At 41.8% G+C, this 134,364-nt stretch overlaps 1 protein-coding gene across 1 annotated transcript; it reads left to right on the top strand.

The window, feature by feature from the left end:
* The first annotated feature begins 42,943 nt into the window (after positions 1–42,943).
* On the top strand, positions 42,944–124,115 carry SNAP91 (synaptosome associated protein 91). The gene is made up of 29 exons (XM_066609864.1): positions 42,944–43,073; positions 63,223–63,365; positions 64,780–64,855; positions 69,129–69,231; positions 71,704–71,797; positions 75,544–75,655; positions 76,946–77,052; positions 78,327–78,368; positions 83,541–83,608; positions 85,926–85,931; positions 87,267–87,294; positions 89,274–89,383; positions 89,887–89,990; positions 94,660–94,674; positions 94,841–95,011; positions 100,101–100,208; positions 100,749–101,030; positions 101,245–101,325; positions 101,489–101,560; positions 106,124–106,207; positions 108,650–108,733; positions 111,578–111,724; positions 114,370–114,519; positions 115,216–115,246; positions 115,757–115,868; positions 117,929–118,009; positions 118,963–119,067; positions 120,913–121,015; positions 122,790–124,115. Exons 1-28 carry the CDS (start codon positions 42,944–42,946, stop codon positions 121,003–121,005), a joined length of 2,739 nt encoding a protein of 912 aa, XP_066465961.1. The 3' UTR covers positions 121,006–121,015; positions 122,790–124,115.
* Positions 124,116–134,364: the final 10,249 nt, after the last annotated feature.

The following is a 134,364-nucleotide window of genomic DNA, read 5'->3' as shown; positions in this document are numbered from 1 at the left end:
CGTCAGTGCTGAAAATTGGATAGGATATGGGTCTGAGTCATTCATACATACTTATAAATTGTAACATTGGTTGGCATTTACATACCTTTCATGCATTCTTAGCATGCATGAAAATAATGGCAAAATGCATTTTTTTGAAAAATTGTAACCCTTCCTGCAACTGTGCATATGAAAGAATAGATTATCATAAGGGTAACTGAGCTGATGAATCTTAAATATGTATCTCTGCATTGAGTGCTGGAAACGTTAAGCCACCATAGTAAGGAAAAACTATATTGACCTGCAGATCTGCCTCTTATGGCCCAATCCTATTCTTACCTTATTCCAGCAGAGCATGAGCTCCACTGGTGGTAGCCAGTGCAAAAGTGCCATAAAGAGCCTTACAACTGTGCACCTAGAGGCTATGCTGGTGGGAACGCCAGACCCCTCTAGGCAGCGGCAGCAGACGGAGCTGCACCTGCCAGAGCAGGTAGGTCTGGCACTGGGAGCAAATCAGGATGCGAGATGGGGGGAGGGGGTGGATCGAGCCTGGGGGTGGGCAGTTTGGGCCAAGGAGGGGGCGGGATCAGCCGCACCAGTGTGCGCTGTATCCTATCCTGGTCCTGTATCCTGGTCCTGATCCACTGACATGGTTCAACACAGACTTGTGCCAGCAATATCACTGGTGCAGGTCCGAGTTGACCCAAAGAGGCAGCTGGGGCTTTCCCCAGGGCAAGGGGACAAATGTACCCTTACCCAGAGGAGACTTCCCACCTGCTAAATTGCCCTGTGGGATGCAGCTTAGTCCACGCTGGTGCCACTGCATTGAAGTTTTCAGGCAAGAGGATGATTTCTACAGTAAATCTTTCCCAGTGATCTTGGCTCCACATGGTTGGATCCATTTGAATGCTAGATTCTCCAGACTGCACACAGAGCAACCATGCTAATGCCACCAACTTTGTCTTGTTCACCAAACAGAGGGTACTAACTAAGGGCCCAATCCTATTCGACTTTCCAGCACCAGTGCAGCTGCAATGCAGCTTACCCCTGAGGTAAGGGAAAACATTCCCTTACCTTCTGGAGGTCTCCATAACTACCCTCCCACCACAGGATGCAGAGCACACCCCATTGGCATGGCTACACCAATGCTGGAAAGTTGAATAGGATTTGGCCCTAAGTGTCTTGCATTTTGGCTCCAAAAGTTGGTCCATGGGATTGGAATATAAGGCTGTAGTCCCTAAGAAGAGCTCTGCTGAATCAGGCCAAAGGCCCATTTATTCCAGTTTCCGATATCTCATAGTGGCCCACCACATGCTTTACGAAGCACACAAGACAACAAGAGATCTATATCCTTTTGCTACTCCCTTGCATCTGGCATTCCGAGATAGGCCACCTCTATAACCCAGAGACTGCATATAGTCATCATGGCTTGTAATCAGTGATGGATTTTTTCACCGTTCGTCTGTCCAATCCCCTTTTAAGGGCATCTAGGCCAGGCACCATCACAACATCCTATACCAAGGAGTTCCACAGATTAATTACATGCTGGGTAAAGAAATATTTTCTTTTGTCTGTCCTAACTCTCCTGCAACTCAATTTAAGTGGCTGTCTCCTGGTTCTGGTGGGAAAATAACTTCTGTCTATCCACCCTATCCATCCCATGCATAATTTTATGTTTCAATCACATCTCCCTTCAGGCGCCTTCTTTCTAGATTGAAGAGCCCCAACATGTAGCCTTTCCTTGTAAGGGAAGTGCCCTGGCCCACTAATCATTTTGGTTGCTCTCTTTTGCACATCTTCCAGTTCCAGAATATCATTTTTGAGATGTGACCCGGATTGGACATAGTACACCAGATGTGGCTTTAGCATTGATTTGTACAATGGCATAATGATGTTGGCCATTTTATTCTCAGTCCCTTTCTTAATTATCCCAAGCATGGAATTGGCCTTCTTCACAGCTGCCATACACTGGGTTGACACATGTTCTGGACCCCAGTTCTGGCTGTGGGCTGGAGGTTCTTTGGGTTCTGAAGCAGAAGCCAGTCCAATGTTGTCATAAAAGAGATTTATTATCTGAAACCTAAGAGCGTCAACTTACAGCAGCACCTCTAGGCATAAGTCCTGAAGCATATTCAGGAATTAGATTTACAGCAACCTCCAGGTAGAAGACTCAGTATTCCCAGGCAACTCACTGGGTTACACAGCCTGCTAGTATCATCAGCGTGTCCTAGGGGCAAAGCAATGACTGAACACAGTGGTTTATACAGACTTAAGTATTTACTGCTAAAGTCTTACAACATGACATGTTCCCATCACTTGGGAGAAGGGCTATCAAGCAGGTGCAGCTAAGTTGATACATGTGAAGAATAAACATAGCCTTGAGCTTCTGGGTTAAACACATAGGAATGTATCTCTGTCACCCCATTCTTATGACACTGGAAAGGGGCAGCTGCTGAGGTTGTAGTTTTGGGCCCATATTCTCAGCTTCCCATGGGAACAGTCCAGCGGGAAAGCAAACAGTTCCCAGGGGATGGGAGACTCACAGAAGATTGCTTACAGGCACAGAAGATGACAGCCCAGCAAGGAAGATGGTTGGGCAAGGAAGATGGTTGTCGGGTGTTATAACACTTTCAGCAAGCTGTCTACTAGCACCTCAAGATCCCTCTCCTGATCTGTTACAGATGGTGCAGAACCCATTGGCCTTATGTGAAGTTTTGGTTTTTTGCCCCAATGTGCATCACTTTACACTTTCTTACATTGAACCACATCTGCCATTTTGCTGTCCATTCTCAGTTTCAAGAGATTCCTCTCAAGCTCTTCACAATCCCTTCTGGACTTCACCACCTGGAAAAGTTTAGTGTCATTCACAGACTTGGCCACCACGCTTCTTCTCTCCAAGTCCAGACTTTTGTTTACATCCAAAAGTCACCGATTTGGAAGAACATTCCAAAGGAATTGTATTCCATCAGGGTGCCAATTACATAGCCCTAACTTGTGCTTTTTATTATGCATTTGGCTCCAATTTTTTGGATTTATAGGGTCACCAGGAATATTTAATCAGTGAGGGGTTTCTTGTGCTGTCTTTGACTCAGAGCTGTTGATTAGTTGCAGGAGGGTTTATGAGCTAAGCACATAGTAAAACAAAATACTACTCAGGGTAAGGAAGAAAAATCCATAGTAATGGCATAGTAAGGCTGTTTCAAATATTTAACTGGCAAAATGGTATTCTGCAATAAAATATAAAGTTCAGCATCTTGGGCAGTGCGATTCAAGTAAGACCTGTTAGGTAAATGAGATTTATTCTTTTGCATTTTGAATATAAATGTAATATATACTCTTTAGTAAGTATGCTTAGGACTGCACTGTAAAAAATACTATTTCTGAAAACGTTACAGTTTTCAATGTGATCACCTCGGTTATTTAAAACAAACTGGGCAGTACAACTTGTAGCAGATAGGTAGTCTTTAGCATCAGGGGAGAGGGTAAGGCCATGCAATGAAAAGCTGTGTGCCAGTTTTTACCATGATAATAATACAAGTGAATAGCTCTTAAATCATACATGTTTGGGATCCAGGTATTCCCACATGAATCTGCCAGGATGTGTTCATCTTCTGAGGTCCTTCTCTGGATGCCCATACTTTAAGAAATCAGATGGGTGGCAACGGAAGCAAAGGCTTTTTGGTAATGGAATACTGTCTCTGGGGTAACTTACCTTTTCCACGCTATAAACTCATATACTTTTATCTATTTTTTTTAAAGATTTATACCCCACCATTCTCCTTATTAAAGAAGAACCTTTCCTTTTAATTAAATTGATTTTAAGTTACCCAACATGTTTTTACTGCTTTGTGGATTTAAATTATGCCTTTGTAATTTTTAAAAATTGGTTCTTGTCTTTTTCTAACATTGTAATAAGTATTGAAAACTGCCCCGGGAGTATAACACTGAAGGTTGGACTGCGGTCAAGCTAAATAAATATATCAGAAAATCCAGTTCCAGACACAAGGAAAACTAGACATTTGTGTAGTCATCCTGACATTACATTTTATATTCTGTAGCTAAGACAGCTATTAACTGTGCAATCTTATGCATGTTTACTCAAAAGTCCCATTGTGATCAGTAGGGTTTCCTCACATGTAACTGTACATAAAATTGTAGCATAAGACATGTACTGTGTTTGGAAAAAGTAACATAAGAACTAACTCTAAAGACCCAATATAGTATACTATTTTGTGTTTCCTTGTAATATATTACAGAGATATGCTTATACATACCCATGGTATGTATACATTATAGTGAGTTTCCAAGCTTTGATCAATGTTGAAATTCATGTATCAGTGCTGAAAATGGTTGGCAACCTTCAGTCTCAAAAGACTATGGCATAAGCCTATAGCACCCGGTATTCCCAGGTGGTCTCCCATCCAAGTACTAACCAGGCCTGACCCTGCTTAGCTTCCGAGATCAGACAAGATCAGGCATGGGCAAAATCCCAGAAACATTTTGAGCATGTCCAAAGAAAGTTAAATATATCTTTCTGTACTTTTTCAAACATAAATGGGTGGACACTGTCACCTACATTTAGGTAAATGTCAACATTCAGTGGTGTCTCTCTGAAATTCTGGACATTCACATTTGCCCAGGATTTACTGCATTTGAAGACATTCCCCATAATGCACACATGTAGGTCAGTAGCACAAAAAGCCATGGGAATTATGGTCGGGAACTGACTGTGTTTAGAGAAATGTTTTCATTGTCCACATTTCTGTAATGCAGGGTCACAAGGACACACAAGAGTAAGCAGTGAGATCCAGGCAGATTTGAGTATGTTATTCCACAGGAGGAGTGTGCTCACAGATGGCTCAGGGTGAGATTTGGCAGGATGGTGCTAATGGCACTTTTACATGGGAATATTTGGATGGAAAACATTCTGTAGCTTCATATTTATCTTGGAATTGAACAAGGTCTGAACACAGCTCTTGCTTGTCACATACTGTATTGTGCACCTCTCATTTGTTATGCAATAAACAGAAAAATCCAACTCCATTTACATATATAGTGTAAGGACTTTTGTGTGTGTTACAGATTGTCCGTTTGGGGCCAGGGTTCTGCTTTGCTTCACTGAAGATGGCAGGAAAAACAGAGGAGGTAATTGGTTTGTCACCTCTTTATCGCTCATGACTCTCTGAGGTTGAGAACTCTTTTTTACAGAAGATTCCACGGTCTTGAAAACTAGTTATTTTCAGCTTAGGGTCAATCCACATCACTTTTTTTATTTAACACAGAGAAGTCCACAAGTTTAACACAGAGAATAGCACAAGTTAAACCATGCAATACATTTTGGTATGTTGAACTCATCTTTAAAAAATTGGAACATATTGGAACACAATGTGGACACAGTGAAAGCTTCACATTCAGGTCTGCTACAAATGTCACGTCCATCATGGAAAGCACTTCCATGTAGGAAATAGCATTAATGTGTGAACCAGACAATCATGCATAAAATAATTCCAAGATTTCTAAGGGGGGAAAAAACAACCTGGTGTAGTCATGGGGATTGCTATTAAATGTATCTCATCATACAGTTCACCCACTGGGTGGGTGGAGATGCAGTACCATGGTTTTCCACCATGAAAATAAACCCCAGAGAGCTGTGGGCTGATGATATAACTTGCACAAGTCCACATGGACATGGGTCAGGAGTCTGAGGCCAGGAAGGGGATAGAATTCAGTGGACTCTGCTGCCACTGAACAGCGGACATTGCTTTCCTGGTCCTGATCTGCCATCCTCCTCACCCCTTTTACCACCCTATTACCCCCATCCTTACCTCCCTCCCACCCCCTCCCACCCATACTTACCTATACTGGTGAGTGTCCAGTGGTCGCTGGAGTGTGGAGCTGGCCACTCACCACTGGCAACGATGGCCAGGACACACACACCGGCATATCACCTTTGTGATAGCCAGAAAGTGTCTAGCACAGCTAGAACATTTGTTCTGGCAATGCTGGGTTCCTTTAGGCAGTTGCAGACCTCCCATTATGTTTGCCTGGGGCAAATGCCCCAGGCACAAGCCTTTAGGATCCCGCAGAAGCCTCTCTAAAGCTCCCAATGGGGTCAGAAACTGTGCTTCTGGTTTTCTGGAAGCACAGTTTATAGCATCGGGGAAACCTCAGGAAGCTTCCCTGATGCAGCCTGGGGTCGTGCGAGGCTCCGTGAGCCTCAGGTGAGGTGGAGCGCAAATTTGCACATGGGGGCGGCAGCAACAGCCTATGGGGGCACCATTGCAGACCTTTGCCCTGGGCATAGGGCTGGGGAGGTCTGCCACTACCTTTAGGATTGGACCATAGGCCAAAGTTTCATGTTAAGCTTCATGTTCAAACCCCAGTTAGGGAAAACAAACCAGGATTAAACCATGTTTCATATCCTGGTTTGTTCCAATTTTATCTATAATATATGTGATCTGAAAAATTTGTGGGAAGCTGTGCCAAAAAACTGCATCTTCAATCCAGAATATAATGTGGATGCAGTAGGGTAATCACTGGCGTTGGGTTTACTAGTCATTGCCTTAGCAGTGTACTCAGTTACTAAGGAAAAACAAAGCTATTAGGAGAAACAATCAATTCACGTCAACTTAGTAATATTTACAGTAGTGGCTTTTTAACTTAGATCTTACAGGAGCCCAGGGGACTAGAATAGACAGCTGTTGGTTCTGTGCATGTCTACCCTTTGTGGTAAGCTATGAGGCTGCAGAATGGAATGTCTTTTGAGGCAATAAAGGCTCCAAAGTTTGGGTCAGTCTCTGCTCACCTAGGCTGGCTGAAAAAGGAAGGTCCAAAGGTTTCCTATTTGGGCTTGGCCTTATGATTGTCTTCTGGTTTCTGACTCTCAGATCATCAGGCTTCTGGTTCTACCCTGACCTCTTTCCACAGTCCTCTGCAGGACTCCCCAAGCCTTTTTTTTTTACACTTACAGAGGCTTGGGGAGTCCTGTGGAGGGCTCCATGGGACTCCCCACAGACCCCCCCCCCCAGGCTGGTAAGTGGAAAACAAACCAAATCAGCACCAGCAGCAGTGCAATTGTGGGGATCGTGTTGCTGCCATCTCCCTGCCCCCACAAAGACTTAAGTAGTTCCCTTCTCCTGAGGAGGACTTTGGGAACCATTGATCTAGGCATTAAAACAGTGAAGAGTCTTGGTTTCAAGGTGCTAGTAGAACACAAGGGGGGACAGTCTTCACAGTGGCAACAACTGTATTCCCATTAGGTATGGTGCCTGCGAGCACCATACCTAATGGTTGAGAAATAGTTTGTTGTTATACTGCGGATCTCTGTTTAAATTCAATCAGTAATGTTGTGGCCAAACTTTATCTCCATACAGTGTCTTGACTCTTATTTCTGTGTGTACAGACAACCGCATCATCCTAGATTCAAGGGGAATATGTCACTAACTGGAAAGACACAGTATCACCAAGAACTACAATGCAGCAAATTTTCCTTATGTTACTGTCTGTCAGTGACAATCCTGTTTAAGTGCATAGCTTCATATATGGCAGGCTCAGTGGGCTTCAGCTGTAATGGCTAAAGTATCCTAAAGACCATACAGACATGAGACGCTAAAGAGACACATGCCCCATCTTGTCCCCCCATCCTGAACTGACACTACATTCTTTTTCAGCTATAGTCATGCCACGTAACACAAAACATCCTGGGACAGTTCACAGTGCAGGCACAAGCACAATGCCCTAAACTGACCTTCGGTACTGGTAGCTGTGTGCAGTCGGATACCCTGTCTGCTGATCCTACAGCTCAAAGAATTTGATGGGGCAGGGGTTGGAGAAGAAATAACCGCAGATCAGAATTCCATAATTATAGTCATCATCGAATAATATTTTTGTTTTCAGGATATATGGTACAACACCTTTAGTTTTACTTCTAGTCCGAAAGTGAAATGCTTTGAGTAGAAGGTAAGGCGCTCTCATCACAAAGGCATAATGCAAATTTATCTATTATATTTAGATTATACTATATTTGGATATATATTATATTTTAATTATATTTGGTTTTGGTAAAAATGAAGAACAAAAGATGGTCATATTAAAGTTAAAGCCTGAATACAGCTCAGTAGGGCTCATTTCCATCTGCATGCCATTGAAAAAACACCACCATCATTTTGTTTATCAGGAATAACACACAGTGGTTTAAAAAAAATGTCAGTTTAGTAAATAAGATGAGCTTATATGCATTCTATTTATTTCTCATCATCTTGCCACTGACTGTGCCTGTTAACTAGATCTTTGCAAGACATGAGACTTTTGCAATCATGAAGTAATTGGTTTTGAACCAGTCTTGCACCCGCTGAAGTCAAAAGGATTTAACTGGATGCAGGAGGATTGCAATCATAAACATGGTTCCTTGCAAGTACCAATGCAATGTATTTTTGAAGATCAGTGTGTTCATTTCATCAGGTTTTATTCACCCTTTGCTATGTTTTGTACATTAATGTCATTATAATTTACAATGTGATCTCTCTGCTTTCTGGCTTCCCTCTAACTCTTTGTTGATCATCCCTACCAATTTTCACTGCTGTGCTATGCAGGAGAGAATAAATTTCACTGATTGCCCTCCTGTGTACCATCATGCTAAAGGAAGTTCCTGCCCTATTGAAAGAACAACTGAACTGTTATACAGTCCACTGCATTCCCAATTTATCTTCTCTGCATTCCACACACCTGTGTTGACATTGGTAACCTGAATATAATATTTTGTCATGTCTAGTAAAGCCTGGGATTATACAGATATTTTCAACCTTATAAAATATGCTCTTCTATAATGAGTGTTTACAAACTAGGCTACCAGCCTAATCCAAAACTCATTTACATGGAAGTAAGGGATTACTCTCTCTCTCTCTCTCTCACACACACACACACACACACACACACACACACAATCAATAGCTCATCACCTCCACTGTGGCTTGCTCCAGCGCAGGGAGGCTGGCACATGTCCTTGTGCTGGCCACCCCAACTTGAAAAGACGCACAGATGTGACTTAAAGCACATTTGTGACTCTCCTAGGCCAGCATAAGGGACTTGCACTGGCCCAACACAATCTCAGGATTGCACTCTAAGGGCACAATCCTAACCAGCAGTTATGCCGGTATAGGTGGCCCTGGCTTGCGCCTCCTTAGGCGGGAGCTGCGTCGGCGCATTCAGATGCGCTGATGCGTGGACAGAGGCAGAAGGCTCTGCCGCGGCTCCCGCACCAACATAAGTGGCAAAGATGGGCGTGGGGAGGGGTGGGAGGGGCATTACTGGGCAGGGGAGAATGGGCCTGGGGGCGGGTACACAGGGAGTCAGGGGCAGGGCCTGGACCCAGCGGTTATGCCAGATCCCAACCCCTGTCCCCGGGGCAAGCGGAGCGGCTTCAAGCCGCTCCTCTCTCCTTAGACTTGCGCTACCTCCGGAAGTGGCACAGGTCCGAGGAGACCCATAAGGGCGCGCAGCCTTTACCCACGGGAAAGGGGAAGAGCTTCCCCTTGCCCATGGCTGAGCCACTACTTGCTGCAATCCCGCGTTGGATGCAGCGCAAGTCTCCTGGCTTGCCTGCTCTAGCGCGGATTAGGATTGCGCCCTTAGTGGTATAGTCTTCTCTACCATCCCAGGTTTGTGCCACTAGTACATCAAGGATCAGTGGCATAGCTAAAGGGGTGCAGGGGGTAGCAGTTGCACTGGGCAACAAGCTTTAGGGGGGGCAACAAGCTGAACTTTAGTGGCCAAAATTGTGAAAAAATTTGGTATGTACAAATAATACCATCATGTTATATATCATTGGAAAGGTAATTTAATGCAGAATGCAGTGAAACAAGCCTCATTGGAATATATGTATTCTATCAAATGTTATGGCCAATTAACCAGAAAATGCAACTGCCTTATGGAACAAAAAGTGGATTTTCTTAACTCAAAACTGACCCATGAGACTGATTGTTTTGAGAGCCAATGTGATGTTGTTATGATGCAGCATGGAACCAATAAGGTGTTAATATGAGTCAGCTCTCATTTCCATGTATCATAATACAGCTACTCCTGCTTACTGGTAAAGAAGCACTTTTTCAAGTGATGCTTCTCTTATATTTAGCGGGGGGAGAATAACTGTCCCTCTTCACCCCAGCACAGTGTCTCTAACTAATAATAGGCACACTTTTTATTTGTTTACTTAATTAAATTTGATTTTGTCATGGAGGGAGGGAGCTACAAAATCTTCTTTGATCCCAGGTAGTATATAGATGCCTTAGCTATGCCACTGGCTGGGGGGAGGTGGCAGATCAAGTGGGTGGTGAACTGCTGGGGGGAATAAGCAAGTTTCCCCCAAAATCGCACTTATTAAAAAGCCCAGTTGTGACGTCACTTCTGGTTGTGACATCACTTCTGGGGCATCATTTTGAGCTCTGCACCGGGATACGTGTTCATTAGCTATGCCACTGTCAAGGATTGCAATTCCCTTTTCTTGGTGTACTGTTTTTCTATTTGTAGGAAGGGGTGTTTTGTGTGGTTTGTGTGTATGTGTGCATGTAACATAGTGAAGCAGTCCAAACTGCCCCACACATGTGCAGTCTGGAACAGTGAAGTCCATTTTTCTGCTTCAACATTCCTTTTATCACACTGAAAAGCTCAACAAGATACTTTTCTTATCCTCTGATCCAACAATACCAGACTTTCATCTTTCTTTCCCGACTGTTAAGCTTCCAGCTTTAGTTCTCAGAACACTTGCAGTGTGACACATTTTGAGATCCCTGTAGTTTAAAAAGTCCCAAAAATAAAAACTTCAAAGTTAAAAGAAAAACCTTCAGAGTTTTAAAAAAAAGTCAACAGAGATGGAATCACTGCATTACTACTTTTATTAGAGTCAAATCTGGAGAAAGAATTACCCTTAGAAATCTATAACCCAAATATGATTTTACAGTGACTACCTATAATTTTGTTGACTCAAAAACTCTTGAGCAATGAAAGTTATCCTCTGTACCTCTTACGGAAATCATATATAGCTTCTTCCTTTTGTTGCATTATTTAATCTAATATTAAATGTATATAAAGCACCTACAGTATTTTCTCATTTTTGTACATAACAGATTTTGAATAATGATAACACAACTAAAATGTTGCAGAAGGCAGTTTATACTTTGCCCCATATAAGAACATAAAAATGTTCTTAAAGGGCCAGGCCAAGGGCCCATCTAGTCCAGCTTCCTGTATCTCACAGTGATCCACCAGATGCCTCAGGAAGCACACAAGAGAACAAGACAACTGCATCCTGGTGCCACTTCCTTGTACCTAGCATTCTGATGTAGCCTACTTCTAAAACCAGGAGGTTGTACAGGAGGTCAACAGGCATGTGGATGCGGGAGAACCCGTGGACATTATATATCTGGACTTTCAGAAGGCGTTTGACACGGTCCCTCACCAAAGGCTACTGAAAAAACTCCACAGTCAGGGAATTAGAGGACAGGTCCTCTCGTGGATTGAGAACTGGTTGGAGGCCAGGAAGCAGAGAGTGGGTGTCAATGGGCAATTTTCACAATGGAGAGAGGTGAAAAGCGGTGTGCCCCAAGGATCTGTCCTGGGACCGGTGCTTTTCAACCTCTTCATAAATGACCTGGAGACAGGGTTGAGCAGTGAAGTGGCTAAGTTTGCAGACGACACCAAACTTTTCCGAGTGGTAAAGACCAGAAGTGATTGTGAGGAGCTCCAGAAGGATCTCTCCAGACTGGCAGAATGGGCAGCAAAATGGCAGATGCGCTTCAATGTCAGTAAGTGTAAAGTCATGCACATTGGGGCAAAAAATCAAAACTTTAGATATAGGCTGATGGGTTCTGAGCTGTCTGTGACAGATCAGGAGAGAGATCTTGGGGTGGTGGTGGACAGGTCGATGAAAGTGTCGACCCAATGTGTGGTGGCAGTGAAGAAGGCCAATTCTATGCTTGGGATCATTAGGAAGGGTACTGAGAACAAAACGGCTAGTATTATAATGCCATTGTACAAATCTATGGTAAGGCCACACCTGGAGTATTGTGTCCAGTTCTGGTCGCATCTCAAAAAAGACATAGTGGAAATGGAAAAGGTGCAAAAGAGAGCGACTAAGATGATTACGGGGCTGGGGCACCTTCCTTATGAGGAAAGGCTACGGCGTTTGGGCCTCTTCAGCCTAGAAAAGAGACGCTTGAGGGGTGACATGATTGAGACATACAAAGTTATGCAGGGAATGGACAGAGTGGATAGGGAGATGCTCTTTACACTCTCACATAATACCAGAACCAGGGGACATCCACTAAAATTGAGTGTTGGGCGGGTTAGGACAGACAAAAGAAAATATTTCTTTACTCAGCGTGTGGTCAGTCTGTGGAACTCCTTGCCACAGGATGTGGTGCTGGCGTCTAGCCTAGATGCCTTTAAAAGGGGATTGGACAAGTTTCTGGAGGAAAAATCCATTACGGGGTACAAGCCATGATGTGTATGCGCAACCTCCTGATTTTAGAAATGGGTTATGTCAGAATGCCAGATGTAGGGGAGGGCACCAGGATGAGGTCTCTTGTTATCTGGTGTGCTCCCTGGGGCATTTGGTGGGCCGCTGTGAGATACAGGAAGCTGGACTAGATGGGCCTATGGCCTGATCCAGTGGGGCTGTTCTTATGTTCTTATGTTCTTACCCATCATGGCTTGTAACCTGTGATGGACTTTTCTTCTGGAAATCTATTAAAATTAATATAAATAGGGTAGACTCCATTTAATAGCCCTCATTGGAAGTGGACAGCTTGCAGCAGACTTTATAACTAAGTGATAGCTGGTGGGATCCACAAAGCAATGAAGATAGATGGTGTGGATTTAAACTGACTGGCGCTTCAGTTGTAAACCCACTGCATATCAATGAAACTTACTTCCATAGTTTGTTTAGGATTATGTGATGAACTTGATGGAGAGAAAATCCCCTGGCTTCACTGGTTTGTAAATGAGATTGTAAGTCTGTCATTGACCTGTCTCAGGCCAATACACAGAGGTGGAAGCAAAATTACTCATTTGCTGGGGTTTCCCCGTTGACTGTGGAAGAAGCATGCTTTAGGGAAGGAGGGGACTGTAGCTCACATCTTTGCATGCAGAAAGGCCCAATTCAGATCCTGAAATATTCACATAGGACGGTCCAAACCTGGAGACATGTTAACAATACTGAACGACGTGGTCCGTTGGCTGGACTTTATATAAAGAATCTTCATCACAGTACTGGGTGAAAGGAATATGATGTACAACACAAATTATCTCTGTTATACTATGGGGGGAAAAGTATAAGAGAGGAAGATTTTCAAGAAGCTTCTACAAAGCATGAAGGATCTTGCCATTGCTTATTTCTTTTCTCCACACTGGAGAAACAAGGTGTTAATGCAGAGCAACACAAAGGCATGAATACATTTCTTTCTTACAGCAGGAATTTCCCTCTGTTCAGCCACACCACAGCTGATTCTGATAAAACAGCCCAATCCTTACCAGAGCTGGCACAGCCCACTCTCTATCCAGCACTGGGAAGGAGCAGAGTGTAGATCTCCTTGAAATAAGGAACATTTGTTCTCTTACCCTGTGTACGGCTGCAGGCTATGCAATGGTGCCCCTCTGAACAGTGCCAGCTAAATTGGTGGCAGAAGTCTGAGAAGCCCCATATTCGGCTTTCAAGCCTGGGAGGGGGAACAGGATACGGCATAGACCAGCACCACAGATCCCGCCCCCTTTCAGACCTGATCCAGTCCCCTCCTCTGCCCTCCCAACCCCATTAACTCCATCCATGCCCCTGTTTCACCCTCCCTTGCTCCTGTGCTGCCCACGGGAGTCTACCTACTCCATCAGATGTAGCATCTGGATTCCACGCCAGCAGGACGGCACAGGCCTTACCGCTGAAGCAGCTTACTCACCAAGTGCTGCAAACGTGCTTTACAGCACTTTTGCAACACACTAGGCCAGTGCAGCAGTCAGTTAGTTAGGTTAGGTTGTGCCGTGTGTATATCTTCATTACAACCACATGCAATCATACCTAGTGTTTGCATTGAACTTTTGAGTGTTCAGAGCAGTTCACAAGTATTATTACAACAACCCTATAAGGTGAGTATTACTATCCCCATATTGTTGCTGGGTAGCTGAGGCTGAGAGGGAGAGGCCTGTCTAAGGAAAGGTCATGAGCTCATGATAGAAGGAAGAATGGAATCAGGGATTTCCTAATTGATAGGTCTGTTTAATAGCTACTAGGCAACCCTCCCGCCGCTAAAATGCCCTGCTGTATAGATATAATGTGACATGTTTCTTGCCACTTTCTATGACCAATTAATCCAGGTTTTACATGATGCAGAAAAAATGAATACAGTGCATTTTTTATATGATTTGGAAAGTATATCTTATAGAACGGTTTTTCAGAATTTTGTCTCCTCCCTTCTACTTATTCTAGTATTGGAGAATAAAACGTATCCACATGGGAGGAAAAGAAGAAATTGAAATAAATGCAGCCCAAACAAAAACCTCAAAGAATTATAGCAAATCAGCAAAGGAACAAGTATTGACTGTTTGCAGCATCAAGGGGCAACTCCTTCCAGGAAAATATATGTGGCATTGCCCAATTATCATTACTGAGCCATTTAGATTATCAGAGATTTTAATAATCCATCTCAATAAATCTAGTTTAGGTGTCATAAATAGCGGGAAGAACACCTGGTAATTAACGACTATAGTCTAGCAAGCTTCCAAGAACAACAATATTAATGAGGAGATAAATGCAGCTATGGATCTCCAGGGGTAGAAGCAGGGAAATAAAACCTCAGTGTGACTGGCATTGCAACCTTGATGAGTAATAGCGATGTGTCTTTGGAGAAACCACAGCGCAGGACATTTTTCTCATAGAAGACACAGCAAGAGCATGGCAGCACCCTCAATTGTGTGCCATTTAACTGCTAGATGTACATGACTTGCTTTCCTGGAGGAAGAAAAGGCTACAGTTGGCCACCACCTCATGTCTCCGATAAACACAAGGGAAAACCGGCGCTTAGGAAAAGACACAAAAAGGAAAATAATAATCCTGCACTGAGCGAGTAAAGTTGTATTTTAAAAGCAGTGACTCCTCTTTTCAAGCATTAGCAATTATTTGTGCAGAGGGGGAGGGGAGACTATGAGGAATAACCTCTGCAAAAAGCCCTGCAAACTGTAAATGCACTCCTACGGGTTGTGGAGATAAATACAGTGCCCTGCACTGACTGACCAGACTATGCTAGCTTCATGAAGGGGCAAAGGAAATACAGTAGAAGGATCTCTGGCTCTTCGTAACGTGATCTAGAAAGAGGAAGAGGAGGCAGAACAGCCTAAGAGAGAAGGAGGCAGGAAACTGAAAGAAGATCAGCTCTAAATGTCAGGCTAACTGGAGCATATTCTAGGGGTCTATGGGCCCAACCCAATCCAATTTTCTAGTGCCAGTGCTGCTGTGCCAGTGGGGTATGCACTGCTTCCTGTGTTGGGGAGGCAGTCAGAGGCCTCCTCAAGGTATGGGAACATTTGTTCCCTTACCTCCGGGATACATTACAGCTGCATCGGTGCTGGAAAGTTGGATAGGATTGGGTTGGAAAGTTGGATAGGTGTTGCCAAAAGCTGGATAAACTCGCGCCATTGGCCAGCAGAGAGGGAAAAGAGGAGGATGTTCAATCATGGCCACATATGTTTTTTAGCTAGCAGTGCCAGTAGCGCTAGAGAGGTGTATTTAAATCTCCTCCCAGCATGCTACGGTCGCATATCTTTTTTCAGCTTCTAGCATGCTTGCCATGCTTTCAAGCTTTCCTTCCAGCTCAGAGATATTAAACATGGTGGCCTCAATGCATATCATTTGCCTTCCAGACAGAATGTGGGGTGCCATGATTCTTGAGGGCAGATGCCAAATGTTTGTGCCATGATAGCTGAAGGCAGATCGCGTGACAAAAAACTTGGTAATTGGGGGCTAGCTGTTGAAAAAATTTTCCTACAGTAAGTCTGCACAGGCAAACATACTCTTTGAGGTTTTGTAAATAAATATTTACCACTGTGAAATCTGACATAATTTGTGCTTATGACATGCTTGTGGTTGTTTGTTAATGAATTGAACTAGAAACATACTAGGGCATGGTAGCAGGTTCACTTCCTGCTAGCTAAAAAACATTTGAAGCCCATGTCTACCTCTTTGCCCCTCCACCAGCAGCAGGACTACTGGAAAAACGTCCCTCCACCTCATTGACAAGTGGGGAAGAAGACGGGGGACACAAGCACGAGAAAATTAATGCTAGTTCTTCTTCCTTCCTCTTCTTCCCCCAGTCTATGCAGACATTTTTAGCTGTCTACCCTTCTGACTGGATTGGTAAATTGGTGGGTTGGAAAGTAGGCAAGATTGTGGAACAGGTAGAGTGAAAGAACATGATCTAGCCCAGTGTTTCTCAAACTGTGGGTCGGGACCCACTAGGTGGGTCCCCATTCATTTCAATATTTTATTTTTAATATATTAGACTTGATACTACCCTGGCATTTAGGGAAATGTTACATATCTGTACTTTTAACAAGTCACTATGTATATGCTTTTAACAATGTTAGTAAATGAGACTTACTCCTGGCTAAGTGTAAGTAGGAGTGCAGCCTAGGATTGTTAAAAACTTTCCTGCTTGATGATTTCACTTCTAGTCATGGCAGTATCTGGTGGATCCTGACAGATTCTTATTCTGGTCCCTGCGCTAGTTTGAGAACCACTGATCTAGCCTATTCTCATAAGCTATTTTTCCCCTGAAGAAGAGTTCATGCTGGAAACATCTGTTGGTTTTAAATGAAATTTTGGCTATCCACTGTAATTAGATCTATCATTGTAGTGGGTTATTGTCAACAGGAAAGAGAGAAGAGCTAAGCTCCTAATTTGCTTGGTGTAGGGGTCTGGCAAGATGTGACTTTCTTCTCTTAAGCGCCACAGGAAGGAGCTCAGTCCCTGTCTTCCACCTGTGCTGTCTCCCTCAATGAGAAAAGAGAGGATGGACTGAAAAGTAGCAAGATGACACCAAAGTAGGATCTCACATGCTTGCTTGTATTCATTTGCTCCAAGCCCTGTCTGGATACAAGTGGGGATTATTAGTACATATGAACGAGTGAGAAACATCAACAGTTGGAACCATCCTACAGCTCACTTGTAGCTCTTTTAAATATGCCATTTCCAGTCAAGTGTGATGGCTACTGCATCTTCAGCAAAAGATGTACAAAGCCATGAAGCTTCCTGGGTGATCCTGGGCCAGTTACTAGCCTACCTCACAGGATTGTTGTAAGGAAAAAAGAACGGGAGGAATTATGTACACTACCCTGAGCTCCTTGGCGGAAGGGCAGTATAAAAATGTGAAAAATAAAATATATATTGAATTTGTTGAGACTACTACTCAGCTCTAGGGCAAACAGGATGTGACTTTTGTAATGGGCTTTTGGCGCCATCTATAGATTATAACAAAACAGTATCCCTTTGACAGGAACTCTATGCAGTCGTGGAATCTGTTCTTATAAATCATACATGACAAGGGACAGAATACTAAAGTGGATCAAAAAAATCCTGTCTATGGTTGCCCAACACTTTTCACAGCCATGTGAGCAGAAAGCAAGAAGCCTTTTGCAACCACTTACTTAGCAGTGACATAAATCAGCAAGGTAAATGAGCAAGATTCAAGGTAGTTGCGAATGGTCTGTTGCAGTGCCCAGCAGAATTATTAATTTCCTTTCTATTCTACCTTTCTTCCATGGAGCTCAAGGTTGTGTACACAGGCTTCTCAAGCGCAGTCTCATCCACCTGCTTAACCTCAGTCATGTGCCTTCAAAGAATGTCTTTGGAACAAATGCAATACTGTGCTGTACATAGTAATGACTATTTAATAAACAAGAGTTCAACTGCTGCTGCTTTGTTTTGACAAAATGGATGTAGATTTTATTGTGAAGATGTGGGGAAGATCAGTGTACACATAAATGCAGTGTACACTGATGGAAGAAGTGCATCAACATTTATATGTTGTAAAAGTTACAGGAAGGTCCAGGAAGTAAGCTGGGCCACAGGTACTCCAGAGACGATGCAGGCAGAAAATCATTGTTCCACTAAAACATTGTTCCACAGATAGGAAGTATAGCACAGAAATTTCTTGCATTATCCTATTTTTTTTCTGTTGCTAAAACCCAACTAGTGGGGAACAACACTTCAGTGACATTGGCTTCAATCCTATGCACACTAATCTGGGAGTAAGCCTCATTGACCTCTGTGGGACTTATTTCTGAGTATACATACATAGGCTTGCATGATTATAGTCTCCCTTTTTGTTGAAGGGGGGCAGGCAAGGTAAGACCAGTCAATTGCAGTACACCAGGACTTCTGCCTGCATTACCTCTGTATCCAAGTGCTGCTCTCTCTTGCCTTAGACAAATCTTGAAGGAATTCAGATAGAAAACTATGGTTTTTCAGGGCAGGAAAAATCCCAAAGAGGACATTATCAAGTATTACCTATAACAGTTGCTTAACAAAAACGCCTTGCAGGATTAGATACAAAGGGAAAAAAACACCATTTTGCATTTGAATGCATATGCTAGCCAATGTGCATTTTCCAAACATATTAAAGAATGCATAAATATAAAATAGCACTGTATTGTCCAAATGCCCTTTAGGCAGTTTGATTTGAGCTGGCTTTTTTACAGGATTTTAAACCTTCATTAATCTATGAGAACTCTGCCTTCCCTGACATCACAATGGCACTTTATACGTATCTGAGATAGATTTCAGAGGATAAAAATGTCTGTCCTGCCATCATTGTGACTGCCAATAAAAAAAATAGCAGGAATGAAGTTCATAAAGCATTCATAACCTGTCTAGGCAGATATACTGGGAAAGTGTAATTACCTGAGCCACAATTAGTCACATTTTCTGATTATCCATAGCAGTAGGTATTTTATATAGCAATTCATAGTGTTAAAAGGACTTTACATATGCCAGCTAATCTGTACAACTACATTTTAATGTAGGTCAGGAAACTGAGGGTGAGCTCACCTGAAATCACACAGAGGTGAGATTTGAACTGGAAATTTGAGAGCTCAGTGGTCAGCCTCTTAACAACTACTGTATCCTAGCTCTCCAGGTAAATTCACTATGTGCCTAATAAACAGTCTCATGGGAGCATAACATAGCCATGTCTAAACTGCAGCTGTCTACAGTGTGCAATTGTCCCAGACTTGCATCTGTTGCATTTGTTATATACTGGGGTTCACATTTTATGTTTTGAATTTAGGTACAGAATTCAAAGTACAAAATACAAAAATGCTACACAGGTTTTGGAGGACTGACGCTCCTGAATTATTTCTGCTTTTTTTCTTTAAAGTATATGAAAACAGGAAAAGGACAATATGTTTCTTTCTTGACCCCATAATGTGACTACATTAAAGGGGGGGGGAAGATGTGTGTGCACACTTCACAACTAATACAAGTGTTTGTATTTGCAAGTGTGTTTGTGCCTGTACAAAACACAGCCCAGGAAGCCATCCATGGTTTTAGAAACAGGGTTTCCTTATAAGAGCCAAATTAGATGTGGTTTCAAACATGTCATTAGGCCTCTGTGTTTGTTTTGTTGTGGTGATTAAATGATAGCATCAGTATGAGCTGATCTGAACTGGGAACTCCAGGGCTGCTTTTTTCTCCAGGAGTGAAGCTGCTGTAATAAACAGCACAATTTTACACATGCCTTTTCAAAAATAAGTTTGATAGAATTCAATTAGACTTACTCCTAGCTAGGAAAGTATGTATAGGTTTGCAGCTTAAGGGCACAATCCTAACCCACTTTCCAACACTGACATAAGGGCAATGCAACTCTGAGGTAAGGGAACAAACATTGCCTTACCTTGAGGAGGCCTCCGTGACTGCCCCCCAACAGCAGGATGCAGCACATGCCCCACTGGCACAGCTATGCCAGTGCTAGAAAGTTGGTTAGGATTGTGCCCTAAGTGTTTCAAGTGCTTTGCTATCAAAGGAGTTACTAGAAGAAGCCTTTGCATGTGCAGCGGATTTGTTTTATTCTTAAAAACCTGCACATTTGCAGATATGCAATATTTGAACATAACTTTTATTAAAATAAACTCATTCACATCCAGTCGTTTTTATGCTGCCAGAGCATCTAAATTCAGCTTTACAAATACACCAGTCTACAGTATTAATTTAAAGCAACAGCCAACTCATGGAAGCAAAATAATCTCTCTCTCTCATTTCACTTGTCCTCCTAATAAAGGTACAGTCATAACTGAAGTCTAGAATTAGCCAGTTTATTAGTCCTGTTTGTCATCACTGATGATGGCCTCCTTATGCAGCACTAATATAGTGGCTTGCAAGGCCTGCAAGCATTTCTTTTAAAGATAATTAATGACTGATGCCTATTATTTAGGTTGATTACCCTCTTTTCCTGAAACATAAGGGGGGAAGTGTTAGGCTGGTTTCTCTTCATCAGCTGATACATACACACAGTAGTGTTCTGAGTACTGTATTCCAGAGCTACTTGTCACAAATGTTCTATAATTAGAACAGGCTACACAGATGTGCTCCAGAACAGCTGAGCAGTTCTGACTTCAAAAATAATAGTTATGGTATATCAGGCCCTTTTTGCTACAGATACTATGTTATAATATTCAACACTGCGAACACAACAGGCAACATCTGTGCCTTGCATCTGTGCTTCAGAATTCATATACATTTTCCTATTCAGAAAGTGAAGCAGGAGCTAATAGCAGTTAATTAGCAATCAAAGACACAGTACTGATCTCTTCCAGGTTGGTAAAAATGGACTGTACCGCCATGCAGCTCCACTGCATAGTGCAGAGCTATAAGAACATAGGAACAGCCCCACTGGATCAGGCCATAGGCCCATCTAGTCCAGCTTCCTGTAACTCACAGCGGCCCCACCAAATGCCCCAGAGAGCACACCAGATAACAAGAGACCTCATCCTGGTGCCCTCCCTTGCATGTGGCATTCTGACATAACCCATTTCTAAAATCAGGAGCTTGCGCATACACATCATGGCTTGTACCCCGTAATGGATTTTTCCTCCAGAAACTTGTCCAATCCCCTTTTAAAGGCGTCCAGGCCAGACGCCATCACCACATCCTGTGGCAAGGAGTTCCACAGTTTACTCAACCACATGCTGAGTAAAGAAATATTGTCTTTTGTCTGTTCTAACTCTCCCAACACTCAATTTTAGTGGATGTCCCCTGGTTCTGGTGTTATGTGAGAGTGTAAAGAGCATCTCTCTATCAATTTTATCCTTCCCATGCATAATTTTGTATGTCTCAGTCATGTCCCCCCTCAGGCGTCTCTTTTCTAGGCTGAAGAGGCCCAAACGCCGTAGCCTTTCCTCATAAGGAAGGTGCCCCAGCCCAGCAATCATCTTAGTTGCCCTCTTTTGAACCTTTTCCATTTTCACTATATCCTTTTTGGATGTGGCGACCAGAACTGGACACAATACTCCAGGTGTGGCCTTACCTTAGATTTGTACAATGGCATTATAATATTAGCTGTTTTGTTCTCAATACCTTTTCTAATGATCCCAAGCATAGAATTGGCCTTCTTCACTGCCGCCGCACATTGGGTCGATGCTTTCATCGACTTGTCCACCACCACCCCAAGATCTCTCTCCTGATCTGTCACAGATCTGATCTGTCGCCTTTCTTTCATGTGCTCAGGGGGAAGGGAGGGTTCCGCTGGAGAAAGAAGGATTGATGGATTGTCAGCCAGCTGCTCTCTCTCATTAACGAGGCTATTGTTAAAGGACTGTTCAGTTTTTAAAAACTGATTTTAAAGGGATGCATTTTCCCCTTCTCCAGGGATCAGCGTATTCCTTCTCATTTGCAGGGCCATTCATGTTGAGTCAAATCCATGTATAAAAAACCCGTGTATAAATAGGCTGGACCTGTACATGTTTGGTTAAAATGTTTGAGAAAATGTTTCTTTTGAAACAAGTTTAAATAAAATGTGCCATTAATGTTAGTATTACCACCTCATGTTCAGTTTGTGATAAGTCTAAGAGCCCAATTCCATGCTTGTCTACACAGAAGACAGTCCCATTATAATCAGTAGGCCGTAAGTCACGTTTGCGTATCCTCGTGAGTCAGCTAGACTGGCACACAGAGGCGCGCTGGCCTGCGGAGACTGACTTAAGCCTCTGCGCCAATAGAGGCACCAAGCCTTGAGTGCCAACTCAAGTTGCGCAAGTCCAAGGAGATCCATAGGGCCTGCGGTTATAGGCTTGAAGTCGCTCCACACTGCTCAGGAATGGGGTTGGGATGTTGCATAAATGCTGGGTCCCAGCCCGCCTCCCACTCCCTGCCCGCCCACCTCCTGGAGCGCCCTCTGCCCGCCCTCTCCTTGCCCCAGATCACCTCCCTTCTGCCTCCTACCTGCCCTCCCCAGACCCCTACTTCGGCCAAGCTCGGCCGACACAACCTTCCCTTCCGAGGTTGGCGCGGAGGCTGGATGCATGTCCCTGTGGCCTGGTGCATGTCCCTGTACCAGCCCGGCTGATACATGAGGAGGCGCAAATATACTTTACCACATGTTTGCGACCCTCCTGGGCCAGCGCAAGGGACTTGCAAAGGCCTAACACAAGATTAGGATTGCACCTAAAGATACGCTTCACTCCTTTACTAAGCTATTAATAGAAAGGATTCCTTAACTAGCCCAGAAGTGACTCCTGCTGAGCTTCTTTAATTCTTCCTTTCAGACTACCAATGTAAGAATCCCTTGTGGCAAGATTATACATGACAGGTGAAATGCCCAACTTTTTTTATTTTTTATTTTTTGCTAGCAGGGCTTACACTAGAACCTTTCCCAACTGCAGGCAAAAATTAGCAGGTAAAGATCAGTATTTTCATGCCTGGAAAAGATTCAACCCTCTGAACAAGTCATTTAGAAGCATCCGAATGCCTCAATCTTGAGCACATTTTCTTGAAAGTAAATCAATGGCACTTACCATCACATAAATGGAATTTGAATTGAGCGATTTGGGCCAATTCATACATCAAAAATGAGATGCTCCATCATGGCCATCTCAGGGTAAGTGAACGTGCATTGCAGACAAGTGTAGAAGTAATTTGACCACATTGCCACTCACCAGATAGTCCTTCAGTGCCTACTGAAAGGCTATCTGAGTAAGTCACAGAGTGATAAACAACCACTTCACCACCCACTTGGCTATATACTGCATGTTCATTTCCTCGAAGGTCATAATTTGCTGAGCATTTGGTTTTGGTCTTGAATTGTCCTTTGACTGCTATACAAAGCTTTTAGGTGGAATAAAAAGAATACATGTGGATAACATTCCCCTCAGATCTTGTATATTAACATTTGTGTTGAGAGAGGACAACTGAGCCAGAAAGTAGTGGATTAGTCTATTACATACATGCTGCTTTTGGCCAAGCAACATGGCTTCCTAAGCAAAGTTACTTGTGGAAATGTATAGTTCAAAAACAGTCCATAAGGTGCCACCGATGCTGCTTCAGAGGCCTCAGCCATAAAAACACAAGAAAAGCCCTAGATCAGGCCAAAGACAGATCTAATCCATCCTTTCATTTGCCATAGTGGCCACCAGCTGCCTCTAGAAAGCCCACAGAGGGATGTGTGTGTGTGTGTGTGAGAGAGAGAGAGAGAGAGAGAGAGAGAGAGGCATAATTCTCTCCCACCACTGGATCTCTACAATGGTATTCAGAGACGTACTGCACAACTATCATCACTAGGAGCCATTGATAGTTCTATCCATGACTTTGCCAATCCCCTTTTAAAGCCATACAAGCTAGTGGCCATCACCATCTCATTTGGCAACAAATTCTATGAACTAAAGCTGCAGATTGTTAAGTTCCACCTTTTGGCTATCCTAAATCTCCTGCCAATGAATGACTCATGGCACAGTCCTAACCAGGTCTACTCAGAAGTTAGTCCTATTTTGTTCAATGGGGCTTACTTTCAGGAAAGTGTGGTTAGGATTGCAGCCTTAATATTCTAATTAATATTGTTCTAATATTGTGAGAGAATGAGAAAAACGTCTCTCTGCACCATGAGTAAGTATAAAAATCTCATTCAGGCTCCCCTTAATTTCTTTTTTCCCCAAGCTAAAGAGCCCCAAATGATATAGCCTTGCCTCATCAGGAAAGTGTTACAGCCATGATGCAGAAAACTCAAAACGACCTCTAAAATGAAGCCAAGAAGTAGGGCACTTGGCTGGGAGGCCCACAAAAAATAGTCAGGGATGAAGAAGGAGAAAAATTTCAAAAGATACCCTTTTTTGCAATATTGTGTTGCAGCAGAACTTATGGAAAACAAAAGGGTCTTTTCCACAGTGTTCCTGATGAGGATTTTTAATCTTCTGCATGGAGTGGAATAAGAGCCCAATCCTATCTAACTTTCCAGCTCTGATGGAGCTATACCAACAGGGTACACACGGCATCCTGCTGTGGGGGTACAGTCACAGAGACCTCCCCAAGCTAAGGGAACACTTATTCCCATACATTGAGAATAATTGCATTGTGGCTGCATTGGCGCTGAAAAGTTGGATAGGACTGGGCCCTAAGCTGATAGGTTTGCCTTTTTTTTTTCATTCCTTCATGGAATTCCTTCATGGAAAGATGCCTCCCTTTTTTTCTCCTATAGTCATACATGGCCCATGAGGTGTTGAGTTGCCATCTTTGCCATTCTGTTCATTGTCATAGGCTGGCTATGAACAGGACCAAGTGTACTACACAGGCCAACACACATTTTGCTTCATTAAACGTTACACCAATTTCTGGGTATATTTGGGGTGCTGATTCCAAAAATGGCATCCGTTTTGCCCTATCACATCCAGTTTTGGAGATATAGTATACCCTCATAAGTGAATGGTTCAAGCAGCTTCCTCATGAGGAAGCCATGGTGTAGGATGCCATGGAATTGCCATTTTTGGCAATTGGTACCCTAAGTTCATATCAAACCACCATAAAGTTTGGGAGAAACTTTTCTGACCCTCAATTTTGTAGGCCTGGGCTATCAAGCAGGGTTAAACGACTCTCCTCGCAAGTCTGTACATTGCTGTCTTGAGCCAGTCCTTTCATGAGTTAAGATCATGAAGTCAGGCCCACAGCTGATGCCAGTTTGTACTGTACTACCAGCTTCAGTAAAATGGTACTCCGCCTGGAACCTGGGTTATTATTTCTCCTTCTATACAAGGTTGCATAAAACAATTAATTATTTTAAGGAACACATACAATTTTTCCAAGCAAAAACCATAAGAATTTCTCAAGCCATCAACCAGTTATACAAATTTCCCAGTTAATTATATCAATTTATTATTAATTATTATTAACAGTATTTAATTAAAGCCTTTGGTACAAATGTTGCAAGGTTGAAAGAAAACTTTCAAGACTCAGTATTAGGAGTGAAGGTTTGCGGGCTCTTTATTTTAATTGCATGCAATTGGCCCATGGGCCTCTTGTCTCAAAGCATGGGCCCCTCCCTAATGGAAATTTAGACATTTATACAATTTTCCAGTCCTTTGTCTTCAAATCTAGACAATTCATTGGCTGAAATTTTACATCAGAGATGGGGCAAACACCTAATAGGTTAGAGATAAGGTACAATAGGTGGGCAACAAGTGGGCAAAACAATTGATTGGCTATGATTTACATACAGGTGGGGTTTCACCTTAAAACCTAGAAAAGTACAAAAGTTTCTAAATCCCAGCAGGGTGCACTATAATACCATTTACCCAGTGTTGAATCACATTTACATAAATCAACCCAAGTATACAGATTGTTTTGACAAATTTTAGAATAACATCATTAAAAGAAAAGGTACTGTGTGATTTTATCTGCATATCTTTCCCTATGCGTTAATATAGACACTAGGTAGCAGCTGTGGTGCCTCTCTGCTATACCGAGGCTTTTGTCTTTTATTAAGACTATTTATTTTGTCTCTTAAGACTTTTCTAAAATCAAGCAACTTTGGTTTCTGTGGTTTAATTTTATATAACTATTGTGACCAGTTACCTTGGGTACATTGGTATCAAGGGATCACTGGGTTTCCATATTACATTTGTGTGCTTTTGCTTTAAAAGCATAAAAGTATAAAAGTTACAAAGCTAGTGAATACAATCAGTGAATGTCTTTTAACCTTTGCCAAGGTGTGAGCTCTTTCCCCTTCAGTAGCTGCTTGGCACCTGCTATCTCTTGAGCTATAATCCAAAGTGTAAACACCCTGAGGCCTCAAGCCCATCTTCAGCCAGACTGCAATTTTGCTGTCTTATTGAAGTCCACTAAGCAGCCTTTTTTCCATCTTATGTGTTGCTGTGCTTTATACTGGGCTATCCAGTAGCCTTTACATGTGGGTTACAGTCTGGGGTCAAAGGTCCCCATGCCTTACAAAGAGGACATACAAGCACTTTTTATTTTTTTCAACTTTTAGTATGCGGTTATTTGTCTGTGCTCTTTTCGGTCACATTCACTTCTAGAATCTGATCTGTGGCCTGCCTCACAAACACGTTTCTCAAAGCCATCTTTCCCCTTCAGAATACAAACAATTGTAAATATATTTCTCATTGATGACCATTTTTTATAAAGTGGATTCTGTCTGAACATTCAGGTTGCGTGTTTTAATAATAATAATAATAATAATAATAATACTTTATTTTTATCCCGCCCTTCTCCCTAACGGGACCCAGGGCGGCTAACAACATATTAAAAAAAACAATAGATTTTAAAAACATTAATACAAGCAGATAAAAACATTTAACTCAGACATTGACTGTGTTTTGACTCAGACAACGCTACAGATTGGCGTGGTTGTGGAATAAATAGTCTCCAATCCCACTCTTTTTCCTCATACTGTTACAAGACACCTAGTAAGATTCAGGCAGAGAAGGAAAAAAGTCAGATAAAATATAAAATGACAAGACTGAAATGATTCTATTGCTAGTAATTAATCTAGTCATCATATCAACTTTGTTCTGACATCTGAGATTGCTTGAATGTGTGTCAGTTCAGTAGGGCAGCATTTTAATATGACAGCTAGTCTTAACAGAAGACTGCAATTAGGCCATTGCCTCCCTCTTCATCTTACTGGTGAAATAAGCAATGCTGTACAGGCTCTGGTTGCTTCTACAGCACTTACAGAACTGTAGTCTAGGTAGGACCCATGGATGGTCCCTCTTACCTGGAGTACTGATTTGTCCTACCTAAAATATTACAAACAAAGGCTATGAAAAGTAGACACATCCACCTTCACGTACAAAATGAGAGCTTGTTTTTAGGATATGAGATGTTCTGATTTAAACAAAAACTGGAAGCTAGTTTCACCCCCTCTCCCTGATGGTGTTCCGTCCACCAGCCATAACCAACTCTGCCCACATACATAAAATACCTCCTAGCTCATGGATGATTTTTTTTTCAAGATTCTGAAAACGTTCCCCTTTAACTACTATAGGCGACATCCAGAGCAATACTTCAATTCACTTCCACTCTGTGAATGGGGATTCCCTCTGAAAATGGAAGGAGTGTTTTGTTCATGCAAAGTGCAATGCTCTTTCCATTCTTGAGATTGTGTTAATAGAGCATGTGAACAGCAGCATTACTCTGGATGCCACCCATCAACTGAGAGTATGTTGGGGTGCTACAAAGGGCAACAAGTTATTATTTATTTAAGGAAGGTGATCATTATATGTAAACCAAACCTTCTGAGCTTAAAACTAATCAATTTTACATGTTCCTGATGTGAACAATTCATAGGTCCTAAAACTCTAAGAAACACTCAAGCTTGATGTCAGGGTTACATTAGTTCCTGCTGGTTATAATCAGTGATTTTCCATTAATGTCTTTGAACCCTCTGTAACAAATGTGGCTTAAAAGCCTCCCTCCTGGTCATGTCACCCTGAGGAGCAACTCTAATTCCACTACCCCACTGTCTCACTATCAGTTCACAGGCAGAGGCATTTTGCTCATACGCACAGGCTTTATTATGTTAGCCACCCAGCATGTGGGAGAGTTGAGCTCAAGGACATACAAAGAAGCAGGCAAGCTTAAACAGGTTTGCTAAGTGGGGGGGGGGGCGGGGCGGGGGAATCAAAACCCTTTTTTGTGTGTTTTACAACCATACATATTAATTCCAAAAATGCAAAATATATTCATTCCCACACCAACCTATTTTACCCAGTTTGTTTACCACAGCTACAATTCAGCTGCCACTCCTGCCCCCTTTTTACAGTTTAAAGATTACAAAAGCCAATCTTGACCAATGAGAGACCAGTTATTTGCTGCCTACAAAGAAAGCCAGTCTTCCTTTTATATAAACAGTCTGGAGACAATGGTTGTTTGTGACCACCTTCGCCCAATATGGCAGCCCTACTTAGTGATGATGAGCTAGTCCTGAGCACTTCCAAATGACTACACTCACTGATCTATCTCTGGATGTGAACTTATCTGTATTTTATCTGAAGGCCAAATTTAGGGTTGCAGTTTTCCAGTTCTTCAAACCTGGACAGTTATTTGAATATTATGCAAATAATATTAACTGCTTCCTGTTAACCTTTGATTTAGTTAATCGAGTATTCGATTAGTAGCCTGCTCATGTTGTGCTATAAATTTGAATGCTTATAGCAACCCGTTAAAGCAAGAAACACTTCCCTGGTAAGCTTTTGAAAAAAGCTACTCTGTGCGCAGCGGAGGGGGGATGCGGAGAATGCTATTATTACAGACAGCACCCGTATCCACAGTTTCCATATCTGGAAGTGGATCCCTGGAATGGATCCCCCACGGATACGGGGGCATGCCTATATATTATCTACAGTTCAAATATACCACAGGAGCTGCAATAAGCGAAAAAGTAGGATGAGCACTGCATGGTTAGCATCTTGCTATTCATTTCGCAGCATTTATGTATACATGCACAGAGTACATTCATTCCCCACTCAGGCTGCACTCATGTGTACACTTACATGGAACAGAATTCCACTGAGCACAGTGGGACTTACTTCTGAGTAAACATGCATAGATTTGCATGGTCCAAGGTTTAACTTCCAGAGACCCAAAGTTGAGACCTGAGCTCCTTAGGGTTGCACCATGCTATGGTACTGCTATGTAGGTTATTTTTTGCCTAGAAAATGAACATGCATAATAATTTGGTCACTCCCATGTGTATATTTATTTATTTGGAGATTTCTATACCACCTTTCCCTAGGTAACAAACCTGGTGCTAAAGGAGGTTTGCAGCATAAAAAGATGAAAACATACATAATAAAACATGTGTAAAAACAATACTTAAATCACAGTAGCCTAAAAACCACAGATAAAATATAAAAGCATAAAACAAACAGCAGATTAAAACTCCAACAGGCCCCTCCAGTGTCTCACCTATCAAACCTTTGCCCACCGTATGCACCACCAAAAGCCAGTGTTCCTTTCCTAGTCATCCCTAAACTTATTACTTCCTTTGTTTTCTTTTTCTTTTTTTCCAATTATCACTCTTCAGATTCAATGTCACTTCCTCTCACATGGAGGGATTTATTATAAGAATATGTACAGAGTGACCCAAAAAAAACAGAACCCACAAATCTTTGAATAAAACTGTTAATTTTAATTTTTCTTATTTTTTCTTTCAGAGTATGCAAGTCGACTTTGTGCATGAAATATTGGAACAATAATCTTCCCCAATATGCCTTGGTCAACTAAGGGAAAGACATTTTGGACATTACTGGACCTTTGTAGGATTTAATAAAATTTTTATGGGTTCTGTTTTTTTGGGGTCACCCTGTATATATTCTATTTCAACAAAAAAAGTTCACAAAGTGGTTTATGTAGCTCATTAAATGGTTCCTTGTCCCCAGAGGCCTCAGAATCTAAATTCTAAAAAGATGCAGAAGAAATACCAGCAAATGGCCAGTAGAGTGATGCTAAGCTGGGGAGAAGAGGGGCAGTTGTCCTTGCTAAGCGTAAGAGAAACACCACCTTGCCTAGTTCGCTGGGGTTTGCTTTACCCATTTCTGCCCTTAATACCAAGCCTGCTTTAGCTGTAGTAGTTCAAAGAGGGATAAAGCAGCATGCCAAATAGGGCAAAACAAAGAAGTTTTCCCTCTCATTCCATGGAAAACCAATACAGTCTCTTCATAACAACAGGGTGTAGCATAGTATTTTTCCTATGAAGGAGATCTATGTGGTATCCACTCCTCACCCAAGGAGGTGCTTTCTGTGAAAGCACAGCAGTATGTACCAGGCACCAGAGGGACATATTGCACTACTTACTGGTAACCCCTGCTAACTGGTTAAGAGGCACTTTTTCAAGTGGGTGCTCCTCTTTTATTTAGCAGGGGCAGAGTAACTGGCTCACCTCACCCCAGCAGTGTCTGTTCTAGTGGCTGTCTGCTGGTATTCTTTTGCATCTTTTTAGATTGTGAGCCCTTTTGGGACAGGGAGCCATTAGATATTTGATTTTCTCTGTAAACCGCTTTGTGAACTTTTTGTTGAAAAGCGGTATATAAATACTGTTGTTGTTGTTGTTGTACTTACCAGCTCTGTATAACAGCAGCTACAAGGGGGAGAATTGTCATGGAAACAGGGCATAAATAAATCCATTTACAAAATCTTTATGGCCATAATTTTCCAGAAGATCCATCTCTCTTCCCTGGTTTGTGTCCAAAATCCTCAGCCTCTCAGATATACACACATATATTACACACATAATACACTCATAATAATAATACTCATATACACTCATAATATACATAATATATACACTCATAATACACTCATAATATACACTCATACATACACTCATAATATAGTGTATTGTGTACACTCATAATATAGTGTATTGTGTATAGTGTATTGTGTATAGTGTATAGTGTAATATAGTGTATAGTGTATATATGTATAACATAGTATATACCTAATACACTCATAATATACACTCATAATAATACACTCATAATACACGATACCAAGCTAAACAAGCGCATCGATAAAGCAGCTACCACGTTTTCCAGACTCACAAAGAGAGTCTGGTCTTACAAGAAGCTGACAGAACATACCAAGATCCAGGTCTACAGAGCTTGCGTCCTGAGTACACTTTTGTACTGCAGCGAGTCATGGACTCTTCACTCACAACAGGAGAGGAAACTGAATGCTTTCCACATGCGCTGCCTCCGATGCATCCTCGGCATCACAAAGTTCCAAACAACACAGTCCTGGAACGAGCTGGAATCCCTAGCATGTATGCACTGCTGAAACAGAGACGCCTGCATTGGCTCGGTCATGTTGTGAGAATTGATGATGGCTGGATCCCAAAGGATCTCCTCTACGGTGAACTCGTGCAAGGAAAGCGCCCTACAGGTAGACCACAGCTGCGATACGAGGACATCTGCAAGAGGGATCTGGTGGCCTTAGGAGTGGACCTCAACAGGTGGGAAACCCTGGTTTCTGAGCGGCCCGCTTGGAGGCAGGCTGTGCAGCATGGCCTCTCCCAGTTTGAAGAGACACTTGGCCTACAGTCTGAGGCAAGGAGGCAAAGAAGGAAGGCCCATAGCCAGGGAGACAGACCAGGGACAGACTGCACTTGCTCCCGGTATGGAAGGGATTGTCACTCCCGAATCGGCCTTTTCAGCCACACTAGACGCTGTTCCAGAACCATCATTCAGAGCGCGATACCATAGTCTTTCGAGACTGAAAGTTGCCAACATGATGAATACACTCATATATTGCTCATTAGTTTTTTACATTAACACTTCTTATTGGACTTCCTTTTTTTTGTCTCTCACAACTTAGTTCTTTCTAGATTATGAACCTTCAGGACAAGGATCTGTCTTCTTTCTTATGTCTTTTTAATGAATGCAATAGAATAGTTGTTGTTGGCAACCTTCAGTCTCGAAAGACTGAAGTTGTTGCAGTCACCCCTGTCGCCTTTGTTCTTGTACAGCGTGATGATGTTTGCATCCCTCATGTCCTGAGGTACTCCACCTTCTCTCCAGCAGAGACAGAGGATTTCATGCAGCTCAGTGACGATGATCTTTTTGCAGCACTTTAGGACTTCAGCAGGGATGCTGTCTTTTCCAGGTGCCTTGCCAAAGGTAAGGGAGTCCAGGGTCACGTGAAGTTCTTCTAGGGTTGGTATAGTATAGTACTAATAGAATAGTATAAAGTGCATAAAGTACACTTTATGCATGCATAAAGTACAATGCATAAAGTACAATATAGTACTTTATAATGTATGCAACATAGTTATGTAGTTATTTTATTTTCTCTGTAAACCACTTTGTGAATGGCGGAACAGGTGTGCCCCCGTATCTGCAGGGGTTCCATTTCTGAACTGCCCCCCCCGCCGTTAAGTGAAACTGCAGATATGGGCAAATGCCTCCCCTCACCATCCAGAGCTGAGGGGTGCTCCACTCCCCTCACTTCTGGAGGGTCCTTTGAGACCACCAGAGGCCATGGACATCCATCTGTGGCTTCTGCTGGGCTCAGACTGAGCCTTAAGATAAAAAAACAACACAATTTCCAGTTTTTCTGTGAAACCAAAAGCAACTTTTTAAATTCGTTATAAGGCATTAGGAGGCCCAGGAAAGCCCCTGAGGCTCTTATGGCCCAGGGCAAAAGTACAGAGCACAGGATCAGGCTCTTATCCAACACCACTAATTACTACAGTAGGTTCATTCTTCAATGAATTACTGAATTACTTCAGTAGGTTCAACCAGAAATTTAATTAATACCAACTGCAAAGCCATATATTTCAATAAAATAGTACAAAAGTTAAACAAAAAAAGAATAATTCTGTCCCTTACATTGCAAATACTGGTTTGCCTAACAAATCAGTTACATCAGTCTGTGACAAAAGCAACACAATTATTGACCAAGCAGAGTGAGGCCTTCTTCATAACACTTTTGTATAGCAGTGATTATATATTGCTGTTGCTATTTTTCTTTTGTGAAGCATTCTTTTGTGGAGAAGCAATATACAAAAGTTTAACCCAACTCACTAATTTGACATTCCATTTGTTTGTAAAATTTTGTTTGTTTCCTTGTAAAGGAACTTCATTAAACGCACTGAGATAGAATTAAAATTAGATATTAATTATGATGATGATGATGATGATGATGATGATGATGATGATGATTAACAGTATTTATATACCGTTTTTCAACTAAAAGTTCACAAAGTGGTTTACAGAGAAAAATCAAAAACCAAATGGCTCCCTGTCCCAAAAGGGCTCACAATCTAAACAAGTGAAAGAACATAATTCTATGTTTGAAGATCAAAGATCTGCTCAACCCCAACACCTGTTTTCAGGGCAGGGAAGAGATGCAAAAATGACTGTAATAAGACATTTGAAATGATAAGTCTTGGTCACTATGCTTCAGGATATGGATATGGCTGCTGCAGACACGTTGATAATTATTTCAGTGATTTTTCACAGTGCCTTATAAGTGCAAAGAAAGTGTTTTTCCCCATAGCTTCACAGAAGATGTTTCCAAGCAATCAATGTGCATTTGGAAGGTTGTGCAAATCAATGGAGATGCTGCTTCTGTGGGCTGGCATCTTTACCGTCAGGCCGCCCTTTAACCCATCAGCAGCTTTGCGACTCTCTCTCTCTTCCCTGGTTTGTGCCCTGCTCAAACTGCATAAATTGAAGCAGAATTATCTAATCAATCAGACAATATTGCCAACGGACTGGAAGACTCACCAAATCGTCAGGGTGACCATTATCAAAAATCATCATTTTAAAAAATATACTTTTGTCTTTTTCCAAAATAGTACAAACAAAAAGGAAAAGCATAACAGTGGCTCTTCATAGTAACAAAACACCTCTGGCAAAGAAGCAATGTACAAACGAAATCTAATAAATACCGTCCTGATTATATATTCTTGCCCATCTCCCATAAACATGTAATATTTCCAAGGAATGAAATTTTACAAAATAAAAATCATCCACTCTGGTGATTTGTATGATGAGTCACTGATGACTAACAGCGAAAATCTAGGCATGTATACTCAGAAGTAAGCCCCACTGTTTAATGGCACTTACTCTCAGGTAAGTAAGTACAGTATAGGATTGTAGTCTTAGGGACCAATCCTATCCAATTTTCCAGTGCCCGTACAACTAATGGGGCATGCACTGCATCTTGTAGTGGGGCAGCAGTCACAGAGGTCTCCTTAAGGTATGGGAACATTTGTTCCCCTTACCATGGGGCTATATTGTAGTTGCACTGGGGCTCAAAAATTGGATTGGAGTGGACCCTTCGTCAGATCAATAAAGTTTTAAAAGGGCAACCAGTGTTGTTGAAAATAACGCAAGTCAGGCTCAATGTATGTTGAGTTTGTGAGGCTGCATATATCCTATTTTCTCAAACCAGGATAGCTGAGTGTTTTACTCGTTTCCACCCCATAGCTACTAATACATGAGTCAGGATCAGGTTTTTAACTAACAATCCCAGGAGTAAAGTACACTAATTGCCAATTACTAATTGAATCTATTGGTAATTGAATCACTGAAATCTGATGGATATACTGGAGTACCCAACGGTTTTCGGCTTGGGACAATCTGACTAGCAGTGGTAGAATGAACTCCATCCAGGTCCCCTACTTTTTTCAGAAATGGCTTGAGCATGTTTTAACTATAGTACAATCATGTCTGAATGTTACTTATGTATTTTAATTGTTGATGCTAGTTTATTTTGAGGATTTACTGTTTTATTGCTAACTGTTCCTATTGTAAACTACCTTGAGTGCCCTGTATTTTAGGGGGAAAGATAAAAATCCTTTAAATAAATAATTTAAATGCAAGATCTCTAATGTTTAATGAGTAAACACATGGTGCCAGTCTAATTTCAACTGATTGATTTCTATCCCACCTTAAGATCTAGAAGAATCCCAAGGGCAGCTTATATCACACAATAAAAGACCATTACACTGGGGTTGCTTCTACCACCTCTGACTCATGATATTGCTCTGGGACAGGGTATTTAACCATTAAAAATCTGAATTTGGTTCTGGTTCAGGTTAATCAGTATTTTTTTCAACTCTCCAGGTCAGCTGTCGTTACCTCCAGACACTAACTTTAAAAAGTGGTTCAGTTACCAGATCATACACTTAAAACCAGTTTTGATATCAAGCCTGTAATTAATTTAAATCTGAATGAAAATAATTGAAATTAATCTTCTCTCTTCATGAACCTTTGCTCTGAAGACCAGCATCAACACATGGCACCATTGGGCAAATGCTGGTGTGTCAGTAGGACCAAGTACCAGAGATACTAAACTGTTGCCAAGTCCTTTCTGGTTATGCCATATCAGGGGTCCCAGCACTGTGAGGAAATTCAAATGGCACCTCCAGAGAGACGTGGTTAAATAGCAAGAGCAGGAAGACGGATCATAGGGAGATGTAGTGTGCTGGCAGGAAGATTGAAGGTTGGGAACCTACATGATCAGAATATCTAGATATAAGGCAGGGTGGCTGAAGAAATTGGGAAGTATAGGCAACAGATGGGGAAGCGAAAATCTAAGGAAACAATTGGTGAAGGTGTGGAAGAAGTATGAAACTGGAAAGAGAAAGAGTAAAAAATAGACTAGGAAACACCTTCATGTAAGGTCTATAGAGGAGAGGAACAAACTATGCATTAACAAAACAACAATCATAAGGTGTTGTACATAAGCACTTGGTTGGATGCATGGGGTCAGAACAACAAAGGTCAGGAGGCTGAGTGGAAAGAACAAGACCTATGACCAAAAAAGAAACCTTTTAAGATGCAGTTTGTAATGTAAGAGATGGAGAGAGGAGTGAGAAACAAAACAACTACGATTTTCAGAAAATACTGGCATTTATTTTCATCCAGCTACTCCAACATAAACAGTTTCCATTCAGTAGCCCAGCTATTCAGACTAGTTACCAAGTGCATGATGATGTTTCCCCATCATAATAGTCATTATTAACCAAAGAAAACCCCTCTAGTCCATCTATTATGGATAAACTGTTTTCATACCTATTACCTATGATTAGAGGTGGACAAAAACAGTGATAACACTGCTTCTCATTTTTGTTTAAAAAAAAATCTGCCAAAAAATTTTGTTTATTTGATTTTTATTTATTATTTAAAGAGGGTGCATGGCTGTGGCTACATCTGCTGGCACAACACCAACTATATCACCTACCTAGTTCAATTTTAAAGTGATTATGATTTATAATTATAATATAAATTTTAAATAAAAACATAACACGGCTTTTGGTACTTCTAACTTTTAGAAAACAGCAAAATCTGCAAAAAACTAAAACCGTTTTCTCCCACCTCTACCTATGATAACCAATGAAGTGATTACTACATCTATCTGCTACAGGGGTTGGACTAGATGACCTATTAGATTCCTTCCAACTCTATGATTCTATGATCAAAAACTTATCTTTTCCAGTCCAATGAACTGGGCACTCATTTGCAGGTGTATATTATGATAGCAAGCATCTAGACGACTCTAAACCATGATTTTAGTAAAGAAGGCAAGTGTACTCAACCTCACAGTATTTACTATTCTTTATAATGTGTTCATTGTCACCTACAGAGTATTTACTGCATAGTGAACCACTAGAAATGGCTATAAAATTCATTTGATTTCAATGAGGTAGATTCATAGGACAAACCTTTTCCAATTGTGAATTCAATTGTCATATGATAACTGTGGGTAGTAACTTTCTGTCACATATATGTTTATTTAAGATGCTCTCTGTATGACCACCTTCCAACACATGCAGAAGCAGAAACTATCAATGTAGGAAACTTTATCATGCAACTGTGTGAGAACTAGTTGTCCATTGGATGCCTGAAAAAAGCATTAAAAAGTAATAGTGTTTTCCAGCCATGTCATGCCATTGATATTTAATTTTGCTGATTAAAACAAAACAAAACCTCAATCCATACATCAACAGCTAATGCTTAATTAATGGAGATGGTTAAACGGTATGAGTTGGATCCAAAGGCTCTCTTTCTCCCCCCCCCCCAAAAGGAGCTTCTTCTTGGATTGAACTCTATGAAGCCAGAGCTGTATGGGGGGATGAGTGTTCTAGAACAGCTGCTGTCTCCAGAAAGTCACTGCTTCCTTCTTCAACAGCAGCAGCAATATCCAAAGACATGACCAAAGATGGCTGGCAGAGGAAGCATTCCTCAGATCGGTTTGTATCTCATCATTCCCTATCTTTCCTTCAGCCTGAGTGCTGCTACTGTCACTTAGCAGGGCAGGGAGCAGTTCCATCTTTGGAGAAGAGCAAGGAATTATGAATACTTCATTATAGTAACAAAGTGCAAAATGTCTGGGCCATGACAGCAAGTGATTATTGCCGCAGTGCCATTTGTGAGACCTAACCTAGCCTTGTCCTTTAACTTCATACCCCATAATGGAGCCAAAGTACCACAATGAAGAAAGCCAATGTACAACGATGACAGAATGTAAATACAGTGGGGCCAGGATCCTCCACAGATACCGAATTCCAAGGTTCGTGAAATTCACGGGAGGTCCTTGCCAGAAAACAGGAAGTGCCTTTCAGAAGTCTCTGGGAGGCCTTCTGAAGTGCGGGGAGGCAGCATGCAACTTCCCTGTGCCTCAGAAAGCGTCCCGGGTGTGACTTCCAGTTGTGCCTGGGAGGTCTTTGAGACCTTCCAGCTGTAGGCTCAGCCCCCGTGTATATTCAGTTCTGTGAATAAGGATGGCCCAATGTATCTGCTTTTGGGGAAATAGTCACTGCATTAAGTCACCATCTCCTGTTGAGTTATCTGGGGCAAAAGAAGCCTTGAAAAATGGAATAAAAATTATGTGGAAATAAAAGCTGTCCTGTGACTCAAATAGTTGAGTCACCAATATCACAGGAGGGGGGGCTCAGTTTGCCCTCCTCAGTAATGTTTATGAATGCAGTCTTTTGATATTCTCCTAGAGAATGTAATGGACTACAAATGAGGATTCAGTTTTGGTGGAGATCATGACTTCTTCTCACTTTGATAGAAGAATCACCAGTGTCAAAGAACATTTCTTGTCAATAGTGTCCCCAGGTGCTCCCAATCACTTTCTCGCATATAATAAAATAACTGTCATTCACTTCTATAAGGGAATTGTCAAGAGTAGCAATAAGGCTGCTGCCCTATAACCCATCAACAGTTTTCCTTCCAATAACTGTATGCTTTACATTCCTATGTAGCCCTCGCAAAACATCTGATCCTCTTCCTTACACCCTACTGTCCATCAGGATGACCCAAATTTTGCTAATTTTAAAAAATAATTGTTACACTAACAATTACATAATTGTTAATATGATGTCAATTGTTAATATTGATGTCAATTCCACTGCCTTGTGGCTACATCCAGTTATGGAAAAGGCTTCGGGAGTCAACCTCGAGGCAAAATCTGGAGCCGGAGACCCTGAGGCAGTTCATGGCTGAACACAGTCACGTTCTGGCAACTCCTGCGATGCTGCTGGAACCAACCATATTGGCCTCTGCCTTTCCATTGGAACATTTCCGCGACGTGGAGAGGGGGGATTTGCTGCATGGGAAACAGTCTATCCTCTGTATCTACTTTACCCAGGCTTCGCGCACTGGAGAGGACACTCTGTTCCAGAATACTATTCAGAGCGCGATACCATAGTCTTCCGAGACTGAAGGATGCCAGCAGATAATATGATGTAAGTTAATGTAATGTTACGTTACATGTAACACTAAGGGCGCAATCCAAACTGCACCTTGGGCTGGCGCAAGTCCCTTGTGCGGCTTAAGAGGGTTGCAAATGTGCAGTAAAGGATGTTTGCGTCTCCTCAAAAGTCAGCTGGGCTGGCACAGGGACATACGCTGGTCCACAGAGGCTGAATGCAGCCTCCACGTGGACTTGAAAGGGGAAGCTTGCGTTGGCCAAGCTCTGCCGATGCAAGGATCTGAGAAGGGCGGGGAGGAGGTAGGAGGGAGGCAGGGGAAGGGCGGGCGAAGGGCAGTCCTGGGGTGGGCGGGTGGGGAGAAAGAGGTGGGGCTGGAACCTGGCAGATATGTCTGATCCTTCCCCCCCTTCTCAAGCAGCATGGAGCAGTTGCAAGTTGCTCTGTGCTCCTCGGATTATGCCACCTCCAGAGGTGGCACAAGTCTGAGGAGACCCATTGGGGTTGCGGTGGCTTAGCCAGAGGTAAGGGGAAGAGTTTCCCCTTACCTCCAACTTAGCCACTTTGGACTCCTATTTTGCGCCAGATACAGCGCAGACCTCCCGGCCTGCCTATTCCAGTGCAAGATAGGATCGCACTGCACAATAATCCATAGCTTATTGTAACTGTAGTCTACCTGAAATAATAAACAAGCTATACATTTGGAAACAAGTACTAAGTCTATACAGCTAGACTTAGCCTAGAAGAAGTCATTTCAGGATTAAATTCAAAATTACTACTCAACATTAACATATTTCTGAATTGTCAGTAAACCTCCATTAGGTGACTATCCAAGAAAAAATGGTATGAAAACAGCACCTTTAAACAGGCAGCAAAATTGTAAGGCACTGTAGCTAATAGCAGGCTGACTCAGGTTTACTTAATTATATGACTAATTAGGTGCATCAACATCTTTCCAACATGCCCCCACACTCATGACTTATGAGTTGTGGTTATGACTGTTGTGTGACTTATGAGTGAGAGTTGTGTGACTTATGAGTGAGAGTTGCTCACTTTGTTATGATAATGAAGATCAAATGTAATTTAACAAAAGGGCAATAATGCTTTTGTTTTAAAATAGGGCAGTTTTTGAGTTTTGCTAGAATTAAAGGTGCTTACTTAAGACCTTACTTAAGACCAAGAAAGGACAAGGAGAAAATCTAGTATTATCATGACATAATTTGAAGAATAGTTTCTCAACCTTTTCTTGGCTCCCCTTAAGAGCTTTTCCAGGTTCCAGGGCCCCCCATCCATTAAACAAAAATACAACACAGATTAAATGTAGAATCATTTATTATTTTGGTTTTCAGTCTGTGGCCACCTTCAAATGTGCCAGTGTGGATAGGATTGCAGCCTTAATAGCACTATCTGATTTGCTTGATGTCACATTCTGATTTTTTGTACTCTTTATTTAACTTGATATCATTACAGATAAATATTTTTATGTGTATAAATATATAGATTAACACTGACCATCATGAGACTATTCTTAAATAATTCTCATTTATTATGTTAAGCTGTAATGCTAAGTATAAGGAGGAGAGCAGTAAGTATACATGCATGAAATTGTGCTGGAAAATAGTTAAAACTTTAAATCTTTATTTTAAACATTGCAATTTAAAAAAAACAATTTTACAAATGTGAAACAAACGCTTTAAGACAAATAAATCAAAATGATTTTTTTTTAAAGTCTACTCAAACAGAAAAGATGAGTAAGGCTCTAGGAAAGGGGAGGGGGAAAGTAGAAGCAGAACGAGCATGCAAGGATGCATTGGAAGTAGTATCTTCCAATGGGGACTTACAGCCCAAGCCTATGAATGTCTATTCTGAAGTAAGTCGTATTATAGTCAATGGGGCTTACTCCCAGGAAAATGTGGATAGGGGTGCTGCTTTAGGGCCCAATCCTATCCAATTTCCTAGTGTTGGTGCAGCTGTGCCAATGGGGTGTGCACTGCGTGCTGTGGTGGTGGAGGGGGGGCAGTCACAGAGGCTTCCTCAAGGTATAGGAACATTTGTTCCCTTACCTTGGGGCTGCATTGTGGCTGCACCAGAGCTGGAAAGTTGGATAGGACTGAGCTCTATGCATGTCTATTCAGAAGCTAAGTCCCATTCGAGTCAATGGGGCTTACTCCCAGGTAAGTGTGGATAGGATGGCAGCCTTCGAGCCCAATCCTATACATGTCTACTCAGGGTAAGTCCCATTCGAGTCAATGGGGCTTACTCCCAGGTAAGTGTGGATAGGATGGCAGCCTTCGAGCCCAATCCTATACATGTCTACTCAGGGTAAGTCCCATTCGAGTCAATGGGGCTTACTCCCAGGTAAGTGTGGATAGGATGGCAGCCTTCGAGCCCAATCCTATACATGTCTACTCAGGGTAAGTCCCATTCGAGTCAATGGGGCTTACTCCCAGGTAAGTGTGGATAGGATGGCAGCCTTCGAGCCCAATCCTGTGCATGACTACGTAGAAGTCAATCCCATTAGAGTCAGTGGGGCTTACTCCCAGGAAAGCGTGCATAGGCTTGCAGCCTCAGCCAGCGCCGGTGAACAGCGACGCCGGAAGCTGCTGCCCTGGCGTGCTGGAGAGCTCAAGGCGGGGATGCCCCCTCCCGCTGCTGGCTGAGTGGAGTGTCCCCTTTAAGAGTACCAGGGGCTTCTCCCGTCCCTGACGGCCCCCTAGAGGGCTGCCCGGTTCGTCCGCTGCCAGTCAGCTGACTCTGGAGAAGCCACGAACCTGCGAGGCCGCAGCAAGCAGAGAAGAGGGCCAGGTGCGCGCGCGCGTATTCGTTCATTCATTCATTCATCCAGCCAGGCTCTGGCACCGCAGGCGAGGCTGGTGGCCGCCCTGGGGATTAGGCTGCCGGGCGAGCAGGCGAGGATTAGGCTAGAAATAGCGACAGCTCCCGGGCGTGGAGAGCAGCCACTGAGCCCCCCGCAAGCCTCGGCGCAGCCCTTGCCTTCCGCCGCCACTCCCTGCTGCTGCACCTGAGGAAGCCACCCGTGCGCCCTGGGCGCGTCTTCTGGCGCGCATTGGAGCCAGGTGGCTGCTGCGCGCGGGGCTGGGGGCTCGGCGCAGCCACGAGCAGGCGGGGGAGGTTGCAGGGGGCGGGGAGACAGGGGCCTCTTCGCGAGCAGAAGGCAGCGCCAGAGCCGTGCAGGGGGAGAGGAAAAGGCGCGGCAGCCCCCAGAAGAACGAGAGCGCGCTGACAGGTCTGCCGCCGCCTGGGCTCTTGCAAGCCATTGTGGGGAGGGGGAGAGGCCTGGCCCGCCATCTGGCCCCCTCAGCATCCCTTCCGCGGAACTGGGAAGGGGGGGGGATGCTGATATGCACGAGTAACCAAACGCAGTATCAGCAGTCGCCGCCTCTGGTATCGTTTCCTCCCTGTTGGAAAGGGAGAGCAGAGCATTGCGTTACAGAGGGCGAGGAGAGGCTTGGAGAGGGTAGGGAATAATGCGGGGGGAGGGGGGCTGAGGCGTGGGGTTGCCTAATGGGACCAGGCGGCCTCCTGCGGTGGTCTGGAAGGAAGAGTTGGCTGAGGACCTGGGGAAAGGGACCGAAAGGGCATAACATGGCGCAAGCCTTTGATAAGCTCCCACCAGGGAGAGAGCAACGCTGGAAGGAAGGCGAGAGAATCCCTTTACTGCAGTAGAAGGGGGGGGGGAGAGGAGGAAGTGGTGGTGATGGTGATGATGATGATGATGATAGAGGCCGTGTGGGAGCCTGGCTGTTTAATGCATCCTCTGATCCCCCTCAGGGTTCTGTCTTAGCCAGGAAGGCCCAGGCTGGAAGATCTTTTGCTTAGGGGTTCTCTCTCTCCTTCTTCTCCATTCTCCATGATAAACAAGGGAGATGAGATAGTTGGCCTTTCTGGCTAAGGCTTTCAGGAACCGCCATCATATTGATCTAGAGACACGGTTGTAAGCCTGGGGGAGGGAAAGATCTCTCTCCCCACCATTTCACAGTGTCAGTGTGTGTTGGTTTATTTTCCTTTACCAGTCTCAAAAAATACCCCGATTTGCCCTAGGCACTGTCTCATAGATATTCCTGCAAAGCAAACACTTACACAACAGTGGGGAGGGGGAAAAGGAGTGAATAAAGGACCAGGGTTTAGAAATACGCTGCCACTGGTTAGATCCCTGAAGATGATTCTTTTTTTTCTTTTTCCTTACCCTCAATTGTTTTGTGTTTTCCCCTTTGCAGAAGTGGCAACAGTCCTAGAATTAGTCAAAGATGTCGGGGCAGACGCTGACAGATCGCATCGCAGCTGCTCAGTACAGCGTTACAGGATCAGCTGTAGCTAGAGCCGTCTGCAAAGCAACCACACATGAAGTGATGGGGCCCAAGAAAAAACACCTGGACTGTAAGCATCTCCTTATATAAGTGTTTGACATGAAGTGCTAAGAAAACTATATAGCTCTGTACTTCTCTAGATTCTCTGGGCAATCTATACCTTGTATTCTACAGATTGTGTGGGGTGTACAAGAAAACTTCTAATTACATATTTTCTATGTATTTTATTGCTTATTCTTCCTCATTTTGACCTTCAGTCTTGGTTATAGGACAGTGATGCATATATCATAAAGATTAGAAGGCCTGTGAGTGCTAGGAAGCAATAAAGTATACGAGTGCAGTCAATAAGTCATGCTTTGGACCCTGATAAGTTAAATCCATTATCATTTACTGTGGCCTTGCTGTAATGTGATGATTAATTCTTCTTCAGAATTAACAGAACAGAACAGACAGGTGTGTTCATGGAAAAATGCAATTATTTTTATTTATAGTAGGACCTAGAATGAACAAGTTGCATTTTGGGGGTGCCATGGAAAAGGCTGGTGAACTCAATGTTTAGAAGGGTGGCTTCATGGCTGTGCCACTTATTTTTGCAATGTTATTGCAATTTGCAATAATTGATTCTTTTTTAGTTGTGATTAAAGCTATTCCTAGAAGGATGTGAGTGTGGTGCAGGCCTGGGGGAACTCAACCAGTGAGGGCTTATATATCCCAATTAAGGCAGTATGTTTGTCATGAAGGCACGGGGCCCAGGGTAGCTGCCCCAATTATATGGCTCTAGCTGTGATATTTCTTCAAATGTTGCATATATGTAAGACACCAAAAAGATCATCATGAGATGGACTTGGCTAAGTAGAAGTTTTGCCACTTGATTAGGTGCAGTACTTTGTAACACGCTGCCATCTTTAACAACATCCTTTGGAAGTTATGGTTTACTTTGCTTGGTGTTCATCTGGTGGTCAGAAATGGCTAAATCATTAATGTGCAGGCCTACAGTCTTGGTACGATGACTGGTGTAATGTGTTTGTGATGCTGTGCACTTCTGGCATTAAAACTGAAAGAAAAACAAGAGCAACAGAAACAAGTGCTACTCAACCAGGCACTTCTATAATATCCCTGGCGCTCCTCTACCAATCACGATGCTGCCTCTGCCCCCTCCCATGACACCCTTGCAAAATAGTTTGCTATTTAGTGATGGCAGGGATCTAATGATGATGTGGCCAAATTCTGTCCACACTTTATCCTTAACACAGTTTTAAAAATGCTCCCAAAGCATTATCCAATCTGTCTTCTATGACCCCATTGGCTAGGAAGATCTGCAACTCAGGCTGCAACCCTAACCACACTTTCCTGAGAGTAAGCCCCATTGAACAAAATAGGACTTACTTCTGAGTAGACCCGGTTAGGATTGTGCCTTCACACTTGTAGTCATAAACTCTCAGATTCCTCTCGATCTGGAGTTCAAATCCCTTGGCAATTCAAACATAGCAGGGATAAACAAGTAGCTCTTCTCAGAGGACCCAATATATAGGTGGTGTTATGCAAATGCCCAAAGTCTCTGAGCTAAGATTGGGAAACTAAGATGCATATCTGAATGCCAGATGCAAAGGAGTGGCAACAGGATATGGGTTTCTTGTCTTATGCGCTCTTAAAAGCATCTGGTGGGGCACTGTGTGTTACAGGAAGCTGTATCTTACAGCTGTATCTTACAGCTTCCTAGTTGGACTCTTGATCTAGTTGAATCCTTGACCCCCAATAACTAGTTGGTCCCTAGACCTGATCCAGCAAGGTTCTTTTTACATTCTTATTGCTAGCAGTAGCCTACAAATAATCCTTTTGATAGGGACTGAGCCGTAGACAACTAAGCAAGGAAGGAGTGGCCTTCTAGTTACAAATGTCAGCCCACTCCATAGCCCCAGAGGTGTTCGTTTAGAACCTATAGGCTACAAGCCACCAGGATATGTGCTTGAGTCCTGCGGTGATACCAAAGACTCCAGGTAGATGATGTTTAGGGTAATGCTCAAAATAGGGATGAGTGCGTGGATGAGACGGTGGTGTAGGGAGGAGGGGTTTAGATTCGTTAGGCACTGGGGAACTCTTTGGGACAAGCGGGGCCTGTACAAGAGGGACGGGCTCCACTTGAACCAGAATGGAACCAGACTGCTGGCGCATAACATTAAAAAGGTGGCAGAGCAGCTTTTAAACTGATCCCTGGGGGAAGGCCGACAGGAGCCGAGGGACATCCGGTTCGGGACTCCTCATCCCTATGGGATGAGGATGGGGAGGTTAGAGAACAACAAGACAAAGGCAGAGTAGGAGAAGAAATTGGGAAAGGTAGTGTGATGGGATGTGATAGACAGTTTGGCACAATGAGAGGATGCGGGGACAAAGGAGCGAATAAGCAGCGCATCCTGGGGCAGTCCATGTACAAATGCTTTTATGCGAATGCCTGAAGTCTACTAGCAAAGGTGGGAGAACTGGAATGTCTGGTGACAAGGGAAAACATTGACATAGTGGGCATAACGGAAACCTGGTGGAATGCGGAGAATCAGTGGGATACCGCAATCCCGGGCTATAAACTCTACAGGAGGGACAGGCAGGGGCGTGTTGGAGGTGGGGTGGCCGTTTATGTTAAGGAAGGGATAGAATCCAGCAAAGTAGAGATTGAAGGTGGGTCCGACTCCACCGTAGAATCTCTGTGGGTTAAATTACCAGGCTTGTGCAGCGATGTAATACTGGGGGCGTGCTATCGTCCTCCAGACCAGAAATCGGATAGGGACCTTGAAATGAGGAAACAGATCAGGGAGGTGACAAGGAGGGACAGGGTTGTAATCATGGGGGACTTCAATTATCCTCATATTGACTGGGTCAATTTGTGTTCTGGTCACGATAAGGAAACGGGATTTCTTGACGTGCTAAATGACTGTGGCTTAGATCAGCTAGTCACGGAGCCCACCAGAGGACAGGTGACTCTGGATTTAATTTTGTGCGGTACGCAGGACCTGGTTAGAGATGTAAATGTTACTGAGCCATTGGGGAACAGTGATCATGCTGTGATCCGTTTTGACGTGCACGTTGGGGGAAGAATACCAGGCAAATCTCTAACAAAAACCCTTGACTTTCGACGGGCGGACTTCCCTCAAATGAGGAGGCTAGTTAGAAGGAGGTTGAAAGGGAGGGTAAAAAGAGTCCAATCTCTCCAGAGTGCATGGAGGCTGCTTAAAACAACAGTAATAGAGGCCCAGCAGAGGTGTATACTGCAAAGAAAGAAGGGTTCCACTAAATCCAGGAGGGTGCCTGCATGGCTAACCAGCCAAGTTAGAGAGGCTGTGAAGGGCAAGGAAGCTTCCTCCCGTAAATGGAAGTCTTGCTCTAATGAGGAGAATAAAAAGGAACATAAACTGTGGCAAAAGAAATGTAAGAAGGTGATACTGAAGGCCAAGCGAGACTATGAGGAACGCATGGCCAGCAACATTAAGGGGAATAATAAAAGCTTCTTCAAATATGTTAGAAGCAGGAAACTCTCCAGAGAAGCGGTTGGCCCTCTGGATGGTGAGGGAGGGAAAGGGGAGATAAAGGAGACTTAGAGATGGCAGAGAAATTAAATGAGTTCTTTGCATCTGTCTTCACGGCAGAAGACCTCGGGCAGATACCGCTGCCCGAACGGCCCCACCTGACCAAGGAGTTAAGTCAGATAGAGGTTAAAAGAGAAGATGTTTCAGACCTCATTGATAAATTAAAGATCAATAAGTCACCGGGCCCTGATGGCATCCACCCAAGAGTTATTAAGGAATTGAAGAATGAAGTTGCAGACCTCTTGACTAAGGTATGCAACTTGTCCCTCAAAATGGCCACGGTGCCAGAAGATTGGAGGATAGCAAATGTCACGCCTATTTTTAAAAAGGGAAAGAGGGGGGACCCGGGAAACTATAGGCCGGTCAGCCTAACATCCATACCGGGTAAGATGGTGGAATGCCTCATCAAAGATAGGATCTCAAAACACATAGACGAACAGGCCTTGCTGAGGGAGAGTCAGCATGGCTTCTGTAAGGGTAAGTCTTGCCTCACGAACCTTATAGAATTCTTTGAAAAGGTCAACAGGCATGCGGATGCGGGAGAACCCGTGGACATTATATATCTGGACTTTCAGAAGGCGTTTGACACGGTCCCTCACCAAAGGCTACTGAAAAAACTCCACAGTCAGGGAATTAGAGAACAGGTCCTCTCGTGGATTGAGAACTGGTTGGAGGCCAGGAAGCAGAGAGTGGGTGTCAATGGGCAATTTTCACAATGGAGAGAGGTGAAAAGCGGTGTGCCCCAAGGATCTGTCCTGGGACCGGTGCTTTTCAACCTCTTCATAAATGACCTGGAGACAGGGTTGAGCAGTGAAGTGGCTAAGTTTGCAGACGACACCAAACTTTTCCGAGTGGTGAAGACCAGAAGTGATTGTGAGGAGCTCCAGAAGGATCTCTCCAAACTGGCAGAATGGGCAGCAAAATGGCAGATGCGCTTCAGTGTCAGTAAGTGTAAAGTCATGCACATTGGGGCAAAAAATCAAAACTTTAGATATAGGCTGATGGGTTCTGAGCTGTCTGTGACAGATCAGGAGAGAGATCTTGGGGTGGTGGTGGACAGGTTGAGGAAAGTGTTGACCCAATGCGTGGGCGGCAGTGAAGAAGGCCAATTCTATGCTTGGGATCATTAGGAAGGGTATTGAGAACAAAACGGCTAGTATTATAATGCCGTTGTACAAATCTATGGTAAGGCCACACCTGGAGTATTGTGTCCAGTTCTGGTCGCCGCATCTCAAAAAAGACATAGTGGAAATGGAAAAGGTGCAAAAGAGAGCGACTAAGACGATTACTGGGCTGGGGCACATTCCTTATGAGGAAAGGCTACGGCGTTTGGGCCTCTTCAGCCTAGAAAAGAGACGCCTGAGGGGGGACATGATTGAGACATACAAAATTATGCAGGGAATGGACAGAGTGGATAGGGAGATGCTCTTTACACTCTCACATAATACCAGAACCAGGGGACATCCACTAAAGTTGAGTGTTGGGCGGGTTAGGACAGACAAAAGAAAATATTTCTTTACTCAGCGTGTGGTCGGTCTGTGGAACTCCTTGCCACAGGATGTGGTGATGGCGTCTAGCCTAGACGCCTTTAAAAGGGGATTGGACAAGTTTCTGGAGGAAAAATCCATTATGGGGTACAAGCCATGATGTGTATGCGCAACCTCCTGATTTTAGAAATGGGTTATGTCAGAATGCCATATGCAAGGGAGAGCACCAGGATGAGGTCTCTTGTTATCTGGTGTGCTCCCTGGGGCATTTGGTGGGCCGCTGTGAGATACAGGAAGCTGGACTAGATGGGCCTATGGCCTGATCCAGTGGGGCTGTTCTTATGTTCTTATGTCCGTATGGGGAAGCATGCTCACTGCAAAGAGGAGCTATTGGGGGTGGGGTGAGAATGTGACACATACACAAGACAGAGTATACCTACAATACCAGATCACAGGATCTTACTGTTAGTTCAGTGGGAGAGAGCAGTGTAAGAAATGCGGCTTAAATTCCACCTTGAGAAATGAATATGTTGCCTCTACAAGGCAAAGGCTACTTTCTGGGTGCCCTTGCAGCAGCAATAACTGTAGAGGGAAAAGGAGAACTGCAGGACTAGACTCCAACCCTCATGCTTCAGAGGGTAGTCCCTAATCATACAGCTGCAGAAGAGAGGCTCATGATTGGGCCTTTCTAGTTCCCTAGAAGCCTAGCTCACTACATTTACCCAGGGATCACAGTCACTTACCCCTGTGCTGAAGGGGCATTGTGTTCAACTGTAGCACAGTACAAGCTCAGCATACAAGAGACTCCAGGGTTCAGTAGAGCTGCAGGCTATTAGGAGAGTGGCTGTTAGGAGAGCCATGTACACATACACCCGAGATAGCAGTTAGAAGGCCAGTCAGAGTGACTGGCACACAGGACAACAGCCTCCTTCAGGTAACTATTTTGTTTGGGTGCTTTTGTTGTGTCTAGCCATACCTTTTTCATATTTGGTTGGTTGCCAGTGTCTCTTAGTGCTTTCTCCTGCACAACTTATCAATTTTTTCTTTCGTTCCCTCCACCACATGGTAGCAACACTGCTTTGTTTATATCATACCAGTATTGATGAGAAGGAGGGTTCTGAGTGGACATCAAGTTTCTGGAACCTACCTCTTCATCTTTGTTGTTGTTTTAGTGGCAAGATTGTGGGCTGGATGCATACACCACTGGCGTTAGTGAATGCACTAGCCTCCTCCCATTGTGGTGAATGCTCTAGTCTCCCATCCAGGATAACTGACTCTTCAGGAGAAGGTTTCCTATCTACTAACCATCTGAACACAGAAAACTAGCAGAACCACAGCTTGTGTTGAACAGTATCAATGGTAGAGTGAATTCTGACAGCATAATAACATGGACTTACCAGCCTTTATTTGTGCATGCCCCTTTGAAAGCTGCATTAGACTGATGAAAACATGCTATGGCAGCATTCCCATGCTGGGTACTGCTGTCCCTGCTACTATCATGTCCATCATACTTGTCTGAGAGATACATGAGCCCAAGGAGGAAAAAAGTGGCAGCACTACAGAGAAACTGTTAGCATCTCATTGAGTGCTGCTGCCATTGCTACTGTAGGCCTCATTCTTGCACTGCTGGGATGGGATGATTAAGGTAGTCCATTCTTCCATATTGCTAGGAGCTGAGAGTCAAGCACACTGTAGCCCTGAGTTTTTGAAAAATCCACACCTTAGGTTGCTTGGTGGGAGGAGGAGGATGGATGTTCATAAGACATACCTTTGTAGTTTGACTACCAGTGAGACCCTATATTTGCTCACCCTTGTAAAGTGCCTTGTGCTCACAGCCCAATTGATGGCAGCGTTGAGGTTCCTGGTGTTCTGTAGCAGCATATCTGTAAAAGTTTGGAGATGAGATGTATGTTATGAATTTCCCCTTCCTACTTAGTTCATTGTAGAAAATGCTTTCTTTGGCAGTAGCTACTCTTCACAGAATTCCCAGGTGTATATTCCTGGGGGCGGAGCAAGGCAGCTCTATTCCTTTTGCTTGATGTATGATCTGTATTTCTTTGCTGGAGATTATTTGTTTCTGATGCAGTACCTTGATTAGTTCCTCTGCGTATTGGAATTCCATGCTCGTCACTGTGCTGACATGGGGGAGGAAGCTTTGGGCAATGAACTCTCTATTGACTTCTATAAAAATGTCTTTACTATACCATGAATTCTACCATAGTATTTTGCTATTTGGAGAAGAATCTACCTTTTAGCAAGTATTGGGTCTGTTCTGAACCTTCTTGTCTCCCAGCATGCCCCAGCATCAGTGTCTTCTGGGGGTTATATTGCTATACCAAAAATACTATTGTATTCCTGCATATTTCCTTTTGCTGACACAGCAGGATGTAGTACTGATTCTATCCCCACAAATCAGGAATAAATTGGAAATGGCGTTGTGCTGTTAATTTTGCGGCCTTCAGCTGGGTTTTGCATCAGGGGTCTTTGGATATAATTGCTCTAAATTCATAAAAAAATAGTGTAGTTCAATAATTTGTCTGACTTTTTTTAAAACTGTAGAGTTGGAATGAAATGGGATGCATGAAGCTGACTCTGCATCATTTTTTGCACCTGTAGATCTGTTTAGGAAGTAAGGTGATATTCAGGGCTTGAGCTGACAGCCTTGTTGACAGTGATTGATACTTTGAAACTTGCCCTTTCCAATTTATTTTCTTTTTAATGTCAAATCATTATGCCATTTTTCATGGTAACTACTTGGCACTGGGAAATCAAATGGTAAAATGACTCTCATATTTTTAATGGCTCTAGTTGTGCAGGATGGTGTTCATCCTAACATGTTAAAATTGATCAGCGTATGGTAGCTTCAAATACTGTTCTCACTGCTGTATTTTTTATAGCAGGATTATTAATCGATTGTGGCGTACTATGTGTGTATGGTATAAAATTGATATTGTGTGATAATAAAATTGTGTGATAATGGAATGTGTCCTCCAAAGTATTCATGCATGGCTTGACCACCTAAAATAGATTTTTACTGGAAGTTCCATTGAAATAAGTGAGGTAAACCTGTTTTGGATACATGGTCATACAAATATTGGGACTGGTGGGTGGGTTAGTCTCTTTTGATCACAAACTGTTGCAATGATGTGGCTTGTAACTGCATATTTCTACTTTGTATGCATTGAGATTTAAATGCTGGGTCCCTTTAGGGAGAAGGACGGGATATAAATAAAGTTTATTATTAATGCTAAATAAATGCACTTGGAATATTGAGGAGGAACAATATATTTTAGCAGAAAGGTTTGTAGAGGAAAGTGCAGGGCAGAATTACAATCAAGTTATAGGAAAATACATAAATTCTTGATTAAACCAGAATGTTTTATAATGGGCAAAAATAAAGGGAGAATAATCTAAAGAATATTGATTAATAATCTTGATGTGTGACAATATCTAACCTTTTCTAGACAACAACACTTCTCAAAGTATCTTTTTTGCTACCTCTGGCATTGATTGCTAAGAAGCAGAGTACTTTCAGAAAACAAGGGTCATATTGTATCTTTTCCTGTTTCTAATGGGGATTGTGGCTAAATGAGGTACAGTAGCAAAGCTCAGAGACAATTGGGTAAAGAGGCAGATGTGTTTATGTTTAAGATTAGTACCTAGTAGTGGGATAAACTGAGGAATGCATGCCGTTTAAAAATTAAATACAATCAAGGCCTTGAAGTACAGGCAGTGGTTGCTGCTCCTTTTCCTCTGGTCCTAGTGTGTGGCCATCATGTGTTCCTCAGAAAATAATTCTAAAAATTTTAAGTGTAGCTTATTTTAATTGTAGTTATCTGTTACTGAAGAAACTGAATAAATTATAACATGGCTGCACGTGTAATATAGAAACTATATTACTGGGACTTCTACAAAAATCCCCCAGAGAGCCCCACTTCATTTATGTAGAGGGAAGACATGAGAGCAGAGAAAATAGGTCATGAAAGCCAGTGTTTTATGAATGGCCTGGATTAGAGAATTATGTTAACAGAGTAGATCAAGATGCAGTTTTGGCTCTAGCGTGGAAGGAGTAACCAGAACACATGATCTATCTGAATGTCTAGATGGTTGTCTTATCAACAGGTGCAGTCCTGGGCTTTGTTTCCTCTGGTCTGAAGAATAAGTCTAGGTAGAATGAGTAGTAATAATGATAGCATGGTCAGTATAATTGTTTGGGGTTTTTTAATCCCTGCTGAATTTAGGCTGTTGATTGAGTCTGAAAAGTAATTTGAATTGAACAAGAGAATTAGATTAATTATTCAGATATTGTTTTGAGAATGACTCTACGTTCTATCTGTGTACATCATCTTGTGGAAGGAGAAGACAGGAAGACCCATTAGATTTTGCTTGAGACATGAATACTTAACACTGACGGAGGGTGTAACTTCAAGGCAGGATAATGCAATAATATTTAATTTCAGAAAATGATTGAGAGTGCCTAAAAATGTATTCAGTATGGTGGGTCTGGTCTGAATCCAGAATTATATGCATTAATTTATTAAATTAAGGTTTCAGTTCTAACGCTTCCTAGAGGACTATTCTCTTTGAACTTCATGGGATTTTCTTTTTAAATGTTCAGTTTGTTCTAAACAGTTTGTTCTGAAAAGATTTTCAAAAGCAACTTTTCCTTTTTTAGGATTTAAGGAATACACCACCTGCATGTATACAAGTCTAGCATTACTCATCAAAAGGCTTCTTAGACTGAGTCCTAATAGAATTTGCTATGCATGTAGAATTCTTAGTAGCAGGACACATGGCTGGAAAATATATATCTATATATTTTAGAATGTGCATATGAACTATACACAGATTTTTAGTTTTTAGCAATCTGACTATCATAGTCTATATGAAATTATGCAGATTGAGGAAACTTGCATATTTGTTCTGCATTTTAAAGTACTGATTGCATAATTTTGGTTTACTATTCATGAGGGATAAAGAACTTACAACAGCACATCCCCCCCAATTACTGAGAATCCCAAGGACAAAACTAGGTAATGTTAATCATATGACTGCTGTGGTAATGTCAGACTTATTTTTTAAATAGTTTTAGCAGTAGTTGTACTCTTCATTGTATCCATAGGTCCTTTCTGTGCTGGTAGTAAGCTACAAGCTGCAAGTTCAACTGTGATACTCACTTTGATCTTATGCACATTTGGGAATATGTTCATTGAACTTTGTGGGACTTGTCCCAGTACAGTCTTAAGCCCTTGTGAACAATGGAAGTCAATCACAAACGGAAGACATTTGCTACAGGAAAGGTGTATTTCACCAGGGTTGTGCATGCATGACATTCTGCCCCAATCCCAGCCTCAATGCTGTCTGGTGCTGTACTTTGTTTGTTTGTTTGTTCCTAACTTAGAATTTTATTTAGATTTCTATACCACCTTTCCCCAGGCAACTAGCCTGGCACTCAAGTATTGTGCTGCAATACTTGCAAGTTTATATATTTTATTTATTTATACAGGTATTTATATACCTTTCTTTGGTTTTCTCCTGAGACTTTAATCCAAGGCGGTTTACATAGGCAGGCTGTTCTAACCCCCCTCCCTTAAAAAAATCCCTTTAAAAAAAAGGGGGGGGATTTTTACAATGCAAAAGTTCTAGTCTTTCCTAGAACTCCTCCTTCCAGCTGGATTCCTTCCCGGTCTGGCCTCTCTCTGGCCCTTCCCCTCCCATGCACCTCTTGATGGCAACTCCTCTCTGCCACCTAGGGTCAGCTCATCAGTATATCAGAGTGTCATCAGTTCTCGGGTACTTCCGGTTGTTTCGAACTGGCAGCCTCAGATCTTCAGGCATACAAGGCGGCAGCTCTACCAACTGAGCCAGACCTCCTGCCTCAAACAAAACAATATCAAAACAATAAAGTAGTCCTAGGAGGTCAGCTGATTTTTGTGTATACTTTGTCATCGTCAGACAGATGCATGATGCACAACATGGGGTAATTGTCCTGATTCATGTTTCCCATTAGTTAAATGAAGTACTGTACAATTATTTTATTTCATTTCAGATAACTTTTGTGTGCAAAGGAGAGGGGCCTAGGAAGGCAAGGTAGTTCGTCAGGACATAATTTCAGAGATAAACTGCAAGAGGTTTAATTTGACATCTCTCAGAATTTCAGAGATGAAAGATGTAAACCAGAGTCTGTAGTGCTGAATTGCACCTATTGAGTTCTATGGCAGGAAAATGGACTTTATAAGTCTACAATGCTGCTTATGAGAAGGTGTGAGCCATCTACACTCATTATTGTTAGGGTGCCATCAGTGTGCATGATATATTAACTGTAGTAATAGTACAGTAGGTAAGTTAAAACCTGTAGAAATGATAGGAATTTGCATTCATAGGAATTTGCATTCATACATTCATAGAACTAAAAATAATATTTGTTCTTCATGATTATTTCAATCCAGAATTGGTGTCTTTTTCCTCTCTGCTTTTAGTACCAGCCTTTCTCTCCCCGCTCCCCCCTTTGGTCAGTGAACCATTTGGAAAACTGTTCCATTTATCCAGTTTTACCTGTAAGTACTTGAAGAAAATGCTTCGTGGTATCTACTGTGACTACATGACAGATTTTATTGTTATCAAATGAAAATCGTATTGGTTGAAAAATTTGTTGACGTTAATCTGTTGATGGTTGCCCCATTCACATGTGAGGGGAAATGAATCGGTTATAGGCAATTCATAAGATGTTTTTTGAAATCAAGGCACTGTATAATTGCTGTTATAGTATCATAAACAATAGGATAGGCTCTCCAATTCAGGAAGTTGTCTTCCTGAACCATTAAGTGTCCAAAAGTATTCAAGAGGAACCCCTTTTCAGGCATTGGGGACAGAACTTATAATTGCTTTTAAAATTTAAATGAAAGGTAGAGTGCTGAACAAAATTATTTAAGGAAAATGAGATAGTGTTGATGGCTAGGCTAATAATAACTAAGGAAGTTGCACAGCACCTCTCTGTTTTGGACTGATAACTTGAAGGATAAACTACTGTGCTGTCCTAGATGAGGTTGCCCTTGAAAAATGTTTATAGGCGAGTAGTCATGAGTGTATTGTATGGTTTGGAGCCTTCATTGATTAATATATTGTGATTCTAAGTGCAAGGTGTAATGTCAGTTTTGCTTTTGAATAGCTTAAATCCAGCTGTGAACCTTCCCAGCCCTCTGCCCTGGGGCAAAGGTCTGCAATGGGCCCCCCCACAGGCTGTTGCTGCCCCCTGCGTGCAAATCTGCCCCCCCCCCCGCTCACCAGAGGCTCATGGAGCCTCATGCGACGTAAACCCACATCGGGAAGTCTCTCTGAGGTTCCCGAACACTATAAACTGTGCTTCCAGAAAACCAGAAGCACAGTTTACAACCCCATAGGCTTCTGTGGGGTCCTAGAAGCTCGCGCCCAGGGTATTTGCCCCATGACCATGAATGGTAGGTCCGCAACTGCTTAAATCCTGCATATCTGTTGTTCAACTCATCTATTTAAACGCCTGTAGAAGTAATCCAATTTCAGGTATTTCTTGATAGTATGGATTATTTAGATCCCTTTCAGTCTGACCTCTGACCTGGTTTTGGCCCTGAGAATACCTTGGTTACCCTGGTAGTTGATATAATCTCTCTGTCTAGCCCTTGACATATATCACTGTTGGTTCTCCTGAACCTCATGGTGGCTTTATGATACTATTCACCATGGTAACCTTCTCAACCACCTCGTTGCAAAAGTTGCTGTGAAGCACTGTTTTGTGGTAGTCCTAGTCCTTTCTGGAGCATAGTTTCTGGAAGGTAGTAGAACTACTGTTTGTTCTCATGGCCTTTGGTCAGTGGATTTCCACAGTGTTCCATTCTACCCCCTGTGTTTAACATGTACATGAAACTGATGAGTAAGGTTGTTGGGAGTTTTGAATTATATTGTAGTGGTGTGTTTAATTTTTTGATTAACAGAAAATGTAAGCTACCTTGAGTAGAACGGAAAGTGTGAGATAGCAATATTCTTAATAAATCTTTGTGAAGTTGGATGACCTTGAAAGTAATTGAACTTCTTAAATTCGCTGACTATCTCCCTGAGGTAGACTTCCTGTGTTTAAATCATGTGAAAGCTTTACATTTAAATTGTCTTAAACAGCTCTTACACTGCAATCCCTTTGACCTCCACTTCCTTTCTGCAGTTTTCTCTACTTTTCTAGTGTGTGATATGGAACAGACACTTCTGTTCTCCTGTTTGAGGCTGTTGACGTTTGTTAACAACTTTCGGCTTCTTGTTTGCTGAACTGTTTTAAAATTGCTGCAGTTTATAATTCAACTATCAAATGTGTCTGTGTTTAGAACCCAGAGTGCAGTACAAATTGTGATTCTTTCCCCATGCGGGCCCCCCCCCATTCAAGTTTGGTAGGGCTTTGGGGGAAAAACAGAACTTGTCAGGCTACCGCACCTTGAAGGATTGTCACACTTTGTATAAGTAGTTATAGGCCAGAATGTATTTGTTGTAAATTATTGGTGACCCCACAAAGAACAGAAAGAAACCCTTTCTCAAACCACATTTGTGTCTAGAAACTTTCAGTTATATTCCTTGTTAGGTACTTGGTGCAAGCATTATAGTAATAGTAGGTTTGTGGTCTGAGTTTGCTCCAAGTGAGGTCCTGATGGCAAGCTATGGTAACAGTGCAATCCTATGCAAGTTTAGTCAGAAGTAAGTTCCATTTTGTTCAGTGCAGCTTACTCCCTGGTAAGTGTGCTTAGAATTGCAGCCTCAGTTGCACACTGATTCTTGCTGAAAAATCAGCAATGTAGATATGAAACTTCTTTATTCCAAATGAAAAAACTGGTCCATCAAGCCGAGTTCTGCCTCCCTTCTGGCAGTGGCTCTCAAGATATTGAGCAGAGGTTTTTTTCTAGCCCTGCTATCTGAGGTCTCCTTAACTGGCATGTGTTCTGCCATGGCTTTTCATCTTGCCATGTCAGTTTACCTAGTTTTAACTTTTACATGGAAGTTCCTGGACTTATTAGCTTTTTCGAAGTGATTCTGAAAAGGAAACTCTTGAGTGATCAGAAAACATTATCAATTGCATCTTAATGTCAGGGGCTCCTGTTTTATGACAGTCTTCTGGTAACTTAAAGATCTATGTTGTAGTAAGTGTATTTCTTTAAGGTGCCAAAAAGCTGTTTGGTAGTTTAAATTTACTTTAAAAGTTTGTTAAAGTTTTTCCATGTTAATAAGGAAGAGGAAATCCCTCCACCCCACATACTGAGGCTCTAAAGCAGGGGTGTCCAAAGCTTTTGGCAGGTAGGCCACATCATATCTCTGAAACTGTGTCAGGGGCCTGTGAAAAAATTAATTTACATCTCAAATTTGAATAAATTTACATAAATGACTATATTAGTGATGGAACTTATATGAATGAAAGAAGGTCTTGCAATAGCATAAAGCCTATAAAGGCCTTGCACAAAGCAAGGCCGGCCTTTCCTTCGCTGCCGAATCACAGACGTGAAATAGCAAGCAGTGGAGGGAACCCTTGTCCCACAGCCCATGCAAGAAGTCGAACAGTTGCCCTCATGCTGAGAGCAGTTGCATCAGGCCAGCACAGGCTCCAGCAAGTCTCTGGAGGTCCAGAGGCTCATTGGAGACTGGGGACTCCCTGCGGGCCAGATTGGGAGTCCCTGAGAGCCACAAGTGGCCTCCAGGTCTGAGTTTGGGCACTCCTGCTCTAAAGGGAATGTTCCAACAGTGAGAGTACAATCCTATGCATGTTGACTCAGAAGTTCCATTCTGTTCAGCGAGGCTTACTCCCAGGAAAGTGTGCATAGGATTGAAGTCTGAGTTGTATAAGTTTTAAAGGCAGCAGAAAAGGACAAGCTAACTACTTACTGCATGACTAAAATTTCAGGGTTACGCCAAGCAAGATCAGTGTTCAAATGGACAGAGCATCTTGCTGTACCCCAGCCACAAATCACACTTCTATAGTATAGGCTTACCTCTCCCACTTATATAGCTAAAGCCCCTTTTGGACCAGTCCAGTCAAATGGCCCTAAATTCTGCTGAGTCGTATTCTGTCCATTGCTCAAGCAAGTAGCCTCTAATTGTCATGTATCTTGCATAACTCCAAATTGGCAGCACCTGGTCTCTGCCTTTGCAGCCCCCCTTCCACTTATCAGATAACAAGCCACCTGATGGGTTACTCCCTTTACTTTCCAGGCAGTAACTCTCCCCACTAAAACTGTCTGAATTTTCAGTTTTATTCCTCTGGCTGGCCAGTTTTCATGTACTTCAAATAGCATCACATGTCAGGTCCTTCCCAACCTAGATTTTACAGGAAGGATCTTACTTCAGTACACTGAAGTGATTTGCCCTTCTTGTAATATCCAAATAACATCCCCAGCACCCTCCTTCCGACATTTCCCACTCACCCTTCTAGGATGATGTAACGGGGGAGGGGTGAGCCCACCTCCATGACAGCTGTTGTCTGCTTATGAAGTGCATTATCTATCCTGGTCAAAAATAGAATGAAAATAAATGCTAAAGCTAGAAATTGAAGTACTGTTTGTCTTTTTTCTTTTTTCTTTTCAAGAACTGTTGAAGGAAATAATTCTGGTTCTAAAAACTTACCTTAATGGTGCTTAAAAGAATATTTGAGCTATATAGTATTTGAAGCAAGTGTCCTCCAGATAGGAACACTGTCAGCAGTATACATATTCCTACAAAATGTAGGTTCTGTTTGTTCTTACTTGGTATTCATCTAGTGTCCAAACAAATGGTGTCCTGTGTTAGATTCTTTGAGCTGATTTGTACAGCTTCGAAAGAGCATCTGTCTGTGATTAGCAGGTAGCTTTTGAATCTGTGCAGGAAGGGTCCTTGAGATTCCTTCTGTCCTCTCTTATTGCTAAAATCATTGTCCTCATAGCTCCTGTAAGAATCCAATAGCAGTGTGGCCTTTGAAGGTTAGCTTTTGGCTTGCAGAGAATGTACTTAAATTTGATAGGTACACAAACACTTGTTGCAACTAGTCCTCTCTGAAGTGCTTACTTGTATACTTGGTGATCACTGGTTACTAGGAAAGAACCAGCTACTTTTTCAGAGTTCAGAACTTAATACAGTGGACAGCTCCTGTTGGTAGTTTAATGAAAGACACAGTACTTTTCATCCAAAGACTGCAAGAGCTGTTTTAGTTACAAGTGGAACCAGCCAAAGAGGTTTTGAGCAGTGTTACTTGCTACTGATAAATTTCTCAAGTTCTGAATATATAGTCTCTTAAATCTGTACTGGCCAAAGAACCTCAGTAAAACAATATTTTATTTGAAAGAACTAAAAATTGCTTTTTGAAATTGTATAATTAAAGAATCTTGGCAGAATAAGATTGCTAATACTTGAAAAATCAGCTGCCACAAATAGTGCCTGTAGTTATTGTTTGTTGACCTTAAGATGCAAAATAGAAATACACCACAGCTTGATTTTTTTGACTTGCTGTTCAAACTAAACAAATAGTGGAACGGCTTCCAATGAATGTGATATAATTGTTCAATACTTTAGAAGAGCGTAATGGTACATACAGTGTTCAAGAACCTTTGTAGCATTAGCATTCTTCCCCCCCCTGCACACGCACACACAAACAGCCTTGGTTTTCTCAAGCTGTAAATTACAATTGTACTGTTGTGCTGCCAATATAGTAGTAAGTAAAATAGTTCAGTTCCCTCAGTGTGTCCCACCCATGTTGAGATTACATATTTCACTGCTTGAGTAAAGTATTCAAGTGAATTGGGACATCTGGACAACCCTTATTTCACAAAACCAGATAATGAAATGCACATTCTTTCAAAAGAATCCTTGAACTTCCCGTTTTATTCTAAGGTAGCCTTTTGAATGTTCTTAATAACAACATTATTAACCGTATTTATACACTGCTTTTCAACAAAGTTCACAGATAAATAAATCAAATCACACTTATTAGCACGTTATCCCCTAGTTTGTATTTTCAAAGCAAAATCTGTCCAGTTTGAATCTTCTTTCCTACATGCTGTGTAATACTAACCTTGATTCACCTTGATTGCTGCTTCTTTTTTCAGTTCATTGGCATCCTTTTAAAATGTGATGCCAAAAGAGAACACTCTTAAAATTAGTCTAAACAGAGCCAAAAACAGTGGGGCTGTTAGTTCTAGTCTCATTGCACACAGTACACAAAGGAGTGCAGTCTTTAGTACAGATTGACCTTTCTTTTAACATCATCACATAAATCACTTAAAGCCACTAAAATCATGATAGGCACTTTTTGCTAATACTCAAACTTTGCCACCAATTTGGTATTTATATCTTTTTTTTTACTTCCGATATGCAATCCATTTAATTTTTTTTTAACATTAGGACTACAGTGTTGTTGCTTCAGGTAATTGTTCAAAGAAAAAATTTCAGTAGTCTCTGAAGATGCCTCCTGTCAGTAGCACAACATTTTTTAGAAGCCATTTATTTTTAATATAGACCACAATGCTAACCAATTTTCTAGCACTGACATAAAGGCAATGCAACTTGGAGGTAAGGAAACAAATATTGCCTTACCATGAGGAGGCCTCCGTGACTGCCCCCCAACTGCAGGATGCAGCCCCACTGGCACAGCTATGCCAGTGCTGGAAAGTTGGTTAGGATTGTGCCCATAAGCACTTCTGAGAACTGCAGGCGACAGTCCAGTAGGCCCAATTAGCCTATAAAAGAAGGTGGTTGTATGTCTGTTATAATACCAAAGGAGTGTGGGAGTAGGGGACAAGTTCTGCTCTGTCTTACCATGCTGTGCTCTACTGTTCTTAAGCCTTTTCTGCCCAATGTTGCATATATGCAACAGGGACCAAATGTGCTGGGCGAAAATGGGTAGCAGTCATTGCCGAACTGACTCTCACATGCTGAAAGTGAGCAGGGCAGGGAGAAAAGAGTTTGGAGTAACCAAAGGCAGTGAGGTATAAAACACCTCACTAAAACAAAAGAGAAGGCTTTTGCTGCTTTCCCAACACCCTGTCCTAGGCTCCTAGGTATAAAATTAGAATCCAAACCTTCTTTGTAGGCAAATGGGACAAGTAGTTGCCTTAATTATCTACTTTGGTTCCTAAAAATGTCTTTGGTTTTTTTTGTTTTAATTTCTCAAAAAAGCTATTAGAATATGTAAAACTTTCCCCTACACAGTGGTTCTTCATACTGTATACAGTATATCCTTCTGCGAAGCGTGGGAGGGTTAATTTCTTATGTTAGTGTTCATATCCTGTTTACTGAAGTTCACTGCCAATGCAGCTCATTTAAAGAAACTACATGAAAAAGTTCTTGGAAAGAGCCATATGGCACAAGCTGGAATTGTTGCATGCAAGGAAGGATGGAGAAAACGTATCCTTAAAAAGATGAAAGCGTAATCTATCTGGTGTGCTCCCTGGGGCATTTGGTGGGCCGCTGTGAGATACAGGAAGCTGGACTAGATGGGCCTATGGCCTGATCCAGTGGGGCTGTTCTTATGTTCTTATGTTCTTAATGAACAAATGTCCTTGTAATGTAACAGTAGCTCCAGAGAAACTTTCCAAAAGATAAGGTGATGTATGTTTTAAAAGAACAAAAGCCAATGCAATGTAGTAATAGCATATTGCTTCATTGTTGTGTAGTAATGAGACTCTACTTTATTTGAGAATATAGGGAAGTTAACTTGAGAATTAAGGATGGGTTTATCTCCATCTGTAGTTCTGTAGATCTAGTCTTGTGAAACTGAAGCCAAATAGTGACTTGGTCCCTGAGGAAAAAGCTTCTGTAACTCAACCAGACAGATATAATCAAGTGGAAGACTTGGATAACAACATGATCCCCGATAATGTAAGCACTGATAGAAACAAATGTGTGCCTCCACATATGCAACAGAGAATAATAAAAGGGCAAACAAGATGACTGAATATTGAGCAGCACTCCCTTGATGTCAGCTGAGGCAAATCAGAGTTATGTTTTGGCATTTAAAACTTTTACATGCTGTGGCAGCTGCTTGCAGCATAGAGTCTTGAATTACCATGTTGCCTGTTTCTTGACTTCTTTTCATTTGCTCTGCTAGAAAAGAAGAGGCAATGGTATGTCCTAGCTTTGCTAGAACAGCAACGCATTCTAGATGTCAAATAAGTCAACTGTTTTATTGTGAACAACAAAGTTGAAGTCTAGGGCAGAAAAACATAGGAAGATAGTCTATGATTACTGGTCTATCTGGCTGTTGGTCTATCTGAGCCTAAAATTGTTCTGACCCCCTCAGGGATAATGCAGATTTGACCATTCAGTTGTGCTTCTACTGAAAAAACAAATTTGTGTCCACCAATACTCTCATGTAGCCTGTCTTCTCTTGTTGACTTTTGGGTTTGTCTCTTTGATCATATGTAGAGCAGAATTTCTTTTTCCGCTGCTGCTGACTGTGAAGAAAGACTGTCATAGTTGCTAACTAGGTTCTAATTGGGTGTAGATTGAGAGAACACAATCAGGTCTGGCTCACCCACAACAAAGAGCGAAAAACTCTTGTAGAGTAGGGAGGAAATGGTAAACTGACGAGGGTGTGCTCTGCACCCTACATCTGTCTGCCACTCACTGTGTTGCTGCAGTTGACATTCCTATCTTCTTTTAGCAAGCCGAAGGCAATTGGGAAGAGGATTGACCTGCAGCAGCCCACCTTCCATCTAGCATTGCTAGAGGAAGGAGATGAAAAATCTGACACTACCTCCTCATCCATACTGCTCTCCTAAGTAGCTGGATATGGGTGAGGAAGTAGCAGCAGGGTGCACAGTTGTTTTTTTTGGGTGCAGAGGCTGCAGAATTGGGCTGCCTTGGGCAGTGACCAAGCTTGCAAAGGGGACTCGAACCTGGTTAACCCCATCCTAAGCTCATCAGCACTTTGTGAGCTGTGCAGGGGAAACTCAAGCAGCTCAGCAATTTTCCAATTCTCTGTTGCAAAGCAGAGCTATGAAAGGTGTTGAACAGCAGGAGGAGGGGGAAGAGTATATGTCAATTTGTGTAGTTTTTTTTTATTTCTTGAAGTTCAGCTATAGTAGTAGGGTTGGTCATTAATCTACACTCTACTGAAATGACTTGACTTGCTCTTTAATAGATACATTCTCTGGGTTTACTGTAACTACTGTGTCCCCCATAGATCTGATTCAAGCCACGAACGAGACAAATGTCAACATTCCTCAGATGGCTGATACACTCTTTGAACGAGCAACAAACAGTAGTTGGGTGGTTGTGTTCAAAGCTTTAGTTACAACACATCATCTAATGGTTCATGGCAACGAGGTAAGCCTAGAACATTTTCAGAGTGAACCTTTTTATGCAAGTAGTAGAAATGTAGCTTTTAATTAAACATTATCATTGGTATTCATATTTATTTTATTAGCTTCCTCTTATAATATTACAAAAATGGTAATTTTTGTAATTGTGTCCTTAGGACTGATGTATATAACTAAGGGCACAATCCTAGCCCCTTATGTCAGTGCTTTGCAGCACTGACATAAGGGCAATGCAGTTCTAAGGTAAGGGAACAAACATTCCCTTATTTGAGGAGGCCTCCGTGAGGGACACCCAACTGCAGGATGCAGCACATGTCCCATTGGCACCGCTATGCCAGTGCTGGAAAGCACTGACATAAGGGGTTAGGATTGCGCCCTAATGCAGATAATTATGATGATCTTGCTACAGTGTGGATTTCATACAAGCCATTGTTTCTTCGTTGTGCTATGGCCAAGTATCTGATATTAAATGAACGTAGTTTCCAAACCTCAAGTGTGAATTATTTTTCTGCTGTGGTATAATTTCTTTGACTATAGGTAAATCATATTTTGTTGTGCAGATGTCTCTCCTATTGTCTTTTAATTGAGCTATAAAATTAAAAGGCACAGTACAGTTGTAAGATTTGCTGAGTCAGTATTTGGTTTTTGAGTTGGGTGGTACCAATAGCTGTTGGCAAAACGTAAGGTTATGCTAGCATTTTGAATAGTGTATGTAGGTTAATGTTTATGGTAGAAGTATAAATATCCAGTTCTGTACCAGTGTTGCTCAGAGGGGAATATTTAGTTTGATTTGCATGCCCATAACATTAACTACATTTTCTCTGTACTGGCCATCTATAAAATGCCATATCTTGCTGTTTGTCACAGTTAACCACATGTGTAGTGAGATTTTTATATGCAATGTCAAGGGCATTTTAAAATGTAATCTGTATTAAACGCAACATTGGATGAACTGAATATAAGTTGTTTTCTCAATGTAAAAAGATGCAGTATCAGTCCTGGCTTTGTGAACTGGATCATCTGTGTCCAGTCCAGACAGAGTTATTCAAATTGTCAAGACATGTGAAAGTCATGGCATTTAATCATATCATTCCATTTCTCATGGTTTTTCCACCTGGAACAGTATTTCTCAACCTCAGGGTTGGTACCCCCCAGGGCAGGCAGTCAATTTTGGGACACTACCATGTTAAGGTGGGTAGTGACCTGCCCGGGAACTTGAAGGTGCTGTTAGAATGCACTTCTGGGTTTTGCTGCTGCTACCAACTAGCACAGGTAAGTAAAAAAGGGTTTTTTTCCCCCCCTTACCTGTGTTTGGCAGTGGAAGGAGGGAAGGAAACTTGCTTGTGGGTTTGTCATAAAATAGAAGATGATAATTTAAGGACGAATATAACTAATATTTTATTTTGTTCCCCTTCCTGCAGAGGTTTATTCAGTATTTGGCATCTAGAAACACACTATTCAATCTCAGCAATTTTTTGGACAAAAGTGGATCACATGGTAAAAACCATTTTTCTTATGAAATTCTTCTAGTATCTGTGCAATACTTTATCACTTTGACAGAGTTATGATTTTCTTTCTCCTTTGGATTTTGGCATGCTACCAGTTGGATCAGAGCATTTACAGTATTTATCAAGAACTGGTGTGACAAAAGTCCAAACTTATTCCTTGATGTTGTTTACTATTGTTCACTGTTGTATGTTTTCCAGTGATACCAAATCACTAAATTGATCTGTCTACTTTGCAACTTTTGTCAATTTGAAAATAAGACTCTAAAAATAAGAAAAATGAGACTCCGAATTGCAGCAATTCACTGACAAGTGAAGCAATTTTAAAGAAAAATAAGACAAAGCGCATAACTTATTTTCCAAGAGTCTTGGCATGGTCTGAATATTTTGGCGTCTCTGGCCCTACAGGCTAAAAAAGGAGACAAAACTTCAGTTTAGGATTATTAACTTTAACACGATACTGATTGACTAATGGGCAGCGTTCCATAAGTGGAACTGAGATTTAAAGGCACGCATATGTATTGACACAATATATGGCACTATAGTAGGAAATGAAAAGAGACTGTTGAGGAACGCCTTGCCTTCTAATTGGCGATTTTTCTTAATGAATTGTGAAAGATCTTACACTTGCATCAAAATCCTGAAAAGGCAATTGTGTTGTGGTTTTACTACTATGTGAAATCTAGTCCAGGTCCAGCTGATCAACTAATAGACAGCATTAATTGTGTTGATTCCTTTTCAGTATTGTTTTGCAGTTTCTCACAGTATTGTTATGTGACTGGGGAGAATAGATGCCTTATTTCCTTTACAGGAGTTGGTTTCTTTGCACCAGAAAGAGAAAAGCATTTGTGTTTTGGGGGATAAGACTGAAAAGGGGGGGATTATTGGAGATTATTCAAAGATGAAATAACCAGTCTAGAGTTCTGAGACTTTTGTAATTTGGTTTGTACCCTGCTTTTTTCCCCTGGAGGGCACGCAAAAGCGGTTTTCCCCCTTAAAGTGTTATAAGAAACAACCTATAGCATGGTTTCCAGCTGTGAGCTGTAGCTCCCCAGGGAGCCATGGAAACTAGCCTGGGAGCTGCAGAATCCTTGCAAAAACCCCACCTCCCTATACAATGTGTAGCAATGGTTCCCATACATTTTAGCAACAGGACCCACTTTTTAAAATGACATTCTGTTAGGACCCACGTAATTTTATGAGACTAAAAAAAAAGTTCCTTTTTTTTACTACGAGGAGGGGGGGAACTACCTTCTTGAGTATTTGTTGAGCTCCATATTCATTAGATTTTAATCATTCTGCTTGGCCTGGCATTTCTCTCAGCCTGCTCTGAAGTGGACCAAAGCATGTTTTTCTACCTGTGAGTAAATATGCATGTTTTGCCCCTTTCAGATTCCATAGGACACAATACTCTCTCCTTGTCAGCTATCAGCTTGTCCATTTTTTGACCAATCAAAAGTCTGGTCCCAACCCACAGTTTGGGAATCACTGTTGTATAGGATTGTAGTCCTAATGGGGAGCTATAGCTAATGGCCCAGTAGGTCAAGGGAGCTGCCAGTCAAAAAAAGTTTGGGAATCCTAAAGGGTCATCCTAAAGCCCATGATGTGTATGCGCAACCTCCTGATTTTAGGAATGGGTTAAGTCAGAATGCCAGATGTAGGGGAGAGCACCAGGATGAGGTCTCTTGTTATCTGGTGTGCTCCCTGGGGCATTTGGTGGGCCGCTGTGAGATACAGGAAGCTGGACTAGATGGGCCTATGGCCTGATCCAGTGGGGCTGTTCTTATGTTCTTATGTTCTTATGGTCTATATAAGGGCTTTTCAAACTGAGACATTGCGATGCCCCAGCTTGTGAGCCCTGGCCTCTGTCCCCTTAAGGGGCGGGGGCAGCCTGGAAGCAGGGAGGAGGCAGCGGCGCGATCCCCAGGATTGTGCCGCCCAGGGGGGCTGCAGGGGCTTGGGTGCACTTACCCAAGCCTCCTGCAGCCTCCCCAGGCTGCAGGGAGCCTGACGCAACCTGCAGCAAGGCTCCCTGCAGCAGTGAAAGTAAATGCAGAGCGATTGCACCCCCTCTGCTAATGGAGTGCACCCAAGCCCCTGCAGCCCCCCTGGGTGGCGCAATCCTGTGGATCGCACCACTGCCTTTCCCCCCGCCCCCGCTGCCTCCCCCCGCCCATGCAAGCATGTAGTGGCTCTCAAACTCTCTCAGAGAGTTTGAGAACCACTGGTCTATATGCTTTAAGCACTTAAGCATTGACTTCATAACACTGCTATTTAGTTGGATTTCTTGGAAAGCTCACTGTGCTCAGTCCCAGGTAAAGTTTCAGGAGCCCATATTGTTAACCCCCAAAGAAGAGGTGAGCATTATGAGACCTGAATTTTTGTCTGGTATAGATTAAAATCTGATCTGGATAAGAACTACTGGCTGGCTTGCTCATCCATCCACCAGCTCCCTTTCCACCTTCCGTTTTTAAACAAGTCTTGCCCTTCTGTGAAAGTAGTAATGGCTCTTTGATATATAGCTGTGGTTTTCAAACTCCCAGAGAAATTTAAAAGCCTCAGTAAGTTCTTGCAGGGGTGGAGGGGAGGCAATGGGGGGAAGGCTGCAGGGGGGCTGCAGGGGCTTTGGTACACTTAACAGAGCCTCCTGCAGCCTCCCAGGAGTGTGGGAGCCCTCCGCAGCTGTCTGTAAAAGTGGAGTGATTGCACTCTACTTCCGGTTTAGCAGAAGTGGAGCGCAATCGCTCCACTTTCACTTGTGAAGCATTGGGGAACCCTGAGGACAGCCACACAGGGCTTCCCGCACCCCTGGAAGGCTGCAGGAGGCTCTGGTAAGTGTACCCAAGCCCCTGCAGCCCCCCTGAGCGGCGCGATCCTGGGGATCGCGCTACTACCTCCTCCCTGATTCCCGACTGCCCCGCCCCTTAAGGGGAAATAGGCCAGGGCCCACAAGCTGGTGGTGTCATGACGCCCCAGTCTGAAAAGTCCTGGTATATAGGAAGAGAGAAGGGAATTCTGAATTTCTCTTATCAGCATACTGCTAGCATCATCAGGGAAGAAGGGCTTCTGTGCCTATTGGGAAATGTGGTTGGATTGCTTATTTAAAAGGATAAAGCATAGCAATGGTAATTTTTGGAGCTGGAGGGAAAGTAATGATTCTAGGATAAATGTGCAACCTTAACATAAGAGATTGTTACTGGGATTCAAGGATTTTAAATAAAGTCTTAGAAAGTTTAGCTATTAAGTACATGCTGTGCATGGGGAAAAAATGTCAGTTTGTATAACCAAATTCCATAACAAATTGGCTGTTATGTCAAACTATAAAACAGAAAATTCAGGTAATGTGCCTTAGGCTGTTGGATACTTTTTAGAATATTGACATAAAGTTGACTTGGGGTGATTCAAGTGCTTTCAGGTAACTGTTCTTTGGATGGAGCTTCCTATAACCGGTAACCTAATATATAATTACCTATCTTACTCTGTGAATCAAAACTCACAGCTTGAAAATAGTGGCTAACATAGAAGGATATAGCAATAGAACTCACAAGGCAAGTAAGTGTAATATAAATTAGCCAAATATTCTGTTGTCTGTACTACTGTACTTAACAAATTCGCAATACTTTAAGCACTGTATGCAGTCATCCCAAAATCAAGTTAACTTCTTCTGTCTCCCAATATATCACCTTAAATAACGCTAACCTTGCAGTGTTAACAATAATTAGGTATTGTTCATAAATAGGTAGGTCCATAGATGGATAGGTGTTCATAGAGATTCTTTTCTTGCATTAAAACTATACACGAAATTTGTTCTTAAGAGTATCACTGAAATCCATCAAGCTTTTATCACTGATAATTTCATTGTCTGCTTTAAATATAACTATTGAAACTTTTCCTTAATTCAGAGGTTCTCAAACTTTGTTTCTGTGACTCCTAGAAAATAAAGAAATTTACACAACACCTCATCCCATACATGACTCCTCTCGCCATATTATAGCTAGCTGCAACCTGCACTTTGAGGACTTGGGGATGAATACAGATTATCCATGTAGCTCAGAATTTCCTTTACTTAATGGCATTGCCTTTCCAGGGTTTCGGGCAGGCTTTCCCCAGCCAACCTGGAGATTTCAGGGATTGAATCTAGTTCTTCAGAATTTGCTACCTTCCCCTGTTGGGTTCCACCCCAAACTTGACAGCCTTTGACGTAATCTATTATTTAATAGATTTTAAAAAGTGTGTTTTTTTTGGATATCTTTTTTTTTCCACAGGATATGATATGTCCACTTTTATCAGGCGCTACAGTAGATACTTGAATGAAAAAGCATTTTCGTATAGACAGATGGCATTTGATTTTGCAAGAGTGAAGAAAGGGTAAGCTTTCCTCATACTACAGATACTGCCTGAATGAAATTGGAGTGTGAATACTTGGCTGGATGATATTGTAGCATGTGGTAATATGGTTTGTTAGATTCTGTAAATATGTTGTAGGTTATAAAAATGACTCATTTTAGCCTTGTAAGCAAGTTCTTATTAAAATTAGGTATGCCGATCACACAGTGTAAGCAGTGGATTGGTACTTTGTTTGGCACAACCAGGAGCACAAGAGTCTCCTTCCCTGAAAGGGGATTGGAGGGGGGCTGGGAGCTGGGCGGGCCCAGAGGGTTCTTAGGGCAGCAGTGCCCAGCCCTCTTCCTCCTTTGCACATGGGCACAGTGCTGACACCCACCTGCCCGTCCCTAGAGCAGTCTGAATTTTACTGGTCAGGTGAATTTTATTTGCGGCCAGGTAGGAATTTTTTGCTGTCTGCCAGGATTGGCTGGTGGCAGGCCATTTTTTTCACCTACCCCAAACTGCTGGGGTTAAGGGGTTCCTTTTTCCTGCTATCCTAGGTCACTTTATGGCAGGTGGTGTGGGGTAGAAGGTGTGAACTGGACTTGGGGTGCACCTTCAGGCAGCATAGGCAGAGCAGGATCCACTTTCAGTCCTCAGGGGCACAGCGGCATGAGGGCAGGGACGGGGCCCTGGCCGGGACTGCAGGGCCACCTCAGAGGCTCTGTGGCTCGAGGTGGCATTGCCTGCAGTCTGGCTGTCTCACCCCTTCATGGAGTGAAGACCTGGATAAGCTGCGCAGCATGTAATGGGGCCAGGCTTGGAGTCAGTTGCACACCCAGCCCGGGGGACAGATACGATTCTGGTGCCTTCCAAGGGTCCAGCCTCCGCACCACTGGTGCTTCGCTGCCACAGCATCTGCAGGTCTCTCTGTCTCTCCTTCTACACCATCTTACTTGTTAATAAAGTGGCCCTTTCTCCCAGCTCAGTTGTCTCAAGTATTCATTGGGGGGTGCACAAACAAATGTTAATGTGTTGAGGTTCAGTCCATAAGTTCTTCACGCGATTAGTATAATGTAATGGAAGAACAAAAAATTAAAGTTGTAAAATGTGGTTGTTTCAGTGGCTAAGGTTTGGGTCACCCGATGCAGGAGGCCAGCATGTCACCCCCATGATGAACCGCCTCCCATGCATTGGGCGGGACAATGCCCTGGGCAGTTGGCGTGGTAATGCACCATTGCCCTGCCTCACTGGTTTTTTTGGCTATAACTTTTGCTGGCATAGAGATTTCAGTGCGATTTGTTTCATTGCATTCTACATGAAATTATATATCAAATAATATATACCATGATGGTATTATTCGAAAGTACCAAGATTTTAAAAATTATGCTCGGTAGTGGTGTCGCCTTCCCATGTGTGAAATCCAGTGTGGCCTGTGACGCCACTGGGTTTGTTAAATTTCCAATGTGGTTGAATGTTAGACCAGTGATTGTCCCAGAACTGCCCTTAACCGGATTGGTCTGTGTTGCATACTGTAGACTGGGCTGAACCTAATGCTAAATTGTGTTTTTGAAGTCTGCTTTAAGTTGTGGAATTGCTTAATAAATTACCGTTTAGAATTTTGTCTGCTTATTCTCCATAACATCTAAAATGACTTTGTGGCTATAAAAAAAGTATCCCCTTGCCTCTGGAGGGTTGTCTGAGCCTCCCAGAGGCAGCGCCCATCCGGGCGCTGCCTCTGCAAGGCTCAGACCGGTTTCCTCCATGAAAGTAGAAGTCTCGCGAGAGATGCTATTTCCCTCAGTCTAAGCCTTATACTTTGCACCATTTTTTGAGCATTATTTAGTGAAAATCTATGTGGCACACAATTGTTAATCTGAAAATTTGGTTATATTGTTTTTCATTTGTTGCTGTATATCAGCTTAAATGAACAATTTTTCCAGCAGGTTATCTCTGAACCCAGAGTGTTTGAAAGGAACTTTGCACTCAGGAACTTCCCCTCCTTTCTTCCCCCCCAGCAGGGTTTAGCAGCATCCAAAAATCTAAAGAATTACGGGGACCTTCCAGACCAATATGGGATGTGACATAAGGAACTTGGGAGAGGGGATGTGCCTTCTGTTTGTGCAGGTCTTAGGATAGCACTTGGTGGCTATAATACAGCCAGCTCTTTTGAAGCTGTAGGAAATTTTGAATTGGAAGAAAACCCCATTGGGGTTTATTGTAGCATAATACATGAGATTGCATTGTTGGATAAAATGCAAAACCTCTTACCCCTTGGCGGGGTGGTGGAGAGTATGCTAGTTAAACATTTCCTAGAATGAAATGTTGAATTCTCTAATTAGCATGTTTTAATCTTCATTCTGAAGTAGTGTTTTTTTCTGTGGCTACTAAGTATTAAGAGTGTTTATATATCGCTTTTCAAAAAGGTTAGTTCGATGTTTTCTACTAGTATTGGTTATCGGCTAATGTTTTCTGTGTGGCTGGATTTTGTGTGCATCTTGGTTTTTCCTGCAGGGCTGATGGTGTAATGAGGACAATGGTTCCAGAGAAATTACTGAAAGGCATGCCTGTTTTACAGGGACAAATAGATGCACTTCTTGAATTTGATGTATGTATTTAATTTTTTTAATTATGCTATAAATGGGAGATCTTTCTAACTATGGATTTGTTGCAGCACTCCCTGTTTTCATGTTGGGCACTAGATACGTGTGTCTTTTGACCCACTGTCAATGTCAGGAGAACGTGAAACGCAGGCTTAGTTAAGAAGCACTTTTTCCTTTTCTCCTCCCGTTCCAAATCATATGGAACGGGGGTGCCCAGGGGCCATTTGTTGCCCTTAGGGACTCCCAATCCGGTCCACAGGGAGCCTCTGGTCTCCAGTGAGCCCCTGGCCCTCCACAGACTTGCTGGGGGCCGTGCTGGCCTAACGCAACTGCTCTCAGTGTGAGGGCAACTGTTCGAACCTCTCACATGAGCTGTGGGATGAGGGCTCCCTCCACTGCTTGCTGTTTCACATCTGTGATGCAGCAGCAGCAGCAAAGGAAAGGCCAGCCTTGCTTTGTGCAAGGCCTTTTATAGGCCTTGAGCTATTGCAAGACCTTCTTTTATTCATATTAGTTCCATCTCTAATATATTCATTTATGTAAATTTATTAAAATTTGAATGTAAATTAATTTTTTTCCCTGGCCCCTGACACAGTGTCAGAGACATGATGTGGCCCTCCTGCCAAAAAGTTGGGACACCCCTGATATGGAAGATGAAATTTTCCAGAAGGTGACTGCAGCTTAGGTCTCCTGTCCGGATCCAATAGACATGGCTCAAACATTGTGACAGCCTGCCATCTAAAGTAAGGCTGTCTGAACAAAAGAATCCTGACCCCAGGATGCCCCTGCCACTGTGGCCCCTGTATCTGTCCTATCTTCAGCTTAGTTTTGGTAGTTGCAGCAAACTTAACTCTCTTATCAAGCGCCACATATCCCTATCTCAGTCCCAATTTCCCTTTGGTTCTAGGAACTAGTAAATGGGTAAAGCCAGTTTGGAAAATGGGGAAGATACCTTTCCAGCTTTCAAACATTCCATGAATGTTTCACTTGGGGGGGGATCATCTCATCAGAACTGTCCCCATACACAAAAATTCTATAATTATATAGGCTCACTCTATACTGATGCATAAGTAAGATTTCCACTTTGCAGCATTAACTCACCTCTGCTCGCCCTGTCACCTTAGCAATCACATCTGGTACTAGAAAAATTATTCTGCATCTCTCTATTTTTCCCCTTTCAGAACTGATCACATCTTTTCCCCTTTTCACATCTTTCTTTCTGTCAGAACAGGAGTGTTTGTTTCCCCCCCCCCATTTTTTTTTAACACTATTGCTGCAGTTCTCAAACTCTCAGGGAGTTTGAGGACTGCAGTAAGTCCTTGCAGGGGAGGCAGCGGAGGTGGGGAGAGGGCAGCTACATGCTTCCCAGGTTCATGTCCCTCAGGGGGCTGCAGGGACTGGCATTTACTCACCAGTCTCTGCAGCAGCCTGTCAGGGGTGCGGGGAGCTCTGCATGAGTGTCTTAAGTTTTGGTAAGGCAGAGCATGATTGCTGTGCTTTCACTTCGTAAACTTTGCGGAGCCCTGCAGATGTTCCCGAAGGGTGCTACAGGGAGTGGTGAGTACATGCCAGTCCCTGCAGCCCCCTTAGCAATGCCATCCTGGGGATCATGTTGCTGCCTCTTCCATGCCTCTTCCCTGCCCCCACCCCTTAAGGGGAAAGTGGCCAGGGCCCTCAGGCTGGAGCGTCACAAAGCCCCAGTTTGAATACCACTGCACTAAAGGGTGAAAGTCTGGTTTTCCTGGCCTTCCTTCCTTCCTTTCTTTGGCTAGCTGGCTGGATTGACATCAAAAATATCTCAGCCTATCTCTTTGGATGTTTATCAGCAACATCCCTTGAGGGCTTTTGATTACACAGGCCTACAAAATTGAGGGTCAGAAAAGGTTTTTCCCAAACTTTATGGTGGTTTGATATGAATTTGGGGTGCTGATTCAAAAAATGGCAACTGTTTTGCCCTGTCACATGTAGTTTTGGAGTTGTAGTATAGCCTTATTAGTGAATCGTTCAAGCAGCTTCCTCATGACGAAGCCATGGTGTAGGCTTCCTCATGAGGAAGCTGCTTGAGCCATTCACTAAAGAGGCTATGCTGTTTCTCAAAAACTAGACGTGATAGGGCAAAACGGATGCCATTTTTTGAATCGGCACCCCAGATATACCCAGGAATTGGTGTGACGTTTAAGGAAGCAAAATGTGTGTTGGCCTGTGTTGTTAAGGTACCAAACTGAAGGAAGCTGTCACTGTGAACCAAGAGTGAATGTTCTAACTCATGAAGGATAGTCATTGGGCTTCTCAGAAGGCCAGGTCATGTCACTTTTCCTCCCCCTGCATTACAATGAATTTCCAAGAAGTTAGTTGTTGCAGCCACGTCTCTCTGACTTGTTGCTGCTCTCTTTTAATCCTCCATAATTTGGCAAAATAGAAGCTTCTCTAAGGAGGTCCGAATCTATTTTTGCTTAAAAAAAACCCCTTGCCTCCCCAGTAAACTCACAGTCCAATCCTATCCACACTTTCCTGAGAGTAAACCCTATTGACTTTAATGGGACTTTAATGGGACTTACTTCTGAGTAGATACGCATAGGGTTGAGCTGTCAGTCTCTTCACCCTACCTTCTGTTTTTCCTCTCTGTGTTAAGGGACAAGGAATTTGTGTATTTCTTGCCTCTTCATAAAAAGGCTAGTCTAGTTGATTTCAGAACATAGCATTTCCCCCTTCATAGGTTCTCTGTAGATTCTCCTTTTTTTTTTTCCCCCGGAGCAGCACCTATGGTCTCTCTCTCCCCTTGGAGTAGGTCCCCTCTCCCTTGATTCTCTTTTTGCATTAGTCAGTTTCAATCCAGTAATGTCTACATAGCCTGTTCAATTGAAAACACACTGATCTATTGATCTCTCATGGGTGTCTGTTGATTTTCTTCGCCTCCATATTTTCCTCACCTCTAACTTATTATTATTAACAGTATTTATATGCCACTTTTCAACTAAAAGTTCATAATCTATTACTAATCTCCTAATAAACCGCATTTCAGTTAGCCTTGGTGCCTGCCTCTCAGCCCCTTTAAAAGCAAATACACAGTGTGGGTGTGTCACACCAGGGGTTAAAGATGCCTCATGTGCATATCTGGTGAAGCCTGTGCATGTTGATGTATGCACCCTAGTAGTGCATGGTTGGTAATAATTACAGTGAAAATATCTGCTTTCTCTGAGCCTTTGAGCTTGCACTAACATTTTCTTTGTAAGGGTGTCTATGTTGCAGGAAAATAGATTGCTGAAAACTGTATTGAACCATACTCAACTGTGGTTAAGTTGCACATTCAACTGCATCTGTGGTTGCACTCACCTGAAGTAGTGTTTGGTTTCCAGCTATTAGCAAGATGCAAAAATCACAAAATATATAGTGTACAAGATTCTGTTGGGTCCAGTACCATCCCATTTCCCATGTGCCCCATCTTTCTTTTCCCCAAGGATATGAGAGAGAGCTGGACTGGGATTTTGCTGGGAACCAAAAATGGACTAGAAGATGGGAAAGGGAGGGGTCTGAGCTCTTTGTGCTTAAGTTTACTTCGACCATTCTGCATTTTTAGGGAGATAAATTTAATAAGCAACTATGCATGTGAAACGTCCTTAAACATTCAGCCTTTAGCATGCATAAGTGTAGTATACATGACTGTTAATGGGCCACAGTATTTAACTTGGAAAACCTATTGCACACATCATTGTAAATCAAAATAAACAATGGGTTCCCATTTTGTGCGTAGGTTCATCCAAATGAGTTGACAAATGGTGTCATAAATGCTGCATTTATGCTTCTCTTCAAAGATCTCATCAAGCTTTTTGCTTGCTACAATGATGGAGTTATTAACTTGTTAGGTAAGCATGTTTTTAAAGTTTGTTGCTATTAAAAAGGAAGAGTAGTTCTGCAATGTATTCTTTTTAAAGAAACTGAAGTAATTGCAACTTCTGAAATCTTAGGACCCATGCAACTGTTAAATTTGTCTGTGTTGTAGCCTATAACTGTTGTATAGCAAACACATGTCACTTTGAAAGCATCTTTGCTAGTATGGCTAACTTTGAATTATGAAGGGAGCATTGCATAGAATTAGCTATGCTGTGGCTGCAATTGCATTCCCTCCATCTCATCTGGCTTGAACAATGGTGAAGATGAGCCACTGAAGCTGTTTATACTTGAGCACCACTAGGCTTCTTTCTGGCCCCTTAAAGGCATACCTCCTTGTTTGCGCACAATCAATTCTGGTTGAACAAGCCAGCCACCTGTGGGGGTGTTGCAAGTTAACCCTGCCCATATATGTGGGTGGAGCAGCTTTCTTTTTACTATGTGTGTTTACTAATGATCTCATAACCACCAATGTAGATTAGAATCCCAAGTTTATGTATAAAAATAGTATACCTCTAAAAGATGGAAAGAATTCTCGTGATTAGAGCATATTGAGTTGATTAAAAGAGGATTAAGAAAGCGAATGAAGTTACCTTTTGGTATTTGATTAATAGTTTGTTCCCAAAACTTAGATTTTTATAGTTACTATCAATACTGACCCAAAGTTATTCCTACTATACTTCTAGCCCTCCCATCTGTTTCAAGACTTGGAAGCCCAGATATGACAAAATAGTTGTATAATGATTGTGGTGGATTTAGTAATTAACTACTTAACTACTTCATGTGCAAGTCACTGGTATATGTTCATCTAGTGGTTTCTACAACTGGTGCATAGCATTTTGGAATTGTAGTTGTTGTGCTTTCACCAAAATAAATACTTTTTTCTTCCTTTATATGGAAGAAATGCCAGTCAGAAGTCCAAAGTGCATTGAGCCAAGCTGATTAACTCTGTTTTATGAAATCTGTTTGTATCTATCTTACAAATGGTATTTTGGTTTAAGCAGGAAGAAGGAATATTAAACACAAGACTTTACATTAACAGTACATTTACATTAACAAGGCTGTTTTGTGGTACAGTCATGAAAGTGCTAGTCCCTATAGAATTTCCCTAGGTGGTACAAGGAAAAGATTGCAATGGTCAGTCACTGCAGTATTTTTCTTAGTAAAAAATGAGAACCTGTCACTTTTTTCACCTCATATAGCTTCATTCTTATAGTGCTAAAATCTTGAGACTTAACACTTTATAATTTCTGTATTTCTTGCAGAGAAATTCTTTGAAATGAAGAAGGGCCAGTGTAAAGATGCTCTTGAAATTTATAAACGGTTTCTGACTAGAATGACAAGAGTGTCAGAATTTCTTAAAGTTGCAGAGGTAGGTGAAGTGACTAATATAAAAAATACTGAAATCGTGAAATATTAATCACTGTCTAAGCATATAGTCTCTCCACAGTTCTGTGTCTTATAGCAATCTGTTTTGTTTAACTTGGGATGGCTGACCTTTCAACTTTAGCGCTCCTGGACCTTTAACAATTGTGTAAAGGAGGGGATTTTAGCAGACACAGCTTGTCATCTCACACACCCAGTTTAACTGTTTTGTGTGTATTGAAGCATTTGAACTTGGCTTTTCACCAAGCTGAAGCAATATGCTTACGTAAGGAACCTAGGTATTAATGGAATACTCTGCATCCTTAATGATTCCAAAGTTTTATAAAGAAAATGGTAGTAGTTAAACTGGTATTAACCTGGTTTAGGTTCATGATGTAGATGTGAGCAGTATCAGTTGTAACAAATTTCTTACAATTGACACCTCCAAGTAGCAGGTTTGCAGATAAATCTTCTGGTGGATATTCAATCACTTTGCATACTTAATATTACTGATCCCTGCAACAATGCAATTGGAGTGACTAGTACAGTATTAACTTCTTGTGTATCTTACAATTAGTATCGAAGTCTTACTGAGAGCTAATGTAGCAGTGTAAATAAGAACTGAACTATGAACAACAAAATACCTAGTTAAAAGTCACCGTGGACATGAACTTGGCGTCTTGCTCAAGGCCTCATGATAAATCAAAGCCTCAAGTCTCCCACCTGCTTTATGCTAATACTGCTTACAATAATTCTATACAGTAGGTTAAGATTATAAAAAGATTATATATATATATATATATATATATATATATATATATATATATATATATATATATATATATATATGAAGTACTTTGAACAATAGTATATACAAAAATGAAATAGTATCACCCCCTTCCCATCTCTTTCCAATCTAAAATATCCATAATCAGCTGAGGGTGATTGTTCAGAATTTGCAAACCTAATGACTTGCATCCAAAGAACTGCAAGAAGAATTCAGCTCATGTTTTCCTGATTCAGCCCCTTGCACCTCTGAAAAAGCCACTTCTGCTTGTCGACAGGGTTCACATGGTCCAAGTTGTATACTGCAACAATTATGAATATTTTTCATCTTCTTGGATATGGATACATTTGGATAAATGCATGTGGATATATTTAAAATGTGCTAGATTATCATAAAAGATGCATGTCAATTGAAAGTGGCATTTATGTTTCTGTTTGTAATCTGGTTGGTGGTTTTAATGTCATGTCATTGAAAGGGTTTTTTTTAATCCCCAGCAAGTTGGAATTGACAAAGGAGACATTCCAGATCTCACACAGGTAAGCTCCTAACTCGTGTTTAGCCTGGCAATAGTAGCAAAAATGACTTCTGTTCATTTAGCATGCAACCTAATGGCTTAGCTCTGTTAAAACCAAGATATGCATCCTGAAAATGCAACCATTTTGACGTGTTGATCCATTGTTTTTCTTGCCAGAAGAGAACCTAATTTTTTTCAGACCACATTTAATTAAGAGGCCTATAATGAAAAGGCTGCCCATTTCTTCTCCCTTTCAGAGGTGTAGATTGATCACATAAGTTGAGAGTGTGCGTAGAGCAACTAGAAGAGGGAAATTTTTAAGTACTGAATCCATGCTTTGACCTAGTTCATACTATCACCTCTGTTGGGTTATCTTTTGTCTCCAGACAAGAGACAAGTTTAGGGCTGCCATAATGTGACCATAGCCTGGGTAAGAGGATAAACTTCAGAAGTCTGACAGCTGGTATAGCTTCAGTCATCAAGAGCATGAGCTGGAAGTTCCCAGTTCAGAGGTTTGCTCACTGGATGGCATTAGGCAAGACACAGTCTCTCAGCTTTCATCTGTAATAATACTGGCCTACTTTTATAGGTTGCTTCAAGGATTGAAATAAAATATATCAATTGATATATTTAAATGTTGAAGTTTGGTTCTGTATACATATTAAGTAATTTTAGATTGAGTTTTACAGAAGTTTAACCCAGGGATAAAAAAAACTTTAAAAATATTATTGTGGCATCCCTGTTCCTCAGAGTAATCATTAAGATGCTTGCAAATTGATGAGACTGCTTTTCCTTGAATTTGCACAGTAGCAGGACATCCATTACTTGAAATGAATCATTGAGTTAGAAATCTTAAGATAGAATGGGATGCTGATACAATGTTTGCATGTCTCAGTGCCTGCAAAATAGCACTGAAGTTTAAGGCAAATGGAAAAGCTGCTCTGAAGCCACATTAGATGTTATAAACTACAGTATTTGTATAATAAAACCTGTTCAGTAGCAATTAATCTTTGTTTCTTTAAAAGTTAAGAGAATGAAGTTGTATGAGAATGAAGAGTGCCTAGTTACAAAATTCAGAAGATTTGTTAGTACGGAGCTTTGAAACCTTTGAAAAGTTACTTACATTTTTTTAAGATTGTGTTGATTTCCGGGGTAGAAACTGATCATTAATCAACTATTTCATTATAAACTGCCTCTCATTTGTTGGTCATAGGCCTAGGTGTTGTTGCCAAAGATGGGCCTTTAATGTCTCGAATTATCATTAATTGTGATAATTTATCAAGAATAAAACCAATGAAATGTATAATTCTAGAAGTATTCCTATTTCTGTTTCAGTGAGCTGCTCTGAGCTTCTGCAGCAGACTTGTAGTTCTTTTGGAACTACATTAAATTTTAACCCCTAGAACTGAACTGTAAACATAATGCTATTTGCTAGCTTTGTGAGTTTTGGGGTCTTCTTTTGACCCTGTTCTGTTACTTTTGAGGATTTGCTTTATACAAAACTTCACATGTTCTGCATGTTTAGAGCCCAATGGTTGAAGATGCAGTGCTAAACTGGATTGGGGGACAAAGTATGGGAAGATACTGTATTGACTGCTACCCAGACTAATTAAAATGAGTTTATGTATTTTGAAGTGGAATAAGGGTTGGCCAATAGGAAAAACTTATTTCTTCATTAACTTCTACTTGACACTGGAGAATCTCAAATGTAGCTTGGTACATAGTTCTCAAATGAAAAAGTCTCAAGGAATTCTAATACCTATCATTTTTCTGACCTAATCCTCCACACACACACACACACACACACACCCCAAGATCTTTGTTCCCATGTTGAGTGACTTCATTGAGTGCTTTTATAAAATATCTGAGTTGCGAAGTGGGGTGTTAATAGATGTACTTGTGTGAATTTTGAGGTTAGGTTAGTGGTGTGTCTCATTTCTGTTTCTGAAAAGTCTTTAATGTATCTTTAGTCCATAAAGTACCAGTATTGCTGCCTGGGAAGCTTATCCAATCTTCTGTTAGTAATGGGTGACCCCCATCCAGTTTAAAATACTTGTGAAAGGTTCATGGCAAGGTGATGGCATAGGGTGGTGAGTGGAAATTGATGCAACTCATCAGTTGTGAATTGACCCGTATCCACCCTCACTAGTGTTGAGACACCTAAGAATCTGGGATCTGGCAAATTCCAACCCCTTATCAAAAAACACAGTCTACTCTCTAACTTTTGTCTCTTTTTGAATCAGCTTGATCATTGCCACTTCAGGGAAACTAGAATGACATGGGATTTCTAATCCTGCAATGAACTAGCTTCCAATTTATGGTGGCAAAGACACAAATTTTCAATTCAGGTCAGTTGTCTTAAGTGTAGAAAGAAGGAAATGATATTTGGTTTTCACAAGTATTTGGAAATCTTACCTCCAGTGGTTCAATCATTCCCTACTACTATGGGTGTTAAAGGCCAGAGATAGAAGGACCCTAAATAAAATATTGCAAGGAACTGATAGGCTGAACTCTGTTTTGTTGATGATCTTATACTGTGTGGCTTCTGGGCACATTGTGTAGAAGCTTTCTGTTGCCTGCCTTTACTTGGCAGTCTCTGTGGATAGTACCTGGCCATGGCAGGGGGGTGCCAGTTGGGAAGACAATCAGACCTGAATTGAGACAAAGGCCAGGTTTAAAGTTGGTTGATAGGTGTTATACCTGGAGAATAAGGCGAATAAAAATCATGTTAAAAATTGGACTAAAAACTAGTTAGAATATTTCATTTTAAATCAATTACTCTTAATTTCTTAAAACTGATTATCAAACAGATTTACATAAAGAGTTTATTCTCAGAACAAGTCATGATAAAGTGACATTGAAATCCAGCATTGCATGAACATGATAAATAAGAGCCCAATCCTGAGCTCGGCGCTTTGGCTCACCACAGTCACTACTGCCCTACCACCGGTCAAGCACCAGTGGTAGCTGGCTGGCACTGGGCTACTGCTGGGCAGGCATCCAAGCTTCACCACTCAGTGGTTGGACCGCTGAGCAGTGGAGAGGTAAGTAGGGGCGTGGGAGAAGGCGGGGAGGAGGCATTCCGGAGGAGGGAGGCAGGACTGGCAGAACTTTGCTCCACCTGATCCAGAGCCTTTGCGTCTGACTCACCGCCCGACATGAACTCTCTTGATTCACCAGTAGCCCCATTGCAGGGATACTTCGTTTACCCAGGGGAAGGGGAGGAAAGTCCCCTTCTCCAAAGAAGCTGCTGGCAGCTGCCTAGGGTGTACAGGATGTGGTGGCAGCCATTTTTTGTGTTGCCACAGCAGCTCCCTGGGCAGTGCAGGATTGGGCTGTCAATTGTATAACTATAGGCATCTCCCAGTATCTGGGGATCTGGCTGCCTGCAGATCTCCATGCTCTCCCCCCCATGCCCATTTTGGTTCTTGCCACTGGCGCCAAGAGAAAATGTTTCTTCCTATTACTGAACGCTATAGGCAATTCTATGTTCTATAGGCTAGGCAATTCTACGTCAATATGGCAATTATACACTTCGTTCCCTGGGAGTAAGTCCCATTAAACTCATTGGGGTTTACCTGAGTGGACATGGCTAGAATTGCACTTCCATCCCTTTTTCCTTTCATGACCGCGTATTTTTCTCTGCCTCCATTTCCCTCCCTTTCATTATATATTATACATATGTATGAGTCAGGCCATGGTTCCCATCAAAGTCAGTATTGACCTCACTGACCAGCAGTGATTCTCCAGGGTTTCAGACAAGTTAGAAGCAACTGTATGCTAACTTTAACGTGTGTGTGTGTGTGTGTGTGTGTGTGTGTGTGTGTGTGTATGTATATATATATTAATGTTCAATGGGTTTGCTAGAGCCACTCCTTTTAAGTGAGGTGACTTCCTATGAAACAGTCCATCTGTTAAGTTGTAGAAAGTGTTGCTTGGGATGGGGGCTCTGAGTAGAATTGGGACAGATGTCAATGTTTTCGGTTTCTGTGCCTATTGCCAATTTAGCCCTGAATGCAAGTTTTGCACATTGTCATTACTGAAAACTATTCTTTAATCACATTGTAAATCTGTTTTATGTATGGAAAAACGTAGGTATTGCTGACCAGAGTTCTCTGTGATCTGAAAAACAGTGATGAAAATGAAAAATCTCCTTTTAAAGACTATGCAATTGATGGACTGGTAATCTTGATAAAATGTTGCTTGCCTCTACTTCTGTATCTCCGAAGGTTTTCCTCTTTGATCACTGTGGAAATCTACTTAACTAGACACTATTTTTATCCTGGAGTAGCTAAGGACGCTATGAATTGTTCTTGCTGTATTTACTTTCCTTTCTCATTGTAACAACAGCAAGCGCATTGGGAACTATTTAAGGTCTTGTTATAAAACATGGACGTATCCTATGAAATTTTTGAAAATGCAGTTTTGAATGTAAAGGACACACCTTTTGATTCTTTTAAAAGCAACTCCAACCTGGAAAAATAATTCTGTAGGATTCATACACTGCTTCTAGAAAACACTCTTTTATGAACTGAGAGTTTTGCCTCTAAGGGTGGAAACAGACATGTTAAGAGGAACAGCTGCTGCCACTACTCTGTCTTGCTCTTACGTATTAGTAAAATCTAATAAATAACATGTCATTGTTTCATATGTCTCATTGTCCTCTCTTCACGTCAGTGGCTGATGGAGGACAGGGATTTGGCATGGTGACATGGCTTTAGGTGTTGTATAAAGGTTAAGGCAAGAGTCACAGCATCTGTGTCTTTTCCAACATGTAGTTCTACTCAGTATTGCAACCCCACCTTATGAAGAAAAGAAACAATTTGCTAAGCTTATTAGGTTGGATGCACACGCTCTAGTTACGCATGCAAATTATTTTAGTGTTATTGGCAACTTTGACCTATGAATGCCTGTGCTGTTGTTAAGTTCTTAAAATATTCACACCCTGGCATGGTGAGCATCTCTGCTGAATAACAGAAAAGTAATTCTTTTTAGCCAAATACAATTTCATAGAGCATGGAAGTGGAGTTCCTTTCTCACTGCTGTATTGTGGAATTAAGATTATGGCATGAGCATGCACGTAATTGGTTGTGGATAGTTCTGAGGTGAAGTTCCTCTTGGATTTCCATAGTTTGTGTGTAGTAAACACCAAGTTGTGTTCAAGGTATGGTTTTATTTTCTTTGTCTTCCTTAGGCTCCCAGTAGTCTTATGGAGACTCTTGAGCAGCATTTAAACAGTTTGGAAGGAAAGAAGGGGAACAGGTATGCAGAAAACTTTGCTAAATTGCCAGTGGAACCTTATTAACTTGGGTGCTAGCATGTACACATATTAGCTTAAGACTACAGCCCATGCTGCCATCTAGTTTCTCTCCTTCTGCTTCTCTTTAATTGTTAAGGCAATCTAGATTCCTGACTGTTCATTTCTTTTCACTGCCTCCACTAGGGTGCCATTCCAGTTGTTCAACCTGGCCTTTATACTTTGAGAATAGGTTCCTGAGATAGGCAAGTCATTGCATTACAGTGCTCTTTGCAACTCATAAGAGTGCTGTGATGAGTGACCGAACATGCATGAGGTGATGGTACAGTTTGCCACATTTGAATATAACCCCCAGTAAGCAGGCAAGCTAAGTGGAAGTTGACACCTGTCTACTGATAAATTTCTTCCAGAACAGTGCTAACGTACAGAAATCTTGCCCTCTGTGAATTGCTGGAGGGAGCTTTGACTATGTAGATTTCCCAGCTTCAGACTAGTAAGAAGGAACCAACTGATCTCTTTCAGAATTGCCATTTTGGTTGTGGTGTTAGCTTTGTTTGTTCCACATGTGTAGAAAATATCCCTTCAGTATCAAATCTTTTATCTAAAGCTGTCGTCTTCTATCTTTTTGTGCCATGACCCCAATAAAGTATGAGACTGGGGACCCACTGTCGATCCTGCCCCCGCGACGCTATCTGTCCATCCTGTCCCTCTTGCTGCCCACTCCTGTTATAGCCTCCCATCACTGTTCATTGTAACCAAATATTCTTATTGGAGAGAGCAGAAAAAGTTACCATGAAGCCTGGCACCAGTGGAAAGCTATTTTAGCACAATTGCTAAGAACCTGAACAGGATCTGAAGGGTGCCTCTCCCTTTACCTGGTAGTGCTCTAGTCAAGTGGTCTTCAACTTTTTTTGTTTCTGTAAGTTGCCACAACCCCACAATTGAGGCTTTGCAACCCCATTGGAGTCACAACCCCAAGGTTGAAGAACACTGATCTAAAGAAATGTGTCATAAATATAATTGAAACTCTGACACCTGTGGCTTGTAGGTTACCACCTATATTTGTGTCATTCATGGTCTAAAGCAGGGATGTCCAAACTTTTTGGCAGGAGAGCCACACCATCTCTCGGACACTGTGTCAGGGGCCGGGGAAAAAACAAAATTAATTTACATTTCAAATTTGAATAAATTTACATAAATGAATATATTAGAGATGGAACTTGAATGAATGAATGAAGGTCTTGCAGTAGCTCAAGGCCTATAAAAGACCTTGCACAAAGCAAGGCTGGCCTTTTCTTCACTGCTGCTACTGCATCACAAACGTGAAACAGCAAATAGTGGAGGGAACCCTTGTCCCACAGCTCATGAAAGAGGTCAAACAGTTGCCCTCATGCTGAGAGCAGTTGCATCAGCAGTTGCCAGCACAGGCTCTAGCAGTTCTCCAGAGGGCCAGAGGCTCATTGGAGATTGGGGGCTCCCCACGGGCTGGATTGGGAGTCCCCAAGGGCCGCAAGTGGCCTCCAGGCTGGGGTTTGGGCACCCTTGGTCTAAAGTCAGAGCAGGATACCACATGTGTACTGTTCAAGTATAGTATTGCAGAGCATAAATGAAATGCGAAATTGTGAATATTGCTACGTTAGGCTACAGCTGAATTTGATTTGAGATTAAGTCCCAGTGAGTTCAGTTGCACTTACCGCAGAGTAAATATGTTTAGAATGAGGCTGCATCTTTGCTGTGTCTTTGACTTCAAGCTCCATCCTTTGGCATCACTGAGGTCCATGTTAATACTTGGACTTCACATTTGCCATACCTTTTCAGTAGGCATTTCATAGCTTTTTGCCTAAGTATGTACCTAGGCCAGTGTTTCTTAACGTTTGTCATCCGTCATACCACTTCACACGAGCCACCTATTCAAAATATCACTGGAAGTAACTGGTAATAATATCATTGCCAGTTACTTCTGGATTGGGAGCCCAGATGTGATGTGACAAACACCAGTGGGAGGCTCATGATGGATGAAGGGCGTTTACGAGCACGGAAAAGCATGCTTTGGAGCTCTACCCACTGAGCTGAGCATCCTGTTGCTGTTTGTTACACTGCATTCCTGGTTTCACTGCTGAGCGACAAGTGTCCAGGGGTCCATTGTGTACCATCAGACACCACCTCAAGTACTACTGGTGATACCTGTACCACTGGTTGAGAAACACTGATCGAGGCTACTTCTTTACTACTTTAGGAAAAAATTAATACTAAGCTGTCATTAACACATGTATCTTTGTATGTGCCTCCCTTTTTTATGGACTTGGCAATCCTGCACCTTAGTGAAGGGTGAGTAAATACGTGTGTATGTGTGTATTTATGCATAGATATAGTTTAGAATTGGTTTTAGTAAACAAATACGCCTATCCTAATTTTAATTCAATGAACAGTAGTTTCTTATCTGCATTCTTGTACTGTCCGGAACTGTGCATACAAAATTGAATGTGCATGAATAGATTTCATGAAAGAATGTGTCAAAATTAAATATCTGCAGTGCAGTTAAAAACAGGTTTGTTTGCCAAAAGAATTGGAACATAGGAAGCTGTCATATACCAAATCAGACCCTCAGTCTGTCTGTGTCAATATGTTGACACTTACTGGCAGCAGCTTTCCAATATTTCTGGCAAGATTTTTTCTCTGGCCTGCTTGAACATGCTGGGGTTTGAACCTGGAATGGTCTGCAAAGCAGATGCTCTTCCACTGAAGGGCTGCTCCCTGATTGTGTACAGAATGTTTACACTAGCTAACGTAATAGGCTGTATAAGTTGAATTTCTAACTTGTTTCAACTGCCTGAACAAAATACTATTAAGTAAACAGTGAAAAATGTTAATGGAAAGAGTGTTGTTGTCATACGTTGCTATCTTGCATAAATCTGTCTGTGTATAAAGGCTTGGAATCGGCATAAGGCACAAATAGGTTTTCTGTTAGAACTTCATCTGTTGAGGAAGAACTGGAGCTGATGGGACTGTGAATTGGGAGCACACTTTATTTTATGTAGATGTCTTGACCCTGGTGTGTTGTAATAGGAAATGAAAGAAAGTGTAGTCGGGCACCCATATCCATGGATTCGGTTTCAGTAATCCGTGGATATAGGGGACCCCTCCTTGTGCCCATTACAGTACCTTCGTTTTTCATCCATAGCGATGACAGCATGGGTGTTTTTACACGGTAGTAATAAGGCACACAAGCAACTTTGTCTTAAGTTTTGTATTTCCAGCATATTGCTGGAACTTAAGAAGCTGCCTTGCTCAAAGACAGATCAAATGATCTGTCTAGCTCAGTATTGCATACTCTGGAGAACTATTGACAAAGTATCAGGCAGAGGTCTTTTTGCTCTGCTACCTGGAGGTTGAATCTGCAAAGCTTGTGCTGCAAAGCTTGTGTTTAGCTATTGAATGCCTTTGGCATCTCCCTTCTGTATTTCATGAAGTTGTTACATTTATCATTGAAGCCAGTTACAATAACTACCTTTACAAAAGTCAATTTTATTTCAAGTTTTTGGACCTGAGGTAGGGAGTAGATATATATACAAATCTCTAGCTACTCTTTTTTACTATAGACTGCAAGCCTGTTTATTCCTAAGGTAAATTTCATTTTAAAAAAATCTCTTAATTTTATTCTAGCTCTGGCGCTCCTTCACCTTTAAGCAAGGTAAACACTTTGCACTCAACATTGAATACAACTCATTTGAAATAAGTGCATAAGAAGGTAATGGTAAAAGATTTCGTGATATAAATGTGTATTAATTGATATACTAATTTTCCTATGTGTAGGAGGCTTTTGCAAGGAGAAACATTCAAACCTGCAACCAGACATTATTTGTGGCAAACATTCCTCTCGCACTTTTTTTTAACAAACTAGAGATGCTAGTGGTCAACCTTATTGGTAGAATTGTGGAAAAAAATCTAAATGCTTCGTGGATATTCACAAAACTGGTGTTCTGTCGTAGTTTTGCATGTCTGTACTAATTAGAACAAGAGCAGGGGCCACCATGGATAATTGCAACAAGTTGACATCTTGGCTTCCCTTTAGCAATTTTGTGACTACTCCAGTGTGTAATGACATCAGAATTCACCGTAATTTGCAAACAATGATTGCTTAGGATGTGGTGTACAGTGTGACATGCTTCTGAGCACACCTAGTCAATAATAAATCAAGAATTGGCTCAAGTCTCAGGATTGCCAACTCATTCAGATGTGTGCATTTGTTTGATGCTGGCAGTCTCCCATATTCCCTCTGTGTGTGTTTCCATGTTTGTGTGCATGCTCCTCCCAAATCCCAGGAGTCTAGTTTCTTTTGCCTGTTGTGAAGCTAAGTCTTTTTTTAACATGCTTGAAAATCTAGAAACCAAACAGCGTATCTAGTGTTCAGGTAGCAGGAGTTCACTATTTTGCATATACATAATTTCCTCCCAGTTTGGGAATATTCAAGCCTTTTTCCCCTTGGCAACTATGTGAAATTGTCTTTTAACAATGAACTTCTACAATAAAGAGGGACACCCATAACTTAAGGTACTGATGAGATCTAGTCCAAGGTAGATGCTGGCAGGCTGCCAATATCTGCCATGGCAAAGAAATCTGAGATCTTGCTCAGCTGCTGATCCCCAGCGGCTGTGAACTAGAGACCTAAAATTCAAGTGCCCTGAGCAGCCTTTTAGCTCGCTGTTAGTACAGTAGCTTCTTTATCTTCCTGATTTGGCTCTCAGCATTTAAACATGGAAAGAAGCTTGCTGCTTTTATGTGCTGGCCTAAGTAATTAAGCAGTTTGAACATGTAAGGCTTTTTAGCAACTTACTAATAAAAGAAAACGATGATGTGTAAAATGCTGCCACTTATAAGGGGATTCCGTGGAAGCATGACTGATGTGTTGGAATGTAAACTGGTGGAACTGTAGATGCTTTTTAAACTGCAGGATGGGCAAATGGGAGAGGGTGTACTGAAGCCTTCTCCTGCCTGCATTTGTCCCCATCCCGTCCCTGTCCGTCCGTCCGTCCCCTGCATTTTCCCTCAGCCATTCTGATCTTGGATTCTTGCTGGAAGACATGATCCTCACCAGGAGAAAAGCATAAATGGAGGAAGAATTCAGCACCACATCATTTTCTGTGGCAGCACACAGGCCTGCCACTCTTGCATCTAGTGTGCCTTTCAGATTGTCCTGCTTCCTCCACCGTAGTACTTTAATATTGAGGGGTCAGTTAATAGCTGTCTCTGAGAAGATTCATGTTTAAACTTAACCTATCCTGAAAGTCAAGAATGAGAATTTAAGTTATTCAGAGCACATGTTCCATATCAAAGAATACTTCCTATAAAGAATGCTGCGATTTTAAATAGGATTTAATGTGTGTTTAAAAATTAAATTTTGTCTAAGCATTCTCTCTCCTACTAGTCAATAGCGCTGTCTTGAAGATATTGTTTATGGAGTTTTTTCCCCATTTTGAAATGATAAAACGCCAAAATAATGAAGACAGAGCTATTTAATGGCATGGAGAACCAGGGCATTTAGAATGTGCCCAAAAAAATGTATCTCAAATTCCTCCTTGAAAAAAATACTAGAAATCTTAAGGTTGGAATAGCTTGTATAAAGCAGGCTTGTTTTGCGAGCTGGGCTTTTTGTGTGTTCTTCTTGTCTAGTCTTCTCCAGCCACAACTGTTACATCTCCTAATTCAACTCCAGCAAAAAGTATTGATACATCTCCTCCAGTTGATCTCTTTGCAACGTCCTCGACAGGCGCTCCAGTAAGGTAAATAAAAACATTGTTCCCTTTGGAAATAATGGGCTTAAAGAGTATTAATGGAGGAAGTTCAAGGGATATGGTAAGTTGCCAAACAGTTTGAAAGAGGACTGAAACTACTAAGGCAATAGTGGTCAAACCTTCTCACAAATGGTGCCATTAGTCAAATCCATGGGTGTGCACAAGTGACCAGGTTCAGCCCCTGGTGCTGTGTCTTTTGCACTAATGAGTGACCAAATAGAGAGGAGAGGCAAGTAGTAGCATCCCCATGTCATCTGTTCTTTTTTCCCCCAAGTTTGCTGACCAGCCTGTACCTTTGGTAAAAACTGTCCTATGGACTGATCACCAGCAGGTCACAGGATCACGGCTGGGCCAATGTAAATGTTTGTCTGTAGTCTAGAATTTTTCCATTACTGTCAGTTGTTCACACTCTGCAGTCTAGTCACAGTCTTGTATGCTGTTTCAAACCTGCATCTTGTCCTAAAGACTTTCCTGTCCTGATTTCATAATAGTGCTTCCAAACTCTCCAGTGATCTTCTAGATCTTCAACCAGATTTCACTTCTACTACTGCGCAAGCAGCTCCAGCGGCTCCTGCTGGGGCAACTTCATGGGGAGGTAATAGCTTTTCTAATCTGACAGCATTAAAAACCAATATTATAAGTAATGCCAGACCTGAGAACCAGCCTGTTCTTCTTTTGTTTGTTTTAAAGGAGAAATTGTTTTTATCTAGTTTTGTACCCTCAGTATTTTGACTTGTTTTGGTCTTGCTATTGACGTCCTATAGACTCAGAATCTTTCTTCAGTGTGTGGTTCAGTAAGATAGCAGTGGGTATCTATAGTGCTGTACATTTCTGAAGAAATGTAAATTCTGTCCCACCTGCAGCGTGTGGACTTCCTTTCCCCTTTCTCCCACGTATACTGTGCCTGCTGGCAAGAGTGGAGGGGGGGTGCTGCCTCCCTTACACTCAGTCACTGCTAAGTAGCAGCTCTTATTGCCACTATGCTGCTCTTGAGGAAAAAAGCCACCGGAAGGCAAGATTTATATTCCTGGTAGGGTGTGGGTGAAAATGCTGTGTGTGACTCTCTCTACTGTTCTCTCTAAGAAAAGTTATGCACGCTATGTCATCATTACATAATGTTGCAAAGCAATATCTTTTCTCATCATTGTAAGAAAATTGAAATTTCTTAAGTAAAATAGCAAACCTGTGATTAGCACTTTGAATGCAGCATCTATACCGGAAGTTCTTGTTCTTTTTATTGTGAATGCTTTTTCAGGGACCAGCATATTTTGGAAGCTTCTGTTCTGGCAAGCTTGCAATGATTCAAGTCTATGGTTGATCAGAGTGGTTCTCCATTTCTGCTAATCAGCATCCTCATTAGAGTAATAAACCACTGATCCCAGAAATGTCTTCTCATTTTACATATGACTTGCCCTATAACAAAAGCGCTATATCCCTACTACACTAGGCTTTAATTCGCTCCTTCTGTAGACGGAATGTGACATTTAAAACTTGACTGCGTTAAATTGTCATTAAATATGCAGCACTCTGGAACTACAGCAGAGGCTGCCAGAACTTTGTAAACTTTCTGACACCTATAAGAGTATTAAACTTTGGAATGTAGGAGCACATAATATGCAGGATATCATCTTAAATATTTGTCAGTAGCAATTAATAATAAAACAATGGTACTTTTGGTGTTCTCTTTTATTGCATAATCACCATTTGATTTATGTACGTGCTGTTTCTTACAAGTATTTGAATTTTGAAGCATTAAAGAAGTGACTGTTCCTTTCTTTTGCATGAAATTGTTCATTGGTTTGGAAGTTCATGCTTTGTACAACTGGCACCCCAGCAAGTTCAGTGTAGCTCATTGAGGTCTGTGCTGTGGCTTCAGGAGTTCAATAATGGCTTCTGTGCTTACTGCCTGCCTGGGACTGAAAACAGGCATTTTGTGAAGCACCTGCCAAATCACAATACACAGCATGGCTGCTGGACTTTGTTTCATTTGCAGGGCAGCAAGCTGTGCTACAGCTTGTCGCATTCCTTTCTCACAGATGCAGCAGTGAACCGCTCGCCAACACTGCTCATTCCGATACACACGTGCATAATAACTCAAATTGAACCAGACTGGGGGAACTAGCAATACTTCCAGAGAAAGAGATCCCATTCAGCAGTGTCTGACCGTTTTGGGATCATTGACATGGGTGAGCAGTGAAAATGACCTCAGAGTGCCTCAAAACTAGGCTATGAGTAACCATGAGACTGAGCTTTTCAAAAGAAGATGTAGTTTAAAGAAGTATAATCAGTAAAAGTCACATTTACTTTCAGTTACTCTGCTTAAGAGATTAATTACAGAGCTTTAAATGGCTGTAAATAGAAGTGGTACTTGTAAATGGCTGTGTTTGGACAGCAGGAGTTAGCTGAAGAAGGTGACTGAATGAGGCTGAGGTAATCTGAGTTTACTTGCCAGTCAGCCAGCAGAAGGCAATTCTTTTGTGTCTATTTCAAAGCAAGCACTACGAAAAGGGTGGCTTGCCAGATAGTTGGGCTCTCCAAGTGTGGCAATTGGTTGCTCCCATATCTTGAAAACAGACCAAGATTTGCATATTTAATCTTGTCATTTACAGTTAATGAGTTCCCTGTCCCTCCTAATACCTTTTACAGGCATAAAACTTCACTTCTGGTTTTAAGAAAAAACTGGTAGTGACCTTTTTTGCCTAAACAGCCATTCTGAGCCCCACAGAGGTCGCAGGCAGATGCACTCAGCCTCTCCAGAGCTTGGAAGAGCCTCCAGAGGGTGTGGGAAACATGGGGGACCCTGCATCCACAGTTAAGTGAAACCACAGATACCGGATCCGTGGATACAGGAGCCCCCTGTGCTTGTAGTTCAGGAAGCAGTGCGTCTGTGAAATACTGTTCTACCCAAGGAAATGGGAAGACATTACATTCAGAATGGGTATGTGAACAGGGATTTTCACCTGTGTATTTCTTTTCATGTTCGTTCTTCCTTTCTGAGCTTGATGTAAAGTGGTTTTTGACTGGCAAAACAAAATGCCAGAAAAACAGTTTAGTTTAATGAATTTTAATTTTAATTTAATGATTGCAGACAGTTCTGCCCACCATTCTACTTACTGAATACATGCTTGAGAGTGTGTGTGAAATTGGCTGCTATTCCCAAAGTTGGTCTAATTTTTTGATTTAAGGGACTTCGAGCATACATGATTTTGGCTTTACGTTTGGACCTTGTAATGATTTTGGCTTTGCACAAGGGACCTTGCCTCTTGTGTAAGATGAGGGGCAACTGTCTCTTTTGTGGAATTGTTGGTGACTATGGCTAGTTTTTCTTTCCCCTATCACAGTCCTAAAAAAGATTGTGCCTCCAAAGGGCTAATTGTAGTATTAGCCCCTGGAAGGAAAGTTCTATTATCAATGGAAACTGCTTTCCTGGGGCTATTAGCATTATGGGGCCACAGTTTTTGTTAGTGGCTAAGTGTACTGGCAAAATTTTACTCTCTTCCAGTGTACCATAATTTCATCCTTGTACTATAATCATCCTCTTTTCTCACCATCCCCTAACAAGGACATGCAGGGCCAAATGGTGTGTTAAGCCCTAGGAAAAGCAGCAGCATCAGGAACTGGGGGGAGGGAGATGGTGGAACAGGCTTTTTTTTTCTTTTTTCCTTCCCTCAGGGTTCTTCCCTCACACACAATTTCTTTTCATTATCAAGTTTTCAGTGCTAGCTCAGGGCAGGTAAAATGATAAAAGTGCAATGGAAGTAGCTGAGATTGAGCCCAAAGGAAAAAATCTGTATATATGTATAACTGCTTGTTTCACATACATTTGTTATCTGCTGCAAAAAGAAGAATCTCTTAAATCACTTTATTAGCACTCTTGTTTCATTTTAGAACAGTGGTAATTATAATTAAATGTAGTGTAGGTGAACTTGTTGCATCAGTGTTTGCTTATCTGGATTAGTATCAAAGTAGATGTGTTTTTAAACATGTTTGGCCCTGCTTGTTTAGCAAAAAAGAGCAAACAGCAATACAAGAGTACTCAGTCAGGGCAGAGGATGTGCGGGAGGTTAACAGTTTGTTCCATGGCAGTCCTTGGATCCTGGTGATCCAAGTTGGGTTTCTTTGTGGCTGCTATTTAGAAAAAATATGCACATGTGGAACAAACTGACAGGTGTTAAAACTGCATGGAGTCCAGTCCTTAGTGGACTAGGTTGGGTGGGTGGCTGTGTGTTTCATTTAGTTTAGTGTTTTCTCTAAGCAATGATTGAGTTTCTGAAATTGGCAGACTTCCGTGACTTAAAGTACAGTGTTCAAGTAGACTGAACTTAAAACAGAATTTAATAGATAACACTTCTGCTCCCTTAGTTGCTTCCCATTGTTCAGTTAATATGAAATTATAACTCCACTGTCACAGCTGTCAACTTTGTGCATACGAAGTGAGAACCTGTCCCTTTTCAGTCTTTAAAGATGTCCATATGTTTTAGTCATTGAGCCTTAAAATACATGTATTTGGGTGAGGATGTGGTTTTTATTGTGGAAAATATGGAAAATACATTACATAGATTTGTATGTTAGGTTCATATGCTATGGAAAATGCTTAATAGTTAACATTTAAGCCCTTCTTTTATCTTAATTGAACTTGGGTCAACTGCTTTATAGTATCAAGATGGCTATATCAGTTTTACTTGGAGTAATCAATAACTTGGGGCACAGTCCTAACCAGTTCTACTCAGAAGTAAGTCCTGTTTTGTTCAGTGGGGCTTACTCTCAGGAAAGTGTGGTTAGGATTGCACCCTTAAACCATATTTAAAAACTCAGTAACCTTTGCTCCCAATTGAATTGAGAATTTTTGTGATTGTTTTCAATGTGACTTCTATTTTGGTAAATTGAAGTGGTGTTATATCTGCACTTTCCAGAGGTGGTGGCAAAATAAAATGGCCCATGAACTGCTTGCTTAGTAAATGTATGAAACAAGCCCTGTTCTTTCAAAGGTGAATGTGGTTAAATTAAAGCTGGATTCAGAGAAGTCTCAGGCACTTAAGAAGTCTTTGTTTTTAGGAGCTTTGGAAAAGGAAAGCAGAACTGCATCATGTAAACCCCCATGCAAGGTACCTGTGGCATGTCTGGAATTAGAACAGCATCCTGTTGATTGAAACTAGCCCACATTGGCAGAGAATGACTTCTGGATAGCATGCATGTTGACTCTGGCAGCTCTGTTAACTCTCTTGTTTCTTTACATTGCTATCTTCTATTGGACAATGTTGCAGACCTTTTGGGCGAGGGTGAGTAATACTTGATTTCTAAACCAGTTCCTCCAGTTGAGAAACTATTAATATACGACAAACCTAGTCTTTCTGCTCTTTTGCAATGTAGTGTTACTTGGGTTCCCCCCTTCTCTTCTGCTCACTTTTTTTTCTCCATTTGATCTTCGTACATGGGCACATGTAGACAGTTTGGCTGTGCTTTCCAGCGTTACTTCTGAGCCACAGATTTCAGATCCATTTGCAACAGAAACTACCACAGCTGTTACCACTGCAACTACTGAAATAGCAACTGCTTCTGCTACAACTACAACTGTTACTGCTGCTACTGCTGCTGCCGAAGTGGATCTTTTTGGAGGTTAGTTGGGTGGTTAAGCTTCTCCTTATTCCTCAACTGGAAAGTGAGAGAAATGCTATAAAACCCACTAACGTTCATAGCCTCTCTGCAGGATTGGTAAAATGTAATTCTTATACCTGGAAGCTTCAGTTAAGGCCAATTCAGGTATGAAGTTCTCTGGAGATGAAGTCTCTCTTGGAAAGTACTGGTTGCCTTGTGCATTTTGACACCAAGAACTCTAAATCTGTTCTGGAGCACAGTTGGCAGGGAAGAGATTCACTTGAGGATAGCTTGCAAAAGCAGTAAGTGTCTCAGAACATGAATTCTTATCTAAGTGTCAGTGGATTAGTTTAGTCAGGAAGTATAAATGAATGAAACTTTATTTCTTACAGTACTGTATCTTATGGGGTATAATAATTACGCTCCCCAGTGAGCGCACCTTTCCCTAGCTAAGTAAGACAGCTTATTTGAAAGCAACTACTAGAGAGGTTTTCAAGTACAGTCCTATGTATTTTTACTCTGAAGCAGATCTCATTGAGCTGGAAGAGTCTTACCCCCAAGTAAGCACGTATAAGATTGCTGTTTTACGGCATAATCCTAACCCACTTTCCAGCACCTACATAAGGGCAATGCAGCTCCTAGGAAAGGAAACAAACATTCTCTTACTTGGAGGAGGCCTCTATGAGTGCCCCCCCAACTGCAGGTTGCAGCACATGTCCCGCTGGCACAGCTATTCCAGTGCTGGAAAGTGGGTTAGGATTTGGGCTTTAATCTGTTTGTGAGTCTTGCTTGATAAGTCATCCTACCAGAATGGAGGATAAGAATATCAGTGCTTATAGGCCAATATCGTTGGGTGCATCTATTCTTTAAAATTGCCTCTCCCCACCTTTGGAACTTCAGGATGTTGGGAGGGAACTGCAAGGTCCATTCATTTCCTTTTCTGAATAACATTCTTTATCTGCAGAACTTTCAGTCCTTTCTTCTGTGTGTACAATCCTTCCTTTTTTTATTTCCTGCTGTTCAATATGAGGCACTAGCAGTTGTGGAAGATTTTGTGCTAACTCTTAAATAAGATTGTGAACTTGGAGCAGAGAAGAATGGAGAGGAAGAAAGTTATAGTATTTTGAGTGTGATGTTTTGAAGAATGATAAGAGAATGAAAAGATAAGGCAAACCTGAAACTTTTTAAGTTGCTGCTGATTGCTTATTTTGACGTGGATTTGGAATAGAATCTTAAAACTTTGAATTTCAAACACTACACTCACTACAGATTTAAGCTAGTTGAATTGTAATTCTGTCCGCCTGGGAGGTTTGTTCTGTGAGAGATGTTGAGAATCTCCAACAGAATTCTCAGTTACTTTCCCAAACTACAATTCCCAAGATTCTTTGTCAGAAACAGGGCAGTTATGCTAGTATAAAGTTGATATGTTTGTAGTGTAGATAATATCTCTGAGGAAAGCATGTCAGTGATTCCAGAATTCTACTTAAGTATTAACTAGTGAGTCTGGGAAGACTGTGACACAGTCAGAAAATTCCAGAAGACAACTTGAGAATGTCTATCTTGTATCATGAACATATACATTCTAGTAGGAGTAGCTTCATAAATGGAAGCCCCTTATAAGGAAAACACAAAAAATTGGTCTCCTTGTGTGCAGTCTGTACCTTTTTATGAAGTAGGCAAAATATTAGGGTAGATACAAAAGCAGCTTGTCAGGGCACGCTGCTGAATCTCCTCTTAGACAGTGACTATAGTACACACATTGAATATGCCTTACTGTTACTGAGAATCAACAGACCTACTGCTTGGCATAGCCACTACTTCCACAGTCAGTTCTACAACACCCAGTGATTTCCCTTGACTTTAACGCAAAATGTCCATGCAAACATGCTAGTGGAACACAGGAGGTAGAATTGGTTATGGTCCTAGGGTGCAGTATTCCAAAGCCTAGTGGTAGGTAAATGTAAGAGATAATCATTCACGTGCCCATTTTCTCAGCTACATTCCATAGTTAGTACTGGTATCATATTATTAGTAAAAATAAATGTTTTGAGAGCAGCTTTGGTCAAAAACAAGTGTACTGCAAATGAAACCATGCAACTGATTAGGAGAGCAAAGCAGGTAAGCAAAAGGTGATGAATAAAACAGCTTTGAAATTGTATATATTTCTCCATATTCAGAATCTATTCTTGGTTTTACCCTGCAATGTGACTTTAAAAAACTTCTTAACTTGTCGATTCTGAGCATCTTAAAAAATTTTAAATCTGCTCAAATCATTACTGGACAACTGCCATACAGTTTGCCATAAAAAATATGTGTTTCTTTTAAAAGTGTCACTTATGAGAATATACAACTTCAACACAATGAGAACTTTGCAGACTCCATTTCCTGTTTCTCTTCTGCTTGTTTTTTTCGTCTTTGTAGATCTAAAACCAGCTTTAGCTTATTCTGTTCTGGTTCAGATGCATGTTAATGTGAGCTTTTTAGAATAGATGGCATCAAAATTTAACAGCATGTAAAGCTTTCAGTGCTGGAAAAATAGTGACTGTAGTATTTCTTTCTAGAGGCTGCATGGCAAACAGAATTAGGGTAGCTAGATGGCTAACCCAGAGGAACCCACCCCTAATCAGTTTAAGGTTCCCACATCGTTCCCTCCCAACCCTCACACTGCTGGAGCAAACTGGATTATAGTATTGCCGCTCATCAGACTATAGTGAGAAAGGAAGGGGGAAAGTTGTGGTTGCTTCCTTTTTCACTGCTATATGACTGATAGAGGCAGGAGTATTTTCCAGATTGCGGCCTGGCATCATAGTCTGGATCTAGTGTTCATCCTTTACTTTCCTCTTTCCTTCTCAGCCTCGCATTCAGGTAGCTTTAATTAGAAGGTCACAAATGCTATTCTGGTTCTTCTGACCCCCATACAGGCTTTTTCAGGGAGCTTCAGAAGTGGGAAGTTGCTCTCTGCATACACCCTTGATCTTGTGTAGTATAATCATGTTATCTGGTGGTGTGGATTACACTGTAACATAATCATGAAGAACAGTGTCAAGGTAGCCAGGTTGGCTATCCCAAAATGTTACATAAAGCTTTAAAAATCCAAAGGATGAAGTTGCTATCTTTGGAAAAATTAACATTTCTCAATCAGACTGCCATCTTGTTATATAGGTATTTCATACCCTGATCCAAATGCAGAGTGGGTTTATTTTAAGTTTTTAGGTTCATCATTTGAAAACACTACTTTTAAATTATGTATTCAAAACTAGTACCATGTTACGATTTGTAGAAAAGTTCAGTGTTGTTGTATTGGCAATTTTTGTAGCCATGAATTTTCTTGCTCTTCCTAAAGAAGGATGAGATGTTTTGGCAGTGCAGTACCTTTTTAAGATGTTGCGCTGATCTGAAAATCAGTGATATTTTATTGGAATAAGTTCAAAGATTTGTCTGGTTATTTGAAGGTCTGTTATAAGAATTTGTTGAATAATTATAATTTCAAGGTTAATTTATATGAACTAAGCTTTAAACTTATCACTATTTGTCCCACTAGAATGTGACCCAAAATCATATGAAAGATTTGTCCTACCACATGCGGAAACAAAACCAAGTACAAACTATAAAATGCCAGAAATACTAAAGTAAAACATTGTTTGAGTTAACTATGCTGTTGTGGGTCATCATGGTGCAAAAGATCCCACATTATTTCTGGATTATTAGAAAAGCTTTATAGATGCTCTGTGTGTCTGTGTCATAGTCTGGAGACTTGTGGCCTATTCTTGCTATGTTTAAGACAAATAAGAGATGGAAGTAAATGGTCTCAGACAATTTGCAAATGCATGACTCGAACCTAGGAACTTGAAATCTTCAAGGGGGGAAGTGAGAGATCAGGATTTAGAACTACACTGGGGCAAAGTGCTAAAGCTCCCATATCCCTGCACTGTTAAGAAAGGAGAACTCAGACCAGATACATGCATTTAAATAAGTTTGTAGTTTGGGCCTTAGAATTTATATAAGCAAGACCCATACATGCTGCATATAGTATTTTCCCGGTGATCCGTTTTTATTAGGAAGGCGGCTATTAACTGCTGGGGTAGAAACAAATTTAAATGCTACAAGAGGTATTCAAAATAAGGTGTTCAGAACCAATTCTTTGGTAACTAGTGAAAGATAGGAAGTGTTATGGTTTTAATACAAATACAGAAGCTCCCCTATGTACAAACAGGTTAGGTTCCCAGAGTCTGTTCTTAAGTCATTTTGTTCTTAAATCCAGCATCACTATTATTGGTAGCCAGCAGTCCCAACTAGCCCTTTTAACCATCTGTGCCTGTGGGTGTGCACACATAACTTATGGGGGCTACCTGTAGGACATGTGGGCAGATATGTTAAAGACAGGAAGCCTTGTGCTGGAGACCCTGTGGGAAAATTGCCGGTTAATTTCCTCTGACTGCAGCAATGGCTCATTGGAGTACTTCAGGGCCTCTTGCAATACTCAAGATACTTATGGAGTGGTCCTGACCAGCTGAGTTTGTACCTTGAACATGCATCATTTGTGCTCCCTGAGGCATCTGTTGGGTTACTGTGAGATTAGAGGAAGATGGAGCAGCTGGGCTCTTATGTTCTTAAGCTGAAAATATACAAGTAGGGGAGCTTCTGTGATTGAATCGTTCACATATTTTAGGTGGTTTAGCAAATGCTCAAAGTATAAAGGAATGATCTATGTAGAACTGTGTTCTAAACAGGGAAGTTCAAGGTTCTAGTTCCAGTGGTTTTTATCTTCTATTTTTATATAGTTCATTACTTTGGCTTTTACTTTTTTCTTTATTTGTGTTACCCGAGCATGCTGTTCAGAACCCTTATACAATTAGCACCTTACTATCACTATTTGCTATCTCTTTATCTTGCCTGGAACATCAGGCTAGCTATGTAATCTTAACTGGTATAAGTTGGTTGAAGAAACTTTAGTTCAGTAAAATCTGTTGGTGTCTGGGGAAAAAAATTACTCAAAATACAGCCTCCCTCAATTTGTATAAGGGAATCTTGTATGCCATTTAAACTGGTTCTTTTACTGTATTTTCTTCTTTTTTTATTCTTAATTTCTGTTTCTGAAACTGCACTCAAGATGCCTTTGCAGCTTCTCCTGGTGAAGCCCCTGCAGCACCTGAGGGGGCAGCAGCACCAGCTACCCCAACCCCTGTAGCAGCAGCTCTTGATGCATGTTCAGGAAATGGTGGGTTCCATCTCATTAGCTAGTCTGTCAATGTCTGCGTGTTGTACTATTAAAATAAACTACATGGCAGTATGTTTGTCTTTCTTAACATTTTCTTCAAGTGTTTTGGACGGTGATTCTCTTGAGCAAACCCAAGCATCTTGAGACACCAAAGCCTGTTTCCAGAAAACTCTGTTAAATGTTTCTACCAGTGCTTTTTTAAACTAAAAATGCTGAATGTTACCCACTGGTCAGTGGGTTTGAAACTGGTTTTTTACAGTTTTCTATCCTCTTAACAATGATATTACTAAAACTTCAAAAGCCCTTTCCTCAGTTTAAATAAAATGCATTATTTTAAGGGAGAGAAAAGAGCTGTACCCTTATTTGATAGGGACACCAAGAATGGGATTAGCTTGCAATCTTCGTTCGTGTATGTTATAATGCACTATATCTGTGTGTATGTGTAGTTTCAATCTACAGTGTGTATGATTTTTTTTCCTCCCTGTTTCCTTCCCTGCTGATCCCATGTGTATATATATTCTTCCCTTTCCTTTTTACAAGACCCCTTTGCCCCATCTGAAGGCAGTGCAGAGGCTGTTTCCGAGCTGGACCTCTTTGCTATGAAGCCAACTGAAACCAGCGTTCCTGTAGTTACCCCTACAACTAGTGCAGCCACTCCAGTTCCCACAACTACTCCTACTCCAGCTGCTGCCACGGTCCCTGCAACCCCTGCTACAACTGCTACTGCTACCACTACTGCCACTACCACTACTGCTACCACGTCTGCTACTACCACTACTTCCACCACTTCTGCTCCTCCTCCTGCTCTAGATATCTTTGGTGGTAATTTTTGTTTTTAACTCTTTTTTTAAAAAAAAGATTATTTTGTTCATTGATGAATTGATCTCAGATATACAGCATATGGAAATAATCCTTTGCATGTGTACTTTATGTGGCCGTTACTCTTAGAAGAAAACAGTCTCCAGGATGGAGCTGCAGAAACTGAAAGGATTGTTTTCTAGAAATGAGTTAAAGACATTTATGTTCTTGATCTTAGATTTGTTTGATTCTGCACCTACTGATGCCCCTGCAGCCCCTAAACCAGATGCTGCTCCTAGCATAGACCTGTTTGGTACAGGTAAATAATAGTACTATGATATCCTTTCCCGTAACCCTAACGCCTTCCTCTTTTAATTACTTTTCTGCTTGACTGGCATTTTTTTGTGAAGTGAAAAGCATATTTCTCTATATTTTAAAATCTTTTCTTACTTTCTGCTTGGTTTTTCTTTGATTTCTGGAAGATGCTTTTTCTTCACCACCAACTGGAGCGACTCCTATGCCTGAGAGTTCTGTCACTGGTGATCTCTTATCTGGTGAGCAATGGTTACTTAGACGTTTTTCCACACTTTTCTCCACATTATATGTCACAATATTTCCAAAGGATGTTAGAAACTTTTCAGTATTTTTGACCAGGTGCGAATTTCAAATGACAATTTTATCCACTTCAGTATTCAAGCTGATCTCTTCAATCTCTCTTGTAGCTAACATGTTTGGACCAATTCACACATGATGATTTTCAGGCTCTGGAGGGCCTCTTTTCTTGAAGATTCATTGCGGTTGACTCTTACCTTGACAAATCCTTCTGCCCCAGGAGTCTCTGTGTGGCTTTGGAAAGGTGCTGCCTCTCAAATTTCTCATTTAAATAATGGTTATATAATGATGACCAACTTCCCGAGGAAGGCAAAGGCTACAAAATTAGCTTAAATAAGTTTGGTAAGCTGAAAGTTTTCAACATAAGCACTCTCACTAGAGGCTTAAGTGCCACCAAAATGCTAAATGCATTTAATAAAATGATCAATGGTAATAGTATTATGACTTCATAGATAAGAGAAATTATTATTTCAAGAACTTGTATATGCAGAATTCTCCCTGTGAACAAAAGCATTTTGAGTTCAGTGAGCCCAAGATATTGATGAACCACTATTACAATAATGTTTCCATTGGCAAGTTCACACTGTCATCTTCTTTCCCTTATTCCATATCTGGAAATCATGTTTGAATTGGTCCTTTGTAGCTTTTTGTTAACATCGAGCCATTGGTACAGATAGATTTTTAAAATTTTTTTGACTTGTGTTAGGAAGTCATGATAGGCAACTTCATATTGGTGGTACTTTGGGAACTAATACAGCACCAGCTCTTTCATTCAACCTCAGTACAGCTGTAGAAGATTGATTTTTGTGTATCAAAATTTGAAAAAGAAAATATGGAGGGTGGCTTCCCCTGTTCTCACAACTAGTTAAGAACATAAGAACATAAGAACATAAGAACAGCCCCACTGGATCAGGCCATAGGCCCATCTAGTCCAGCTTCCTGTATCTCACAGCGGCCCACCAAATGCCCCAGGGAGCACACCAGATAACAAGAGACCTCATCCTGGTGCTCTCCCCTACATCTGGCATTCTGACTTAACCCATTCCTAAAATCAGGAGGTTGCGCATACACATCATGGCTTGTACCCCATAATGGATTTTTCCTCCAGAAACTCGTCCAATCCCCTTTTAAAGGCGTCTAGGCTAGACGCCAGCACCACATCCTGTGGCAAGGAGTTCCACAGACCGACCACACGCTGAGTAAAGAAATATTTTCTTTTGTCTGTCCTAACCCGCCCAACACTCAATTTTAGTGGATGTCCCCTGGTTCTGGTATTATGTGAGAGTGTAAAGAGCATCTCCCTATCCACTCTGTCCATCCCCTGCATAATTTTGTATGTCTCAATCATGTCCCCCCTCAAGCGTCTCTTTTCTAGGCTGAAGAGGCCCAAACGCCGTAGCCTTTCCTCATAAGGAAGGTGCCCCAGCCCCGTAATCATCTTAGTCGCTCTCTTTTGCACCTTTTCCATTTCCACTATGTCTTTTTTGAGATGCGGCGACCAGAACTGGACACAATACTCCAGGTGTGGCCTTACCATCGATTTGTACAACGGCATTATAATACTAACCGTTTTGTTCTCAATACCCTTCCTAATGATCCCAAGCATAGAATTGGCCTTCTTCACTGCCGCCGCACATTGGGTCGACACTTTCATCGACCTGTCCACCACCACCCCAAGATCTCTCTCCTGATCTGTCACAGACAGCTCAGAACCCATCAGCCTATATCTAAAGTTTTGATTTTTTGCCCCAATGTGCATGACTTTACACTTACTGACATTGAAGCGCATCTGCCATTTTGCTGCCCATTCTGCCAGTCTGGAGAGATCCTTCTGGAGCTCCTCACAATCACTTCTGGTCTTTACCACTCGGAAAAGTTTGGTGTCGTCTGCAAACTTAGCCACTTCACTGCTCAACCCTGTCTCCAGGTCATTTATGAAGAGGTTGAAAAGCACCGGTCCCAGGACAGATCCTTGGGGTACACCCCTTTTCACCTCTCTCCATTGTGAAAATTGCCCATTGACACCCACTCTCTGCTTCCTGGCCTCCAACCAGTTCTCAATCCACGAGAGGACCTGTCCTCTAATTCCCTGACTGTGGAGTTTTTTCAGTAGCCTTTGGTGAGGGACCGTGTCAAACGCCTTCTGAAAGTCCAGATATATAATGTCCACGGGTTCTCCCGCATCCACATGCCTGTTGACTTTTTCAAAGAATTCTATAAGGTTTGTGAGGCAAGACTTACCCTTACAGAAGCCATGCTGACTCTCCCTCAGCAAGGCCTGTTCATCTATGTGTTTTGAGATCCTATCTTTGATGAGGCATTCCACCATCTTACCCGGTATGGATGTTTGGCTGACTGGCCTATAGTTTCCCGGGTCCCCCCTCTTTCCCTTTTTAAAAATAGGCGTGACATTTGCTATCCTCCAATCTTCTGGCACCATGGCCGTTTTGAGGGACAAGTTGCATACCTTAGTCAAGAGATCTGCAACTTCATTCTTCAATTCCTTAATAACCCTTGGGTGTATGCCATCAGGGCCCGGTGACTTATTGATCTTTAATTTATCAATGAGGTCTGAAACATCTTCTCTTTTAACCTCTATCTGACTTAACTCCTCGGTCAGGAGGGGCCGTTCGGGCAGCGGTATCTGCCCGAGGTCTTCTGCCGTGAAGACAGATGCAAAGAACTCATTTAATTTCTCTGCCATCTCTAAGTCTCCTTTTATCTCCCCTTTCCCTCCCTCACCATCCAGAGGGCCAACCGCTTCTCTGGCGGGTTTCCTGCTTCTAACATATTTGAAGAAGCTTTTATTATTCCCCTTAATGTTGCTGGCCATGCGTTCCTCATAGTCTCGCTTGGCCTCCCCTATCACCTTCTTACATTTCTTTTGCCACAGTTTATGTTCCTTTTTATTCTCTTCATTAGGGCAAGACTTCCATTTACGGAAGGAAGCTTCCTTGCCCTTCACAGCCTCTCTAACTTGGCTGGTTAGCCATGCGGGCACCCTCCTGGATTTAGTGGAACCCTTCTTTCTTTGCGGTATACACCTCTGCTGGGCCTCTATTACTGTTGTTTTAAGCAGCCTCCATGCACTCTGGAGAGACTGGACTCTTTTTACCCTCCCTTTCAACCTCCTTCTAACCAGCCTCCTCATTTGAGGGAAGTCCGCCCGTCGGAAGTCAAGGGTTTTTGTTAGAGATTTGCCTGGTATTCTTCCCCCAACGTGCACGTCAAAACGGATCGCAGCATGATCACTGTTCCCCAATGGCTCAGTAACGTTTACATCTCTAACCAGGTCCTGCGTACCGCACAAAATTAAATCCAGAGTCACCTGTCCTCTGGTGGGCTCCGTGACTAGCTGATCCAAGCCACAGTCATTTAGCACGTCAAGAAATCCGGTTTCCTTATCGTGACCAGAACACAAATTGACCCAGTCAATATGAGGATAATTGAAGTCCCCCATGATTACAACCCTGTCCTTCCTTGTCACCTCCCTGATCTGTTTCCTCATTTCAAGGTCCCCATCAGATTTCTGGTCTGGAGGACGATAGCACGCCCCCAGTATTACATCGCTGCACAAGCCTGGTAATTTAACCCACAGAGATTCTACGGTGGAGTCGGACCCACCTTCAATCTCTACTTTGCTGGATTCTATCCCTTCCTTAACATAAAGGGCCACCCCACCTCCAACACGCCCCTGCCTGTCCCTCCTGTAGAGTTAGTGTAGTGTAGTTAGTTAGTGTAGTTCGATTCCAGCTGGAGGTATGAATCCTTCTACCTCCACCCTTTTTCTTCTCCTGTCTTCATCCCTGCCCTGAAGGCAGAAGAATATTGGAGTCATACCTGTGGTCTTGTATTTGGGCCAGGTAAAGAATCTTTCCTTCTTGCTTTGGCCCTGAGCAGTCTACTGCCTGGTTAAAGATAGAGCTGTGGGTACTTGTCCATCTCCACCTACTTGGGGAAAGGAGGAAGATATATTCATTATAACAAAGCCAAACTGAACTTACTTGGAATTTGAAAGGAAAATGTGTAATGTAGGCAACATCAGTGTAAACTGAAACTAAGTAGAAATGTCTGAATCTTGTGGCATCTTAAAGACAAATACTTTTATATTGACTGCACTCCATCAGATGCATTCCAACCTGAGTTGTCAGGGGGATAATATACCGGCATGTACACAAGTATAGAGAGAACAGCTATAGACAATGGGATCAAATGGACACGGAGTGCAAAGAAATACAGTCTGTGAGATGTCTATGCAAAACTCAAATGTATGCAAGATAAGTAGAAATTGTAACTGTGTTAAAGTGGCTCTCTGCTTGCAGCATGCTCCCTTGTATAGTACAGTGCAAACAACTGAATTTTGGGTACTTCAAGAAAAATGCAACAGGTGTGTTCTAGTACCTCAAAAGTCAATGTGTGTGATTACTGTGTTGTCATGGATTCAAGGTAGTTGGCTCTCATCGCTCCTGATTTGCTGATACTAAATATTGTCATGCTTACTGCAGTGGATGCATTTGCAGCACCATCGCCCCTGCCCACTGCCTCCCCAGCTAAAGTGGATTCTTCAGGTGTGATTGACCTGTTTGGTGGTGGGTATTGCTCCTTCTCACCATTAAAGAATTTCCCATTCCATTTCAGTTCCATTTGTTAGCAGTTAAAATTATTTAACACTTTTGTTCATGCTATATAGCTTGAGTAGTATGCATTTTAACTTTGTTAGAAAGTGAAACTGATTTTTTTCATTCTCTCATCTGTTCTCATTACTTTCAATGTTCCATGCATGAAATAGCTCAAAAATGCTTAAATAAGTGATTACATTCTTGCACTACATAAATAGAGTTCTTTGCAGTGATGCTTAGCTATGGTATATTTGTTTCTCTGGGGTTTGAGATACTTATAGATGTGCTTCAACTTGATAGTAGGGCTGTCACTTTAACTTTGTTTTTGAGGAATTGAACTTAAAAGGATCTCCTGAAAAGTGACATTTACGCTGAAATTATTACAATGTTACAACTGCTTTTAAATACTAAATCTTGAAGATGGTTGCATGATGTAGTCAAGCCTGAGTTACAAACTCTTATTGTACTACTTTTCCACCTGGAAGTTGCTTTTATGACTTTAGATTTTTTTAAGTACATAAAATGACATGGGACAACAGAGTAATATGTTGGCAACAATGGAGAATGCTATTGTCCCCACAGTTTGGTTTTTTTTGTGACAGGCCAACTGTTTACAATTAAAATATTTGATTGGGGAAGGAATTCTGGAATAAATTTTGCAAGCTCATCATACTTACAAAAAGCTGTAGATTTGAGACCTTGTATTCAAGAGTATGCTTGTTTTAAATTGTTAAAACTATGTCCATTCAAAATGTCACTGCTGAAATGTCTGTGAAAACTTTCCCCTTTGAAATATTAACATGTGTAGAATATTTTTTTTTTGGTAAGCTATTCAGACTCTCGGTCAGTTGAAGTTGAGGCACTCCTGTTTGTGCAGCTGAGTATCCATCTAGAGCAGGGGTTTCAAGCATAAGGCCCGGGGGCTGGATACGGCCCGCGGAAGCTTTTTATCTGGCCCTCAAGCTCTCAGCTGCTGAGCAGTGCTGAGATGTTGCTGCTAAAAGGGCAGTCTCCATGAAAACTGGACTCTCCCATATCTTGAAATATGATAAAGATATGTGTGTTTTCTCTTCTGTCATTTGAAGTTAATGAATTCCTAAGTGAGAAAAAGTGCTAATTTTTGGTTATGAGTTGTTCAATTACATCGTTTCCGGCCTTCAGCAGGCATCATGAATACCATTCGGCCCTTGATATGAAATGCGTTTGACACCCCTGATCTAGAGTATTACCATCAAACAACTTGCTGCATCAGATCAGCAGCTGAGAAACAGAAGTGTAGTAGGGGCTTTCCCATTGTTGGTTAAGCAACAGTGTGTGCTGGCAGCCATCTTGGCTTCTGTAAAAGACAGTAAAATGTGGCTGAAAATACAGCATTTATGATTGGGCTCAGATAGCTTTTGAACTGACTTTCAGATGAATAAAGATTCCAAGGAATAACTAACCATGATGTGCATATAACTACAGGTGTGCTTAACAGCCGTTTGCTTAATGATAAGGACTCCATATGAGGGATAGTCAAAGCACAATGAAGTTGCTCTTAATGAGGCAATCACATCTCCCATAGCCTGCAGCAGAGTGTCTGTTTATACAACAGAGAGGCTCTTAATGCATAGAAGAGGTAATCTATCTCCAGTAACCTGTGCAGCCAGCTAGTGTCTGGTAGGGAATGACTGTTTACACAACCAAGACACTAGATTGGTCTGAATGTTCACTTAATGACCCAATCACATAACAGGGATTGTAGCTCACACCTGTTATTTGCTAAGCTAATTTTCTATATTGTCCTGCTCTTTAAAATTTCCCTCCTTACCTAAATTTCTGGTCGGGTGCAAAAGGGTGATTAGATTGTTCTAACCAGTTGGTGAGGCATTAGATCAGTCATTCCCAAACCAGAGGTTATAACCCAAACACTGGTTGTGTGGATATTGTTAAGGGTCAGGGGAAGCAGTGTTCCCTTGTAAACTGCATGGCAGCACAGCTGGAATTGCAGCCCTGTACAGGTTCCCTCTCAGTGCTCTAGAACTTGGTGATGACAGTGATGTTTTTATTATTATAATTAAAACGTACAAACCCTATGGGTTGCCAGACATGGGGAAACTGTATTTAGGGTCAAAAAAAAAAAGTTTGAGAAACACTGCATTAGATCAGCTCACCCAGTAGTTACATGTACATTGTGATATGTTAACACTTTGTAAACTGTATGTTCAGTGTGGGCATTCCTTTCTGCTGAAAGGGCTGTTTATCAACAAAACGAGTATTGTGCTTGAGACTGTCCTTTCTGTCTTACTCGTAGTCATTTCCTCTACAGTTATGACAAATAAAGTTGTTGTATGTTTTTCCTAAAATGATGAATGAATTTATTCATTGCTAAACCTTTTTGCCTCTGTTACTGCCTCATGGAAAAACCTGTAGATGCTTTTGGAAGTAGTGTTCCTGAACCCCAGACTGCAACCCAAGCTGCTTCTAGCTCCTCTGCTTCTGCTGATCTCTTGGCTGGTAATGAACAACAATTGTATGCAGTATTAAATAGCTTTTTTGGGGTAACTGCCCCTCGATGGTACCACAAATATTTCTGTACTCTGTACTCAGTTATTGGGCAACTGATCACCAAAGCAGGTGGCCCCACTTAATTTGCTATGTCAGAAATGCATTTAAGCCAATATTGCATGTGTACTTCTGTTCATTGGAAGATGTTCTCCTGAATATGAACAGCACAGTCTTTGTAAAGTTCTGATGCATTTAACTAACTCTTCAGACTTAGTTTATTCTGTATGAGGAACTAATGTATGGACAAGTGATTGATAGCTTCTATAAAGAAGAGGGACAGTATGGTGTGTCGTCATTTAGAGTGTAAGACTCTAAGAAGATCTGCTCAGAAATCAACTTGGGCACTGTCTTATAGCCTGGTAGTCTACTCTATCACCACAGGATTAATGGGATAAAATAGGGGCAAGAATGTTGTATGCTGCTGCCATGGACTCATTGGAGGAAGTATGGAAAAAATAAGGGAGAATCAACCAAGTCTTATCTGGGCTAGATAATTTGAGGCATAGCTTGATGGAAATAATTTTCCCATACTAAACTTCTTTGCCCATACAGTAACAAAAAACTGGAGTAAGCAGTGTGCAGGTATACCAAGATTGCTTGAAAGTTGAGAACTATGTTTCATTACAGTCACCCTTAATATTCCATGCAGAGAAGCATCATGGCTTCATTTCTGCTTGGCCTCTGAAGATTATATATGGGAATCTATCCAGTCTCTGTTCTACTTAAACACAAAGCTCTCGGACACTAATAACAATGCATGTACACAGTAATTGAACCTGCTTTTTAAAATTCCAAAGTGAATTTGATTCAGGAACTAAGCAGAGGTAAAGGCTTGAAAGACTGCTGATCGTGAGTTTAATTAAGATAAACCAATCCTCATTTGTAAGAAATTTTTCTTGGCTTCCAATTCTTGGGCATTTACAGCAGATATTTGGTAGTAACAAAGGTTAATGTTTTCAGATTTTTACACAGCCTTCTTAACCTATGGTCACTATACAGATGGAGACCTTTACAGTTGTCTGTAACAAGCAAACCGTTAATTCTTTAGCCCAGTGTTCTAGAAAGACAAGAGATGCAAAAACTTGAGGAATGGTGTCAGATGTATGTGGCCTTCTCCATCAGCAAGTATTTCTGGCGCCAAAGAAATGTGGTATATTCCATATGTTTAATCAGACTAGGAACATATTAATCTTTATAATATTTCTGGTAGGAGGATGTTGTGTCCTCCACCATATTATTCCTCACTTGGAGCAGACTAAAGCTTTAAACAGAATGCCAGCTAGTGTATGTGTTTTGTAGGTGACTATCCACCTCTTTAGAACATGGTTTCTCTCTAACATGGTCAAATAAAAGAATACAGAAGTCATTGCTGAGCAGTCTGATATGAATGTTCGTGGAAGGAGCAAGCAATTGCTGGCTGTCCTGGTTCTAAAATCGGCTCACCTAATATACAAGCTGTCAGACCGGTCTTAAGCAGGCACTAGCTAGCATCATTAGTGCCTCTGTCCCCAATTTGTGTCATGAGGACAACAACATTATTTACACCACTTTGAGCGTTAAAAAAAAAAAGTGGTAAAGAAATCTTTTAAATGTTTGCCTGTACAGATTAGCTGTAAAGTTTACTAAAAGAGTGTAACCCCTAATGTAGCTGTGCTCTAAACTTTCCAAACCCCAGCCTAGAAACCGAATCTGGGGTTTGGGGAAAGCCCTCTGCTCTGTCAGTTCCTACTGTGGAGCTTACTGTTCTGTCTCTGCGCCACATGACTGCCATGTAGATCTGGGCACAAGGACGTCCTGGTCAGTTGCGTCTGCCCAGACATCCTGTTGCACAGCTGTTTGGGATGCCAGACAACAAACGACTGCCTAGAGTGTCCCTGTGCCCAGATCTACACGACAGTCACGTAGCGTGGCAGTGCCCAGTGGTCGGAAGTTTGGAGCAGTGGTTTAGGGCAGTGGCTTCCAAGTTTTTGGGGGCCACTGCCTGCTTGGTTCCATAAATTCATCCCCATGTCCCTGCCCCTACCCTGTGAAAATGAAAAAACAGTTCTTTAGGATTCTTTGGTTCTCAGCATTATAACGAACTGTCAAAAGAAAATAATTTCTGTGACATTTCCAGTACTTTCTGTCCTCCTAAAACCTGGATAAGAGGCAAGCATTGATGAGCCTCTTCAACTTAGGTAAGAGTTGTGTTGTCTGACTGAAAGAAACCTGCAGCTGGGAGGAATTGAGGGAAATGGTTGTATACATTTAGGTTAGCTCCTGTCTTTTGTTTAATCAAGGGGTGCCCAAAGCCTGGCCCTGGGGGCCATTTGCGGCCCTCGGGACTCCCAGTCAGGCCTGGGGGGAGCTCCCAGTCTTCAATGAGTCTCTGACCCTCTGGAGACTTGCTGGAGCCCGTGCTGGCTCAATGCAACTGCTCTCAGTGTGAGAGCGACTGTTTGCCCTCCCACGCGAGCTGTGGGATGAGGTGAGCTCCTTCCACTGCTTGCTGTTTTACATCTGTGATGCAGCAGAGGCAGCAAAGGAAAGGCCAGCCTTGCTTTGTGCAAAGCCTTTTATAGGCCTTGAGCTATTGCAAGGCCATCATTCATTTATATGTTCCATCTCTAATATATTCATCTAAGTAAATTTATTCAAATTTGAAATGTACATAATGCCAAAATGTTTGGACACCCCTGGTCTAATCAATGTGCATGAAATGGGGCTAAGAGTGGGATAAGACAAGCTGTAGCTTGAGAAAGTACTAGCGCTCTTTGGTCCTTGATGACTTCTTTTTCATTTTATTTATTACAGGCTTTGGAGGTTCTTTTATTGCCCCCTCCCCATCACCTTCCCCTGTTACACCAGCTCAGGCCAATATTCTGCAGCCCAACTTTGAAGCAGCTTTTGGAGTATCACCGTCTCCTTCACCTGCTCCCAGCAGTTCCTTTGATCCCTCAGGTGAGTGAAGGTTTTCTTATACATTTCCAGAACAAAATGTTCCCTACGTATCTTGAACTGTAGCACTGGTGAAACTCTAGCAGATAAGCAGACATTATTCAAATATTCTTTACAGGTGTAAACATCTTATTGCCTTGAATTGCCCTGAAACGGGTGAATGTTCTGTATACTAGTTTCTAACTTGAAGTATAATTCCTCTTGTTCAGCTGTAAAGTTTCAGTATAGATAATGTTGAAGCATACACACCTCTTCTTTGCATGTGCTTTATATGCATGCTCATTTAAAAGAGACTCTCAGGATCTATCTGTATGTACAGTATATATTCAGTTTATGGATGTGTGGTCTTGCAATAGTTGCTGAGCCTTTGCTAAGCGTGCATGGCGCACCAGAAGTTAAACACAGTAGAACTCCAGGGTGTTCTTCCCTTGACATAAAGCTTAACCTTTCATCACTGCTCTGTCATTTTGTTTGTATCTTTCATTCTATACTTCCGTGCTGGGCCTTGCTACAAATGTGCAAATTGGGTGAGTTCTGCAAGAGAATCAGTTTGTTTTTTAAAACCCAAATATTTAGTATTGCTTTGCTTTCTTCGATTGCTTGCCAGAGCATAATGCAGTTCTGCTTTATGATATTAACTTGCACATCCAATGTGAATAGGTATATGTATTATGTGACACTGGTTTAGATTAGAAATTGCTACCTGTAGTGTGGTCAATATCAGCTGATTTCTGGGGTAGAAAAGTTCTGCTTTTCTTAACTGAAACAATTGCTAGATGAACCTGTGCTTTCTGATAAATTTAGAAATGTGGTTTAAAAACTTATTACGCCAAATACTCGTAAAGGGATGTTCTATAAAGTGGGAAAATAATCCTGGAATTAGCTTTTGTTCTAGTTGACTTTAAAGAGATGCATTTATTAAAAGGTGTGTGTAAGGCTCCCCTCCCCCCATATCTGCAGGGAATGGTTCCCCGCACTTCCCATGGATACAGAAACTGGGGGTAAAAGGGGACCCTACAAAAACATTCAAAAATCCCCCCATTGTACCCCTGCATCGTGCAAGTGACTCACCTGCTTCATATTGTAGCCTTCCTGTCGCTCTTCCTGGTCTCCTGTATCCTTACTGACTGCAAAGTGGAAGATAGAAGCAGCAGCACTCACAGGAACCAGTGCAGAGGGTTGAAAAGAACCCACCACTTATCAGAATGCAAAGACGTTAGTGTCACATTCTTTTCAGCCGTCTGCCTGACTTACTTTGAGTGCTGCTTGCTTCTTCCATTTGCAGTCAGCAAAAAGCCAGGAGACCAAGCAGAATGATGGGAAGGCTGCAGTCTCAAGCAAGTAAGAAATTTTGCATGATGGGATTTTTGAACTGTGGGTAGTTGAAACCATGGATACTGGATCTGTGTATATGTGGGGGGGATACCTTTATTACTTGAGATTGTGGGCTTATTTTCACTTCTGCATTGGGAACCCTTTCCATAAAGTATCTGCAAAGACTTCCTTATCCTTGCTCAAGTTCAGCAGATCTCCAGCTAGAGAAGATTTCCTCTAAGTTCATACTTGCTCTGCCTGAGGCCACTCCTGCAGCCTACCTAGAATGATCCCACAAGTTTGCTGGGTGGATATTTATAGACAAAAATTCAAGGAGGATACTTTGGAACTTTCCTAGCTAATTGTTACCCTTTGACATCCCTAACTGTTCTCTTGTCATGTACAACAACTATGTATTGGACTGGTTAGATATCCGTCTTTCTCTGGAACTGTCTTGGGTAGAAAAGAGGAATAGGCCTTGGATATTTCAGCTCCCTTTTGTTCATTCCCTCAGTGTGAGGACAAATGAGCAACTGAAAGCTGCACAATTATATTAATGAAAATGAACCTTCATTATGTAAAGGGAGGCTCTCTATAAGTTAGGGGGTTGCCACAATGTATTTCAAATCCATAATTCAGCAGCAATACAAATATTTTAAAAGGTATTTCATTATTTTTTTAGTCAGATTGTTGATTGGCCAGTGGGATGCAGCCTTTGAATTTCTAAGAAAAGTGGTCTGGTTGTTCAGTTGTTCACTTCCCACCACCACAGAGAAGAATCAGCAAAGACTGAACAAGCCTGGGGCCTATCTCCACTTTTTTCAGAGGCAATCCGGGGGGGGGGGGGGAACAATGGCCAAATCCTGTGTTTAACATACCAGTGGGTAACAAGGAGATGCTTATGTCACAGCAATGTGTTAATTGGCTCTCATATGATAGAAATGTTTAAAAAATACACAACCTTTTTTTTCTTTTCTTTGGTCTTATTTCATGGTAGCAATTTGGGAAGGTGATTAGTTACTATACTGAAAATTCAGGACATGCAACACCTTAAGAGTTTGAAAGGTAATTTAATGAGTTTGTGATTAGGCATTTGTTTTGCTGCAATATTCATTTTAGAGTATATTCTCTTTAGGATTACTGGACATCTCAGTTTGTTAGTCAAATAACATGCATGCCTTTCATTGGCATTACATTGACCGTAAATCTGTGTAACGCTTCTAAGATCTGTAGCCACTATATATGTTACAAAGTTCATGGTTTGACCCTTAAATCTTTGCCTCCTTGTATGAAAGACTAATACTCTAAACTACTACTTTCCCTTAAATTTACAGTGTTTGATGGCTTAGGTGATCTTCTTATGCCAACCATGATGCCATCTGGTCAACCCCTATCTGCTTCAGGCATGGGTGCTGCTCCTGCTTCAGCTGGAACCAAAGGCATTGGAAGTGATCTTGATTCTTCTCTTGCAAGCTTAGTAGGAAGTAAGTTGGCATAACTGGGGGTTTGATTTTTTTCCCATCTTTAACTATATTGTACAGGTCAATCTGACTGCCACTCTTGAGGTGGCACAGATCCGAGTAGCCTCATTGAGGCTGCTGCAGTGTTACCCGGGGTAAGGGGAAAGAATTCCCCTTGGAATTCTTCTGTTTCTATTAGACTTCTGTTTCCATGATTTGTCTTTAAAGTGAGAAATGCAGTGGATGTTTGTGGCTACGCTGATTGCTAGTACTGTAGGTTCCACCTTTCTGTAAATACCTGTCTGTGGAGGTTAACTGTTAGTTGGAGGTCATCATCAAGGTCATGTGTTGAATGAAGATTCACAGATCAGATATGATTATGAAATGGCACTTTAGTGTTGCATCCATAACTTTACAGTACAAAAACTATCCTGACATGTTGGTGTGGTGATAGAACATTATTTTTCGCTTTGTTCGTTTTGTTTTGGACAGCTGAATAAATGCTAAACTGCTTCTTAAGTTAGTCAACTGTGAAATAAGTTGATCCAGTAGGCTGAAAAGTACCTTAGTAAGAGTTTTCTTTAAGAGTTCGGGCATGGTAAGGTCTTACAGCAAGAACTATTAAAACAAACTGATGTTGATGGGTCATATGAAGGGCTACTATAATGTCTCTTAACATATTTAAAGAAATTTGCAAATTATTTATATTCATCTTTACAGATCTTGGAATTTCTGGTACCACATCAAAGAAGTAAGTAGTTTGTGAAATCAAAATTTCAGATGTCTTATTTTCATTTGCTAAGGCTTCTATGGTATTGTACTATTTTATATGTAATTTTGCTTCCCTGTAAATAGTCTTGCTTTGTGAGTGTGTTTCTTCAAATTATTGTGTTTGGAAAATGAAATTAGGATGGCATTGTTCACAGAATGCTAAATGCTAGACTTCAAGTTGCAGTCCTCAGTGGGAATTACTTTTGAGTAGACATACATAGGATTGTGTTGTTTTTTGAAAGGGTACCCTCTTGTACAAGGTGGAGTACTAATAATTCTTTCCACTATACCTGGCTATGAAAGTACTTGAATTGTTCAATCTGCAGAGAAAAAAAGATTCAGGAATCCTCCATCTAATTGATCAGCCAGTAGAAGGCATACATTTAAGCATAGTCAGGTCTCTGTCCAAAGTTCTGCTCTGTTGTAAATTCTCCTCCTTCGTAGATGAATGGCAACATTCTAGATGATTGTGTGAATTGTCTGTCTTCAGGGGAGACCTTCAGTGGAATGCAGGAGAGAAGAAGTTGACAGGTGGAGCCAATTGGCAACCAAAAGTAGCACCCGCAACATGGTCAAGTGGTGTTCCTCCAAGTGGCTCAATGGTATGCAGTGCTCTATATTTGTGAAAAAATTAGCATATGTACTGGTGGGTATACTGGGAAGGTATTTACTGTAGCTGTAAACTCTATCATATGCAAGACATGTCATCCCACAAAATCAACATTGTTTTGCTCCCCGTATCTAAAGTTTTCACTAATGTTCGGAATAGTCTGTCCCATCCTGTCTATTGTTTTCAGTGATATCTTATCATTTGTACTGGCAGAATAATGTTTACTTCCTCAGTGCATGAGAGAAGGCATGTTTTGAGTATTGCTTGTATAGCAGTTAGCACAACCTCTCCTGAGCGCAAAACACAAATTCAAAGCTCATATTTAACACTTTCATAACTCCCAATTTGACCCATTAGCATATAACAGCAGCTAATCCTGTGAATGATAGTACTGTATAGCAAAAGCTAGTTAAAATATTAAACATATGAACTGTGTACTACTTGTGTTTTGCTTGAGACTGTGGGCTATTTGTTAGGGGGGGGAAAGATACTATACTACTTGTATATAGTATTTTTCTTGTGCAATAAAACACTTGAAGTATTTAAATGGTTAATGACACTTCTACCTAATAATAAGTAATTTGCTGAATGCATTCCTTGTAACTTGAATTTTTTTTTCTTACCAGAGTGGTTGAGCAATTGTTTTATGTAAATAGCCTTTCATTTTAAAGTCTTATTAACAGAGAATTGGCTACCAAACTAAAGAAAAATAAAACTGCTTTCTAGCTGAGACCTGTTATCCAGGGATAGCCTTCATTCTAGTGAAGTGATAAAGTGGAACTAGAGTACAGCTTTAAATATCTGCAAAAGTAGGAATTAATGCACATATGTCTGGCACTTTTGCAATATTTAACAAACTAACAGCCTGATCCTATTCCGGGCCAGCACCAGTCTCCTGTGTGCTGCCTGGGAAACAACTGTTGCGAATTTGCCGTAAAGTGCGTCATGACAGCCAGAAGAAGGGAGGCACCAGTAAGGGGACCAGTGCAGGCAATCGCTGGGCCTCTGCAGAGGTCTTCAGAGCTCTGGTAGCCATTGACAGTAAATTCCCTGCCAAGCAGCAGGGAGGCATTCCAGGGGGAAGGTGGGGCAGTTTAGGACCCAGAGGGGGACAGGGATGGCAGCAGAGGCTGTGGCCGCATCCTATCCCCCGCGCTGTGCCAGAAAGGCCTACATGGGGCTACTCGGTTCTGTGCCAACCATTGAGTTGTTCCAGGTCTAAGTAGACCCACTGCGGCTGTAAGGGCTCAAAATGAGCAGACCTCCGGCTGCCTCCCTGGACCTCCAGCTCAGCAGGATACAGTGGGGGCTATTTCTGAACCTCTGTACCACAGCACAGGCAGTCCTATTAGGATTGGACTGTAAATTGATTATATACAGTAAAACTCTTTAACAACCAATTGTGTGCTATGTTACCTTAACTTTGACAGGATCAACGAATGATAGAATGGGTTTCTGTATTAAGGGTTTTCTACGAGGGTTTTCTATTAAGGGTTCTCGTATTTAAGAACATAAGAACAGCCCCACTGGATCAGGCCATAGGCCCATCTAGTCCAGCTTCCTGTATCTCACAGCGGCCCACCAAATACCCCAGGGAGCACACCAGATAGCAAGAGACCTGCATCCTGGTGCCCTCCCTTGCATTTGGCATTCTGACATAGCCCGTTTCTAAAATCAGGAGGTTGCACATACACATCGTGGCTTGTAACCCCTAATGGATTTTTCCTCCAGAAACTTGTCCAATTCCCTTTTAAAGGCATCCAGACCAGATGCCATCACCACATCCTGCGGCAAGGAGTTCCACAGACTGACCACACGCTGAGTAAAGAAATATTTTCTTTTGTCCTAACCCTCCCAACACTCAATTTTAGTGGATATCCCCTGGTTCTGGTGTTATGTGAGAGTGTAAAGAGCATCTCTCTATCCACTTCATCCTTATTTACATTCTGTAATACAGTAAAACCCGCCATGTTTTCAAAACCAAAGTTTCCATTCAGTAAAACAATCTAATAAGTGGAGAGCATGTGTCTTAATACTAACTTTGGTTTCTAGGCAGGATCTGTGCCTCCTGGAGGTGCTGCCCCTCCTACATCAGGTGCCCCTGTTGCACAGCCTGGATCAGGATTTGGGATGGTAAGCAAACTAGAAGTTATTTCTACATTTATTTGTGAAAGATAAGAACTAAACACAATGACAGGAAGGATTAGTACCAACCCTCATGTCTTCCATTGACCTTTTTGTTTCCTTTCATGTTACTTTTAACCAAGACTCCTTGTATTCTTTCTGTGCATTAAAAGGTACTGCAGCACATTCTGCAACAGGAAAAGCATAAGTTGCTGTGGGCCCAATCTTATCCAGATTTCTAGCACTGATGCAGCCATGCCAATGAGGTGTATGCTGCATTCTGGAGGGGGAAGGGCAGTCATGGAGGCCTCCTCACTGTGAGGGAACATTTGTTCCTTTACTTCATGACTCAATTGCAACTCTATCAGTGATGGAAAATTGGATAAGTTTAGGCCCTTTGTTACTTAAATGCAACTTTGCTTATGATGATTATATTTTTGTGTCTTAAAGCTTCTGGAGGGGAAAAAGCTATTGAGGCCACTAAAGCTGTGCTCTAGCCACTGCAAATCCTTTTCAAATGCTCCTTCTGCCCAAGCTTCTGGGATTTCAGCAAGCATTTCCCAAACATTGAAGCTTACTTTTAGAACCTTGAAGACTTCAAACACAGTTGTCTTTTTAAAACAATGAAAGCTGGGGTGCTCTGGATGCCAAATGGTGCACTGAACACCAGTTTCAGTGCTTGTGCATTGTGATTGCAGAATACAAACTGCACTGTACACTGTATTCCCTGGAGTTTATCGGCAGATCAAAATAAGTTGTACACATTCTGTTAAAGTTAGTGCAGCAAGGGCTGGACTTTATTTTTGTACAGTTCAAATATGAAGAACAGAAAAAACAGACTGCAAACTCCTCAAGGAATGCAACATAACAGTACCTGTCATGTTAGCACCTCAGCCAGATGAGTCACAAGTTTGCCTTATCCATATGACAGGCGCTGTTAATCACCCTGAACTATTTTCTAGCAGCCTTCAGCAGCAGGTGTTCCAATGATGCCACAGCAACCAGTTATGTATGGGCAGCCTATGATGAGACCCCCATTTGGAGCAGCTGCAGGAGCTGGTGCACAAGTAAGAATTCAGCAGATCTGTACATTCTTTTTGTAAAATCTAAGGTTGCTTAGTTCTCTTCCATGTCGACATATGTCCTTCGTATTGACTGTGATGGCTTTTCTAATACTTTGAATATTTGAAATTTTAAATATACATGCAAGTGATTATTACAAAGCAATAGAATTTGGTTTTCTTAATTTGAAACAATTGCACGTGTCTCTTCTTCAACTCAAACGAAAGGAATTTATTTTATCATTGTTATTGTTCATTATTTTTAACTATTTAAAAATAGTTGACTATTTTTAGTCAACTGTCGGTGACAGTTGCAATGCAACAGGCATCCACAACCTGCATAAAATAAAAAGGTTCTGTATGCCCAACATCATTGAACTGGAGAGAGTTGGACTGGATTTTAGAAATGGGCTATGTCAGATGCAAGGGAGGGCACCAGGATGTAGGTCTCTTGTTATCTAGTGTGCTCCCTGGGGCATTTGCTGGGCCACTGTGAGATACAGGAAGCTGGCTAGATGGGCCTATGGCCTGATCCAGTGGGGCTGTTCTTATGTTCTTATATTCTTGAACAAAAATGTTTTCTTGAACAAGAAGTTACATAAAGCAGGTGCCAAGACAGAAAAGTTCATCCTTTTCTCAACTATTAAACTTCTGTAATAAGGGAACCCAAGCAGGTTCTCAATCTCTTAATGACTGAGGGAAGTTTAGAGTGAAATCTATTTAGTTCCTCGTTCTGTGTAAGCAACTCATAATAATCTCCATTGAGTTGAATAAAAAGAGCTGAAGGCCTTGCCCATCAGAAAACAACTGGGTCTCTTACCAGTTGAGATTATCAAAAGGATTTGGTTAACTAGACTCCTTTTTTGCCATTTGGTATCCATTTATTTATTCTGTTAACATTAAACTGGCTCTCTCAAACATTAGGGATGTCATTGATTCTTTTGGTTTTATCTGTTGGACTGAATTGTTTTCTGGATTCATTGCTATGAAATAGATTGCAGTTGATTGTTCAGTCAGGTCCCCCCCCCCCCGAATTTAGTGCATATTGTGCTTATGTTTGGTAATAACAGTTATTTTAAAAAGGAAATGTCTGGTGTGGGGCAAACCTACATATTTGCACGCATTTTTTCAGCAGTTGCAAAAGCTTTCTATGATTTACAAGTATCCTAAGGCAGTGGTTCCCAAACGTTTTAACTCTAGGACTCACTTTTTAAAAGGACACTCTATAGGAACCCTCCTAGCTTTGGGAGACTTGAAAAAAATTTTCACATTACCAGTCACTCAAGCCCCCGCTTTTATCCTTTTTACTATAGTGGAGTTTTGAGTTCCACATTCATTGGATAGGAACCATTCTGGTGGTCTTGCTTTCTCCTTCATCTGGCCTCAGATAGGAGTTGAAGCACAGTTGCCTACTTGCAAGTAAATGCACAAGTGTAGCTCTGTTTCACTTTCTGTACGGCTCAGTACATTTTCCTTGTAAGCTTTGGGGAGGTGGAACTTTCTTGTTGAGTGTTTGGGGCCTGTGTTCATCAGATCAGGACCATTCTGATAGAGATGCATTCCTCTTGGCCTGCTCTTCGAAGTGGACTGAGGCACAGTATCCTATTCATGAGTAAATCAGGGTGGGACACCCAGTTTGGGGAACACTGCCCCAAGGAAATTCTCCAACAGCTTGATTGTTTTTGAGCCAAATGCATGTTCATATATCCGTAAGTGGGGACAATATTCATTCAAAAAATATCTGTTGCATCTTAATTCTGTAATATCTAAATGTTTATCTTTGCCTTTTTCCGTATGTTCATATATTTTCTCATTTTGTGTTTCTCCTGCTCTTTTCTGCTGGGAAATAAGCTCTCTCCAAGTCCCACACCTGCCACTCAGAGTCCCAAGAAACCCCCAACAAAAGACCCATTAGCCGATCTTAACATCAAGGATTTCTTATGAACTATTTATGGTATGGCTTGCTCATTACACCTTAATTTTGAATACTGGCAAACATATTTACATGTATTCCTCTCTGGCAATTTCATAGGTCCCTTGAAAAACTCGTTGTACTTTGGAAAATATTAATGCTGTATTGAATTTTCTTGACGTTCAGTTCTCATTGCTAAAGTAACCTCAAAGTGTCTTAATGTTTATGAAAACCTCTATCAATTCCACTCACATAATTTCTCATAATTTGTTTGCAGCTTTTGTTTCCCTGAATTGTTGTTTGTGAGGATGGGGGGAGAGGAAGAGATGCATCCCTGTTGCGAAGGCAGCTGGTCCAATGCTCTCCCAGAGAGCAGTGCACATCTAAATCCACATCCCATTGAAGGCTTTCTTTTGCAGATGTAGTTGTTCTGCTCTACATTCCTTTTTCAGCAAAATGCACACTTGAATGTGCATCGCAAAATTTTTCTTCCCCGCCTGCCCTTCACACACTCCGTGGTGCCCCAGGCAGCAATGGTGTGACATCACGCGACATTGTGCAACATAATGACATCATGTGATGACACTTCTAGGGGAGTGCCAGGATCACGCCCATGATCATAGCGGCTGCTGGGGTGAAATCGCCCCAGCTGCTGCTGTGAGCACCCAGATGGCAGGTGCTCCAGTCACTCCCTGCTTTGAGAAGCGTCTGGAGCATGTGTGCACTCACAGCTGGGGTGATTTCGCCCCAACCACTGCTGTGAATATCGCACCAGCTGCTGCTGTGATAGCCCATGCACTGCAGTTGCTTCCTGACTCACAGGGGCAACTGGCACCTGCCTTCAAATGGCACCCAGGGCTCTTGCCCTGGCTTGTCATACCCTGCACATACCTGCCAACTTTTGCAGATTGGTGCAAAAGTACCAAGGGGAGAAAACATTTGTCAGTATGCTGGTTCAGCACTTTTTCCCTCATACTGCTTTTTAACCAAGTCGAAGTACGTGTAGTTGTTGTATATTCTCCAGTTTATGTGCCATCCCTTCCTCTGTTTCCATTCTATCAGTTTTAGATTGTGAGCCCTTTAGGTAGTTCCTGCTTCCCCCTTGAAAACTGTAGCTTTCTCTTACATATGTCTTCAGTAATGTAATTAGCTTTTATCTACACTGGCAGTTGTGAGGTGGTGTACTTGGTTGGCAACATAGTGTTGCAATGTCTTGTTGGGAAGGTGTGGTTATGTTTTAAATGGATTAAGTGTTCCAAAGTATTGTAAAACCATTGGGGATTATATGAGAGACTTTCTTGGCCAAGTATTTTGTAGAGTGGCTGCTTGTGTCCCTCTTCACCACACTCGTATCATCATTTATGAAGAAGGTGCTGTATGTGAAGCGGTCCAAATGCAGTATTTCTCAAACTGAGTGTGGGGATTGTATAGTTTCATCATCTGCTCATGCAGACATCTGTGTGGACTACTTGTTTTAAGATGTATGGAGATTGTAAGCTCCTCCCCACAAGAATAGGTTCTTTGGTCCCAATAAACATTCGAACCAGGCCAGTTTTGCCAATACCGAAGGAGTGACCAATTTGGAGTAAAGGGCTATGTTTCACACCAATATATATGTGGAGGAAAAACAATTTCAAATCCACTTTCAGATTTCTCTAGACAGAATTTTCCACCTGGAATAACTTATTTAAACAACTTGAGGGATATAAAGATGCAAGAGTTCTGCAAAGAAAAACTATGAAACTAATTCAGATGTTTGAATTGTTGCTTGACCTCTCTCTCACACACGCGCATTCTCCCTTGTTTGCCTTTGCAGCTGCAGTTTTCTGACAAGATAATTGAAGATGCAAGTTTGGAGCCTACAAAGAAGAGTCTTGTTGCTCAGTTTCCAAGTGAGCCACCACTACCAAACCCAGTGCTTATTCAGACTTCTCTCCTACTTCCAAAAACGTGTAGCACAGCTGTGAAAGTGAACATTAGGAATGTGTACTCTCTTAGTTGTGACCCCTTCTCTCTCTCTTTCTCAGTTTGTGTACTTGGGTTATTATTTATGTGTTTTACAATTTAAACAATGGATGTATGTTTCTGATGCCTTCTTAGTGCTTTTCTGGACCTATCCAATAAGGGCAGATTATGCAGCTGTTGTGTGGTGAGCATTTGGGGCAATGTGTCTGTGTTTCTGGAGGTCACAGTGTAAATAAGTTGGGCAATCCCCTAAATTTTTCCCTTGAAGTCTCCTTTCTCTTATATCTATTTAAAAATAAATAAATAGTGCGATAATATTGGGTAGTAAGAAAAGCACTCTCAGTCCTACAAAATCCTTTTTTGTGTGGAATATATTTCTTCCAAACACAGGATTCTCAATTTGTGGTGGGAAATGTTTATTTTTGTGGCACTGTACATGTTAAGAAAATTATTATTTAAGGTAATATAAAGAAAACTCCCATTAATACATTCTTTTCTAAGTTGCTGTGTGAAGACAAAAAAATACCAACACTTTTATTTTAAAATATTTAAAGCTTTTTCATTTAAAATTGACTTATCAGTTTTGTTTAAATGCACTGAAAATAAGTAAAGGGTGAGTTTTTCTTGCCATGTAGTTGAGAACAACCTATCACAACTGTGAAGACATTTTAAGGATTGTCAGGCTAACTAGGTCACTCTTCAGTGTATCTATAGTCAAATCATGACAAACTACAGGGTTGTTGTTTTTTTATCTTTTATGTACATCTGTTAGTTGGTGCTTCTCTGTATATGCCTTAGACTAGTGTTTCCCATCCTCATAATGCACTGTGTATTTTCCGTACTGTCTGTGATTAGAGATCACATTAAACTGGAGGACTGCACCCTTTTCTGCAAACAGAAAAACTTGTTCCTTTTAATGTTTTAGTTTGTTCTCTCATACCGTTTGTGCTGATGGCTTGGCTTAAGATTTTTGACTCGTTAAGGTCACTGTTAATCAGTGTTATAAGTGGCTTGGCAGCTCTTTGTAAAAGCATATAAAGTTGGAAAGATATTCACCTAAGTCTTTCAAATTAACTATTTAATCAATATATGGTACCATTTTAAAAAGAGGTTGTATCTGAACTTATTGTGGGGATAACATACACTGTAATGACAGAGAGTCAGAGAGAGAATTTCAAAATGGCTTTTCTTTGTATTTTGGTTTGAGAAAAACCCAGTGCATGTATACCCTCTGAGATGCAATAAAACACATTGATCAAAGTAAATTCAAACATACAAGTTGCCTCCTTAATTTCATAAGCAGTTATTTAGAATTAGCTACATGTATGTTAAGCAGGACACAATTTGTTATATACTTGTTAAAGAGTAGAAAAGATCTTGCCATTGGCTTTCAGATCAGGTATCAGAAACCTTTATTGGCATCACAGACAACAAATAAAACATACAAACAATAGAAACAGCTGATAAAATAACCAGCAACCGTGCTTCTTTTGATTCATACAGAGCTACCCGGAGCATACATAAATCCCCAGTATACAGTTTCTCAACAGTCATGGATCTTGTAAAGATCATGCAAAGCCATTGGTTTTCAATAGCGAGTTGAGCCCTATCTAATGTCAATTTGAAGGTGCTGATAAACTCTTTGAACTATTGTGAGAGCAGTTACAATACTGTGACTGAATGTATGTAAGGCTGTCAAATGTGAGAAATGATCTGGGAAGATATTTCTTGTGAATAGGACACAAAACCTTTATATGACAAAGGTTGGTTTACATTACAGTATGCTTTAAAAATGTAGTTTTAAAAATAGATTGACTGAAGTCAAGCTGATTTTTTCAACCAGATTATCTTTAAACGCTCTTATACTGGACAATGATTGCAGTAATGTTTAAGACAAAGTTCTGAAACTGCCTTGTACTAAGTCAGACCATTGCAGTAGTTTCAATTCTGGCAGCAATTTTCCAAGGTTTTTGAAAGGTAGACACCTTCCCAGGACATCAGCCTGCAGTTCTTTATGAGAAATGAACCTGAGACCTTCTACGTGCAAAGCACTGGGCTCTTCCCACTTCCCCATGCTCTTGTACATGAAATGTCGCAACAACTTTTAAAATATCTACCATAATGCCAAAACATGAGAACTCCACTACTCATGCTCTCAAACTACAGGGAATCCTAAAAAAAAAAAAAATGTACAAACTTTTTAATGAACTCTAATTCAGTAGTTCTCAAACTGGGGCATCGCAAATCTCCAGCCAGAGAACCCTGGCCTCTGCCCCCTTAAGGGGTGGGGAGGGGGAAAGGCAGCAACGCAACCCACTGCATCATGCTGCTTTGGTTGTTCACATTTTTGCATTGCCCTTCTTCCAACAAACTGAAGGTAGTGTGTATTCCTCCCCCTCCTCTTATCAAGTACCTTCCACTGTCACACAGAAGAGGATGATTTATTGGAAAGGAGTGGAGCAGGGAGGGCACATCCAGGAGGCCAACTGAAGCTGTTGCCCCAGGTGGCAAACTAGCAGGGGGCACCCACTTCTGTACGCTTGTTCATCTCCACTGATCCTCTCACTTCCTGGATTGGAAAAAGCAAGGCAGGGACAAAACCAGTTTGGAGGAGAAGAGAGCAGTGTTGGAGAAGCAGAGGCTGGCATATCATCAGGTAAGGAACTAGAATTTGGCACTAGGCAGTCTTGGGCCAGGCCCTGGACCACAGCCAATGAATTTGAAACTATAGGGAAGCAGATTTAGGCTAGACATGAGGAAGAATTTCCTAACTATAAGAACTGTCCAGGGCTGCAACACTAACTCATATAGTTGTGGGCTCTCCCTCATTGGAGGTTTTCAAGCAGGGACTGAATGGCTATATGTTGGGGATGCAGTACTCACTTGTACTGAGCAGGGAACTAGATGACCTCAAAGGTCCTTTCCAAATCTAACACTCTGATTATCCTTACAACAGATTAGTTACACTGAGAAATCGTGACCATCCCAAGGTCATCCAGTAAGCTTTATGGCTGAGTTGGGAATTGAACCTGGATTTTCTTGGTTCATGTAAAACATTCTAATCACTACACTACACTGACTGTCCTAATCATCCTGAACTAGCCACTTGTACTCTCAAGCAGGGGTGATTTCAGGACTTGCTATTTAAATTTGAGCCTTGAGGAGTTCCATACAAGCCAGGTTTGTTTAGGAATAAGTCCTCTTAATTTCAGTGAGGCTTAACTTCCAGGTGTGCATGCTTATGATTGCAACTTTAATCCCGATCTTTCTAAAGGGAGCTGCATTGCTGAACTGTGAACAACCAAAGAAAGGACCAAAAGAGCATTGTAAAGTTCACTGGAATTTTCATTTAATCTTGGTCAAGTCTGGACATGTCCAGTTTGCTTTATCCAGAGTAACTGCAAAGGCTTGAAATGAATTTTTTTTAGTATACTGAAAATAGAATAGACCACTGCTTGAAATTCAGCTGAAGAGCACATTTTTGTACCTCAGTGTGCCCTCTGCTGGGTATCCAATAAAAAAATCTTTAGCACCATTTAGGTACAACTCTGAACATATGCTTTCGTAAAATTAATATTGTGTCTGTGCTAGTTTTTCTCACAAGTGCTGTGCACTCATGAGTCCTGGAGTCAGTAGGTGGCAGCCTGGAGCTTGCTGTAAAATATAGGCCAGGTTTAATTTTACTGCCCACCCTATGCACATTTAGTCAGAAGTAAGTCCCATTGGGATTAATGGGAGGACCTTCCAGGTAAGTGTGTGGAGGATAGCAGCAGTTCTTGTTTTAATTGTCTCCTGCTAGGATCAGACCCACTCAATTATTCATATACACAAGACAGTGAATTTGTCTTTCTTTGTAAGACAACAGAAATGTTATTTGGATTGCTCCATTCCTCATGCAAGCTCAAAAGATAAGACTTCCAAACGATCTCATGGGTCACAGTTCACAGTTCACAGTTTATATACAGCAAAGTATATAAAGATTTGTGGACACTTAGCAGGACTTAGACTAGTGCTCTATGGTGCTTGTACAATGCAGTAATTACCCATACAGTAAATGTAAAATAAAATGATAAATATAACTAGTCTTGGTAGTACTCTCTGAGAACTCCAAAAGGGTTGGTGAGAGTGCTGGTCAATATATAATTGGCCCCAAGCTGGAGAACCAGCTCTCTACTTCATCTGTTAATGGCATTTGGTTGGAATCTAATCAGTCGGTGGTTTTTAATACCACAGAGAGGTTTAGCAAGAGCAATAGGAAGGTTTTCTTTCCCTCTAATCTCTCCCCCCCATTCCCAGCTTAGATCATCCTAGATCAGCAGTTCCCAAAACTGCTTAGGAACCTGGAAGTGGGGGACGATGACGCAAGATGCATCACATTATGACATCACCAGCCACTCACTTCTAGTCCAGAGGTCATCACAAGCCTCCAAACCATGGTAAGAGAACATAAGAACAGCCCCACTGGATCAGGCCATAGGCCCATCTAGTCCAGCTTCCTGTATCCCACAGTGACCCACCAAGTGCCCCAGGGAGCACGCCAGATAACAAGAGACCTCATCCTGGTGCCCTCCCTTGCATCTGGCATTCTGACATAGCCCATTTCTAAAATCAGGAGGTTGCGCATATACATCATGGCTTGTACCCCGTAATGGATTTTTCAGGTTGGAGGGAGGGCTTCCCCAGTGCTCAGTTTTAACATGCTGCAGCTCTGCCTACTGCACTGACCTTCCTGCCAGGGCACCAAGCAGCCCACAATGCCCTGGCAAGTGCTTTGTGACACCTTAGGGCAGTGCTCTCAAACTGTGGGTCAGGACCCACTAGGTGGGTCGTGAACCAATTTCAGGTGGGTCCCCATTCATTTCAATATTTTATATTTATTGTGTTAGACTTGAAGCTATGTGACTGCATTTGGGGAAATGTTACAGACCTGTATTTTTAACAAGCTACTATGTATATTCTTTTAACAATGGTAGTAAATGGGACTTCTCCTGGGTAAGTGTGGGAAGGATTGCAGCCTAGGATTGTTAAAAATTTTCCTGCTTGATTATGTCATCTTTGGTCATAACATCACTTCCAGGAGGTCCTGACAGATTCTCATTCTAAAAAGTGGGTCCTGGTGCTAAAAGCTTGAGAACCACTGCCCTAGGGCATCGCAATGACGGTTTGGGAGCAGCTATCCTAGATACATTAATGTCCTAATCCAGCCAGCAGGTACTCATGCACAGGAGTGGGTTTCTTTGCTTATCCTTAGCTGAACTGGGCCGGCAAAGAGCAGTTGCATATGTCTCTCCTCCCCCGCCCCTTGCACCTTCTCCATGCTCTTCCCCCCTCCTCACCCAGTGCTGTTGCCATTTATGTGAGCTGGACTTCATACTTTCAGTGTTAAGTAGAGAATATTTTATTGGATTATAAAATGGAACTGAAAATTGCGTGTAAAGTTCCAGTCTAGGCTGTGACCCAAAACAAAAGGCAGTGGGATTGACTATTTTTGTAACCAGAATTGGATCAGCTACCATTCTGCTAAGTAAATGACAAGCAAGGCTTTTTTCCTCTTAAGGTATAGCTCAACAAAACATTGCATTTTTCACCAAGTAGCTTCAAAGTGCACAGGAGTTCATGTAGCTTAGCAGTTTGTGTACATCTCAGAATCTTTGGGATCTAAGACATTTTGCTCCATGATTTAATATTGTGGCTTACTTTTATCCTACCCTGTAATTTTAGTGTGGTTTTCAATTTTTTTGTGTGGTGTTTGACTTTGCCAATAGCAGCTAAAATATGGATTAGGTTCCTTCTGAGGTATTTTTAAAAGCTGTTAAAAGAACACATGGAATTTGCCAACATATTACTTGCAAGCTTATAATTGTCAATCTTTTTTTGGGATCGGGTGTGTTGGTTGCAAGATGGGCACATCAAATATAGTCCTCTGAGTTCTGTCTATGTTTTATGTTCAAAGAGAGTTGGAAGGCAACAATGACAGCCACGATCAGTATATGTAGCTTTTTGCATAATTTATCTGGAGTGAATAATACAGATTTGTGAATCAGTATAAGTGAATAATAGTGAATAGTGAATTAGTGAATAATAATAATAATATAATAATAATAATAATTTGCTGGTATCTCCACTGGCCTGGAATAAATGTGCTTTCCCCTTCTTCTCCTGCATTGTACCTTTTTAAATTTTGTGTTCATGTTTGCAGTTTGTAACTAGGAGTTGCTATGATGCCTTTTGCAGGGTGGCATTGGAGGCCAGCCAGTTTGGGCCCTGGTAGAGGGTCCACTCAGTCAGATTGAGCCCTCAGTGCCAGTGGCAGTGGAAGCACACAGTGTGACATCAGGATGGGTGGGGTGGCATGAGGGGTCTAGTACAGGCTTTTGCTTCAAAGCCCCCACCCCCGGGAAAGCTGGCCTCAGCACTGGCTGTTTGTACAGCTAACACCTAGTGAAAAGGAGTGCCCTTTACTCCTAGAACAAGCAGCAGCAACCTTGAAAATGACCCATCCTCAGCTTCTGTACTGTGGAGGAAAAATTCATCCCAGCTCTGTAAGAGGAGGCTGCAGCTTAGTTGTGGTACAAATAAACAACTATGTGTGAAAACCGGAAGAGACAAATACAGAGGCCAGCAAACAAGTCGACCCTATTGCTAAAGCAAGCTAAGAATTGTCCTAAGTTCCAGACCAGATGAAATCCTGAAAGTGTGGTAAAGCAATTGTCTGTTGGCTTCAGTGCATACTTAGACCACTGCCAAGTCTATAAGCTTGAAATGGATTTGAATGCAGCGGTTGCATGTACCAGGAATAAAGAACCAAATCAGGGTCCTGTCTTTGGCCATTTGGTGCACTGCAAGGACACCAGCATTTAATTCATTAGTATCACTACAGTCCAATGTGCGACCACCCAAGTGAGAAAAGAAGTCCTTTAAAGGTTCTTTGGAGAACTATTTTAATGTACATCTCAGATCTGCATAGAACTGAAATCCCTACTACAGAGATTTTCAACATTTTTCATCTCTGAGAAGGCACTAAAATAGGTTTTTGACAATTGACAAGGCACACTGCACTGCAGGCCTGGGGATCACATCTCCCAATAGCCCTACGGATATATGACCCTCCCTCAAACTCCTGTGGCACACCTGCAGACCATTCGCAGCACCCCAATGTGCCATGGCACAGTGGTTGAAAATTGCTGCCCTACTAAGTTAGTTGGAACCCAGCAGACCATAGCTCAATAACTTCCAGAAATGAGGCCTTTTTTCCCAAGGTGGATGCTAATACTTAGGGTGCCCAAGGCTTAAGAAGTTGGTGGTTTCTGGTTCAGGTGTATTTGACAAACATAAATGGTTGCACTGCTTTCTTTAAGCACGCTGCAGTTTTAGAACAGTGGCCTCAAGTTCAAAAGGGGGAATGGGCACAGTTTGACCAAGTATTTCCTCCTCCAGGTGAAAAGCTCTTCTTGTCCAACATCTGTACTTCTCATGCTGATCTTTTAAGAGTGGTTTTATATTTCATGCACATTCGTACAGGAACATCAGGGGTGCAGTATTGTATCCCCCTGCTGTTGTTGCTTTGCATCACTCCTTTCGGATCTGAACTATGTACTTGTGATCATGGTGCTGATATTGTCTGTGGGTCTTATGTTGGCTGCTCTGCCAGAGGGTCTGTTGCCCGGCTGTCAAAACATGTGCACCCTAATATCATCAAGGGATCCATTTTCATCTTCTGTGCTTTCTTGAAGACTCTTTTTAGAAGATGTTTATGAAGACAGCTGACTTGCTTGGCACGGCCCTTGAGGATACTTGTTGAATCGAAATAGAAATCTGGTCCCAGGGAAAAGAGCCCATGACTATAAATGTCCATTTTGGTCACTGCTTTGTGAAGCATCTTTATGGATGCTTTGTGAAGCATCTTTATGGAAGATGCTTGCTGCACACTCTCATGTATCGCATAACGTATATTTGTGAAATTACATTGTCGACCAAGATGTCTGTGGTTCCAGGCTCCAGCTGAAAAGCCAGTCTCCAAATTTAGCTGGCAAAGTGGGCCCTAAAATGGAGCTGGCCCCTGGCTCTGCAGATGTCGTTTTGCCAGCCTGCAGCTGCTGAGCAGGAATCTCCACTGTGGTCTTGACACAAGCAAAAGTACATGGCTGCGCCCAGCTGTTAGGAAGCCATGTCATTTCAGTCCTAAGCGGCACTCCACCGCACCACTGATGTGGTTAGAGGAGTAGACTCTAGGCCCACATAAACTTAGCAAACTGTTTTGCGCTTACCATGTTGTCTCCACCTTGCATGTTAAAATTAAAGGCTGGCTTTTCCAGTTGGGATGAGGACTGCAATATGCTGCCATCTGACAGAGTTCTGTGGGCTCATGCACTCCTTTCTGATTCTCCCTCATGTCTAAAAACAAAACAAAACCCTGTTTGAGACTGTATTAGGATTTCTCTCTTCTGAACCAAGGTCCATTCATAGACTGCTCTAAAAGCCATAGCATGGGATTGCAAGAAGGGTGCAAGTGGTGGGGCCTGTGGCAGGGAGCCACAGCCCTGTAAGACCTCCACCATGCTGCCAATCTCATGGACCTGCTGCATGTGCCGAAGCAGCTGAGAAAACATAAAATTGTGTGGTTGAATTTTCCTAATTCTGTGCAAGTCACACATACTGAAGAATGCAAAGTCACAGCATTAGATTTTTCTGTAGGCTACCATGACTCGTGATTGTTTCCTAGGGCTTCCTGTGCACAGAGGGTATCTGAAAGCAAGGACAAAAAAGTACCAGCATGAGCATTGGCAGAAGGGAAAGAACCACTCATGTCTGCAATGTTGGAAGGAGGCAAGAGACTGCATCATGGAGGGAGGAGGGGTGAAGCCGTGGCAGTGTCCCCTGAACTGACATGGAGCTCAAAGCCTTTAATTGTTCCAAGGTCTGACACAAGCTGGTACCAACCTTGGAAGGGACACCCGCACCCACACCATAATAACATACAAAGCTTTCCCTGGCAGCTATTTGGTTCTGCACACTAACCCTTAGAGCCTGTTGGCCAATTTGCTAAACCTAACTTAATAGTTGCTCCATAATTGACATCAAAACACTGAGAAGTTTGGATAGATTCTTCAGCAGACCAATGAACTTGCTGCCAGATTGCTGAAATAGGCAATTTGGAGCTGCTTCTGCATTTGCACACTCCTTCCTCCTCACGCCGGAATTCCTTCTCTTTTTGATTTTGGAAATAACTGTGCTTAGCATTACTGTACTTCTGCACTGGCATTTTTGTAATTGCAGTTAGCAACCTGCTTCTGACCATGGTTTGAATTGTGGTTTGGAACACTAACGGTTAGTGAAAATGGTTTTCACGTAAAAACTGGAAATGTGTTCCAATCCACAAACAGAGCAATTTTCAGCATTGGGGAAACCTGCGGAGGGGGCTGTGGGCCTTCTGGACCCTCCCCAAGACCAGCAGGACCCCCCCCAATTAAGGGGGAAAGCCTGCTGTGCCATGATCACTGCAATGCAGCTGGGACACCCATTGCTGGGCCACTCCCCTTAAGCTCCTATACACTCTTACGTGATAAGAAGATCCACAAGCTAAAGAGCTACTATAGCAGGCCAGTTTCCTCCCAGATTTGACACTGTGTTAAGAAGTGTCATGTATGCATTCCTCGGCCCAGCACATATGGCTTGCCAGTAGCTGCAGCTGCATGCTTGTGGTAGTGTCCCCAGAATTCCGTGCGGGCAACAAGTCTGAGTAGATAGGAAAATATAAGATCCCAGGAAATTTCTGGGCCCTTACTTTGGCTCCTGGGCCCCCTTTCAGACCCTGGGCCCAGATACAATTTACCCCCCTCTCCTAGGCCCTGGAAGTAATACGATTCCATTTGACAAGACGAAGCTGAGCTTTTGCAACATGAATGATTCTTGTGACCATCTTTCTGTACTTTTTGCATCTTACCAGATAGGAGGACCAATTTCTGTGTCTGTTGAAAAATGAAATGCCAGGACCAGTAGCATAGTTAATGATCGTGTAGCCTGGTGCCAAGCTCAAAATGATGCCCCGGAAGTGATGTCACAACTGGAAGTGACGTCACACCCAGGCTGTGATGTCCACCCAGGCTGTGACGTCCACTTTTCACACCCAAAAAGTGAAAATTGGGGAAAAACCTGCCTCCTCCTCCCAGAAACTCACCACCCACTTGCATTGCCACCATTCCCCAGTCAGTGGCATAGCTAATGCATCTACCTGCTACCTTGGGTCAGAGAAGATTGTGTAGGCCCCCCACCACAAAATAAAATTTAATTAAGTAAATTAAAAGTATTCCCCTTATTGGTTAGAGATGCTGGGCTGAAGAGGGACAGTTATTCTCCCCCTGCTAAATATAAGAGGAGCAACACTTGAAAAAGTGCCTCTTTACCTAGTTAGCAGGGTAACTGTATTATGATACATGAAAATGAGAGCTGACTCGTATTAACACCTTATTGGTTCCATGCTGTATCATATAACATCTCATTGGCTCTCAGAAAAATCATAGGTCACTTTTGAGTTAAGAAAATCCACTTTCTGTTCCATAAGGCAGCTGTGTTTTCATTTTCTGGTTAATTGGCCATAACTTTTGATAAAATGCAGATATTCCAATGAGGTTTGTTTCATTGCATTCTGCACTGTATTACCTTTCCAATGATATAGAACATGATGGTATTATTCATACAAACCAATTTTTTCACAATTTTGGTCACTTATTCCAAGCTCAGCTTGTTGCCTCCTAAAGCTTGATGCCTGGTGCAACTGCTACCCCCTGCACCCCCTTAGCCACGCCACTGGCCAGGACTCTTCTTGATGCAAAATTCCAAGACCCAAATAAAAGAAGCGACAGATTTAGCAGCCTCACTAACATATCACAAGGTGAATTCCTCTAGAATGTGAGTTATTCATAAATGTGTTCTGAGCCTGGATTAATACAATCCTGTGCTGTTTTACTGTCTCCTACAGGATAAGTCCTCCATTGTTGTAAGATCTTGTGCCAGAGGTTCAGCAAACCCATGGCTAGGAGGGGAGTTGGACGGTACCTCTCTGATAGGGGATGAAATCGAGACACACAGGAATGTTGGTTAAACTGCTATTTGCTGACCCTAGTCAAGTGACAGCCGTTTTGGTTTCAAAGGCAGGTTTTAATAAGTTTGGCATTCCTATATTACTAACAAGAAACATTCCCCAGCCATGGAGTATCCTCTCCCTTAACTCAAATAAGATGGGATGTAAAACAATGAGATTTGGGAGCATTTGGTGAAGTTCATTGTATCCTCCGTTCCTGGAATGTCACTGAGCATTTTACAGGAGCTTGTACTGAGGGTGTTTCCATGGTTAATCTGAGGACTGCAGTCCTAAGCAGACTTAAAACTAGGAAGTGAAGTCTCATACTGTATTATTTCAAACTTTC

Source organism: Tiliqua scincoides, chromosome 1 (genome assembly GCF_035046505.1).
Source record: "Tiliqua scincoides isolate rTilSci1 chromosome 1, rTilSci1.hap2, whole genome shotgun sequence".
Lineage (NCBI taxonomy): Eukaryota > Metazoa > Chordata > Lepidosauria > Squamata > Scincidae > Tiliqua > Tiliqua scincoides.
This window is presented reverse-complemented; position numbering and strand designations above follow the sequence as displayed.

Bases quoted from the DNA above. Each gene is read 5' to 3' on its own strand.
- SNAP91 (XM_066609864.1), top strand. From the start codon at position 42,944: ATGTCGGGGCAGACGCTGACAGATCGCATCGCAGCTGCTCAGTACAGC. The intron at 95,012-100,100 runs GTTAGTTGGGTG...ACTGCACTCAAG, and splicing joins CGAAGTGGATCTTTTTGGAG to ATGCCTTTGCAGCTTCTCCT. The intron at 101,031-101,244 runs GTAATTTTTGTT...TCTTGATCTTAG, and splicing joins TGCTCTAGATATCTTTGGTG to ATTTGTTTGATTCTGCACCT.